Consider the following 144,179-nt stretch of genomic DNA (forward strand, 5'->3'; position numbering starts at 1 on the left):
CAGAACCATCAACACCTCTTTATTCTGGCCTTCTTATTTTCCTCATAATTCCCTTATTGCCTTTTGTCTCACAATTTTATTCTCAAATAAATAACTCAAAAATTTAATGTTGTCCTCTTCTTCAGCCCTCATGTTCATCCTACTCATTTCTGTAGAGTTTCACATGTTACAACTCTACAATTCCTCACAAAGGAAACACGAGCCTTGCAATACCTCAAGCAGCAAAGAGTATTTGCTGGAAAAGCCTGGTGGCTGGGGTTTGATGCTTGGATGAGCTGAACAAAATAATTAACTCTACAAAGTTGTCCACTGACCTACACACACACACACACACACACACACACACACACACAAATGGTTAATTTGTTTAAGGAAAACAGATAGGAGAAACATAAGTCACTTTCGTAGAACACTATATTCAAAATATGTCATTTTAATGATCTGAAGAACTATAGTCTATCATCTATGCTTAGTTACCATCTTTACAAACTAATTACTTCTCAAATAAGTTCTCAGTTTGTAAGGTGGAGCAGAATTTCTTGTGCTACATTGCAACTTATAAAAAAAGCATTTCTAAAATTACACATCCTTAACTATTTAAAAACTTCTTCAAATAAATACTGTGTGTGAGAGAAATACTGTGACCACATAGAAAAATTATAGTAGCCTCTACAAACCAGTGCTATTCTCAGTCCTAGTGAAAGCAATGTGCATTCTTTTTTTTTTTTTTTTTTTTTTTTTTTTTTTTTTTTTTTTTTTTTTTTTTTTTTTTGGTTTTTCGAGACAGGGTTTCTCTGTGGCTTTGGAGCCTGTCCTGGAACTAGCTCTTGTAGACCAGGCTGGTCTCGAACTCACAGAGATCCGCCTGCCTCTGCCTCCCAAGTGCTGGGATTAAAGGCGTGCGCCACCACCGCCCGGCTGCAATGTGCATTCTTAACTGTCTTCTCTATGCAGTAAGTTAATGTGACATGATACATTATGTGAGCACTGAAACTGTGACAGAGAAATGTCCCTAATTAATTCACGCCCAAACCAAAGCATCTTTTTTCTTCTCACTTCTGGATAAATCACAGGAGTCCATATTCAAGTTTTAGAATCAATGCACCTTGGGTTCAGATCTCACTAAGTAACTTCGTAGCAATTTACTCCTTTGATCCCCAGTCTTCTCCTAGATCTGGATTAGGTTAAAAACAAACAACAACAAACAGTGAGGAAGAAGATACCTAAGTGTGAGCTCTCAGACTGGTCCAGACTGGTCACTCTATACATTGACAGGGGTGGGGATAGAGCAGCAATATGTCTAATACTACCCATTTCCTCTGGAACCTAGACTTAAACTTTTTAAAAGTAACATGTGACCCCGATTAAAAAATGTATCCAAAAATATGCCAGCTCTTTATTTTGATCTAACTTTTTAAATATTAAGAATGTACTTAATTGTAGTGTGCAATATTAGACTTGCTATTTCTGATCAATTACTTCTTTAATAAGGGACTAATTACAATTCCGCACCCGATGATTATTTTATTTCTCCATTATGGATGGCTATACAGACATAAGTAAAAGAAACATGTATTAATATATGACCTGCATGTCTTATTTCCTCCTAAATGTTCTTTTTGTTTTGTTTTGTTTTGTTTTTTTTCGAGACAGGGTTTCTCTGTAGCTTTGGAGCCTGTCCTGGAACTAGCTCTTGTAGACCAGGCTGGTCTCGAACTTACAGAGATCCACCTGCCTCTGCCTCCCGAGTGCTGGGATTAAAGGCGTGCGCCACCGCCGCCCGGCCCTCCTAAATGTTCTTATAGACAGTTTGTAATACGTCCTTCCAGCCTTTAACTTTCTTTCATTTGCATATTGCTTGTTTTCTCATAAGTTAATGCTGGGACTTCAAACTATTGTGAGGTGCATGACACTATAACCCCTCTTTTTTTTACTCAAGTATACAAGGATCTCCTTTCTATGCATACCATCTTAGCTGTTGTTTCCTAACTCGAATGTCTATGATATCCAGATTCCAATATAATGTGGAAGTGTTCAACCCTTGCTTCACTTTGACTTTTAAACTACTTACTTTGTAAACATGGACATTTGTATTGAATGGTCGCCAAAGTCCGTTCATTCAGTCTGTCCTCAATCTGCTTTACATTCCTCGTTCTTGGTAATATTCATTTGCTAAAGCACCAAGAAAACTATTTCATAATAGAAAGTTTTCACACATCTGAAGCAGCAGCTAAACTCAGCATCTTAAAATAACTTCTGTAGTCATATGTGTTTTACATTATTAACAAACATAAAATGAACTCGAAAAAGGTGTCACATTTAAATGGGTTTAACAGTGAAAATCGGAGATGGAGATGAAGTTGATTGTGAGATATTGGCAGACAGAGACAACACCTATATTTATATTTATAAATATATATATTTATAGGCTTGTAGCACAATGAAAGAAATAGATCATTTTGTTACCTTGTCCTACATGCCATACCATGTCATCAGAGTTAGAAAGAAAGAAATAACATTCATGCTTATTAAACAAATGCTGAATGCTTTCCACAAGACTTATAGAAAACAACTATAGATAAAGGACAGACTATTTCATCACAGTCTCAGATGAGCAGCAAAGGTACCTCAACAATTTGCCTGCACTGGTCTGTGCTTCAAGAATTGTACATAAATGTATATTAACACAGTCCCTTGGAGATTCTTCAGTAATTCTCCATGTGATACAACTTATTTTTATTTCTAATTTAGGTACATTCTGATAAAGGACACTCATTAATAAAAACTGAGCAAATTATAGACCCTGTAATGTATCAAGAGTAAACACATGGAAGTTATTTCATACTAGAAAAAGCAAAACACCCCAAAATCTTGTAAACACACAATATACATGCATGCAAAATGTGGGCCAGGTAATGTCATTCATACTTCCTACATATTACTCGACTCTCCGCACCTGTGTGAAGTTTTCTTATCCTTCACAATTAGCTTTCTTCATCAGATGAAAAAGTGGTGCACTTCCTACTTGGTAAGAGAACAAGAAGCAGAAGGGCATTCATTTTACACAATGTATATCATACTGGAAAATAACTAGTTTTGTCTCCAATTAGAGGCTTTCTTCATTCCTGAAGGTGCTGTCAGCTGCTGGAGTAAATTGTCTTCAACAGTCTTTAGTCAGCTCACAACACTGTACACAACAATAGGAACCAATCAGCCAAGATGAGCCCACCAATCCTAGAGTGGCAATTCTATGGGGATAACCAATCACATTCCGACTGGAGCTAATGTTCATACCTTAATAGAGAATTTATATGGGTGCTGTTTTATGGCTAAAAATCTCATAGCTTGGGAGATCACTGGCCCTAGTGGGAAAGCTTCTTCTGTTGCTTGCAACAAACATGACATCTCCGTCAGACTGCCTTATGAATATGGTTTTTTTCATGACAGCACTGTTCTCATATATATTCAGAGAAGTTTTTGGTGGTTGTGGAGGTGTTTTTTATTTGTTTGTTTGTTTTTTGTTTTCGTTCTGTTTTGTTTTTTGTATGTCCCAAGGGCCAATAATGATTGCAGAGGCTCATATCTGGTAAAAGTACAAAGAATACATGACTGTTGAATTCCCATATGTAAATGACAAATCTATAACATACTCACAAACCCTTCCAAGGATAGGAACATCACAGAAGCGGCAGTAAGAAGTAAGATCTAAGAGAAGGAAGATCTGCATGGAATTCTGATTTCCAGCTATAAAATTACTGTAGACTTGATCTCAGCAGCTGTGATTACATGCCCTATTAGGACTCTCTACCCTCTGTCTTGCAAGTGCTTTTCATGGAACAGCTCTTCCAGGGAGATTTATATATGGCTAATGGGGATGGAAAAAAATTCTCTACTGGTAAGCCACTGGTAAAAAGCCTACACTCTTGTAAACATGCTATCATTGTGTTTCTATTAACAACATGAAGAAATTCATTGGGACAAACTCCCCCACCCACTATGTCCAATACATGTACAGAGACAGAACGAGGGGGGAGGGTTATTAACAGGAGGAGGATGAGGGGGACAAGAGAAGGTGATTGGGCTGAATATAATATATTGTGTATATATAAAAAAGTCATAATGAATCATATGAATCATTAATATGCTAATAAAAGCTTTTTAAAATAAACATTATTTCTCTTCAATTTCTTTGTCCTTGACTCTCAATAGAAAGAAAATAAGCTTTCTCTATTCCTAATAAAATATCCAGACTAGTTCAAGAATATGTTGCTTCTATAAATATATAGTAGTTATCAAAATGTATATAAACATTTTATCTAAATGTACACAGGATGCTTAAGTACAATTCATTTCTACTGTGAAATTTTGATAAAAAATCAACTATTTTATTCTAAACAAAAATAAAATTAACTGATAAGTTAAGTTATATTTAACCAAAAATATATCCACAATTGAGCCCTTTACTTTTTCACTATTCTAAGTATGTGTGGTAAGGTTTTCCATAACTCCTTTCAGGAAATGCAGACAGTGCTTCGATGTCCTTCATAATTCTCCTTTCACTTAGATTTATACATGGGAAGAGAAATAAGTCTTGCAGTGTTGAATTCAGGTGAGGAGTCTCCAAGGACATGCCAGAGGACATTCATCCTAGACAAATTTCTCCCACTTTCATCTCTGTGCTAGTATCAGAGAACAAAAAGGAAATTACCCTGAATCTATATCACAAAAGCATAATAATAATTCAGAGCAAAAAAAAAGTTTTAAGTGTCCAAAATAACTACAAAACACAGTAATTTAAAAAAATGTTTAGTGCTTAGCATAAGTCTAACAAAAGAAAGACAGAGAATTCACCACCACTGTGAATTTAACAAAAGTTAACAGTTACTGAATTAAATGTATGTCTTATGCAAAACTCTAATATTATCTATGGAAGTCTGTGGCTAAGGTGTGCAGATACCACCTGCTAAGTCCATAACTTGGTATTGATTCAGTGCAGCATCACTGCTCCTAAGGTTCTGTTCAGTGACTATTGTTCTTGTGATTGTGATACAACGAACCAAATTATTGTCAATGGCACTTCTTGGAAAGATTATATTACTGATTTCAATTATTAAAAAATACACTAAGTCGAAGAGTCATAATAAAGTATAAAAATTTTAAAACATTTTTACAGGTAACTGAAAGAAATGCAAACAGTAAGAGGTGAATAACAGTTACTGGCAATAATCAGTGAAGACATTTTGTAAACTCAACTTCTTACTTTCTAAATTCCATAAACACTAGGAAGTAAAGAATCATTATTCCCTGAGCTTGTCATAGGGCAACATATGTTTTTTAATAGTAGTGCAAGAAAAGTCACAACAAACCACTCATTTAAAAAATTAAGATATAACTCATTCTTATTCTACAATTTCTCATTACTGTGTGAATAATTCCTAATACCCACTTCACCTGTATTCTTTTTCCATACAAAGATTTTTGAGGACTTGAAGTCTCATTTGATTTGATGGTGCAGGACAATTGTCTATATTCTGTCAATTATGTTTTAAATAAACATTGAATGGCCAGTAGAAAGGCAGGAAGTATAGGCAAGACACCCAGACAAAAAGTAGAAGTGGAGGTCCTGCCACAAAACACTTAAATGGTGTTGATAAAAACTGACCACATGCTTTTTGGTTTTCAGAGATAGCAGGAAAAATGCTGCACCATTTTAAAATGCCCGCTTTCTGGGCCGTCCTGCCAGTGCAAACTCTGACTCTTTGAGGCAAGAGATCCGGATACAGAGAAAGCATTTGAATGTTGTTTGTGAGCACACTGCTGCAGCTTGCTTGCTGGCAGGGATCTTAAAATGCCATAGAGTTGTGGCGATAAACATGGCTCTGGCTGATACCTCATTGCCATGAGACTAAAATTTCAAAAAGCTAGGAAATGGGCTGGATCCAGCCATCAAAGCCACGGCTTTAATCTTCTCCATATTGCTTAGCAAACTAAAGACTCATGTGGTCAAAAAAAAAGAGAGAGATACAGTAAAGAAAGAGTCAAAGATGAAGTAAACCTCTAAATGGTTTACAGTGTGTGAAAAATATATGCAGACTAAAGGTTAAAGTCCTTAAAATAAAAAGTAAAGGAAGAGAGTAGTTGTGTGTGGTAGTACAGACCTTTAGTTGCAAAGCTTGAGAGACAGAGGCAGAGAGACCTCTGCGAGTTCAACGTGTGGTGGCACACACTTTTAATCCCAGCACTTGGGAGGGCAGAGGCAGGTGGATCTCTGTGAGTTCAAAGACAGTCTGATCTACAGAGGGAGTTCCAGGACAACCAAAGATACACAGAGAATATGTCTTAATAAGTAAAAGTAAAAATAACAGAAATAGAGGTTAAAGTAAATCCACATAAGGATGGAAAATACACAGAGAAAATGGATACTGTATGATATGCTCTCTTTAAATTGTTTAAATGCTAAGAAACAAGCAACAACTGCTAAAAGATATTTATTTATAAATGCTGCTGAATTAATCCAAGATAGATATTTTAAAAATATCTTGACTTCAAAATTGAAGTGAAAAGGTATGTTACTTTGGAGAAAAGATTTTGCTCTTGTTTCCACAGGAAATGAGAGGCTTTGGATTCAGTCTGAGTTTTAAAAAAAATCAGGTTTAATCAAGGAAGACGACCTGAGAAATCTCCGGTAGAAACAGATGGCCCAGATGTCTGAGTTCTACATCCAGAACAGATTCAAGACTGCTGCCTGAGATGATCAAGACTCACAGGATACTCCACTCAGGACTTGATCATAATTCTAAATTTCTTTTAGGTTCTCATAAGATTATCAGCGCCCCCAACCAGAAGAAAAAGCCTGGCAGACTATACCCACAAAAAAATGGACTATGAATGTTCTTGTTTGAAAAAAAATGAGGAGGAAGTAGTACAGGACAATAGTCTATATTCTGTCAATAATGTTTTAAATAAATGCTGACTGGCCAGGAGCAGGGCAGGAAGTATAGGCAGAACAACCAGAGAGGAAGTAGAGGCAGGTCAATGAGAATAGGAAAATTCTGGGAAGGAGGGAGCCCATTGCTCCCCAGTCCTGTCCCAACTACAGAAGTAGAAAGATGTGATTGCGCCACTGATAAAGGTATGGAGCCATGGGTTAATATAAGTTATGAGTTAATAAGAAGCCTGAGCTAATGGGCCAATCAGTTTATCATTAATATAGACCTCTGTGTAATTTTGGGGGGGCTAAATGGCTGTGGGACGTGGTGGGAGGACAGAAACTAGGCAGGACAGAAAACCCCAACAAGAATTTAATGCACTGCATAATGGCTGACCATTGTAATAATCAAGGCACATGACCACATACCAACTAGTGTGGAAACCATTTAACTACAAGATCATCATATAATTTTTATTTACTTATTTGGTTTTACTTAAGAAATTTATATTCAGAAGATAGAGTGACGGCCCAGACATTAAAAGCAATGACTTCTCTTCCAGGGAACCTAGGATCAATTCACAGCAACACATGGTTATTTATTTAAAAAAATCAGCTCTAGGAGATCCAGCATTTTCTACTGCCCTCAATGAACACCAGTTTCTCATGCAATGAACACATGCAGGCAAAGTGTCTGCAGAATACAACAGAATACTGGGGGGGGGGAGGAGGATATATCCAAATATGATGCTTCTTTTGACTGAGAAAATAATTAATTTTTGATCATTCAAATTATTTTTCTATTTACCTTAAATTGTTATATTCATTCAAAATATGAAACTTCATATTTAAATATTCTATTTGAATAACTAATCTTTCCTTCAAATTAAGTCATCATTTTAGAACAAAGTGACAAACTTTTTGTAGTTAAGAATATTAATGGAGTATCTAAAGTGTGCTTAAAACTAACCCAACTTATGTATAGTACCACTATGATGTAGGTTCATTGACACAAACTCAAACAAACAAACGAACAAACCAAAAGTGGCCAACCTGACCAAATATAAACAGAAATATTACTGAATATTTTTTAATGATGAAAGCTTATTTTAAGTATGTTTGGACATACAAGACAGAACACCATATAAGATTTTGTTTCTCTTCAATGTTTGAAGTTAAGAGAAACTATAAATATATTCATTTATCCAGTCTTTTTGGGGAGTACCCACAGTCTGCATTGCAGAGAAGCAGCCTGGGAAATTTAAGGATAGTTTTATGTTTGTGAAAATTTCATCAGAACTTATTAAAATACTAGATGTTAGTTTGTAGTTCAGCACCAGGTAGTTCCTGGCCTTTTAAATGGCAAAGTCATTCTCCTTTTTACAAAATATTCCAAACTAAGCTGTAAGAAAACAAAACAAAACAAACAACAAAAATCCTAATGGTTAAGTTGATGAGAATTCTGTTGGGTAACTTGGTCAATAAAAACAGCATGTATTTTCTCATAGGAACCAGGAGGCGGTGCCAACTCTAGTAGATGACCTAGCAGAGCTTTAAAGACCCAAACTCCAGTTCAGGTGGCCAACTTAAGAAATCAGAGAATTTTGGCTTAGTTAAGGTAAGCAGGGATTAGGATGATTTTAAGTCACAGAGAGGAATTAAAATAAATATTTGATGTAATAAAAGAATTAACATTAAGTAAATGAAAGCAAAAGACTACAAAAGCCATGATTTATATGTAGAAGATTCCACTGGAAACTACCTTCTCATCAGATGACACTTTGGTCTCAGGTTTCAGTCTGATTCAGAAACAATGCAGAACTGATAATTAGTTGTCCAACCTCAGGTGTTAACATACTGAAGTTAGGGCAAAACCAGTTAAGGGACATCCAGATTTTCTCACACAGCTTGTTCCTTTCTACCTTGCTCTCTTGCTTATTACTTTGATTTGATTTTCAAAGAACTCAAAAATTTATCATGCATATGACATACGAAAAGAAATATCTGCATGCATCATTTAAATGAACATTTCTACATATATAACACGATTTAAAATAATTTTTTGAAAAAACATTGGGTATTGCAAATAACTTTTAAAAAGATTTTGTTTGCTGCATGAGCCGCATGAAAAGCCATATTTAAGCAATGACCTCACTGTATGGAAGAAGAAATTCTATATTTAGGTTTCGAGTCATAACATGAGCTTCAAATTTTAGAACTATCCACTTCAAGCAAAAAAGACTGTTGTTTACAGACAGTAGAGTGATCTTTTCCTCATTCAAAGATGTGATGGGACTTCATAAAGAAAAGCTGAATACATAATAATAAATGAATAAATAAGTAGATAAATAAATAAGCAACCACACGTGTATGTAGCTTGCAAATATCCTAAGAGTTATATCAATGTGGCTCAAGTATGAATAACTTCCTAGACAGTCAGTGCATTTTAAATTTCTTTTGGAGTCTTTATTCTTTTTGCTGCAATGCATAAAACACAAAATACCAAACTTTTCAAGTCCACAAGCTTCATATATAGAGATTCAATGAAACATTCACTTGAAAACCCTATAGAGTAAGTTGTTTATCCTTTGGCTATAGGTACTTCTGTTTTCTCAAGTTTTGTTTTTATTTATTTACCTTTTTAAAGATAACTTAGAAAAAGCTTAATGAGGTAAGAAGTAATTTCATTTAACTTTATTTAATCATAAACCAAAGAGTACGAAAGAGAAATTTAGCATTGAACTTCTCATTTAAAGTGAAAAAAAAGGAAGAAAATGAAAGGTTCAAAATCAACCTATTTAAATACTACTAATTTATCTCAGGGTTTTAAGATTCATTCTATCTTTCCTGTGTTTATTTGGGAACAGATTCTGTTAGTGGGACAAGTAGAGAAAAGGCTTTTTATTGTCAAACAATGCAATAGTAATGAAAAGTACTGCTGGGTTTATAGAATGCATGCAATAGGACAGGCAAACACCTTTGAAAGCGGTCAACACTGAGTACTTCAGCAGTGATAACAGGGGCCACCTTCAATAACCCTTTGCCATATCCTCAGACCTGGGGGAGGGGGACATCTATACAACCAGGATCTGATGGTTAAGAAGAGAGAAACATTGTCTATTTTAAATTAAGAAAGGTTGATTTTGTACCTTGTAGGCGTCCTCTCATTAAACCCAAGTGGGCACCGGTACAGTGACCATTCCCTCTCCTTGGACAACATCAAAAAGGGCTTAAAATCAACGCAACACCTCCACACCTCCGGGAAAGCGTGAGGAAGACAGAACTGAAGAAGGTAACCCGCTGAAAGCAGCGGAGGCGGCTGGGAAGGACCCACCGCACTGTTCACGCGGGGCGCAGAAGCGAGAGTGCGGTGCTCAGGGACCTCTACCATCCTAGAAATCTCTAGCTCCGGCGCCTGGCCAGCAGCCAGCTTCCCGGCGACCGCGGTCCCCGCCCCTTCACCTCTGCATCTCCCGCGCCTGACCGCCCCACCGCCAGCGCCCTGCCGGGCCCTCTGCTTCCGGAGCTGCGGGTGGCTCAGGTCAACTTGCCGGACCTCCCGGGGCGCTGTCGCCCCCCGAATCCCCCACAACGTATGCGCTGCTGGGGTGGGGGATGTTGCGCGCACCTTCAAAACAATCACAGCCAAGAGAGCACTTCGGTTCTGGCTACCGGAGCAGCTTTCCCCATCGCGGGCTAGGACACAGCCCGGAACCGGCGCGTACACGCGCACACACCCTCGAACAAGCACACACGCGCGCACACAGACTTCTTGGCCAGCGTTGCCATCACACACCCGGGGAACGCCACCGAGGGGGCCAAGTACCTGCTCTCTGCGAGCTGTTGTGCTGTTCACTTCATCCTCCGTTGACAAGGAAACCAAATCGCACTTCATTTTTTTTTTTCCAGGAAAAACCTTCCACTGCCATTATTTGAAAATCGATTTACGGGGAGGGGAGGAGGAGGAAGAAGGGATAATATAGATATAGATATCAGAATATCTATCATAAAATTATCTCGGTTTTTTTAAATAAAAAAGTCAAGTGTGCAAAAGTCATAGTTAATGTAAAGGAGGAAAAAAGCATTTGTTTAAAAATAATCCCATGAACCAGCTGCAAGAAAAGTTTCATGTTATCAACTGATATCAAAAACAGGAGGGGAAAAAACGAAATATCTTTCACAGGCTTCCAAAAAGGTCATAAAAAATGTAAAATTAATGACTTTGCTCAGTGGTGCGCACCGATTTGCAAGACGACAAACTTGTGAACACTGCTGGAAAATCTCACCTATACAAAAATGTGATCGGAAAAAGAGTATGTAAAAAAGAGTTAGAAACATGCTTTCTTATCATTACAAAGGGAAAAAATAGGCACCACAATTCACAACGCTTTTTCCATAAAACCAGTTGCACATTTTGCTGGACTTGAGAGCCGCTTGCAGCGGGCACCGCTACCGCGGACTCCCAGACACAGCACCTTGTCTAGAGAACCATCGCATGCTAGGAAAACTTGATTCAGGAAAAGGCTTAAGACCATGCTTGCCAGCTTTCCCAAATACAAACAATAATCAAAGAAGTGGGAAGAAAAAAAGAAGAAAAAACAAAAACAAAAAAAAAGAACAAAAAAGAAGAATAGGACAAGAATGCCACTGAGAAGGTACTCACCGAGCGGGAGTAAAATGTTGGAATAAAAATGAGATTTAGGAAAATACAGTATGGCGGTGGAAGAAGGAATGAAGCGCGTTTTTTTCTCAGTCTCTGCCTCGGGCACTGACACGTGACTCGGAGCCAGGCGGACTTGCAAGCGGCAGGGGTACCGCGGCTGTTGGGCGACCACGGAGCCTTCGAAGCCCTCTAAGTCGCTCCGGCGGGCACGGCGGTGGGAGCCCGGCTAGGCGGCCTCCTGGGCGAGCCGGGACTAGCAGGTGCCGCTCACGCTAGGCTGAGCGCACGCACACGCACACGCAGACGGGCAGGGCGCGGGCTAGCGGGGACCGCGCGGGGCGGGCCGGAGGCGCGCAGCTGCTGCCGCCGCCGCTGCTGCTGCTGGTACCGCCGTTGGTGCTGATGCTGCGGGCGCTCCGCCAGGAAGGGCAGTTTAGGGATATTCACCAGAGGCCTCACAGGGTACACAACTTGCTCTCCACCTCAAAGTTGCCGCTTGCCACTTCCTTATTTTCCGGCTTTCATCTCCAGGTAGTTTCCTGCGGAGAGCTCCTGTCCTTTCCTCTACCCAAGTTTCACTCTTCAAGCCTGGTTTAAAACTCGATCGTTTTATTCATTTGATGTCGAAGTTCCTATTTCTTCTAAACTGCTTTGCCTATGTCACTTCCTCCCACTAGGTCTGTTTCCCACCTTGTGGTTCACAAGGAACCTGGGTTCGTGCTAGGCGATATGGGGGGCGTTGCCACTGCAAAGCCAACGTCAATTCCTTTGGCTGTTTTGAGACATTCCCCATTTGTAAGAAGAAACAAAATCTTTTATTTAGAGAAATCCCGTTCGAGATTTCCTTTAGCTTGTTGCATGGTGCTGGGCGGGGGCGTGGACGTGTATAATTTATTCTTTCCTGGGCTTGGCATTGTTTGTTTTGTCTGCGTGAACACCAGCTTCGACCTGTCTGGAAGGCTCTGCGGGTTCTTGCTCCAGGCAGGGTCCTTCCTGACTCCTGCAAGTTGTTTTCTCAGGCTGCAAGTCCACCGAGAGGAGATTGGGAAACAAGTGAGTCCTTTGTGTGAGTGCTTGCCCGGCAGCAGGCACCTGGCGGATGGTCGAGAGGGGGAGACATGAGCCGCTCACCAGAAGACAACCCAGGCATAGGAAAGAGCCAGGCGACTGAGCAGTGCTTTGGAAGGTGGAGGCCAAACAGGGAGTTCACCAAGCATCTGCTGTGGGATGCTTGTCCCTGGAACAAAGATCCCATCAGCCAATCACTGACTGCTTTGGGATTCTTCTACTGCTGCCTGTTGCAGAATCAGCTTTCTGGGCTCTGCAACGCATTAATTTTTCTTCATCTTTCATACAATATTCATATCAAAACCATTTCTCCGTGTTGCTTTGACTCTTAATTTAATTGCCACGTCTTCGTTTTAAGATGAAAATAAATACAGTTTCTTGGCTCTCAGGTTTCTGCTTTGATCTTTATCTCACTCCTTCCAATGTTGATGTTTAAGATAAAATGTGTGTGCCTAGGAAAGAAGCTAACCTGAATAGTTTTGACATTAAAGTATGCATTCAGTATGGAGAGCCTAGCAGCAAATTCTTCTGCAATATCCTGGGCAGAATTCACTGATGAAGTATTAATCCACAAATTAAACAAGTGCTGTTTAAAATAGCCATTGAAATCATTAAATGTTTATGATGGTAAACTGCCAGCTTGACCCACTTATTATACACACTTTCCAGAGTGGATTTGGGATGCTGACAGGGACAGATGGGGGCATTAGAGTGGATTCCAGAACTTCAGAAGCCTTAAATTCTGTGCTGGAGTTACAGGATTTTCATCTGAAGAATGCAGAGCAAACATTGTGGTTTGTGCTAAGACCATGTTGATCTTCTTTCTTTTGTTTTATTTTGCTTCGTTTTGTTTTTAGCAAATCCCTACAAACATGGCTCTTTTCTTCCATGAAATATGCTATCTCAACCTGAGTTTGTTAAAATTTCTAAATTTTCTATTTCTTCAAAATATCCAGATCCAAGTGCATTAAGTAGAAGTTAATTCTAATGTATATATTTTTCTTTCACTATTAGAGACATATTGGAGATATTGCAATGTGAGCAACTTCACTTTAAAAATGAGTTTTGGAACTTCAGCTCAGGCCAGGCTATGCCTTGGTTTAGATAGAGATATTTAAGAAGACCTTTGAAAAACAAGCTGTTTAAAATTGCACTGCAGTCATGGCCGCCAGCCAATCACAGTGATTGTCAGGCTTTTATTATTCAATAAAATGACTCCCCTTTATGTTTAATGCAGCTCTGCTGAGGAAAAGCAAGCCATCAATATCCTCCTTGCACTTCTTCCATTTACTTACATAATTGCCAACCAGTGCTTAAAATATTCCACTTCTGCTTACATCCAAGATGCCGTTCTCCCTTTTAGGTTGCACCAACACATTAAAAACAAGAGTAAACAAAATCATATTGAAAGACTAGCACTTACAAGGCAGAGGCTGTGGCTTAATTCTTATACAGTTGTGCAGTATAGGCATTATTAACATCATTTTAAAGATTTAAGAAAACAAAGTCAGAGTTTAACTCCTTTGTGAAAGAATTCTACTCTTGCACAGAAATAATGTGGTTGGACAATACTTGAATCTGGTTTTACACTAAAATAAGGTACTTTAACAACTACATGATGAAACTAACTCTTAGGAACTGTTGTTGACATCTCTTAACAAAAACATACATTTCTTTGGTATATTCAAAGGCTATTTGTGCAATTGACTGAGTTGTAATGTTCACCCGAATAAAGAACTCAAACAGAATAAAGTACAAGTAAAATAGGTTTTAAAGGAAGAAAATCAACTGTAAAAATTTTGTAAGCAGGAAGCAAATGAACAAAAAGAAATTCTGCAAGAGATGCAGTTCTGTAATTATGGTCTTCTCATGTCTTCACCAGTTAACAGAGACTCTGAAGGTTTAAATAGAAGAATGACTTTTCAGATTCTTCTCCGAAGTCAGTCACACAGCACATACAAATATGAAGTATGCTGAATTTAAGAGGAGATCACTAAATGATGATACTATAGGAAAAGCCTATTTGAAACCTATGTTTTGCAATTTCAACTTCTTTGTCAGAAAATATTCATGAAATATTGAATATTTATGGGTACAAACATGTGAATATATACTTAGTTGGAAATTATGTGCTCTATAATAATATAGCTTTAAATAAATATTTATATATGTGTGTGTATTTATATCCAGGGCCCTTAAATCAATTTTTAAAGAATTTTTGATTGAAAATTTTCACAATTTATTCTTTATAACTTTTCATTATTTTTCCATCATTGTTTGTTCTATTCCTACTAATAGATGTGTTTCAACTTTAGTAGTGTTTTATGTTTCCCAATATTCTTACATAGAGTAACTACAGTACCAATAGCAAGGAAGTCATGAAATGTGTACCAGTTGCACAACAGAGCCAGGTAACTATACACACACACAAACACACACACACACATATATATAATATGTATATTATATGTATATATATATATATTATAATACAGCATGGATAAAGAAAGACAAGAAAAAGTACCATGATTTATGTGTAATTTAGTGGTAAGCATATTACTCTTTACATAAAATACTTCATAGAATTCAGAAACACTCAAATATAAGGGGAAATTATTAAGATTTATGTATTTACATATTAAATGAATATGTCTATATCTAAGAAAGTACATATGGGAAAAATAATATGTATACAAATTTCATTTCTTCAATGTATTTACTTTAAGGGAATGCTTTCAGTGCAGTTCTTTGAGAAATTGACCTATGAACTAGAAGTATGCACACAAAAATGCTCTGATAGCTTCTTTGTTGTGCACTTGAAAGAGAGCAGGACACATCCAGCACTGTGTTATTACTCATTGATCACTAACCATTCATTTTAATCTGGATATAAGATACTCATTGATCACTGACCATTCATTTTGATGTGGATATAAGATATGTCTCTTTACATATTTAGAAACTGGGAATTTTTCCAACATAATTCTTTAGAGTTTTTCAGTGAATATATGACCATCTTCAGGCTAAACATTGACATACAAAGGTTTCTAAACGCTAATAATATTAAGATAATTTTAAAATGCTTTAATGCAAATAAATATAGGAAAATGAGAGACCTTCAGGGGTCCAAGAGATGGGAAATTAATTTGCAGGAAAACAAAATATGATTGAAAAAGCTCATTAAGAAAACCACCCACAACTCAGTATTTCATTTTTGTGTTGCTTGATATATTGAATATGAAGAAATAATATGGTCCTGGTGTGTTGGCACACTCCCTTCATCCTATCACTCTAAGGCAAAAAGGCAGATAAATCTCTGTGAGTTTATGGACTGCCTGGAATAAATAGAGAGTTCAAGGACAGCCAGGATTACAACAAGAGGTCCTTGTACCAAAATCAGAGATAGATAGACACACACACACACACACACACACACAGAGAGAGACAAAGAGAGAGAGAGAGAGGGAGAGAAAAAGAGAGAAGGAGAGAGAGAGAGAGATCTTTATCTTCAGAAACTGAAGTTTCTGCAGGAATTCTAAGACCGTTAGACTCAGGAGGTTACAGAAAGGGATTTCCCTTACCTACGAAGTCTAGTGAGGGCAACCTTTTGTGGAAATGTTCTTGCCAGAAATACTCTAAGAAAGTAAAGGTGTTGAAGAGAAAAAAAATTTCTTCTTTAATACTTAGGATATTGTCCAATATATCCAATATTTTCTCAGTCTTAGTGATAAGAATGGTTCTCCAGTACAGATATTTCTTTTAAGGATGTATTTCCTTGAAACTGGCAAGTTTGGGGTTCATTTTCAGGAAAGTAAACCACTGAAGGCTGGGGAAGTTCACACCTGAAGTGTCAACAGTATGATAGTTAAGTTTTATCTCTACTCATTTCGCCCTAAAGATGAAAACGTGAGAGTCAGTAAAACAAAGTGGCCCAGGAGCCAGGAAGCAGTGGAGCATACACTCAAGAACGCAAGGCAGCAAAATCCGGTGGATTAGAGAATGCACTTGACCCGACCCTTTGTATCTGCATCCTCACAAATTCACATTGATCTCTCGTGCTTTGGTTCCCTCATCCAGTAAACAGAGAAATAATAAAAGCTACTGAGTGCCATCAAGTTAGTGCATGTAGAGTGCTTTCAGCAGTTCCAGCTATAGACAAAGCTTTGGTTATTCTTTCATGTGGTCTTACCCTGTTTTGCACATAAAAACCCAAATCACCCTATGCAGGAGCTGTTCAGAGCTGTAAAAATATTCTGAGCAGCTTCTATTATTCTGATAGTGCTTCAGCCAACAGACCGTTTGGTAGGCAACATGTGTCTTTGCACTGAAAAGGCACAGTGAATTCTGGGACTTGTGCCAGTTAATGAGGAGAGAAAAAGAAGACAGGAAGTAAGGACAAGTCAGAAAGGAGACAAGACGGTAATATAAGACCAAGAGCCTGGAAACAACTAAAAATGTGAGACAAGTGCAAGCGCTGGACAGATTTGGTTTACACGGATGAGTCCTGAACAGACATGTGACAGAAGTACCTTAGAAACACAATGCAGACTTCTGAACGGTGCCCAAACAGCTACAGAACATTTCTGGCTAAAGCAAAGGAAACTCTACCTTAGGAATTGACATTTATTTTAAGAATAAAACCAGAAAGAGTTCTCTTCGTTTGTGTCTAAAACTCAAGAGATTTGTTGTTCTCAACAAGCCAGCCAGATATCATTGTAAAATTAAAATCTTAAAATGATGTTTTACTTTTCTTTCCCAAGGCCTTAGAAATATAATGTTGCTACTCTATAAGGCACAATGTATTGTAGCAGTTATTCTCCTGTTTTGGTTTCTTGTTTCTTTGTTTAACTTCATAAACTATGAATTTAGTGAGGATACAGGTTTTAACTATCAGCATTAACTTACTTAGATTATAGCATGTTTTATCTGTGAATGAAGGATAATCCATCTGTCTTAGGATTCTAGCATGCAAGAGCTGAATCCCAGAATCAGTTCATCCTTCTCATGTTTGTGGACCCATCAAGCAGCGGCTCTATTACTTTCATGGAATATAATATTTGGGTGAATTTCATTAATATAAAGCTCATATCTTAAAAATAAAATTATTTTTCATGCAATGAAATTAAGGTATTTTCAAAAGCTAGATAAATATATAGAACAATTTTATATATGACCTGCAATAATCTTTTCTGCAAGTGTTTGTAATTTGCATCTTTTGCATGAACACAAGATATATGAGCAAAATAAAAGAGTATACTATGGTATGTGCAGATATGTAGTCCACCCTTATTTATTGATTTCATTGAAACCTCATATGAGTTGTGTTTATATACTTTTATGTTTCATATTCCTAATTTCTTCTAATAATCTTAACTCCATATTCATTCAAAATTTATGTGAATTAAATCTTCCCTTACATACGTAGGGTATGTGTGTGTAGGGAAGATGGTATGCTAATACATTTACTCCTTGACTTATATTTTTAATAATATATAATTGGTAAAAAAAAGAAATACAGGTGGCATATACATATGGATATATTTTTGCCTTGATTTCAGGTTGTAAAAATCTGAGAAGATCATAGCCGTTGGATCTTAAGGGCATCAGGACAGCAAATTATTTGTTGTTTTATTAATTTAAAGCTCCAGCGAGAACCAGAGCAAAGATCAAACACAAGCTTTCCACATAATATATAGTGAACTTCTAGTAAGCCAGAGGGCAAAATATGAATATTTCAAATGTTAAACTTATAAGTATGCATCTACTCCTGTCCAGTTTCACATCCCACCAAGGCAGTCCTTCATTTGTTGTAAGCACTCACACCTGAATGGGTCTTATTGTTTGAGACATTCTTATTTAAAAAAATTGGATATACATCAGTATTTTTGCCTTTCAAAAACTTTTAAATATCTATGCACATATATGTCTATACATATATATGTATATATGTATGTATGTATGTGTGGTACAGATTTAATTAATAATCAAGTCAATAACATTGAGGTCACAGTATAAATAGTTTAATTTTTAGCTTGATATATTTTTCTAAGAAGTAAATATCATTTATGATTTTTGTCATTTGTAAAGCAATAATATAGAGGTATCATATTTTAAGACCTTAAATAAGTTAAAAGATTTTATCAACATATCATAGCTTACTAAATTGAAGATAATAAACAGAAAACAAAGGAATTTGACTAAGAATAATGTTCTTGACTCAAAAACACACAATTTTCTTTCTATGTGCAGGGATATTTTTTAAGAGAAAATTCATTAAAAATGGTTATCATGCTATAATTTCCTGAAAGTAGACGAAAGCTCCACAACTTGATCAAAATTTTATTGGAATTAATTGTGTTTGCTGATTAATTTTAAGTTAGTCTAAGAATTTGCATTACTTTCTGTAGCATGGTCCATTGTATCACACCATGATTTAAATGTGACTTACAATATATTTTTCACAAACAAAAACAAAACCAGTTGACATGATGTTGAGTTGTCAAGTTTAACAATCAAATCATGAAGTAGATTGAAAAGACAGACTCTTAACATATGAACAATAGACTTAACATTTGCAATTTGTTCATTAATATCAAACAACCTTTTAAATCTAAATTTTAAAATTTGATAAAAAATGTTCATGTTATTTTGAAAAACTATTTTGTACTACAGAAATGTTACCTAGAGCATGTCGACATATCTTAACATTTCAGAATTATCTGTAAATACAATGAATTAATCTACTTTGTCTTACTTTTAAAAGGTGACAAGTTACAATAACTGCATATATATCGTCATTAATATGGTTTTAATCCCATGACTGAAAAAATGCTCATAAAAACTTGTCATTTCAATTGTCAATATCACTCCTCTTAAATTCATGTTTGCGTTTTCTTGTTTAAATCTAAAATGTAAACTACAGTAGAACTAGCATATGCCACATACAAAGATTCTCAAAATTTTCAGTTACGGTGCAAATATAATCTTAATGTTTACAAATTCTCTTTTTTTAAGTTTTAAAACATAATCTTAAGTTATTGCATTTTTAATAAAACAAAAATATTGTGAACGATTTGCAGGCACACACCACACTGTTTTTTTTTTCCAAAGATTACATTTATTTCTGAACTTTTCTTGACTAGACAACATTAACTTTATTCTTTTGCAGATATCTGAAGAAGTTTATTTTAAATCCCTTATATTCCTGATTTTTTGATTTATGTCTTCCAGTTATTTTATGTGATTTTTTCTGTTAAGTTAAAGAACTACTATCACACCTCCAGTTAGCAAAGGCATTCTGCAGGCTTCCCTTCTTTTCTCTTTACTACAACCCCTCTGGGTTAGTTTTGTGAGCCTGGAGTAAAGTACAGTTCATGAATCCCTGCAGATTTGTAAATCCCAGACATTCAAGGGAGCTCTTTTGATGTTCTAGCTGATGGTTTAACTCTTTGACAGGTACCTGCAGTTCTGATAGTGTTGCTCTATAAACATCTGTCTGCTTTAGATGTTTGACAATCAGGCAGTAGAAATGTCATTGTGAGAATTCAGAGTTTGATATATGTACACCACTCGAACGAAGAGTCTGCTCACTTCCTCAAACTGATAGGGTATGAGGTAGTCCTTTTCATACAAAAATCATTTGGCTACGTAATGGATAAATTAAATTGCCTTAAAATATAACAGAAAAGAGTAACAATTTTTAAAACAGCCTTTCCAATAACCAATAATCATCCTGAACAGAAGACAACTGTACTTTAATTTTTTTTTTTTTTTTTTTTGGTTTTTCGAGAAAGGGTTTCTCTGTGGCTTTGGAGCCTGTCCTGGAACTAGCTCTGTAGACCAGGCTGGTCTCAAACTCACAGAGATCTGCCTGCCTCTGCCTTCCGAGTACTGGGATTAAAGGCATGTGCCACCATCGCCCGGCCTAAAATTTTTAATTGACAGTTTATATGTATAGGTTACAGTGTGATATTTCAATATATACATTGTAGACTTACCAGATGAGGAAAAACAACACTGATTTTAAACAGAATCATAATTTTTTGTCAGAATGTTCAACTCAAAACACTCCTAGAACTATTTAAATTCATATCGCATCACTCTCAAATGCCATTTGTAGTGATATTTTATTTGTAATCTAGCAAATATAACTTGCCTGAAGACCAGAGTGTAGAGCTAAACCACTAGTTAACCTGGCAGTGGTGGCATATACCTTTAATCTCAGCACTTGCGAGATAGAGACAGACAGATCTCTGTGAGTTCAAGGCCCCTCTGGTCTATACAAGATTGAATCTAAAAGAAAAAAAAAACACAAAGGTGATCCAACCACTTGGGATTATATGCCTTTAACTCCAGCACTAGGGAAGTAGAGAATATAAGGCAGGAGGATGCTGTCTGAGGGTTCATTCTGAGATGGTAGTCTAAGGTTTCCTAGAGACAGATTTTTAGTTTGATGATTGATAGAGACAGTATTAGCCCTTTGGACTGAGCTTAGGTAAAGAATTCTCTAGTGATTGAGTGTTCTGTTTCTCTGATCTTTCAGCATCAATCCCTATATCTGACTCCGAGTTTTTATTATTAAGAACAATTAGAATTCATGCTACAAACATTAGTTATATTATTTTCAGGGACAGGTAGGAGCTGTGCTTAGGTTCAACTTTGCCCTAATACATGCTAAGAAAATCAGTGTTGGGCGTTTGAGAGTGCTGCACTCTATCCCTATGCTTTATTACTACTTTCCCTCTTATTTATAAAATAACATTCTCTTGTTTATACAAGAATCCTGACCGATAGCACCTAGCAGTATATGAAGCTCTTAAAACTATGTTTTTATTTATTCTTTGAGAATTTCATAATATACACAATATATTTTGATTAAATTCACCCCAGCCCCCTTCCTCTAAATCCTGCAAAACCTTCCTCATGTTCCCCACCTCTTGTTCTTTTTGTTGTTCACGACCCACTGAGCTCCATTCATTATATTTTCATGAGTTTATAGGACCATCCACTAAAGGATATACAACATACCAACAACCACAATTCTTTAGATCAGTGGTTCTCAACCTCTGGGTGTCATGACACTTTCATATTGGTCACTTTAGATCACTGGAAAATACAGATATTACACTGTGATTCATAACAGTAGCAAAATTACAGGTATGCAGTAGCAACAAAAATAATTTTATGGCTGGGGTCACCACAACATGGGAAACTCTATTTAAAGGGTTCCAGCATTAGGAAGACTGAGAACTACTACCCTGAATAGAAAAAAAAGGGTAGGGGGAATTTATATAGTTATAATCCTAAAAATATAAAAGTATATAAAAAAGTGACTCATTTTCCTCCAGAAGCTATCAGCTACCGAAAGCTCTTCATCAAGAAGTGGGACCGTGTGAGATTCTCACTGTACTGTGCTTGAATGTTGGCTAACTCAATCTTGTGCCAGCATCCAAAGATGACATGACTTCATGAGTAAACTGACTGTGTCATTTCCAGAGGACACTGTTTCACAGCAGTCTTCCTAATATCTGGCTTTCATAATCTTTGTGCCTTTACTTCTCCAGTACTCCCTGAGCCATGTTGGAGATTAAAATAGATGCTCTTATTAGAGCTGAGTACCCTGTAGTCTCTTATTCTTTGCACTTGGACCAGTTGTAATTCCTAATAATAATAATCTTGCACTGCCAAAAGAAACTTCTCTGATAATGGTTGAGAAATATAATGATGTATGAGTATAAAGAAAAGTATTTAAAGGGATGTTTAATACGTGACTGCTTAGTACAATAATAGAAGCAGGTTTTCTTTCCTAGAGTATGATATCATTAGCCATAGCTGTTTGGCCAGGCATGAATTTTCTCCTGAAATGCAGATCTTAAATCCAAACAGTAAGATATTTGTTATTCTCACAATTGTCATATCAACATTCCACCAATAATTATATCTTGCTGATTGTTATCTTAGCTTACAAAGTTCACAGTTACCCTGTTGATGACTTTCTTCCCTATCAACTTTCATAGCACTTTCTCCCACTGTGAAAGGAATACAGCAAGGAATAACATCCAGGTCAGTTGCCATCTTTATTTTTCTACAATCTGTGACTAAAGTATAGGTTCTCTTCTGCTGCAGGAACTCTTTCAACCTATACCCTATAAGATACCAACTTAGGAGTGGTCCCTTATACTATAAATGCAGATGTAAAGCTTGCACATGTTCTCTCTCTCTCTCTCTCTCTCTCTCTCTCTCTCTCTCTTTCTCTCTCTCTCTCAGCTGCTAGAATTGGTTCCTTTTTCCTGCTTGTTTAGAGGACTATGATCTGTGAGTCTACCCCTAAATAAAGAACCCACTGTTATACTCAATTCTGCCCTAGTGTGGGACTACTTCATAGACTCTGTCTACAGAATAGAGCCCAACCAATGTTTGAGGCTGATGCCCACTACCCACTTTGGATCTGGGTGCTTGTGTGCCCACCCAAGGGTAAGGAGCAAAGTAGCTGAGACCATACCTGCAGCTCAGCACTCCCTGCCTGGGCAGTTGGTGGGATCGGGTTTGCTAGGCGTGTATAGGCAGGAGAGTATGGCAGATTCCCTCTGCCATACACAGAGATATTTGCAAGTGCACTGCAAGGCAGATTTAGCTTTTACTCAGATAAAAAGGGTTTATATGATGCATAGAGCTAACCAGAGTTGAGGTGAAGAGATTGGCTCTCACCCGACAGTCCCAGAGTTAGGAGTGAACTACCTCCACCATATTGAAAGCTTCAGAGAGGTGGAGTCAGATCCAGGGCCACTGTGACCAAGTTGCCTACCTTTTTTTTTTTTTTTGGTTTTTACCATTTTAAAAGCACTACTGGTCAGAAAATTATTGAAGATATGTAATAAAGACAGATTCAGATAAGAAAGATCTCTAAATGGGTCACAGTATTGAATTTATTTACGTAGGCTTTGGAGAGAGAGGAAAAAGAGTAGAGACAGTAAAAATAATATAAAAGCATACAGACAGTCATAAAGGAGAAAGATAATAAAATAAATATTAAACTTGTAGAAAAGGTAATAGAGTAAGAAAAATAAGCCATGAAAAGATGGAATATACACAGAGAGTCTGGACTGTGTGTATTATTGTGTTTTCTTTGAATTCTTTGACTACAGAGAGATATTTGATTCTGGGAGCTGCTAAGCTAAACTACCATATATAATTTAAAGGTGCCTTGACTTCAAAATTTGGGTCTAAGTATATTTTGCTTTGGAAAAAAGGTTCTGCTTTTGTTTACACAAAGGATGAGAACCAGAAGATTCCTTCCAGACTAATGTGGTTTGATTAACCAAGACCCACTGAAAAGTTTCTGCGAACTCCAAAATTATTTTGCCCAACAAAAAAGCAGGAAGCAGTTTGGAGAGAACTATACCCAAATTCCCAACTATTGTTCATAAATGTTTGTTTACACTTAAAGGGGAATAGGCTATAGAGATAAATACTTTGCATTTGTATGTATCTGTAACATGAAGGGGCTAGGCCTGCTTGTTGTCTGTTTCTGTCCCACCTGGTACCCCACAGCCGGCAAGTCCCAAAGAAATAACACAGAGATCTCTATATTTTATAAAGCTGATTGGCCCATTAACTCTAGCCTCTCACTGGCTAACTCTCACATCTTGATTAACCCATTTTCTGATCTATTTTAGTCATGTGGCTCAGTACCATTTTAGTGGTTGCAGATCACATCCTGCTGCTTCGGTGGTCTGGGCAGCAGTGGGAGGCATCAACTTCTTCCTTCCCAGAATTCTCCTGTTCTCATATCATTTCTACTTCCTGTCTGGTTTTCCCACCTTTACCTCCTGCCTGGCCAATCAGCGTTTATTTAAAACATGATTGACAGACTAAACAATTCTCCCGTACCACTTCCCCCTCTTTTTTTTTTTAAAAAAAAGGAAAATATCCATAGTCCATAATTTTTGTGAATGTGGGCATAGTATTTCAGGCTACTTCCAGCTGTTTGGGGGCACTGATAATCTTATGGGGACCTAAAGAAAATTTAGAGTTGTGATCAAGTCCTGATTGAAGTATCCTGTGAGTCTTGATCATCTCAGGCAGCAGTCTTGAACTTGTTCTGGATGAAGAACTCTGACATCTGGGCCCTCTATTCCTTCCGGAGATGTCTCAGGTGGTCTTCCTTGATCAAATTGGGTTTTTCTTAACTCTGAATAAGTCCACAGCCTCTCATTATCTGTGGAAACAAAAGCAAAATCTCTTTTCCAAAGTAACATGTGGCGGCCGCACTTACATTTCGCCATTACAAGATGGCGCCGAGGGCTAAAGTAAACAAGTATGTGGCGCGAACTTTTCGCGCCACATCTGCCTAGCAACAGGTTTCCACCAATCCTTTTCTGCCACGTCACCTAATCAGTAGACACGCCCCGTCCTCCTGTATATAGCCGCCACCCAGCCCTGCTCGGAGCCCCCTGCTTCCAGCTCTCCCTCAACCAAGCAGCGCTTCAATAAAGTGTGATCAGAGAAGAATCCTGTGTCGGTGGTGATCTTTCCCTGCTGGTCGGGGCTCGCTCGCCGCAGCTGGTGCCGAAACCCGGGAACTTCGGCGGACACACACGGGGGGGGGGGGGGCCCGAAGAGGATTCAGAACTCTACACACGAAGCGGTCGGCGCCGGTAAGTATCCTCAGGTATGCTTCTTGGAGGAATTAGTCCTTTGTGGTTTGCATTAGCAGTGGTTGTTTTTGCTGTAGTGGTTTATGCCTTTTGCATTTTTATCCGTTGTCATAGACCAGGAGAGGAGTGTCTCTGCTGTAACATCTAAAGTGAAAGTAAGTCCGTGGCAGATAATGCGATTTTTCTGCCCTTTTGTAAGCCTCTTGTAGAAAAGTAAGCAAAGATGGGAAACGATCAGTCTGTCTCCTGTGCATGCGATTTTGTAGAACCTATACAGCGGTTACTCCAGGAGAGAGGATTGAAAATCTCAAAATCCACCATAAAGGTGATTGTCGGGGATATTGATCGCATGGCGCCGTGGTTTGCGGTGTCTGGGGATCTAAATCTGCATTGCTGGAGAAAGCTAGGCAAAGATCTGGAGGCAGCAAAGGAACAGGGGCAATTAAAGAAGGGAACTTATCCTTTTTGGAGATTAGTACACTCCTGTTTGAAAGACGGAAAAAATGTAGAGGAGTTAAGAGAAGGAAGGAAAATGCTAGCAAGACACCAGGACAGCCTTTCAGAAGCAGGTTCAAAGACAGAGGAGGATACTGAAGAAAAGTTCACGGTAATAAGGAACAAAAAAGGGGAAAAGAAAGATATAAAAGAAAAGGAGGATCCTAAGATAAATAAACCTTCAGCACCTCCCCTATATCCGGTGCTGGATGAATTCGCAGCCTTGCGGCTGGCTGAAGAGGAGCTGGTAGAGGCAGAGGAGGAGAGCTTAGAGGAGGAAGATGCACGTTATGAGGAGGAGAGATATGGGCCAGCTCTAAAAGTGCCCACTAGAGAGTTTCCCCCTCCTTACGTGCAGCCCAGGAGTAGCTGCCATTTCATCGACAGGGGCACTCTTGCGCAGTTAGCTGTGCATTATCCACCTTCAGTGGTGGTATTTCCTGTTTTTGAGGATCAAAATCAACAAAGATATCATGAGCCAGTCCCTTATAAAGAGTTAAAAGATTTAGTGGAAGCGGCAAAGACTTATGGAGCTAATGCGCAGTATACTCGCACATTACTGACTCGGTTGACCACCAGAGCTATGACACCAACAGATTGGTGGGAAATTGCTAGAGCATGCCTTTCTACAGGTCAATATCTAGATTATAGATCTATAGTGGTAGAAGCTGCTCACACTCAGGCTCGAGTAAATGCGCAAACGCCAAATCGAGCTCCCTGGAATGCAGACATGTTATTAGGGCAAGGGCAATGGACGGCTAATCAAACAGCCTATCCAGTGGAGGTTTATCAACAAATTAATGAAATTTATACAAGAGCATGGAAAATGATACCAAAAAGAGGTGAAGTGACGGGCAACCTTACTAAAATTATTCAAGGCCCTACTGAACCTTTTTCGGAGTTCGTGGCTCGCATGATGGAAGCCGCAGGGAAGGTGTTTGGTGAAGCCGAAGAAGCCATGCCTTTGGTTCAACAGTTAGTGTTTGAACAGGCTACTAAAGAATGTAAGAGAGCCATCATGCCATGGAAAAATAAAGGACTGGATGCTTGGCTTAAGGCCTGCCGAGAGATAGGCGGCCCTCTAACTAATGCTGGTCTAGCGGCTGCTATGCTAGCAGTCTCTAGGGGGCAGGGAAGATTAGGTACCTGCTTTAATTGCGGGAAGCCGGGGCATGTACGAAAAAATTGCCCCCAAGGCACACATAAAAAGAGCCAAGGTCAGAGACAGCCAGGCACATGCCCGCGGTGCAAAAAGGGAAAACACTGGGAGAATGAGTGTCGATCCGTAAAGGATATCAATGGACAGCCCATACCCAATGCCACATCAGCCATGTCAAAAAACGGGCAGAAGGGCCCACTACCCCAGGGCCCGAGAATTTATGGGGCAATTCAGGAGCCAAACATGAGACCACCCCAGTCATCAGAAGGGCCACCACAGGCTCCGCAGGGTTGGACCTCCGTGCCACCACCGGATTGGTACTGACTCAGAGTATGGGTGTTCAAGCTATAGACACAGATATGTCAGGACCTCTAGAGGAAGGAACAGTGGGACTAGTTTTAGGAAGATCCTCCAGTACTCTTAGAGGGTTATTAGTGCTACCTGGAGTGATCGACCCTGACTACAAAGGCATTATTAAGGTAATGTGTCATTCTCCGTTTGGCATCATTTTGATTGCACCCGGAGATCGTATCGCACAATTGTTAATTCTTTGATCAGACCATGAAAAATTTCCCGCTTGTGAGAAAGAGAGGGGCAAGCGAGGGTTCGGCTCCTCTGGGGTTGAGCTAGCATGCTTGTCTATAGGACTTGATGATCGCCCCATATGTACCCTAGAAGTAGAAGGAAAGCTCTTTACGGGCCTGTTGGATACCGGAGCGGATAGAAGTGTGATGCGTAAACAGGATTGGCCGAAGAGGTGGCCGTTACAGACGGCTGCACAAACCTTACAGGGTCTAGGTTATCAAAATACTCCAGATATGAGTGCTAAGCAATTGCATTGGAGGATGGAACACAGTCAAGGCACTTTTCAGCCTTTTGTCATAGACCCCCCTTTAAATTTATGGGGAAGGGATGTACAACAACAATTAAAATTGATAATTACCAATGATTATTCTCAAGTGAGTAAAGATGTTATGAAGGCACAAGGCTTTGTGCCAGGAAAAGGGCTGGGGGCTCGCCTTCAAGGACGAAGTGATCCCGTGTTGCCCACTCCCAAATCTGATCGGAAGGGCTTGGGTTTTTCCTAGGGGCCACTGATGATGCGTTACGCATCCCCTGGGGCACAGATACACCCGTTTGGGTGCCTCAGTGGCCCCTGTCTATGGAAAAGCTCCAGGCCGCACACATATTAGTTAAAGAACAACTTCAGCTTGGTCATATTGAACCTTCTGTGTCTCCTTGGAATTCCCCTATTTTCATCATAAAAAAGAAGTCAGGAAAATGGAGGCTGCTGCATGACCTTAGAGCAGTTAATGCACAGATGCAACTCATGGGATCTGTCCAAAGAGGGTTGCCTCTTTTAAGTGCTTTACCAAGAGATTGGCCTGTTTTTGCCATAGATGTTAAGGATTGCTTCTTTTCTATACCCTTGCATGTTTTAGATAAACATCGTTTTGCATTTACTGTTCCTTCTATAAATCATGAACAGCCTGATGAACGCTATCAATGGAAGGTTTTACCACAGGGTATGGCCAACAGTCCCACCATGTGCCAGCTATACGTGGATCAGGCGTTACAACCAGTGAGACGTAGTTTTCCCAAAGTTAGGCTGATCCATTACATGGATGATATCCTATTGGCAGCAAAACAAGAGCATATGCTAGAACGGGCATTAGTTGCCCTGGAGGCATCCTTAAAACAAAAGGGGCTGATTATTGCCGCCGATAAGATTCAAAAGACAAGTATTATAGAGTTTTTAGGAGCCCGTGTTACCCCAAAACAGATTTTTCCACAGAAAATTTGCATTCGTACATCACATTTACGCACTTTAAATGATTTTCAAAAGTTGCTCGGAGATATAAATTGGCTGAGAGGATATCTCCCCATTACCCGTGAAGCTTTGCAGCCGTTGTTCTCAATATTAGAAGGAAATCCTGATGTAACGTCACCTAGAGAGCTTACACCCAAAGGAAAAGAAGCATTAAAGATAGTGGAAAAGGCCATAGAACAAGCGCAGGTTCTTCGGTTTGATCCAGAACAACCATTATTGCTTTGCATTCTGCGCACTGTTGGTCATCCTACTGGAGTATTGTGGCAGACAGGCCCGATTTGGTGGATACATGGTCATACACTAGGTTCGCGCACGTTAAGCTATTATCCTGATTTAGTGGCACAACAGGCATTATTGGGAGTGAGGTTCAGCTTGACCACCTTTGGCAAAATGCCAGAGAAGTTAATATTGCCCTATACCAAAGATCAAATTGAGGTTTTGACAGGGACTACTGATGATTGGGCCGTATTGATTTCCTCATATTCAGGCGTTATTGATAATCATTATCCGTCTGATAAATTGCTGTCCTTTATGGCACAGAATGTTGTATATTTTCCAAAGATTACCAGTGCTTCTCCTTTGAATAATGGCTTGACTATTTTTACTGATGGGTCCAAAACTGGAATTGGAGCCTATATGGTATATGGCTCCCCGCCTGTTACTCTGAAATTTCGCTCTGGAGCACCCCAAGTCGTGGAGTGTCAAGTAGTGTTGGAAGTCTTTAAGGCCTTTCCACATCAGCCTTTTAATTTGTTTTCTGATTCATGCTATGTAGTTAATGCTGTAAAACATCTGGAAGTGGCTGCATATGTTAAACCTAGTAGCATGGTTGCATCTTTGTTATTACAAATTCAGAGTTGTATAGTTCAATGTGCTAAACCATTTTTTATCGGTCATATTAGAGCTCATTCCGGTCTTTCTGGACCTATGACTGAAGCTAATGATATGGTTGATAGGGCTACCAGGGAAATGGCTTTAGTTGCCCTGGATCCTATGCAATCGGCTGAACAATTTCATAGAAAGTTTCATGTGCCTGCAAATACCCTTCGCCTTAAGTTTAATATTACTCGCGACCAAGCACGTGAGATAGTTAAACAATGTTCCTCCTGTGTGGTTTTTCATCATCCGCCTCATATTGGGGTTAATCCACGTGGGTTAAAGCCACTTACCCTTTGGCAGATGGATGTTACTCATGTTTCAGAATTTGGCAAACAAAAATATTTGCATGTTTCTGTGGACACTTGTTCAGGTGTTATACATGCCACCCCGTTATGTGGTGAAAAGGTCCTTAATGTAAAGACCCATTGCCTAGAAGCCTGGGCTGCTTGGGGCAAGCCTTATTCTTTAAAAACTGATAATGGCCCGGCATATGCCTCTAAAAGTTTTCAACAGTTCTGCTCTATTTTTGAAATTAATCATATTACTGGTTTGCCCTATAATCCACAAGGACAAGGCATCGTGGAAAGGGCTAACCGCACCATTAAGGAATTGCTTCAAAAACAAAAAGGGGGAATAGCCGAGGGCGCATCCCCGCGAGATAGAATATCTCTCGCTCTCTTTACATTTAATTTTCTGACCTTGGATTCCAATGGCCGTTCAGCCGCAGAAAGACATATGGACCACAGACACAGAAATACAGAATTAGTAAAATGGAAGGATGTAATTGATAACAAATGGTATGGACCGGACCCTGTGATACAGAGGTCCAGGGGAGCTGTTTGTGTCTTTCCTCAGAATCGGCCAGACCCGGTGTGGATCCCTACCAGACTGACAAGGATCGTGACAACACTGGAACAGCCTGACGAAGAGCAAGGAGATGTTGCTGCTCCTGATCCTGTTGGTGAACCTGCCGGTTCCAGTTGAATCTGAAGAATCTTATTTCTGGGCTGTGGCCCGTACATGGCCCATTCCAATTCCTGTTCACAATGAGTCCACAATATTGCCACAATTTTTTGTTGATAGTTGCCAATTGAACTTAGTTTGCAAAAAGGTGGATGCTCAGGAACAAAAATTTAATCAAACTGTAGTGCCCCTAGCAGGAACTTTATGTTTTACCACAAATCAGAGCACTTCTATCTCAGACTGCATCTTGCTAGATGCTATGAATCTTACTGTAGCTAGAGATCCATTTTTAGAAGATACCCCCAATTTTTTGAGAAAGGCCATTAGCGTAGCCCTGCCTCAGGTTAGATCTGGAGCTAAATCTGGATCTGGCTCCTATTCCGGTTCCAATGATACTGTTAATGTTACCACTTATGGGATCAGTTGCAACCTTACAACGCCCAATTGGGTACAGGTTAGCAAGGTTAATAATAGTGATTCACAGGTTGGCAATAGTAATCATACTAGTAATAATATTTTTTCTTGGTCTGTCCCTAGATGCTCTGGTAATGATTTGAGCTATCCCCCTGAATTTGTGGATTGCAGAGGACGATATGATAAGTTTTACAATAATTCTGGATGGGTTCTTAGGAATCTTAACTATTTTAAGGTTAAAAGAAAACTTATGATAAAGGTTGGATCACCCTTTACTCCGTGGATACTTATGAATTCCAGAGGAGCTATAACTGAGTTGTCTCCATTTGCTACATTTGTTCGCTCTGGAATAATTATGTTAAATAATTATACAGGGATTATGAATCACACTTCTAAAGAAATTAATATAACTAGTGTAGAGAAAAAACATAATACTACTCTACGGCAAACCAGAGTTTGCCTGGATCCTCCCTTTGTCTGGCTTTTGTTTAATACTACAGGGAGTTCAAATAATATTGCAGTTGATTGCAAGAAGGATAATTGCTCTCTGTCACAATGTTGGAATTTCTACCATTCAGGTGCGATTGTTATGCGCATCCCTACCTTTGTGTTTTTGCCTGTAAAAGCCAATCCTAAGAACTTCCCATTAGCCACCCTGGTTCGCCGGAAAAGGGATTTTGGCATTACAGCAACTATTGTGACGGCTATTGCAGTGTCTGCTGCTGCGGCTGTTACTGCAGGAGTAGCTATGGCCAATCAAGTTCAGACAGTTACTATTATCAATTCCGTGGTTCAAAAAACCTCGGACGCTATGTATATACAAGAAAAGATTAACCATCAATTAATGTCAGGTATTTTATTGTTAAATAAGAGAGTTGATTTGGTGGAAAGAAATATGTTAGAAATGTTTGATATAGTTACCTTTGGTTGTGTGGATCGTACTAAGCACTTGTGTGTTACCCCCTATACTGCTACCCTTAATGAATCCCGAGCGATTTCTCAATATCTAAATGGCAATTGGACAAGGGAATTGGAACAATTGCAAGCAAATTTTAGTTTGAAGATTTTGGCTTTGAATCAAACCCAGGCGACTATGGTTTCGCTGGGGGAATTTACAGATTGGCTGGTAGATACCTTTTCATATATTAAGGAATGGGCAGGGGTTGGCGTGCTAGGATTAATATTAACTTCGGGAGTGATATTGGCGTTGTTTCTGATTCTAAGGCTGATTCGGGTAAGGAAACGGGAAAAGGTGGCCATTGCACGTGCCCTCACAGCCTTGGAGGCCGGTAACTCCCCCCAAGCTTGGATCAGCATCTTACAGGACTCCTGACCCTAATCCCTGCTTTTGCACCCGAAGGCCATTGAGCCATTGCACTCGGAAAGAGGGATCGATGAGGTTCCCCTGAATCTGGGAATGTGTTGTCCTGGACAGGAGGTTTTGCACCTAAGAGTGCACTGAGTAGATCCACTCAGGAGATCATGACCTTATGCATATGGGTAGTCCTGCTTATTTTTCCCATCCCTGAGAAAAACGGGACATGTCTACATTTTCAGGGTAAGGTCCTCTGACCTCAGCCTTGACTGTCTTTTAAATGTCATAAAATTAAAAGGGGGGAACTATGGCGGCCGCACTTACATTTCGCCATTACAAGATGGCGCCGAGGGCTAGAGTAAACAAGTATGTGGCGGGAACTTTTCGCGCCACATCTGCCTAGCAACAGGTTTCCACCAATCCTTTTCTGCCACGTCACCTAATCAGTAGACACACCCCGTCCTCCTGTATATAAGCCGCCACCCAGCCCGGCTCGGAGCCCCCTGCTTCCAGCTCTCCCTCAACCAAGCAGCGCTTCAATAAAGTGTGATCAGAGAAGAATCCTGTGTCGGTGGTGATCTTTCCCTGCTGGTCGGGGCTCGCTCGCCGCAGTAACATATCTTTTGACTTCAATTTTGAAGCCAAGGTATTTTCAAAATACCTATCTTGGATTAATTCTGTAGCATTTATAAGCAAATATCTTTTAGCAGCTGTTGCTCCTTTCTCAGCATTTCAACAATTTAAAGAGAGCATAATAACATACAGTATCAAGATTCTCTGTGTATTTTCCATCTTTACGTGACTTTATTTTAACCTCTATTTCTTTTAATTTTACTTTTAACTTTTGGCTTTTTGAGACTGGTTCTCTGTATATCTTTGTCCTGGAATTCCCTCTGTAAACCATGCTATCTTTGAACTCACAAAGATCCGTCTGTCTTTTTCTCCCAGGCTACTCTCTTTTTATTTTCTTTTATTTGAAAACTTTAATCTTTAGCCTGTATATATTTTTAACATACTGTAAAACATTTAGAGGTTTTAGTACTCTTTGAATCTCTCTTTACTGTATATCTCTCTTTTTGTGACTACATGGGTCTTTAATTTGTGAAGGAATATGGAGAAGTATCCTTGCCAGGAATCAAGCTGCAATAGTGTGTTGATAAACAACAGTCAAAAGCTCCTATGGAGTTTTCTTGCCAGGAAGCAAGGTGTAACAATGTATTCATAGCTCCATAGTCTGGACTGCCTGCTTGAAAGAGTCAGAGTTTTCCCTGGCAAGAAGGCCCAGAAAGCCAGCATTTTAAAACAGCCCAGATTTTTTTCCTGGTGCAGCTGAAAACCCAAATGTTTTACTCTAGTCTTTTTTTTAAGCTTTCTCAGGCTTTATGTGGATGTAGTTATCCACGTGGGCACCATTCTGTAACATGATGTGGCCAGGCCTACTTGTTTGGGTTTCTGTCCTGCCCAGTACCCCACAACTGTTTAGCCCCAAAGAAATAACACAGAGATCTCTATATGTTATAAAGCTGATTGACCCATTAGCTCTAGCCTCTCACTGGCTAACTCTCAGATCTTGATTAACCCATTTTTCTGATCTATGTTAGCCATGTGGTTCAGTACCTTTATTCAGTGGGTCAGATCACATCCTGCTGCTTCAGTGATCTGGGTAAGAGTGGGAGGCATCAACTTCCTCCTTCCCAGAATTCTCCTGTTCTCATTACATCATTTCTACTTCCTGTCTGGTTTTCCCACCTTTACCTCCTGCCTGGCCAATCAGCGTTTAGTTAAAACATGATTGACAGAATACAGACAATTCTCCGCACCATGTATCTTGGTTTATTGATAAAAATATAAGGTCAATTTTGTTATATGTCTATTTCTGCTTTTGATTAAGGTATTATGCTTATGCAGCTCATTTGACAATGTAATGTATAATTAAGAAATACAGGCTAATAGCCATTTATAATAGTCAAACTTGCAGTCATGTTAGTTAGGTTTTCTATATGTACAGAGATACATTTCAGATGGATAGGTATTTTTCAACCCTTTCAAAGATTTACAAGTTATGGCATCTAAATGTTTTAAAAACATAGTACTTTTTTCAACAATGAGACACATTTACTTCAAGAAAATGATAGGCTTTGAAGAGGCTTCTTATGAAGTTGGTTAGCCATTTGAGCAAGAAACTGATGTTACCTGGAATGCTTGATGGTATGCTGTATGAACTGGATGTGTAGGACCCACCGAAAAATGACTATTGAAGTTGTCTAAAAAAAGATGAGACAGTCCTTTAGGGTTTGTGCTTCATGGAAGAGTTTGCCAGACATTCTGCAGGACACAGAAAAAAGTGATTGACAATATATGAGCAATTTTCTTTGAAATTTCCTGCTTCATGGAAAAGTCTTCTGGATACTATGCACATGTAGGCTAAATATGGATGCCCCAATGTTACAAAAGAACTTTAGGTGACTGTCCAGGCAGTGAGATGTCTCTACCAATTCTAGAGTTTTGGAAGTTGCTAACAATGAACTTCCTGTTAACTTAGATAATATTATATCCATGTGGGTCCTTGATGGAGCTGAAGAACAGGAAGTCATAGTTATAATTTTCCTTAGTCATGGTAAAAGATAGAATAGATATAAAACTTTAGACTCACCAAGATAGGATAAATGATAGAGTATTTTCCTTAATTTGCCAAATGTAAATGGACTAAATATTGTAACTATAATTCTTTTTTGATAACTGTTTTATTATATATAATTTTACTATGTTAAAGTTAAAGTCTCCCTTTTTATTGGGACAGAAAAAGGGAAATGGTATGGGAAATCCTTCTGTATATGTGTTGCTTTTATTGGTTAATGAATAAATCTGCTTTGGCCTGCAACAAGGCAGAACAGAGTAATGCAGGAATTCCAAGCAGATAGATGAGGAAAGAAGTTAGATTCAGGGAGATGCCATGTAGCTGCAGAAAGAGACAGATGCCAGAACTTTACCTGGTAAGCCTCAACCTTGTGGCAATACACAGAATAATAGGAATGGATTAATTAAGATGCAAGAACTAGATAGGAATACGCTAGAGTCACTGGCCAAACACTGTTGCAATTAAAATATTTTATGTGTGATTATTTTGATCCTGAGCTGCTGGAAAACAAACAAGCAGCCTCTGACTACACTCTTCAGAAATAGTATTTTAGCCCCCAGATAGGTACTGAAAAGTAGATTGTTTTATAATCATTACTAATTTTAATTCTTTATTTACTTGTTTATTTCTTTCTTGATTTGGGAACAATCTCAGACTTGAGCTTTACTATAGTCATAAAATATTTCCTATATAATTTACTCAGTGCTAGAAAAACAAGAAGGGAAAAATTTGCTCTTTCCACTGCCTGCCTCTTGGGCCAGTGTGTGCTATCCAGCCATGTTACTGCTGAAAAGTCCAAAATATGCTCCACACATTGCTATTTCATTTCTATACAAGGATACTGCTTTCCTAATTTCTCTCTGCCTCAATTACTTTCTGCTCTCTCAGTATAAGATCATATTTCTTAATTATGGTAGCAGAAAGCTAGAATTTGTAGACTAATCTGAAGTTTGGAAAGGGAGAATGAAGTCTGAAGAACAAATATGAGTGTGGAGATAGATAGAGAGCATGTAAAAAAATAAAGGTTGTTTGATAGATTTAAATGAAAATTTCTATGACATAATTGGATATACACTTATTGTTCATAGGAGTGATCTGGAAAGGTCTACTAAACCATATGGCATAGTTACTATTAATGTCCTCATTTCCTGGGAAGAACGATGCATCATAAAGTGATGCCACTTCTCCACAGCTAAGCTCCATCTGTAGTGTTCCACCAAGATCTTTGTTTCCTCCCTAAGATAGCAGCAAGAAGAAGAATGTAAAGTAGTTTTAGGAAGACAATGGAAACTAGGGCAGTTTTGATAAAAGAGGAGTATTCAGGAGGGACCAATGTTGCTAGGTATTTAAGGAAGAGAAAATACCTTATACTGAAGCAGATGATACAGGGGGAAAAACACTAGGATGATCTTAAAAATATCCAATGGGTGGAAAATACATCTGAGGACATCTGTAGCTATGCAGATATGTAATACCTCTAGCACATTTACCAGAACACATCTCATGTGTGGTATGATAAAGCTAAAGGAACAGATGAAATGACTTAGGAACTGATTTTGGAATATTGGGAAGAAGAAAATTTGTTGGCACTTGCTCCCTAGATAAAGACCTCAATTATTACTTCAAAAAATGGACAGGTTTAAGCACAAATTTATTTTGTACCTTGCTTAGAAAAAGTTATTAAGAGGGCTTGGGAATACATTGTGTTAGCAGTGACAGGAAGATATACAAACAGAGTTGTTTGGTTGGTAACAAGAACTTAACTAATTTCCCAGTTGTCCTTTTAGAGTCTTGAGAGCAATTGGCATAGATTTTGTGAGTTGAAAGCGCTTTGGATGGATGAGCTCTGCAGAGGAAATACCTGGAGGGAACACAGACCTGATGTGTCCTGAGTCCAGTGGTAAATATAAAAAGGGGGAATGGAAGAAGAGGAAGTGTGAAATGAGTTCTCAGAGATTGCAATTTCAGGGCATGCATATATCAGGACACCATTAGTTAGAATGTGATCAGTGAACAGCCTAACTAGAAAATAGTATTTTCACAGCTCCTTGATTATACCAAGAATATTTTCATGTGTTAATATATTTGACTTTGCAATATTTTATAATATGTCTATATAAATGTGATTTCCATATTCCTGAAAAGTTTTACTAAATAAATACATCTTTTACTTGACACTGTCTTGAAATTTTAAAACGTTATCTTATTGATAATTGAAAGCTTTCATTTATAGTTTGTAAATACTTTATCATCTTAAAGAAAAGGGTTTGTTATTAATCTTCAATATAATGAGTTTATGTAAAGAAAAATAAGACTGTAACATTTGAGAAATTAAAGCTATATTAATAAATTATTCAGGCCATCAATAGTAGGAAATGAACATCAATGCTAAAGTCAGAGGAGTGAGCTTCACTGTTTACTTCCTCAGTTTCTTGCTCTGAAAATATTTAATAGTAATATATAGAGAGAAATGGAGATATCTGCTGCATACATAGTTTATACTGTCTGCATTTATAGTGTGGGCAGGAATAAGGAATTGTAATTATTATGAAACATTTTTAAACAGGTTCAGGAAAAATTAGTCATAAGGAAGACAATTCTGAGATGCTTATGAAAGCTATGGAGTTGTCCCTCGTGATGGGCTTTGTCAGGCAGAACTAATTATCTTTGGATGATAAGAGAAAATATGGTGAAAAACAGCAGTCATTTCCCATGGTGGGAGTATCTATTTAAAACCCAACAACTCCGTTAACCATGAGATAATTGAAACAGTACCAAAGCCAGCGTGAATAATAAGGCATGCACTGTCTTTCTTAGAAAGTAACATGGACAGCTTGCAAAATTAGCTTCAAATGCATTCCAGAAATAGCACATATTGACCAGAATGGTGGTACATAGCTGTAACACCCACACCTGGGGCTTTCAGGTATTCCTTTGCTACCAAATAAGACCTGGTTTTAAAAGGCAAAAACAAAAACAAAAGTACCAAGAAAGAGTAAATTGTATTTGCAAATGATCCATTTCATTCAATCAGAATAGCAGAGGAACTATTAAATGCACCCAAGGAAAACCTTAATTCATCAAGGTTTGCAAATAGTTAAATTATGTCTTTAAATTTTGTAAGTTGGCAGTTTTAAAATATAACAAGTATTAAGGCATTTTTTTTGCCTTTGTGCATAAAATCAGTAGTCAAAACTCAAATTTGTTTAGCTCAGTGAATATTTATTTTGAACTATAATAGATAATATGTGATGTATTTATTATTGTAACAAAAACTTAAAGCTCTATCAAAATCAGTAGATTTTGGCTCTCAGGTTCAGATAAAAGCAACCTTTTTTGCTGCAATTCTGTTTAAAACTGTTAGGCCCCACCTTCTCAATTTCCCAAAGAGTGGTACATCTCAAGAAGTCATACATGTCTTCTATGAGTCTTGTCCAATATTTAGACTAGGCTTCTTACTATGTCAGCACCAAAATTACTGCTTCCAGGTGGTGTGAAAAATCCTTCTGTATATGTGTTGCTTTTATCGGTTAAGAAAAAACTTGCTTTTAACCAATGGCTTAAAAGAATATAACCAGGTTGAAAGATATATATATATATATATATATATATATATATATATATATGATAGATATATATACATATATATATACGTATATATGTGTATATATATATATATATATATATATAGAGAGAGAGAGAGAGAGAGAGAGAGAGAGAGAGAGAGAGTAGACAGAGTCATGGAGAAGCCATGGAGCCTCTAGAGGGGAAAGACTCAAGCCACCACCTAGAACCTTGCTGATAGGCCACAAACCTCATGGTAAAATCTAAAATAATAGAAATGGCTTAACCAAAGATATAAGAGCTAGCTAGCAATACGCTTAAGCTATTGGCCAAGCATTTGGGACCTAATGGAGTCCTGGCCTTCCTACTCACCTCCCCTGTTGGTGACCTTTCTTGTCCTTGTTCTGGGTTTCTGAGAAACTTGCAAGTTCCATGCTCTTAGAGTTGTTTACCGATCCTGCTTCCTGAGTTTGCATTGCCTTGGCTCTCCAGCAACAATGTATCCATCCTGTTGGCCCACCTGAGTGGGTTAGGTATAAAACTCCCTTTGTGATGTACAATAAAGGCTTCTAATTCTGCAATATCCAGAGTGCATGTTTCATTAATCCTGATGTCCTTTGCTCAGACTTGGCATAAACACTGCACTGGCAGGACCCAGCAATTTCACTCCTGGGAATACACCCAAGAGATGCCCTATCATATTATAAAAGCATTTGTTCACAACTATGTTCATAGCAGCATTATTTGTAATGGCCAGAACCTGGAAGGAACCTAGATGCCCTCCAATGGAAGAATGGATGAAGAAAGTGTGGAATATATACATATTAGAGTACTACTCAGCAGTAAAAAACAATGACATCTTGAATTTTGCATGCAAATGGATGGAAATAGAAAACACCATCCTGAGTGAGGTAACCCAGGCCCAAAAAGATAAACAGGGGATGTACTCACTCATAATTGGTTTCTAGCCATAAATAAAGGACATTGAGCCCATAATTTGTGATCCTAGAGAAGCTAAATAAGAAGGTGAACCCAAAGAAAAACATATAGTTATTTTCCTGGATATTGGAAGTAGACAAGGTTGTCAGGAAAAAATTGGGAACTTGGGGGTGGGGTGGGATGCGGGTAAGGTGGGATGGGGGTAAGGGGAGATGGGGAGAGAAAAGTGAGAAGGGGAGGATAGGGAGAGCTTGGGTGAATGGGATGGTTGGGATATAGGAAGGGTGGATATGGGAACAGGGAAGTATATATCTTAATTAAGGCAGCCATTTTAGGGTTGGCAGAGACTTGACTCTAGAGGGGTTCCCAAGTGTCCAGGGAGATGTCCCTAGCTAGTTCATTGGGCAGCTGACGAGAGGGAGCCGGAAATGGCCAGATCCTATAGACATACTGATAAATATCTTGCATATCACCATATAACCTTCATCTGGCGATGGATGGAGAAAGAGACAGAGCCCCACATTGGAGCACTGGACTGAGCTCCCAAGGTCCAAATGAGGAGCAAAAGGAGGGAGATCATGAGCAAGGAAGTCAGGACCCCGAGGGGTGCGCCCACCCACTGAGATAGTGGGACTGATCTAATGGGAGCTCACCAAGTCCAGCTGGACTGGGACTGAAAAAGCATGGGATAAAACTAGACTCCCTGAACATGGCGGACAATGAGAGCTGCTGAGAAGCCAAGGACAATGGCACGGGATTTTGATCCTACTACATATACTGGCTTTGAGGGGGGCCTAGCCTGTTTGGATGCTCACCTTCCTAGACCTGGATGGGGGGGGGACCTTGGACTTCCCACAGGGCAAAGAACCCTTACAGCTCCTCTGACAGGAGAGGGAGGGGGAGTGGAGGGGAAGGTCGAGGTAAATGGGAAGTGGGGAGGAGGCAGAAATTTTTAATAATAATAATAATAATAATAATAATAATAATAATAATAATAATAATAATAATAATAATAGCTGTGCTGGTGTGGCGCCAAAGAAAATTGCAAATAATATAGTTTCTGGGTGATTATTCTGAGTCTGGGCAGCCTGGAACAAAAAAAATGGCCACCTACAATGTCCAGGGAAGGAAAAGTTTGGTATATAAGAGAACAATGAACAGTGACTATGTTTTAATATTATTTGAGGAAGTAAATGATCAAGAATTGGAATCCTATCAGTTGATATTTATCCATTCAATTAAGAGATGATGAGCTGAACATTGCAGGGTATCCAATGAAAGAAATGCAAAAATATTCCAGAAAAAGCAAAGAACACTTTTTTTTTTCATCAAATTAAAAGGGATTGAGTATGTAGAATATGGAGTGGACATTTGAATAGTTTCAAATTAACTTTTTGTTTTCTTTATCAACTTTTCATTAATGGAGATAATATAAACAATTCAAACGAGAATAATGTAGCACTTTATGTTATTCACAAAGATGGATGTATTATAAAATTTGTATTATGATTAATTTTTAGAAAAATACATTTTTGTATAAGTTTGAAATAATGAGATATGAACAAGATTATGTTGTCCTTTTTTAATGCTCACTTCTTTGTTCATGTTGAATTATTAAAGAGAAATTAAGTCATGATAAACTACATTGATGTTCATGTATTCCTTTCATTTCTAGTTACTATCTCCTTATCTTATTAGAAAGGCAGCATATTCTCCAAGATTATAAGGATACTGAAAGATTAAATGCAATCTTCAGCAAACAATATAATAATCAATGCATAACGAGCAGGTTTCTCAAATCACTTCTTTAATGGGAGATTCAAAACCAGAATATGTAAGTTATGTAAATTGTACCTGTGATATTTGCAAACAGTAATAATATTCATATATTAAGAAACTGTGGTAGATATAGTATAAAATTGGTGATGCCAATTAGCATAATTAGAATATAAATGCTCACATAATTCTCTTGAACAAGTAAATCTGCTCCTTTTAAATTTGATGCTCATTCATCAAGAGAAAACTACATCCTGTCAAGAGAAACAAATTGGAAAGATATTTAGGTAAAATATGGCTGTAAAACTGTAATTACAAACTCTGCTACCTTATGAAATAATAAAAGTGATATCTAAAAATCTTTGGTTTACTTCAAGAACAATTTTCAGAATAGTCTTTGAAAACTATCATTTAGGTTGATATGTCATGCAAATATCCCATATTATAATGTCCACGTAATAATTTAAACAAAGTATCTACATTTATTTTACTACACATTAGTATTTATGATTTATTATATTTTCTGTATAATTTATATTATGATGCTTAAAATTAGTCACATAATATAATATACACTATAAATTATAGTGGCACTGCTTTAAACTATCATCTGTTCAATTTCGAATAAAACACTCACTACAAAATTTCAAATGCCTGCTGTTTGTTTGTGCTATTTTAATGCATTTATTTTTCTTTAATCATATTTTATATCATTTTGTTTTCTTATTATCCCTTAGAAAAGTGTTTGCTATCTAGTGAGAGACAAAGAAGGGTGTGCCTGAGTAAAATGGAAAGGGGATTAACTGGGAGGAGCAGAGGAAGAATAAGCCATAATCAGGATATATTATATTAAAAACAAATCTATTTTGAATAAAATAATAATTATTAAAAATAAAATATGTTGAAGAAATTGTATTTATCCTATGCACTCTGGCCAACAGGTTGAAAGAAGAGTTCATCATATTCATTCCCCTTATATACACATGAAAATTCTGTAATGGGTATTAATTTCAAAATAGTGGATATCATTTTCAGGAAGATGTAAAAGAGAATGTAACACCTTCTTGTTGAATTATGTGTCCATACTGTACGGAGAAATTTCCTGCCTAAGGAGAAGAAAACTACTAAAACAATATGATCTGTTTTACCTTGTATGCTTAAATAATCAAATATATGGATGTATTCAGTTGATTTTGAAAAAAAAAATCTTGATTAAGATTATCTTTCTTGTTATCTCCAATATTTGGCATATAGTCATTGTTCATAGTCATGAGTTTTTATAAAATTGTTCTCTTTAAGTGTATTCTGTTCTTTGACCAAACTCATTCCATCTAACATGTCTACCACACAAAGGGATACTGTTAACACAACCTTTAAGTTAAATAATTTGGTGAACTTTTTCATGAAAATTAAATTATATAGAAAAAATGTTCTCTTTAAAAATATTATCTTTTGTAAAACCAGATAATCAAAAGTGGTATATACTATTTAAGACACTTCATTGAGGCTAAGTTTCTTCCTCTTTTACCTAACTTCTCCCCTATGGCTCATGGTTGCCTTCATATCCTCACTTCTAGGTCCAGATACATAGCCCGTAAACTCTATTTGTATTTGAGAGACTTTTGCAGGGTGAGTTGCATATTCCACTCTAGCCATTAGTTCCATCTATACCCACAGAAAGTGTATAGGATGTTCTGGAGAGAAGAAAGGGAAAATAAAATATAATATAGTTATATTTAATTTAAAAATTTAAAGAAAAAGGTGTTTGAATTCTTGGAGACGTAAATGTTAAAAGGGATAGAAAGTCTTTTATTCTCTTCATGTTGAGCTGCTGTGGGTCTCTTTGTTAATTACCATCTACTACAAGAAGCATCAATGATGAGTGCTGAACGATGCATTGATCTATAAATATGTTAGGAGTCATTTTATTTCTGTTAATATTAATAGTTTTTCTCCTGCAAGAGCCATATGTATTTAGTGTCAGGTTTAAAGCAAGGTTTTAGCATCATTGGCAGTATCAGTATCAGTTTTCACCTCCCATAGTGGGCTTTAAATCCAACTAATAAAATAAAGTGATTCATTACACCTGTAATATCTGTGCCCCAATCACATTAGAGGGCATATCATGTAGGCAGTTCATCATTGTACCTCAGAGTTCAAACCTGAGTGATGTTGGTGATTGTTTTTACCTTCTGGTAGCATTTTCAGCACTCCAGCACTGTGAATGCTAACCAATAAGGGTTAAAACTTCCGAATGAGTCCTAGCTAGATTTCTACATCTTCTATGACATGTTTATTGTCTCTTCAAAAACAAGACCATATAATAAGGTGACGCGTTGAAGGAAAACCAAAAGAATCAGCAATATCCTATAATGTTTGGGACGGTCTATTGGACCCAATTAGTCAACAACCCAAAAATATGTAACTCATTTCTGCTTTTGGCTTTGGTAAAACATATAATTGCATAATTTTAAACATAAAAAGTTGGGGGTGAAACCATAAGATCATTTTATTTATATTGTCTTAGTTTGGGTTTCTTTTGCTGTAATAAAGTGTTATAACCCAAATCAACCTGTGTCTTAAAAATAATCAAAAAGAATTTGACTAGTCTCATAACATATGTGCAGCTATTATACCAGTGGATATATCTTCTGAAGCTGTTTGTTGCTGTTGCTCATAAGATTCACAAATGTATAACACAGCTGATTAATTTTCTTCCCCAGTGTCACACACAGCATTTTCCAGCACTGTGAATGTTATCCAATAGTAAATAAGTGTCTAGATTGGCAGCTGCTAGCTTTCTCAGTGTCTTATGACTCCAGTATGTAGCATCTTCAACAATAGAGTTCATCATCAACTTCTGAAGGGTAACAAAGAAGAAATGATAGGATGCCACTGACCACCAAATAGAAAAAGTTCACCCATACCTTGCACTTGTATTATTGTTTGATAGCTTATAATGTCTGGGAGAGGGATTATTCCCCTATTGCTGACTAACTAACCCCTTTTACTAAGAAAATTGTTTAAATGTTTTTAGGACAATTATTATACCTAAAAAATCAATGAATTTAAAACCTTAATATTTTATAATCAAGCAGAGATATACTGACTTTTTGTAACATTTGCTGAAAATAACATGGATAATTTAAGTATCTTGTGGTGATAATTTCTTCCTCTTGTGAGGCTTGTTCATGTTCCACATGACTATAAATCAACAAAAAGAGTTACAGTATAATGCTATAGACACACTAAGATTGATAGTAATTTAATGAATGAGTACAAATGATAAACATAAAGTATATATTCTATAGAACTTACAAGTTTAAAGCCAATTTGAGAGAAGTAGGTTATCCAGGATGAGATATCCTTATATCAGTGAGAAGGGGAATGGGAAATAGATATCACAGACATCCTTTGTGTTTGTATTTCAATCACTTGAATACCATTGGTGAGTAAAGAAACTCTTGTCCTATTGATAGGGCAGAATATAGATATACAATGAAAACTAAACTGAATGCTGGGAGAAAGGAGGCAGAGTCAGAGAGAAGCCACGTAGCTCTCACTGGAGTCAATGGAATCTTACTTGGTAAGCCACAGCCATGTGGCAAAACACAAATTAATAGAAATGGAATAAATTAATGTGTGTTAGCCAATAAGAAGCTAGAGCTAATGGGTCAAGCAATGATTTAACTAATACAGTTTCTGTGTGATTATTTTGGCACTAAGTGGCTGGGAACAAAATAGGTGGCCCCTCTTACTACAAATTGGTGCCCATGTAGCCAATTAGAATCCATGTAAAACCCAAGAAAGCTTAAAAAGGAATCCTAGACACAAAAGAACAGAGTAAGCATGGTTTGGTAGTGGCATTTTCTTCAATGGGCTCCTTTCGATAGAAGCAAACAGAGGCATGACTCCTTTAAGAGGGGTTTTCTTGATTCAGCAGTAGCAGGAAATAGTTGAGCTGTTTTGGAACTGCACTGCTGTGAAAGGGCAGTTTTCTGGGCCATGATGCCAGTGCGACCTTGGCTGTTTCAGGAGGTCAAGCATTTAAATTGGATTGTGAGCAACATACTACAATTTGCTTAATAGCAACATAGACCTGCTGTGTGCCTAAAATGGGGAAAATATGCACTGCTTGCAGAGTGCTGAATGGACTTCCACCATGCTGGACTGAGCAGAGCAAGCAGAAAGTACCATATATACCATAGTAATGCTACAGGATAAGTTTTTAAGAAGCTATTATCAATTTAAAAAGTGCTCCTGGAACTAGCTCTTGTAGACCAGGCTGGCCTCGAACTCAAAAAAAAAAAAAAAAAAGTGCTCCTGGACAGTAAGAATTAGAGATACACAATAGGACAGATTCAGAAGTAAAAGACCTCTAAATAGGTCACAGTGTTGGATACATGTATATACAGTTTTAAAAAGAAGTAAATGGTTTGAAAAATATATAAAACAAAGTTTATAAAGAGACAGAATACAGATACTTATAGATTAAAAGTGTAAGAGAACAAAATAAATATTAAAAAGGAATAGAGTAAAAAAAATAAGCCACATAGAGATGGAGAATACACAGAGTCTGGCTTATGTATATTATTTGTTTTATTTGAATTTTTTCTTTTTTCTTTTTTCTTTTATTTCTTTTAGATTTTTTACTGCTTTATAAATAATAACATTCAAAATTTCCACTTCCCCCTCTCCTCCCATTACCCTCCTGCTTCCCTACCCACTCTCCCTCTCCACCTCCAGTCCTAAGAGAAGGCAGAGTACCCTGCCCTATGGGAAGTCCAAGACCCACCCTCTTCCATCCAGGCCTAGGAAGGTATGCATCAAAACAGACTAGGATCCCAAAAAGCCAGTACATGCAGTAGAATCAAATCCCAGTTACATTAACATTGGCTTCTCAATCAGCCCCCATTGTCAGCCACATTCAGAGAGTCTGGTTTGATAACATGCTCATTCAGTCCCAGTCCAGCTAGCCTTGGTGAGCTCCCATTAGATCAGTCACACTGTCTCAGTGGGTCGACAAACCCCTCATGGTCCTGAATTCCTTGTTCATCTCCCTCCTTCAGCTCTTCAACTGGATCTTGGGAGCTCAGTCCAGTGCTCCAATGTGGGTCTCTGTCTCTATCTCCATCCATTGCCAGATGAAGGTTCTATGGTGATATTCAAGAATTAAAGATATTCATCAGTGTGGCTGTGGGACAAAGCTAGTTCAAGCACCCTCTTCTCTACCGTCGAAGTACCTAGCTGGGGACATCCTCTTCAATACCAGGGAACCTCTCTAGAGCCAAGTCTCTTGCCAACCCTAAAATGGATCCCTTAATAAAGATATTTTATTTCTTGCTCCCATATCTGCCCTTCCTCCATTTCAACAATCTCACTCCCCCAAGATCTCCCCAATCTGCACCTTCTTCGTTCTCTATCCCCCTCTCCCCTTCCCCCCCTACCCTCACCCCCCAAGCTCCCAGCTTTTGCCTTGCAATCTTGTCTGCTTCCAAGTTCCAGGAGGATCTATATATGTTTTTCTTTGGGTTCACCTTATTATTTAATTCTCTAGGATGGCAAACTATAGGCTCAATGGCCATTGTTTCTAGCTAGAATCTACTAACAAATAAGTACATACCATATTCATCTTGTTGGGTCTGGGTTATCTCGTTCAGGTTGTTCAGAATAGTGTTTTCTATTTCCATCCATTTGCATGCAAAATTCAAGATGTCATTGTTTTATTACTGGTGAGTAGTACTTTAATGTGGACATGTGCCACACTTTATCAATTTTTCCATTGAAGGGCATATAGGTCATTTCTAGGTTCTGGCTATTACAAATAGTGCTGGTGTGAACATAGTTGAACAAATGTTTTTGTTGTATGATTGGGCATCTCTTGGCTTTATTCCCAAGAGTGGTATTGCTGGATTCTGAAGTAGTTTGGCTTCCTGTTTCCTGAGAGACCACCACACTAATTTCCAAAGTGGATGCACAAGTTTGCATCCCCACCAGCAATGTATGAGTGTTCTCCTTACTCCACATCCTCTCCAGCATAGGTAATCATTGGTATTTTTGATTTTAGCCATTCTGACAGGTGTAAGATGGTATGCCAAAGTTGTTTTGATTTGCATTTCCCTGATTGCTAAGTAAGTTGAATATGGCCTTAAGTATCTTTTGACCATTTGAACTTCTTCTGTTGAGAATTTTCTGTTCAGTTCAATACATCATTTAAAAATTGGGTTATTTAGAATTTTAATGTCTAGCTTCTTGAGTTCTTTATATATTTTGGAGATCAGACCTTTGTCTGATGTGGGGTTGGTAAATATCTTTTTTGCCTTTTTGTCTTAATGACAGTGTCCTTTTCTTTACAGAAGCATCTCAGTTTCAGGAGGTCCCATTTATTCATTGTTGTTCTTATTGTCTGTGCTACTGGGGTTATACATAGGAAGTGGTCTTCTGTGCCCATGTGTTGTAGACTATTTCCCACTTTCTCTTCTCTCAGGTTCAGTGTGGTCAGATTTATAATGAGGTCTTTAATCCATTTGGACTTGAGTTTTGTTCATGGTTTTCATTCTTCTACAGGTTGAAATCCAGTTATACCAGAACCATTTGTTAAAGATGCTTTCTTTCTTCCATTGTATAATTTTATTTCCTTTGTCGAAAATCAGGTGTTCATAGTTTTGTTGATTATTATCCAGGTCTTCAATTTGATTCCTTTTGTCAATGTCTCTGTTTCTATTGCAATACCAAGCTGTTTTTTTTTTTTTTTTTTTTTTTTTTTTTTTTTTCTGTAGGTTTGTGATAGAGTTTGAAGTCAGGGATGGTAATGCCTCTGGAATTACCTTTATTATATAGGATTGTTTTGGCTATTCTAGGTTTTTTGTTTTTCCATATAAAGTTGATTATTGTTCTCTCAAGGTCTGTGAAGAATTTTGTTGGGATTTTGATGGGGATTACATTGAATCTATAGATTGCCTTTGGTAGAATTGCCATTTTTACTATGTTGATCCTACCAATCCAAGAGCATGAAAGATCATTCCATTTTCTGGAATCCTCTTCAATTTCTTTCTTCGAAGACTTAAAGTTCTTGTGAAATAGATCTTTCACTTCCTTGGTTAGTGATACCCCAAGATACTTTATGCTCTTTGTGGCTATCGTGAAAGGTGATGTTTCTCTAATTTCAATCTCCACTATTTTATTCTTTGTGTATACGAGGTCTCCTGATTTTTTGAGTTGATCCTGTATTCTGCCACATTACTGAAGATATTTATGAGCTGTAGGAGTTGTCTGGTAGAGTTTTTGGGGTCACATGCACACTATCATATCATCTGCAAGTAATGAAAGTTTGACTTCTTCCTTTCGGGTTAGAATCCCTTGATCTCCTTATGTTGTCTTATTGCCATTGCTAGAAATTCAAGCACTATATTGATGAGGTGTGGAGAGCATGGACAACCTTGTCTTGTTCCTGATTTTAGTGGGATGGCTTTGAGTTTCTCTCCAAGTTGAACCAGCCCTGCATCTCTTGGATGAAGCCTACTTGATCACAATGTATAATTTTTTTGATGTGTTCTTGGATTTGGTTTGCCAGTATTTTATTGAGAATTTTTGCGATGATGTTAATGACTGAGATTGGTCTGTAATTCTCTTTCTTGTTTGAGTCTTTGTGTGGTTTTGTTATCAGGGTAACTGTAGCTTCATAAAAAGAGTTTGGTAATGACTCTTCTGTTTCTATTATGTGAAACATATTAAGAAGTATAGGTATTACCTCTTCTTGAAAGTTCTGGTAGAATTCTGAATTAAAACCAACTGGTCCTAGGCTTTTATTGGTTGGGAGGTTTTTGATGACAGCTTCTATTTTCTCACAACTTATATGTCTATTTCAATTGTTCACCTGTTCTTGATTTAATTTTGGTATGTGGTACTTATCTAAAAAATGTCTCTTTCTTTTACATTGTCCAATTTTGTGGTATACAGGCTTTTGTAGTAAGACTTAGTGATTCTTTGAATTTCCTTAGTGTCTGTTGTTATGTCCCCATTTTCATATCTGATCTTGTTAATTTGCATGGTCTCTCTCAGCCTTTTGATTAGTTTGGATAGGGGTTTGTCAATCTTGTTGATTTTCTCAAAGAATCAGCTCTTTGTTTCTTTGATTCTTTGGACTGTTTTTTTTTTGTTTGTTTGTTTGTTTGTTTCTATTTTGTTGATTTCAGCCCTCAGTTTGATTATTTTAACTCTTCTACTTTTCCTGAATGAGTCTGCTTCTTTTTTTTTTCTAGAGCTTTCAGGTGTTGTTAAGTCCCTAATGTGAGATTTTCCCTTTTTTCACTTAGGCCGGAAGTTTCCAGCAAGAGTTCCTGGTTCTGTACTGAGGAGATCCATCCAGAGGGGTATGTATTTGCCTGCCTGGCTGGAAGGTCCCAGGAATGGAGAACAGGATCCCTCCAGCTCCTGATGCAGTGACTTCCTTGTTCCACATGACACCCCCAATCCCCAGTCTGCCCTTTGGTCTGTAATGTCCTTGGCCCAACAAGAGTCCCTGCTCTTGTACTAAGGAGATCCATCCAGAAAGGTAAGTATGTTTCTGGCTGGCTGGCTTATCCCAGGAATGGAGTACAGGCCCCCTCCATTTCCTTAAATCTTTCTGGCCATTCAGCGGGGAGTCTCACCGGCTACTGGCTTTTTCTAGTTACCCCCATCCCATCTTGCCCCCAAGCACTTCTTTCCATCTGTGAGGTCCTTAGATTCACCAGCACAGCCTGATTCAGGGCTGAGGGGATTTGAGAGCAAGCTCCAGAGCTGAGGGGCCTTAAGAGAGGGCAAACCAAGAAAATCCCCCAAGTACACAGTCAATCACAGCAAAGATTGGACCAAATGCCAAGACTCTCCTGGCCGCATTTGAAGGAAGAGATGGGCAGGCACCAATGCAAGAAAAATTGGGAACTTGGGGGTGGGGTGGGATGGGGATAAGGGGAGATGGGGAGAGAAAAGTGTGAAGGGGAGGATAGGGAGAGCTTGGGGGAATGGGATGGTTGGGATATAGGAAGGGTGGATATGAGAGCAGGGAAGTATATATCTTAATTAAGGGAGTATTTTTAGGGGTGGCAAGAGACTTGATTCTAGAGGGGTTCCAAGGTATTCAGGGAGATATCCCCAGCTAATTCCTTGGCAGCTGAGGAGCGGGAGCCAGAAATGGCCCGATCCTATAGCCATACTGATGAATATCTTGCATATTACCATAGAACTTTCATCTGGTGATGGATGGAGATAGAGACAGAGCCCATATTGGAGCATCTGACTGAGCTCCCAAGGTCCAAATGAGGAGCAGAAGGAGGGAGAACATGAGCAAGGAAGTCACGACCACGAGGGGTGCATCCTCCAACAATCTTAAAAGCAACATGACAAAACCAGGATCCAGTAAACACACAACATGAAGACTTGAACACCCTATTCCAGAAGAAGTAGAAGAAATTGTCTTTAAACATAACGTTATGAAAATAATAGAATCCCTTAAACAGGATGTGAAAAACTCTTTTAAAGAAATGAGAAGAGGAGACAAACAAAAGTTAAAAGAAATAAATAAATCCCTCAAAGATAACAAAGGAAACCAAGAAAAAGCAGTCAGACAGGTAATGAAAACAGCTCAAGACTTGAAGACTGAAATGGAGGCAATATAGAAAACACAAACCGAGGGATGGCTGAATATGGAAAATATGGGTAAACAAACAGGAACTACAGAGACAAGTATAACCAACAGAATACAAGAGATAGAAGAAAGAATCTCAGGTGCTGAAGATACTATAGAGGAAATAAACATATTGTTTAAAGAAAACAGCAAATCTAACAAATTCTTAACACAAAACATCCAGGAAATATGGGACACCATTAAAAGACCAAACCTATGAATAATAGGGGTAGAAGCAGGAGAAGAATTGCACCTCAAAGGCTCAGAGAATATATTGGTGCACATATCAAACCCCACAGACTAATAGGAGGAGATTTCAACACTCCTCTCTCACCAATGGACAGGTCAACCAGACAAAAACTTAACAGAGAAATAAGAGAACTAACAGACGTAATGAATCAAATGGACTTAACAGACATCTATAGAACATTCCACCCAAATAGAAAAGAATATATCTTCTTCTCAGCATCTCATGGAACCTTTTTGAAAATTGATCACATAATCAGTAACAAAGCAAATATCCACAGATAAAACAAAATTGTAGTAACTACGTGTGTACTATTGGATAACCATGGGATAAAGTTAAAATTAAATAACAATTCTACTCCCAGAAATCCTACAAACTCATGGAAACTGAACAGTCAACTACTGAACCATCACTGTTTCAAGGAAGAAATAAAGGAAGAAATTAAAGTCTTCCTTGAATTCAACGACTATAAAGACACAACATACCCAAACCTATGGGACACTATGAAAGCAGTGCTAAGAGAAAAGTTCATAGCATTAAGTGCCCACATAAATAAAATGGAGAAAGCTCACATTAGAGACTTAACAGCATACCTGAAAGCTCTAGAAAAAAAAAGAAGCAGACTTATTTGAATTTGACTGTGAAGGTGCTAAGTACAGAGAGACACTTCATTGTATGAACTGCTAAACCAGCATATATGTGTTAAAGGTATCTTTATTCTAAAATTTGAGTCTAAGGATATGTTGTTTTGGAAAAGAGTTTCTTATTTTGTTTCCACAGAAGATGAGAACTTGTGGATTGCTTCCCGACTGATGTGGTTTGCTGGATCAAGACCCCTTGAAAGGTTGCCTTAAACACCCCTCAAAAAATACTGTGCCCAATAAACAGAAGCAGTGTAGGAGGTCCTTCTCTTTTTGTCTTGCTTTCATTGGTTAATCAAGAAAGAAACTGCTTGGCCTGATAGGGCAGAACTTAGGTAGGAGGAGAAGACAGACATGAATGCTGCAAAGAAGGGCAGAATGGTAGATACCATGGATCTCCTGCTTGAGATGGATGCTGGCTAGAATCTTGCCAGTTAGACACAGTCACATTGTGATACACGGATTAACAGAAATGGGTTAAATTAAGATGTAAGAATTAGCTAATAAGAAGTTAGAACTAATGGGCCAGACAGTGTTTAAATAAATACAGTTTCTATGTGATAATTTCAGGTGTAAACTAGCTGGGCAGTTGGGGTAACACTCCTCCTGCAATACAGAAGGAAGAAGTTTGAAGAATTATGTCCATATTCCCAAATATTGTTTTTAAATGTTTCTTTACATTTAAAGGAGGATGTGCTATAAAGATTTGCATTGGTATGGATCTTACTATATTGATAAAAAATTAAGGTTAATTTTGTTATATTATCTATCTGTCATCTATCTATCTATCTATCTCTCTATCTATCATCAATCATCTATCTATCTATCTATCTATCTATCTATATCTATATCTATATATGTTCTTGATTAAGGAATTATGTTTGTAAAGCTTATTTACTAATATAATATATTATTAAGAAATGCAGGATAATAGATAGTCATCTGATGGAGGAGTGTCATCTGTCTATGTGTTGCTTTCATTGGTTAATAAAGAAACTGCCTGGTCCCTTTAATAGGACAGAAAATTAGGTAGGCAGAGTAGACAGAATAGAATTGTGGGAGAAAGAAAGCAGAGTCAGGCAGACTCCTCAGGCATTCTCCATAACTCTCCTCTCCAAAACAGACACAGGTTAGGATCTTCTTGATAAGCTACCACCTCGTGGGGCTACACACATTAATAGAAATGGGTTAAGCAAGATGTGAGAATTAGCCAATAAGAATCTGAAACTAATGGCCCAGGCAGTGTTTAAATGAATACAGTTTCCATGCAATTATTCTGGGCCTAAGCTAGCCAGGCAGGAGCCGAGCAGGAATGCAGCCTACCACTCATACTACAGTCATCTTTAAGAGTTAAGCTTGGAGTCACATTACTTAGATTTTCTAGATATACAGACATGTATTTCAGAAGGATAGGCATTCTTTAAACCTTTCAAAGACTACAGAATATGACATTTAAAACATTTAAGAACTTAGGACTTTTCATGACAATGAGACACATCTGCTTCTGGCAGCACCAATTACTTCAAGAGGAAGATGTGTATCGAAAAGACATCTTATTGAGTTTACTAGACATTTTGGGCAAGAAACTGGTCTTTCTGGTCTGCTTAATAAACTGGACATGCAGGACCCACAGAGAAATGACTGCTAAACTTTCCTTCAGGTGAGAAAATCCTTTATGGTTCCTGCCTCATTAAAGAGTCTGCTAGACATTCTGCTGGACATAGAAGAAAATGACAAACTGCCAAAACAGGCAAAACTGTCTTTGAAATTTCCGGATTCATGGAAAAGTCTGCTGAATACTATGGTGCTCTAGGCTGAAGACTGGATATCCTAATAATATAAAAGAACTTTGTGGGATTGTCCAGGTAGCCAGATGTCTCTGTCAATTCTAGAGTTTTGGAAGTTGCTTACAATACACTCCCTGTTTACTTAGGTAAAATTATTTTCTTCTGGAGACTTTGACAGAGTTGAGGAATATATAGTTATAGTTATAGTTATCCTAAGTTGTGATAAAAGATAAAATAGATATAAGTATTATAACTAATTGTTACTTGATATCTGTTTTCTATATGTAATTTTAATATGTTAAGTTTAAAAACTTTCTTTTTATTTACAGAAAAGGAGAGGTAATATGTGATTCCCCTCTTTATGCTGAGAATACCATTGGTTAATCAAGGAACTTCTTTGGGCCTACAGCAGAGCTATGGGGGAACATAACTAGGCAGGGAAAACTAAACTGAATACTGGTACAAAGGAGGCAGTGTCAGGGAGAAGCCACGGAGCTGCTGCTGGAGATAGACATGTTGAAACTTTCCTGGTAGGTCACAACCTCATGGTGATGCACAGATTAATAAAGATGGGTTAATTTAAAATGTAAGAGTGAGCAAATAAGAAGATAGAGATAATGGACTCAAACAGTGATTTAAATAATATAGTTTCTATGTGAATGTTTTGGGTGTCATATACCAAGCTGCCAGAATCCAACAAGTGGATTCCTTTGACATTCTAATGCTATAGCCAGATAGAAAGGCTTAAGTTTAAAGGGTGAATGTTTTTATAGGCATTCCTTAATAAGATAAAAACCTAAATTAGAAACTTTTCCCTAATGAATTCAATACAGTGAACATTTTGGTGTTTATACCAGTAAAGCATTTAAGAGATTAAATAAACCCCCTCTTTTCTTCATTGTATTAGTTCTTTGAGACTTCTACTTGTGTGAGATCACAGTCATCTTCTTCACACACTCTTCTCAGATTGATCTCTATGCATTTTCTGCCTGATTTTATGTCTGTCTTTTTTTAGTTCTTTTTTTCCCAGTAAGGAACGTTTGTGCTGTTCAAATATTCCTGAATCTGTGACCTTCTACAGAAGGATGGTTGACTTAACAAGAGTTAAACTTTTAAGGAAAATAACATCTTCCTCTACAAGTAGCTAATAATTGATAATGACTTCTTAGGGATGGAACTCTCTGTGTGATGTCAGAAATCTGTAGAGTTCATATGTGCATTGTCCTATTATGACCTGAAGATACTGTTTCTCTGTAGTCTGCCGTATTGGCTAATACACTCTGCTCTTTCCATTATGATGATAACTAAGTCTTTTTAGGAAGGAGTGATATATAATTATAAGCTAAGGATTTTGCAGTCTATTATTCCATACATGCTGGCCAGTTGTTGGTCTCTGTGTTGATCATTTTCTACTAGAAGTAGAACTTTCTCTGATTAAGGTTGAGAGATTTATTATTAAATCTGTATGTATAAGAATAAGTCTTAGAGGTCGGTTAAATACCATGTAATTTAGAAGATAATGGAAGTAATATGACCTCTGCTTGTATCTATGATCTGCTTTTCCGTAGGTTCTTACTTCAATAACTGGATCAGGAATAGTTTTAACCTTGTAAAATATGCTGAATTCAATCAAAAACCGATTGTTTACTCCCATGACATTTGTACCACTATTACACCAGTAAATGTGCCTTGACACCAGTTCTTACTGTAGCTACAGAGTTCAAACATCGGTAACATTAATGACTAATTTTCTCTCCTATAGTTTGCATAACACCAACCAGTGCTATAAAAGTAGGGGAGATGTTTCCAGGTAAATAACAGCATGGTTTCTCCAAGGAAATGTTGTTCAGTAATAGAATCTTACTATCAAGTTCTGGATGGCAAAAGATCACTGGGAAAACTTTAAAATGTTTTTGGGGTCTATAAGAACTTACTCACTAACAACTCTAAAAATGTTAACCCACTCCCAGAAATGGGATTTTCATTTATTATACAATGGTATCAAGTAGGGATATTGGTGGGCTTTTAAAATCTTTGTTTATATGTATACAAATATATTTTAGGAATTTCCTACAGGCATAGGTTTCTGAAGGGAATATTTAACACTTTGGGATTTTTTTTAAAGTTAGGAGAAATAATCATCATTTTGTGCACATTGAAAACAAGACAGCTAATTCTATGAAATAGCATACATTTCTTTAATTTTATGCTTTGTTTCTTTGAGGAATTGACTGATTCCTTGAACTGAAAATGCAGTACCTTGTTCTGCAGTTAATGATAAAATGTATTTGGTAATTGAAGATTATCAAATATGACAGATTCTTGCTGCATGCTATGATCTTGAAGCCATAATTTTATCACTCAGAAAGTAAATTTACCCAAAGTTTATAGGAGAAATATAAAGTATAGGAAGAATCCTTTAAACCCAGGAAGAATTAAGTTGATTTAAGTTTTGTTTCTTTTACTATACCATCTTACATTTTGTAAAACACTGTATTTAATTGAAGATGTATGCAAATTATCTAGTGTTTTCACTTATGAAATCTTACCTACTTTTGATGACACCTAATATTTTCTGAAAAAAATTAAATTAAGTTCTTGCATTTATTTTTTATTCTAAATTCTAAGTTATTGTTTGAAAGAATCATTCAGAGACTATTTCAAATTCAGCTATTTCAGTTTAGAAATCAACAAAACTAAAATATTTTAGAATTGTGTACAAGATCCAGTCCAAATGTGAACTGGTATTTATTTCAGCTCATAATACTAGAGTATTCTCTTTTTGCCATCAACAAATTATTACATGCAGAGTTTCCTATATCAGTCATGTGTAGTTTCTCAAATACATCCTGTTCCTATAATGTTTGCACATATGATGTCTCTTTTTAAAACAATGAGATAATGGCAAAATGCCTGTGGGGTGTGCTGCTTATTCTACATTGTATTTTAGCATTTTGAAGGAGGATCTGTCTGTGTAATGACCCTATAGAACTTTTCAAGTATGCTTGTTTTAATTCTTATTTTAATTTTTAATTTTATATTTTTGTAATACACACTACATGCAAATGTATACATATATAGTATGTATTTCTATGCTCATGTTTATGGAAATAAACCAAAACTTTGAATATATACACATTTTCTATTTTCTAGTGATTTATTAATATTTCAAATATAATTTATCCATTTTAATATGACATACAAACTCAAGAAATAAAGACAATTATTAATAATGAATAAGGCTAGTATAATACTTAATATGCAAAAGTTGGTACCATGAAAAATTCTCAAAGACTAAATGATGAACGTTTCTATTGTAAAAATGAAAAATATATAGAAGTATAATAAAATTAAATCACTTCTTCAAAGACATAAAGTTGGGATTTTAAGTGGCCACATGATTCCAATATATGATCAATAGCTATAATATTAACTGTTAGTATAAATGGAAAAAGTTTTACACAGTGTTGTGTTCACATTACTAATACTGCCCATCAGTTATTTAGGATTACTCTCTAGTGACAGTAATAGAATGTTACTATTGGAAGACTTTTGGCCTCAGGATTCTCAATCTCTTACTGGTCACTTCCAAACTCTCAGGTTTTGAAATGTGTCAATTTGGTTGAACAATGATGCTTGGCAACTCAAGGTAAAATATTAAGTGAAGTAAATTTGAATAATTAAAGAAGCTACTAACAATAGGACAGGAATAATAAAGTCTTAAAGCAAGGAGATGGACTGGACAATGGGATGAGGAGCCACCAGAAACAGAAGAGTTTTGGAATGTTACTCGACACTTATTTAATATACTCTTCCAATATTTTTTATGTGCTCATAAATCTATCACTTTAATGTACAAAATTACTGATTTGTTTTTAACCTTGAATTTCAGCCTCGCCTCTTGCATGCTTCATATGTGTTTTATTTAAGTGTGTTATTTTGCAATAAACTGATAAAAATGTTTTGTTATGATTCTGTGAACAGGTGAGAAGGGCTTTTTTTGGAACAGTTGTACAGTGCTATAAAAGATGCTTATGGTTCTGGTTATTAATAAATACGTAAGTTCTCATTCATCACTGGGTGTAGAGATACATGGCTTTAGTCACAGTACTCAGGAAACAGAGGCAGGAAGATCTTTAAGTTTCACAGCAGCTTGGTCTACAGAATAAATTCCAGGATTGCAAGGGACACACAGAGAAACCCTGTCTCAGAAAAAAAATACACTCTTCAAGGAAAGGGATCAAATTTTACAAATACCATTAGTTTTTGTCTGTCAATCTCATAAGAGAATATGGTTGAAAATGTGCTGCTTGTATTGTGGTTAATATTACATAAAAACTTTACATAATCAGACAACAGAACTATTCCCATTTTTGTCTTCTTCATTTTCTGCATGGGGTTTGCTTATGAAAATTTCAATCACAACCTTGGTGAGAAACAAGGAAATTCAAGACATTAAAACAATAGAATGAATACCCACAAATATGATTAAAGACCTATCAACATCAAGTGATATTACTTCAGTATGGCAAAACTTCATTGAGTCACTGTATCATGAAAACTTCCACAAGGAATAGCACACCATTTGAGAAGAGAGCCCTTTAAAATAGTGAAAGAAATTGAAAAAATAAAAAAAAACTTTTAATTTTAAATTAAGAACTTTTTAAATTAAGAAGTCTCCCTCATGTGACTGTTCCAAGAACCTTGTCCTCCATGGTAGTGGAATACAAGAATTTGCCATTTTTATGGATTATAATCCTTCACTTTGCCATTACCATAGATGTGTGTGTTATGAAATTACAAAATTCTTTCTTACTTATAGAGAATCAAATCTCTAAAGGAATGAATATGAGATGTTTAGATTTGTTATTACCAGCAATTATCTTATAAATTATTATAGGTTTCTTTTCTTGTGGTTTTACTGTGATATTGTTATGTATGGACAAAGTATTGTTTCTCAATGGTATATCTATATTTCTCTGAGAAAATATTTGATTATGAGACAATTTTCTATTCTGTTGGCTTGCACAGTTCATTGTGGATGATGATGGAGAAATTGACTTTTCTATCAGGCAATCCTACTTAGGAGGTATCTCCTATTCACTATATCACCTTAACTGTAACATAAGGAGGACTGTCAAGAATCACACTCATATCTGTTTCAAAAATATGTGTTGCAAAAATTAATAAATTAATCAAATTAATTATATGGATAAATTTAGATAAACATTCTGATGTCTTAAGAGCTTATTAAAAATGTCATATCAAACTTATTTGATAGTTTCATATAAAATTAAATATACACTTCATGACTGATATTATAATAGAATACTAAAAATTCCATAGAAAATTTATAAAATATATTATCAGAGTATATAGAGTTATAAAATATTATTAATAAGAAAAATTTATAGCTTGGATATAGGAAAATATTTTATAAGGTAGAAGTAATCAAAATGATCTCATATGACAATAACGATAGTATAAAAGTCAAAGTCTTATGAGAAAATTAGAAAAATATTTCTACTATTGTTTATATTTAAAACATTTTTATTTTTCTAAATTTTAATAAATGATTAATATTTACACATGACTTCTTCTACAAATATCAACATGGAAGAGAAAATATCATTTAATTTTTAAAATACACACGATCGCCGGGGAAAAATTGGGAACTTGAGGGTGGGGTGAGACGGGGCCAAGGGAAGATGGGGAGAGAAAAGCATGAAGGGGAGAATGGGGGGAGCTCGGAGGAATCGGATGCTTGGGATACAGGAAGGGTGGATATGGGAGCAGGGAAGCATATATCTTAATTAAGGGAACCATCTGAGGGTTGTCAAGAGACTTGACTCTAGAGGGGTTCCAGGGTTTCCAGGGAGACGCCCCCAGCTAGTTCCTTGGGCAGCTGAGGAGAGGGAGCCTGAAAAGTCCAGTTCCTATAGCCATACTGATGAATTTCTTGCATATCACCATAGAACCTCCACCTGGCGATAGATGAAGAAAATGACTGAGCCCCACATTAGAGCACCGGACTGAGCTCCCAACGTCCTGATGAGGAGCAGAAGGAGGGAGAACATGAGAAAGAAAGTCAGGACCGTGAGGGGTGCATTCACCCATGGAAACGGTGGGACAGAACTAACGGGAGATCACCAACTCCAGTTGGAATGGGACTGATGGAACATGAGACCAAACCGGACTCTCTGAATGTGGCCGAAGGTGGAGGCTGACTGAGAAGCCAAGGACAATGGCAATGGGCTTTGATTCTTCTGCATGGACGGGCTCTGTGGGAGCCTTGTCAGCTTGGTTGATCACCTTCCTGGACCTGGGGGGAGTTGGGAGGACCTTGGTCTTAACATAGAGTAGGGAACCCTGATGGCTCCTTGGCTGGAGAGGGAGGGAGTGGGGGTATGGGTGGAAGGGAGGGGAGGGAAGGGGGAAGAGGAGGGGAAGAGATGGAAATTTTTAAATATAAAAAAATAAACCATATAAAAACTACAAAGTAAAAATTAAAAAGTCTAATATTAATTATGCTAGAAGAATAATTTATATTTTTTAAAAATCAGGTTAGTTATTCCAGGAGTCAATGAAAAAGCATACTGAATTTAAATTTCTAACTGTATGTTTTACCACTCTTGTTCAAACAATACACACACACACACACACACACAGGCATGCATATGTAAACCATGTCTTTGTTCTAATTACAGGTTATATTCCTCCTAAAATGAGTTAGCTCTGTACAGATTATTTGCACCATGAGCTTGTCAATTAAAGGAATTGAAGTGGAGAATATCAATGCAAAACAGCTTTTATATCAAAAGGAATTTTAAAACCATAGGTTATCCTGAAACCAAAGAGCCTGGCTGGGGAATATATATGCAGATCACCCAAAATACAATATTCCAATGCAAAAAAATGTAGTAATTAGACAAAGAAAATTACAGATGAAGGCATTTTTACAAACAAATTGGTGAAAACAAAATGGGCAGTTAAATCAGTGGGAAGAATCTCAACTGTGGACCCTAGATGCTATCTTATAGCATTATTAGCTCTTGGTGGAGAATTGAATTTTCTTAAATTCATATATTTCAAAATATTTCTTTTTTTCTGTTTATCAAGATGTTAACTCTGATACAGATGTGGACAAGAGATGGCTTTTTCTGGAGCCAAAGATGGGCCCACGAAAACTATAATTAGACTGTCTATTTGGCAGCATTCCAAATACTTCACAGTCACTGAAATTTTTATGTCAATCATCTCAGGCAGACCGCTTCCTTTCTAGGTAGTTTGCTGCATGAAAGAATCAGTATTCTTGGCTTCTTTAGAAATATTTTACTCTATTACAGTGCATCCTGTACAAAGTTCAGGATTATTTGTATTACTTTGGCTACACAGAATGTGAGATGACTGAATTAGTTAAAAGATGGATGTAGCATTTCACAACTGACTTCAGAGGAGTCATTTCATTCATTTCTCTGTTCCATGAAATCTTAAAAATATTAGTTGTATATGATGCTCTGGTGCATACTCAATTGAGACAATGTAGTTAATCATTTTATCTCACTTTATAAATTTTTTCATGTTTATAAAGACCAAACATATAGTCCAGAAGCAGAACAATTTCTGGTTGATAAGCTGCTGTCTTCCTGTTATAGCAAGTATTGGTGGAAAATGAATTATTTACCTTGCCTAATTTAATGCCATTCTGATAACAGATAGCTGCTTTCTCAATTAACTGGTATCCTGAAAATAATTAAAACAAAATATTTTCTCAATTGAGAAAATTCACCAGAAAAGTAGCTTAGAAATAAGAGGTCTTAAGTACACAATGTATCTGACTGTTCTGTACATCATAGACATGTTGGGAGGTTCCAAAGGCAGGTAAAGCCTTTGGTTACATTGATGACCCCTTTATTCATTTACTGGTTCTCACAACACACATGTACTCAAGCAATTAAAATAGAGAGAACATCATTTACAAATATATCATCCTACAACTGGGTCACTGTCTAATTAGTTTAAGTCATAATAAAGAGAATTTTTCTTTTTATACCAGAGGAGTTTTGTAACTCGAAGGAAGACTCCCACTGAGTTAGGCAGGGTGCCATCCTGACCCTCTTTTAGAAATGAAGATACAAGTGCTATTTCTTCTTTCATGTATGTCTTTCTAATATGTGGCACTTAGGTCCTTGTCAAACACACACCTGGGTGATAAAGCTGACAAGGGGTATATGTGTTTCATAGAGAGAGTTTCTAAAGTAAATATTATAAGAAAAATTAGTAAGACTCTTTTCTCTCCTTTTCCTTCAGTAATGAAGAGGAAGCTACTAATATATTGAAAGTAGCAACCTGGAGGTATAATTTCCACACATTTAAATAAACTCCTTTTAAATGAACAGGATGAGTTTTGCCAGTGAATGTCACCCTTTACCATTAGAGTCAAGATATGCATCATTTTGTCCAGTTCAAGTTGCCCAGTCTCTTCTTTGTCATTATTTACACTTCCCAATTTCCCATCGCAATCCTTCTAACTACTTTAGGATTTTGCTTACCCTTTTTTGAGTCATCACTGACAAATTAATATGCAATTAATATACCTTTCAGATGGATTAACATTTCTGTCATCTTTTTTACTTCAATGTCCACAGTACTATGAAAACACTGGAGACATTTATTCCAAGGCAAACGTGCCCTAAAGAAAAGAAAAGGAAAGAAACTGGCAATCTCTAATTTATCTATCACTAGAGCATGGAGAACATCAATGGTGTAAATTTGGGGAAGAAAAAGGACAGTAGTTCTTAAGTGGGCCTGGGTCCTGTGTAAGTCTGTTACTCCATTTTCTCTTCACTGTTAAGAATTTCATAATGGGCATTGTTCCCCTGATATTAGCTAACCAGAGCCTGAGGAAAAAATTCTCTAGAGCCAAAAAGATTCCTGTGGGGCGTGAAGCAAAAAGAAGGGAGAACAAAGGACAGATTCAAAGGAACCCCTGCTGTGGTATCACAAGGTTACTGTGTGTTGTTCTTGTTGCTGTTGATTTTCTCATCTTGCATGCATTTCCTCTTGCATATTTTGCTTGTTCTTAAACTAGTTACACATAATCTTCTTTCACAATAATTAGGCTGATGGGCATCAGCTCAGAGAATATATGCTGCATCATTTCTGCCCTGGAATTTCTTTTTCTCTGTTTATTACCTTCTTGTCATCACACAAGTGTTGAATTAAAGTTCTTGGTAGTTTTCACACAAAAAGTTGTGGACTGCAGGCAACTTTCTTTCCCCCTACCATATGTTTTGAAAATTAGAGTACATTTATGTAATGTGAGAACATATATGTGTATGAGGCCATATTCTATCTCTGGGAAATGGTAGTTTACATTGAAACCTCTCACATCCCATGGGTTTCTGTTTTCCTTTAATAGAATCACTGGTATGTATAAGGAGGCCGCTTGTTGTTTCTTGGCTGTTCAGCTAGCTCAGACCTGAAATAATCACACAGAAACCATATTAATCAAATAACTGCTTGGCCTATTAGCTCTAGCTTCTTATTGGATAACTCTTACATCTTATTTTAACCCATCTCCATTAATCTGTGCATCACCACGAGATGGTGGCCTACCAGCAAAGTTTCAACACATCTATCTCAGGCAGTAGCTCTATGGCGTCTCCCTGACTCTGCCCTTCTTTCTCCCAGAATTCAGTCCAGCTTTCCCTGCCTACCTAAGTTCTGCCTTGCTATATGTCCAAAGTAGTTCTTTATTCATTAACCAATAAAAACAACACACAGACAGAAAGATCTCCCACAACATTTCCCCTTTTCTGTTTAAACTAAAAGGAAGGCTTTAACTTTAAAATAGTAAAACTACATATAACAAAACAGGTATCAAGCAAGAATTACAATATTTATATCTACTTAATCTTTTATAATAACTAAGGAAAAATATAACTATAACTATAAGTTCTTTAACTACATTAAAGACTCCAGAAGGATATATAATATTACCTAAGTGAACAATAAGTTCCTTGTAACCAATTTCAAAACTCTAGAATTGACAGAGATATCTTGTTGCCTGGACAGTCACCTAACCTACATAGTGCCCAGCAGACTTTTCAATGAAGCAGGAAATTTCAAAAACAGTTCTGCCTATATTGGCAGTTTGTCAGTCATTTTCTTCTGTGCCCTGCAAAATGTATGGCAGACTCTTTCATGAAGGTGAAACCCGAAAGAACCATCTCACCTTTAGGCAAGTTCAGCAGTAATTTCTCTGTGAGTCCTGCCTGTCCAGTTTAACAATCAGTCCAGGCAAGACCAGTTTCTTGCCTAAAATGGCTAGTAAACTCCATAAGGAGCCTCTTCAAATGCCACATTTTCCTCTTGAAGTAATTGGTGCTGCCAGGTGCAGATACGTCTCATTGTCATGAAAATTTTAAATTCTTAATAATTTTAAATGCCATATTCTGAAGGTCTCTGAAAGATTTGAAGAATACCTATCCATCTGAAACATATCTCTGTACATCTAGAAAATCTAACTAGCATGAGTATAATTGCCTATTACAGATGATTATCTATTAATTTATATTTCTTAATTATACATTATATTTTAAATGAGCGACACAAACACAATGCCTTATTCAAGATATATATATATATATATATATATATATATATATATATATATATATATATATATGATGGAGGAGGGTCATCTGTCTATGTGTTACTTTCACTGGTTAATAAAGAAACTGCCTTGGCCCTTTAATAGGATAGAAAATTAGGTAGGTAGAGTAGACAGAACAGAATTGTGGGAGAAAAAAGCAGAGTCAGGCAGACTCCTCAGGCAGACACCATAGCTCTCCTCTCCAAGATGGATGCAGGTTAAGGTTTCTCCTGATAAGCCACCCCTCATGGTGCTACACAGATTACTAAATATGGGTTAAAGCAAGATGTGCAAATTAGCCAATAAGAGGCTGAAGCTAAAGGCTCAGGCAGTGTTCAAAAGAATACAGTTTCTGTGTAATTATTTCGGGTGTAAAGCTAGCCAGGTGGCAGGATGCAGCCCCGCTGTTCCTTCTACTACAGATTGGCACCCAACGTGGTAACTAAATCCATTTAAATACCCGAGAGGGCTTTAAAAAAAAGGGAGCGTTTAACACAGCTTTTTGCTGTTTCCTAGTACATGCTGTAGAGGTATTTCCTGATTCAGCAAGAGTGGCAGAAAAAAAGCCACACCAGCCACTTTAAAATGTGGCTTCTTGGACCCTGCCACCAATGCAAACTCCAGGTATGGAGCATTTCTGGGCCCACTCGGGGTTGGGAACAAAGTAGGTGAGACCATGCCTGTGGCTCAGCTCTTCCTGCCTGGGTAGGCCACAGGATCAGGTCTACTAAAACATGGCGGTTTTGAAATACCAGTTTCTGGGCTGTGCTGCCATCACAATCTCTGTCTGGCTCCTGCAGGAGACAGAGTCTTTGAATGGAGCATTTGGAGTAAAGTGCTACGATTTGTTTGATGGCAACTAGACTCACTGTGTGCCTAAAATGGGGTCATTGTGTGCTACTGGTGCAATGTGCAAGGATCACAAGCACAAGCGGCTCTGCCATGTTAGGCTAGGCAGGGCAAGCTGGCAGTACCTGTTTTTGACCTAGGAATGTCACAGCTTAGATTCTTAAGCGTTTAGCGATTTAAAGGCGCAAATCAAACATGTTTCTGGAAATTAAAAAAATACAGATTCACAATAGGACAGATTCACACATAAAATACCTTTAAATGGGTTGGATGAGTGTACAAAGTTTTGAGCGAGAAAAGAAAAAGAACATAGAGAATAAAGTTAATGCCTTAAAAAGGGTAAAGTCTTTAAAGAGACAGAAAAGTAAAGTGATAAAGTAAAAGTAAGCCACATAAAAATGGAAAATTCACAGATAGTCTGGATTATGTATTTTATTGTGTTTTCTTTGAACTTTTTGACTGTGAAGGAGCTAAGTACAGAAAAACATTTCATTATATGGGCTGCCAAACTAAACCAACGTATATGTTCTAAAGGTATCTTGATGTCAGAATTTGGATCTAAGGATATGATGCTTTGGAGAGGATCTTTTGTTTTCACAGAGGATGAGACCCTGTGGATTGCTTCTATCCCAGTATGGTATGATAGACCACGCCCTCTTGAAAGGTTGCAGCAGTAAACGTCTTCAAAAAATTACTTCGCTCAACTGCCAACTGATATGTACCTAGCACACAGGCTATATACCATGAAAGACCTGATTAACAATGCCCCCATATAGCAGGAAGAAGTTTGGAGAGATAACTACGTCCATATTCCCAAATATGGTTTATAAATTTTTTTTTACATCTAAAGGGGAAAATGATATAGATATGAATAATTTACATTGGTATAAATTTTACTCTATTGATATAAATTTAAGGTTAATTTTGTTATATGTATATGTGTTTCTGATTTTGATTAAGGTATTGTGATTTTGTAGTTCATTAAAAATGTAATGTATAATTAGGAAATATAGGTTTTTAATGGATAACCATCAATAATAGTCAAGCTTGTAATCATGTTAGTTAGATTTTCTAGATGTGCATAGATATATTTCAGGTAGGCATTCTTCATATCTTTCAAAAACTACAGAATATGGCATTTAATGTTTTAATAACTTAGAACTTTTCATGACAATGAGACATATCTGCTCCTGGCAGCACCAATCTACTTTGAAGGAAGATGGGCATTGAAGAGGCTCCTTATGGAGTTTGATAGCCATTTGGGCAAGAAACTGTTCTTGCCTGGACTGTTGCATAAACTGGACACAAAGAACCCACAGAGAGAGGACTGCTGAACTTGCCTAAAGGTGAGATGGTTTTTCGGCATTCCTGGTTCAAGAAAGAGTCTGCAAGACATTCTGCAGGACACAGCAGATAGTGACTGAACTGTCTTTGAAATTTCCTGCTTCATGGAAAAGTCTGCTGGATACGATGGGCCTGAAGGCTGAAGATGGATGCCCCAATGGTACAGAGGAACTTTGGGTGACTGTCCTGAGAGCAAGATGTCTCTGTCATTTCTAGAGTTTTGGAAATTGCTTACTTCTTGTTTACTTAGGTAATATTATATCCTTCTGGAGTCTTTGATGGAGTTGAAGAATAAATAGATAGTTATAGTTGTTTTCCTTAGTTATGATAAAAGATAAAGTAGATATAAATATTGTAACTGTAATTCTTTTTAACTGTTTTGTTATATGTAATTTTACTATGTTAAAGTTAAAGCCTTTCTTTTTTGTTTAAAAAAAAAAAGGGGAAATGATGGAGAAGGGTCATATGTCTATGTGTTACTTTCATTGGTTAATAAAAAACTGCCTTGGCCCTTTAATAGGACAGAAACTTTGGTAGGTGGAGTAGACAGAACAGAATTGTGGGAGAAAGAAACAGAGTCAGGCAGATGCCTCAGGTAGACGTCATGCCTCTCCTCTCTAAGACAGACGCAGGTTAAGGTTTCTCCTGATAAGCCACCCCTCGTGGTGCTACACAGATTACTAAATATGGGTTAAAGCAAGATGTGCAAATTAGCCAATAAGAGGCTGAAACTAAAGGGTCAGGCAGTGTTTAAAAGAATATAATTTGTATGTTATTATTTCCGGTGCTAAGCTCGCCATGCGGGAGCTTGGCAGGATGAAAAGTAGGTCTGCCCGCAACTCCTTCTACATATATACATATAACAAAGTTGACCTTAAACTTGTATCAATAAACCAAGAATTATACTAATGCAAATTATTTACATTTATAGCATATCCCCCTTTAAATGTAAAACAATTATTTGCAAACAGTATTTGGGAATATTGGCACAGTTCTGTCCAAACTTCTTTCTGCTGTTTATTGTGTGAAGTAATTTTTTGAGGGGTGTATTTTTGAGGAGTGTTCAAGCAACCTTTAAGTAGGTCTTGGTCCATTAAACCATATTGGTCTAAAATTACTGTCAAAAAATTTGTATCATAGGTTTTGGGAAAAGAAAATAATTGAAGAATCACAGAGAAAGTGATGTTTAAAGAAAAACATAGTACATACATTAAGTGCAGACATTGACTTATAATGGGAGAGTCATATGTTTAAGTGAGTACATAAAGCTATATACATAATTTTGGTAGTTTCTGAGTTAATCTCAAAGTGTGGCTAAAGACATATATCTTCTTTTAAAAACTTTTATTTTTTTAAAAGTTTTGTATGTTTTGGTTACATTCATTTTCTACCCAAACTCTTCCAACCACTCTATCCCCACAACTTTGTGACCTTTAAAAGGATATCATCTGGCTCTGCACAAATATTCTTGAATGTTTGGTCTTCCATTGGAACATGGTTAAATTACCGGAAGCTAAATTCTTAGAGAAAAATGTCTTTTCCTCTTCTAGCAACTAACAATTGCCAATAGCAATGAGGTAAGACTTGGGATGTTATGCCTAACTCCCCTTTACATCAAGGGACTCTGGTAAGTGAAGTCATAGAGACATTCTGGTTATATCAGGTTATAAATAATAAAGTGAAACTATGGGTCATGAGAATTAAAAAAGGGAGTTAAGACATATTTTAATTGTATTAAAATTTATAGCCACATATATAAGATCTCAAAATATAATGGTTTTACATTTTGGAAAAAATGTTGAACATAAAAAGAAACACACACAAGAAAAAAATATTTTATTCTGGAGTCAAATAAGAGCAATCATGGTCTAAGAAAACAAATTAGCCCAGGTTCCATGTTTCAAAATGGAAACACATTCTTGAATATTTTTATGGTAACAGAATAGAGAAACTTATAAATTAATGCATTTAAAGAATACATAAAAATGTTAAGTTGGCAATTACAACAAACAGAAGAAACTGAATTGTAGGCTTTAGATGCTATCTGATAGCATTTTTAGCCCTACCAATAGTAGAGAATCAGGTTTTGTTAAGACAATAGTAAATATGTTTCAAAATTTGTTAATCTGTTTGATAATGTATTAGGTTTGATACACAGGTAGGCACAGGGTAGCTCTTTACAAGAGTAAAACTAGTCTTAAATAAATCATAATTAAGCTGTAAGAGCAAGAACAGCCACACTCTCTATGGTCACTGATGTTTTAAAATTTATTTATTTTACATCTTGGCCACAGTTTTCCTTACCTCCTCTACTACAAGTCCCCTCCTCAACCCTCCCATTGCTCCTCCCCAAATCTATTCCACATCTCTTTCTGTTACGAAATTGCCAGGCCTTCCATAGATATTACCAATACATGGAAGATCAATACAGGAAGGTTGGCCAAGGTAAACCAGTAAGAGGAATAGTGTCCCAAAAACCAGCAAAAGAGGCAGAAACAGCCCCTGTTCCAACTGAAAGGAGACACAAAAGAAGAGCAATTTATACACCTATAACATATACACAGAGAGTCTAGATCAGTACCATGAAGACTCTCAGGTTGTCCATTTAGTCTCTGTGAGTTTCTATGTGCCCAGGTGAGTTGATTCTTTGGGTTTTCTTGTTCTTGACCCCTCTTTTTTCTACAATCATTCCACCTTCTTTGTGCCCATGTTGAGACTCCTAGAAAGACAACCATTGGAATCCAGTCAAGTCCAGAATGCAAAGCAAGATTTATTCAGTGCGCTCTCCAGTTGGGGCTTCGACCACTACTCAATGCAGTGCAGTACGGAAGAGCCTCTCTCATCATTTGGGGTTGACATTATATAGGGAAAAACCTCAAGCCAGGTTTACTCAGGGTCAAGGGGGTTAGTTTTGCTGAATACAGTGTATGGACTACTTCTGTGTATCCTCTTCCTTCTTTAAGCAGCTACTTCTGCTTCTGTGCATGTTCCCCACCCTATCCTGAGCAGTTATTTTCTGCTCTTGTCTAGACCACAAAGCTGGGTGTTGACAGGGGGCTAGCTGCTAGGGACAGTTGGTTTTTTCCCTGTGATGTTGCAAAGGGCATGCATCTTAACCAGATCTTAATCAAGTAAAGCTTCTTAAAATTTTCCATGTCCTTACAGTCTTTCTGTTTCCATTAGCTGCATGATGAAGCCTCAACTAACCTATGTGGACAGCTTCTTTTCTAGAATTACTCTTTATAAAAATAAGGCTATTCTGGAAAATCTTATATACCCAGGCCTTAAATATAAGTAACTTATATTTTAACATTTTCATATGAAATATGACTAAGTAGAAGGAATGTTATCTTGTTACTTGTTAACAGCAAGTGTGTTAATTGTGCTCAAATTCTTGGCCTCTGACTATAAGAGGCTCCCATAAGACTCTTGGAAGCAGGACTCTAATCATTCACAAAGTTCTTCAGTTTTCCCCATCTTCCTGTCCTGCGCCATTTTGAGATTTTATAATCACGGTGACAAACCTTAGTCTTATAGCAAGTAACCCTTTTGATAAATAGAGTTGTTTAATAGTTGAGCTTGGTTTTTGTGGAGTGTTCTTTTACACTGTGTGATGATATGTCACTGTGATTGGTTTAATAAATAGCTAAATAGCCAATAGCTAGGCAGGATTTGGGGGGCAGAGAGAAGACTGGATAGAAGAAAGGTGAAGTTGCCAGTCTAATGGAGACTAAGCAAGATATATAGGAGATGAGTAAGAAGCCATGAGCTACATGGCAGCATGAAAATTAATAGAAATGATTTAGTTTAGAAACAAACCTAATTTATTGGACAAGCTCTCATAATTAATAGTAAGTTGCTGTGTGGTGTTTTGGGAGCTGAAAAGTGGGACAGGAAAATCCACCAATACTTGGTGCTATGATCAGTGGCTTAGGGAGAACACTACCTCTTTATAGTTCACTGTAAATACTTTATATCTTCTTTGTAAATTGAAATTGAAATTTACTATTTATTTCCCCATTTTTTGATAAGAGTTTTTCTATGTAAGCCAAGCTGACCTCAAACATGAATCTCATGACTCCCAATGATTGAGATTATAGCCAGCTCTGTAGAATTTGATTGTTTTATTACATTTGAAAATGACATGATATGCATTTGTTGGATATGACATGATGTTTCAAAGTATATGCACATTGTAGAAAAACTATATATAGGTAAAACTTACAAATTTAGCCTCTTTAAGGAACACAGTATCCTAGGTATAGTCACCCTACTGTAGAACTTATTCCTCCTAAACAACTGAAAACCTATGTCCCTTTGCTATTAGAATTTCATGATCAATGGCCAGTGCTGTAGTTCCTAAGAGAATGCTCAGCTATTCTTAATAATTAACCAAATAAGGGACAAATAGTGGTAAATCAGAGCAGAAACTATTGAGCAATGCCAAAATAGGGAGAATCAGAGAAGAAGAATCTTAAGTTAAGGAAAGGGCTATCAGTCTAGTGTCTTCTTGTTTTCATATATATATATATATATATATATATATATATATATATATATATATATATATGCTATAGCTCCAAGGTATGTAACATATGAATCAAGGAGAGACAGAGAAAAAGCATGCATAGTCTAGCATACTTGGTCAGGTGTTGATCTCCCATGTTGCCTATGGCCTCCTTGATTATTTTAGAGTTAGTAATATTAATCCTTGTCAAGATTAGATATTTTCTGTTGTGTGTAGTTTAGTTCTCTTTTAATACAGTGTTCTTCTGCCAGAACTTTTATTCCTAAAATACAAGGTTTACTTCAGGAGAGAATGACTCAGAGAAAGCATGTGACAAATGCAGAATTCAAAGGAAATTGCCTCCTTCATTTTGGATTGGAACTGATAGGAGCTACTTTAGATATTTTACCCAGGATTTTGCACAAATTGGTAGTTAAAGGAAACACTGTTAGTCTTAAAGGAAAACATTCACCAATTTTAGATGACTATGATTAAATAGCTACTGTGTCTGTATAGAAAAGTAGAACATAAGCCTGACACAGAGTTTCTTATAGCAAAGAAACTAGAAACAGTACAAAAAAACTACCATAAAATTTTAGTCTATTTTAATCCTCTACCCATGTGAAAAGTTACTTCTTTCACCAAAAAGCATTTTGTTTATTCCTTTTATGTCTAATATTTGGTTAGTGTTTTGTAAACATGATACAGTTAGAATCATCTAGGAAGAGGGAATGCCACGTGAAAAGCATTACTCAATCATATTGTGTAGTGAGGAGCAGACAGGCTGCATTCCTGCTGCCCAGATCCCGGCCACCTTGCTACTTTATGCCCTGAAATAACAACACACAAACTGTATTCATTTAAACACTGCCTGGCCCATTAGTTTCAGCCTCTTACTCACATCTTGACTAACCCATATCTAATAATAATCTGTGTAGCACCATGAAGTGGTGTCTTACCGGGAAGGATTCAGCATGTCTGACCTGGTGGCTGGCTCCATGGCATCTGTCCCACTGAGGAAAGGCATGGCGATTGACTGAGCCATCTGCCTCAATTCCTTCTTCCTGTTCTGTCTATTCCACCCACCTAAATCCTGCCCTATCAAAAAGCCAAGGCAGTTTCTTCATTAACCAATGAGAGTTCTCCATCAACATTGGACTATAGGCAAGTATATAGAGCATTTTATTGATTAATGTAATTCAGGAAGGGGGGTCCATCTCAAAGAGGACAGTTACAGCCTAGACAGGTACACCAGGATGTACAAGAAAGCAAGCTGAGAAAACCATGCAAAGGTAGCAAATAATATTCCAAAGTCTCTATTTCAATTCCTGTCTCCAAATTCTTTTTTAAATTATTTTTTGGTTTTTTTATATTTAAAAATTTCCATCTCCTCCCCTCTTCCTCCCCCTTCCCTCCCCTCCCCTCCACACATACCCCCCCTCCCTCCCGATTCAGGCCAAGGAGCCATCGGGGTTCCCTACTCTATGTTAAGACCAAGGAACTCCCAACTCCCCCCAGGTCCAGGAAGGTGATCAACCAAGCTGAGAAGGCTCCCACAGAGCCTGTCCATGCATTTTATTCATCTATCGCCAGGTGGAGGTTCTATGGTGATATGTAAGAAATTCATCAGTATGGCTATAGGAACTGGCCTTTTAAGGCTCCCTCTCCTCAGCTGTCGAAGGAACTAGCTGAACTCAATGGATGAGTGTACCCCTTACCCCACAACCTCTCCAGCAAAGGTTATCATTGGTGTTTTGGATTTTAGCCAATCTGACAAGTGTAAGATGACATCTCAAAGTTGTTTTGATTTGCATTTCCCTGATAGCTAAGGAGGTTGAACATGACCTTAACAACCCTCAGATGGCTCCCTAAATTAAGGTATATGCTTCCCTGCTCCTATATCCACCCTTCCTGTATCCCAAGCATCCCATTCCTTCGAGCTCCCCCCATTCTCCCCTTCACACTTTTCTCTCCCCATCTTCCCTTGGCCCCATATCGCCCCACCCTCAAGTTCCCAATTTTTGCCTGGCGATCATGTCTACTTCCAATATCCAGGAGGATTACTATATATATATATTTTTTTGGATTCACCTTCTTATTATCTTCTCAAGGATCCCAATTATAGGCTCGATGTCATTTAATTATGGCTAGAAACCGATTATGAGTGAGTTCATCCCATGTTCATCTTTTTGGGTCTGGGTTACCTCACTCAGAATAGTGTTTTCTATTTCCATCCATTTGCATGCAAAATTCAAGATGTCATTGTTTTTTACTGCTGAGTAGTATTCTAACATGTATATATTCCACAGTTTCTTCATCCATTCTTCCACTGAAGGGCATCTAGGTTGTTTCCAGGATCTGGCTATTACAAATAATGCTGCTATGAACATAGTTGAGCAAATGCTTTTGTAGTATGATTAGGCATCTCTTGGGTAGATTCCCAATAGTGGAATTGCTGGGTCCTGGGGTAGGTTGATACCGAATTTCCTGAGAAACCACCACACTACTTTCCAAAGTGGTTGCACAAGTGTGCATTCCCACCAGCAATGGATAAGTGTACCCCTTACCCCACAACCTCTCCAGCAAAGGTTATCATTGGTGTTTTGGATTTTAGCCAATATGACAGGTATAAGATGATATCTCAAAGTTGTTTTGATTTGCATTTCCCTGATAGCTAAGGAGGTTGAACATGACCTTAAGTGTCTTTTGGCCATTTGAACTTCTTCTGTTGAGAATTCTCTGTTCAGTTCTGGCAATTCTACCAAAATCAATCTATAGATTCAATGCAATCCCCATCAAGGTCCCATCAAAATTCTTCACAGATATTGAGAGGACAATAATCAACTTTAATATGGAAAAACAAGAAACCCAGGATAGCCAAAAAAATCTTATACAATAAAGGTACTTCTGGAGGCATTACCATCCCTGACTTCAAACTCTATTACAGAGCTACAGTATTTAAAACAGCTTGGTATTGGCATAAAAAGAGAGAAGTAGACCAATGGAATCGTATAGAAGACCCGGATCTTAAACCACAAACCTATGAACATCTGATTTTTGATAAAGGAGCCAAAAGTACACAATGGAAGAAAGAGGGCATCTTCAACAAATGGTGCTGGCATAACTGGATGTCAACCTGTAGAAGAATGAAAGTAGATCCATATCTATCACCATGCACAAAGCTCAAGACCAAATGGATTAAAGACCTCAATATTAATCTGAACATACTGACCTCGATAGAGGAGAAAGTGGGAAGTACTCTACAACAAATGGGCACAGGAGACTGTTTCCTACGTATAACCCCAGCTGCACAGACATTAAGGGCAACATTGAATAAATGGGACCTCCTGAAGCTCAGCAGCTTCTGTAAAGCAAAGGACACTGTTACTAAGACACAAAGGCAGCCTACTGACTGGGAAAAGATCTTCACCAACCCTGCAACTGACAAAGGTCTGATCTCTAAAATATATAAGGAACTGTCTCCAAATTCTTGCCTTTAGTTCCTGTTCTACCTTATCTTCATTATGGATTGTGATGAGTGGATGGAAGCCTACTAACCATTTTTCTCCTAAAGCTACTTTTGGTCATGTTTTTTCATCATTATAATTGACAAAACAACAACGAAACTCAAGACACTTAACAGCTCCCTACTACCTTCTTTCCAAACCCATAGTCCCTGGTTAATATTAATTCATGGTAGAACATCAAGATTTTAGTTTTCTTCTAAGAGTAATATAGTAGTTGAATATTTGATGTTGCTTATTTCACTTAATATAATATCTTACATCCTCATCTGTTTTGTTCAACGTATACTGGGTTTCTTTCAGTAATGTGGGTGAGTAATACCTTATTGTATGAATGTGTCTGTCCTAGTTAGGGTTTTCTTACTGTGAGGAGACACCATGACTATGGCAACTCTTATAAAGGAAAACATTTAATTGGGGTAGTTTAAGGTTTCAGAAGTTTAGTCAACTATTATTTCAAAAACACGATACCATGCAAACAAACATGGTGCTAGATTAGAAGCTGAGATTTTGCATCTTGATCTGTGGGCATCAGTAAGGGAGTGAGTTTCACTGGGTTTAACTTGAGCATAGGAGCCCTTAAAACCCACACTCACACTAACACACTTCCTCTAACAAGGCCACACCTCCTTAACAAGGTTGTAACCCCTCAAAAAGGCCACAGCTCCTAATAGTGCCACTCCTTATGGTCCTGGGATTCAAGCACATAAGTCTATTGGGGTGATTCCAAGCCACCTAAATACCCATTGAATGCATTTAAAATATTCTGTAAGGCTTTGCTGACTTCCCATGGGAGGCCTTACTCTTTTGGAAGAGTCAATGGGAGGTGAGTTAGGAGTAGGCAGGGGAGAAGTAGGAGATGTGGTGGGAGGGGAAAACTATGGTTGGTATGTAAAATGAACAAAAGATTTTTTAAAAGATTAGAGAAAAACTAAAATAAAATAAATGTTCTATATAGAGTTGATAAAGGAGTACTAAGAAGACTGTGAGATATTAGGAGTACTGGCCACATTCTGATTGAACAGTATCCTCCTTGTTTTGCAATTAATGAGACAAACTCAATTCCTCTGCACTAAAAGCACAGTGAGCATCCTGTGGTTTGCTCTTGCTTTCTATTTTTTTTTTTCGAGACAGGGTTTCTCTGTAGCTTTGGAGCCTGTCCTGGAACTAGCTCTTGTAGACCAGGCTGGTCTCAAACTCACAGAGATCCGCCTGCCTCTGCCTCCCGAGCGCTGGGATTAAAGGCGTGCGCCACCGCCGCCCGGCTTGGTTTTAATTTATATAATTTCTTTAGTTCCATGGCTCACCACCATATTAAAAAAAAGATTCACCTCTCCAAATATCCTCACTCTCTTGCAGTCTTTGGTCTTCTTTATATCTTCTTCTATCGCCTGTTATACACTACAATGTCTAATTTATGTGTCATTTTGATTGAATTTGTTATCAGGGATTAAATACCCTCATGGAAGAAGTAGCTTCTGCTTTGCTTTGAGTTGTAAATAAACTCCCAAGAAGAGTTCCTCACCTAAAATACATTTGATAAGTGTAGGAAAATTGTCTAAATATAAAAACTATAGCTATCAGGGTATGGATAAAATTTGTAAAATTGGGCAGGTAATGCAGGAGAGCACTGTAAAGAGGGAATCTCAGACAAATGTAGGTGATGGGGAGAAACAATGTTGAGAAAAAAATTTAAATTACCTTGTGTCATCCTTTGTTTTTTATTTATTTACTTCTTAATTTATATAACCACTAGCTATTATTTAATCATAAATATAAATATTATTGGCTTCACTATTGTCCTATATTGTGTTTACTCTGCAATATGTTATATATTCTATCATCCAGAAGTATTTCATGATATATAACTTCACCAAGCTAATAAATTTCCCAATGACTAAAGCGTACCTTAAATAGAAAAGCACTTTAGGAATGTTCAGTGAATATGCAATCCTTACTTTAAAAATCCCACAGATGGGTCAGCAATCTTTAGATTTTTCTCTACCATGGTTGATAACATTTAATGAAAAATTAATGTGTTCCTTTGTGTTTGATAAATAAAAGATGAGTCTCTTTTGAATAAGGAAAGAACATATTTATTTTGTGATGATAAAATTTATATAAAATTGGCTTGAGTTATTTCCTCTGTGTCTGCCTAGTGAGTTACTATCTGTATTTTCCCTTCCCAGAATTCTCCGAGACTGTTTTCCCCACCTGTATTTTCTACCTGGCTACTAGCCAATCAGCATTTTATTAAACCAATATGAGTGAAAATCTTTATAGTGTACAAGAGAAGTATCTGACAGCATATCATAGTTTCTAAAGTACCATATATATGATATTCTATAAGGACATGCTACAGTCATTTAAAATAAATTATAAAAATCCCCAAACATCAGATATTTCAAAAGTATGAATTATTTTTTATTTTTCATATTTCTTTCATCATCTAATTATTTATAGAGTTTATTGAATACAATTCATCCTGCAGTGACTGGTTTACCTTTCTCTGTGGAGCCATGCTGGTGGGTATATTTGAAGAAAAGGAGACATTGACAAGGGTTAAGTTAGGTGAGGAACAGGAAACCTGATGTAATGGGCTTTTTGAGATCTTTAGGAAGACCTTTCTTCTAACTCTACTAATTGGATAAAACAAAAGAAAATGAGAAAAATTGAGGTGAGAAAATTAGTCTTACAATGGAATGTTTTAAAAATTGGTGGATGTTACTACCATTTCCTAACTCATAGCTAAGATGAAATATTGTGGTTGTCTCTTCTGTTGTTCTATCTTGTTTTTCTTATCTATCTTAATGACTACACTAAGATTAAATAGCTGTTCTGATATACATTCAACGTAAGTCCTTAACATTTCCTTTGTTAAAAATAAATAAGAACAGCAATGTAATGAACACTTACAAAGAAAAAGAACTTAAGAAAAAAGAAAGACACTATTCAATATTAAAACTACGTGATAGATGCCAGATACCATACAGTGTGTTTTTCTGAAGATATTTTAAAGTGGTAATCTTGTGTGTTTCTCAGTGGAGACAATTGATATTGTATAACTAGCATCTTACAAAAAATAAAGCTCCTATCATGAGTAGCAAAGGGTTAGACAAAAAAGAATTATGTAACAGAAGAAAATAAAATAGCTATCCAAATTCAGATCTTTTTTCTGATTTGGTTGCTTAGGTAATAAACAGAAAATTGAGTTTTACTTGTTTTCTTATTTTGTTTGAAACAAGATTTCTCCTGGAGCTCATTATCCAGGTCTGATGGGCCTTAAACTCAGAAATCTACCAAGCTCTCCCTCCAGAGTGCTAGCATTAATGGTGTGTACTACTACATCCAGACTTAATTTCATCTATCCTGATATTTGATGTGGGCAAAACTGGACAAGTTGTTACTGGAGATGCAGGTAACAGTATGATTCTACTAATCCCAGCAAGCAAAGATTAGTCAGTTGCTTCAGTATAACAAATAAACAGACCAGTAAAACTGAAAAGATGACAAAAAGATTTAATCCATGTGTTCACAGGCAGAAGTAATGTTGAAGGGATTCAGTGAAACCAAGTCCTTCTGTGGTGTGGGAGGTTCTTCTGTATATGTTTTGCTTTTATTGGTTAATGAATAAATAAGCTTCTTTGGGCAGTGATAGGGCAGAATACAGCTATGCGGGGAAAACTAAAATGAATGCTGGGAGAAAGAAGGCGAAGTCAAGAAAAGAAGTGTAACCTCCACCAGAGAAAGACATATCAGAAATTTACCCAGTAAGCCACAGCCCCATGGCAATACACAGATTAATAGAAATGGGTTAATCAAAGATATAAGAGCTAGCTAGCAATACATTTAAGTGATTGGCCAAACAGTGATTTAAATAATATAGTTTCTGTGTGATTATTTCGAGTCTGCCAGCTGGGAATGAACAAGCAGCTTCCAACAATACTTCTGTGTGGCATTAATATGAGCTTCAGTTTTAAACCAAGGAAGAAATTAGGCAAAATGCAAAAGTATACATTAAAATGCAGTCTTTGTAAAGGTGTGGTCTACTTGATAAATGTTTCGTTCCAAATGTGAAAAAAATTAGTCTTTAAGATTTGAGAACATAAACCACATTTTCTTTATCCATTCTTCAGTTGCAGTGCATCTAGTTTTTTTTCCACGTTCTGACTATTATGAATAATGCTGCTATGAACATAGTTGAGCAAGAGTCTTTGTGGTATGGTTGATCATTTTTTGGGTATATGCCCAAGAGTTGTATAGCTGGGTCTTGAGGTAGATTGACTCCTGATGTTCTAAGAAATTGCCATATTGATTTCCAAAGTGGCTGTACAAATTTGTACTCCCATCAGCAGTGGGGTAGTGTACCACTTATTCTGCATCCTCTCTAGTATAAGCTGTCATTAGTGGTTTTGATCTTAGCAATTCTAACAGGTGTAAGAGTTGTTTTGATTTGAATTTTCCTGATATCTGTGGATGTTGAATAATTCTTCAATTATCTTGGTCTTTTGAGACTCTTCTGCTGAGACTCCTCTGTTTAAATCTGTACCACATTTTTAAAATTGAATTATTTGGTATTTTGATATCTATCTTCTTGAGTTTTTTATATATTGTAGAGATCAGCCATCTGTCAGATGTGGGGTTGGCGAAGATCTTTTCCAATTTAGTAGGCTGTCATTTTGTCATATTGACAGTGTCCTTTGCTTTATAGAATCTTTTTAACTGCTTTTTATTGAGCTATACTTTTTTGCTTCCCTATTTGCGTCTCCCCTTCCTTCTTTAGCCCTCCCCCAAGGTCCCCAACCTCCCAATTTACTCAGGAGAGCTATTCTTTTTCTACCTTCTACTTCCCAAGTAGATTATATTTATGTAAGTCTCTCTTAGTGTACTCATTGTTTTCTAAGTTCTCTGAAATTGTGGTTTGTAGGCAGGTTTTCTTTGCTTTATGTTTAAAAACTACCTATGAGTGAGTACAAGTCTTTCTGTGTCTGGGTTACCTTACTCAAAATGTTTTCTAGCTCCATCCATTTTCCTGAAAAATTCAAGATGTCATTTTTTCTGCTGTGTAGTACTCCATTGTGCAAATGTACCACATTGTTCTTATGCATTCTTTGGTTGAGGAGCATTTAGGTTGTTTCCATGGTCTGGCTATAACAGACAATGCTACTATGAACATAGTTGAGCACATACCCTTCTGGTGCCATTGAGCATCCTTTGGATACATACCCAAAAGTGCGTATGTATTATGATGGAAGATGGTTCTGATGCGTTCTTTGATTCGATTTGCCATTATTTTATTCAGTATTTTTGCATCAATGTTCATGAGTGTGATTGGTCTGTAATTCTCTTTCATAGTAATGATTTCTGTTATTTAGGTATCAGGGTAGTTGTAGCCTCATAAAAAGAGTTTGGCAATGTTCCTTCTGTTTCTATTGTATGGAATAATTTGAGGATTATTGGCATTACTTTTTCTTTGAAAGTCTTGTAGCACTCTGAGCTGAAACCATCTGGTCCTGGGATTTTTTTGCTTCTAAGACTTTTGATGACTGTTTATATTTCTTCAACAATTTTAGGTATGTTTAATTTGCTTATCTGTTCTTCATTTAATTTTGTTAAGTGATATTTATACGGAAAGTTGTCCATTTCCTTTAAGTTTTCCAGTTTTGTGGAGTACAGGTTTTCAAAATATGACATGATGATTCTCTGTATTTCCTCCATGTCTGTTGTTATGTCCCTCTTTTCCTTTCTGATTTTATTAATTTGGATATTCTCTATCTGCCTTTTGGTTAGTTTGGATAAAGGTTTGTCTGTTTTGTTGATTTTCTCAAAGAAACATTTCTTTGTCTCATTGATTCCTTGTATTGTTTTCCTTGTTTCTATTTTGTTGATTTCAACTCTCACTTTTTTTCCTGCCATCTAGTTCTCTTAGGTAAGTTTGCTTCATTTTGTTCTAAAATTTTCAAATGTTATGTTAATTCACTAGTGTGGGATTTGTCCAGATTCTTTATTTAGGCGTTTAGTGCTATGAACTTGCCTCTTAATACTGCTTTCAATGTCTACCATAAATTTGGGTATGTTGTGTGGTAATTTTCATTGCATTTTAGGAAGTTTTTAATTCCTGCTTTTATTTCTTCCTTGATCCATTGATGATTCAAGTGAGCATTGTTTAATTTCATGTGTTTGTGGGTTTTCTGGAATTAGTATTGCTGTTGACTTCTAGTTTTAAACCATGGTGATCTGATAAAGTGCATTGGGTTATTCCAAATTTTTTGTATTTGTTGAAGTTTGTTTTGTTACCACATATGTGGTCAATTTTTGAGAAGGTTCCATGAGGTGCTGAGAAGAAGGTATATTCTTTCCTGTTTGGATTGAATATTCTATAGATGTCTGTTAAGTCCATTTGCATCATAACATCTGTTAGGTCTCTTATTTCTCTGTTCATTTTTTGTCTGATTGACCTGTCCAGTGGTGAGAGGAGAGTGTTGAAATCTCTCATTATTAGTGTATGGGGTTTAATGTATGATTTAAGCTTTAGAAGTGTTTATTTTACATATGAGGGTACCCTTGTGTTTGGGATATAGATGTTCAGTATTGAAATATCCTCTTGATGGATTTTTCCTGTGACTAATATGAAATGCTCTTCTTTGTCTCTTTTGACTGATTTTAGCTTGAAGTATATTTTGTCAGACATTAGAATAGCTACACCTGCTTGTTTCTTAGGTCCATTTGATTGGTATATTTTCCCAATCCTTTATTGTGAGATGGTGTCTGTGTTTCAGGTTGACATCTGTTTCTTGTATGCAGAGGAAGGATGGATTCTGTTTTCGTATCCAATCTGTTAGCCTGTGCCTTTTTATAGGTGATTGAGTCCATTTATATTAAGGGATATTAATGACCAGTGATTTCTGTCTCCTGTTAATTTAGTTTTCATTGTTGGTGATGCTAATTTGTGTTTTCCCCTTCTTTGGAACTTGCTGCTATGAGACCATTAATTGTCTGTGTTTTTGTTAGTGTAGCCAACTTCGTTGGGTTGGAGTTTTCCTTCTAGTATTTTGTGTAGGGCTGGGTTTGTTGCTAGGTATTGGTGAAAACTAGATTTGTCATGGAATATCTTGTTTTGTCCTTCTATGGTGATTGAGAGTTTTGCTGGGTATAATAGTCTGGGTTGGCATTCGTGGTCTCTTAATGTCTGCAAAATGCTTGACCACGACCTTCTGGCTTTCATTGTCTCCATTGAGAAGTCAGGTGTAATTCTGATAGGTCTACCTTTATATGTTACTTGACCTTTTGCCTTTGTAGCTCTTAATATCCTTTCTTAACTCTAAATGTTTAGTGTTTTAATTATTATGTGGCAAGAGAACTTTTTATTTGGATCTAATCTATTTGGTGTTCTGTAAGCTTCTTGCATCTTCATAAGCATATCTTTCCTTAGGTTTGGAAAGTTTTCTTCTATGATTTTGTTAAATATGTTTTCTGTGCTTTTGAGTTGAACTTCTCCTTCTTCTAAAACTATTATTCTTATATTTGGCCTTTTCACGGTGTCCCATATTTTTTGGATATTTTGTGTTAAGCTTTTGTTCGATTTAATGTTTTTTTAACTGATGAGTCTATTTCCTCTATTATATCTTCAGCCCTTGAGATTCTTACTTACATCTCTTTATTCTGCTCTTCATGCAAGTGTTTGTGGTACCTGCTCATTTTCTCATCTCTGTTTCTATAATTTCCTCGGTTTGTGTTTTCTTTATTGCTTCTATTTCAGTTTTCAAGTACTGAATAGTTTCTTTCATGTATGATCTCTTTTTCTTGGTTTTCTTAAGTGACTTGCTCATGTCTTCCAAGTTTTTGTTTGTCTTTTCCTCCATTTATTTAAGGGAATTTCTCATTTCCTCTTTTAGAGTTTTAAACATCTCTTGAAGTCATTTTTGAGGTCATTTTCTTCTGCTTCATCCATATTTGGTTGTTCATGTCTTGCTGTTGTAAAGTCTTTAGCTTTTCCTGGTGTTATGTTGCTCTTTGCAGTGTTGTATGTTTCTTACTTTCTCTACTCATCTTTTCCTCTAATAGGTGTGGTTGGGACTGTCTGAGATTCTGTTTAATAATCTTCTAGTTGCCAGTGAATCCAAAGCTCAGGTGGTTGTTCCTCGTGGTGCAGTCAGTGTCACAGTTCTAGTTGCCCCAGTGGTTACTCTGTGTTCCTGGAGATAGCTCAGTGTTCCTGTTCTTTGCTCTATTCCCTTGGAGTTTGCTGTCTCAGGCTTATTTTAGCCTAGGTTGCTGGCTTTGCTTTGTTTCTGTATATCTTGGTCTAGAACCCCCCCCCCCTTCAGAAGTCCCTGGGTTGGAGTTGGACCTGGAAAGGTTTCTGACTCTTGTCTACTGCCTTAGAGGTCCCAGGCTCAGGTTTGCCTGGAAACACAAAGGACCTGCTTACTCCCTCATCGGTTTTAGACTCATGCTCAGACCCACAGAGGATCCAGATTCTTGCCTGTTCCCTTTGATGTCCCAGACCAATGCCTGGACCCAGAAAGGTCCTGACTCAGGCCTACTCCCTCTGAGGGCCCAGGCTCATGCCTGGCCCCACCGAGATCTCTGGTTCTTGCCTATTGCCTCAGAGGTCTCAGGTTCACTCATGCCCAGACTTGCAGAGGTCCTGGCTCAGGCCTATTTCCTGGGAGGTCCTAGACTCATGCCCCATTCTGCCAGGGTCTTGGCTTAGGTCTACTCCCTTGAAGATCCCAGATTCACATCTGGATCCTCAGTAGTCTTTCGCTCTGGGTCACTCACTCAGCAATTACTCCCCTGTACCTGTCCCTGTGGAGATCACAGACTTTGTATCTGGTCACTGGCTCTATCCTGATCTGCCAGTGTCCTGGGACTGGATTTGTTCCTGGTTTCTGCTCCCAGTGGAGCTTCCTTGGGCCCTCTTTGTCCTAGGCTACTTACTTATCCTTACAGAATATTTTAAGTTTTGGCAGGTCACATTTATTTTCTGTCTCAGTGTCTGTGCTAGTAGTGTTATATTCAAAAAGTAGTCTCCTTTGCCAATACACTCAAGGTTACTTCCTACTTTATCGTCTGTCAGATTTCATATAACTGGATTTATGTTGAGGTTTTGATCTACTTGGACTTGAATTTTGTGCAGGTCAATAGATATAAATCTATTTGCGTTCTTCTACATGCCACCATCCAGTTATCCCAGCATCATTTGTTGAAGATATTTTCTTTTTTCCATTGTGTATTTTGGGCCTCTTTGTCAAAAATAAAGTATTCATATCTATGTCGATTTATGTTAGTGTCTTTGATTTTATTCCACTGATCCATGTGTTTGTTTTCATGCCAATAACAAGTTGTTTTTATTAGTATAGCTCTATAGTAGAGCTTGAATTCAGGGATGAATTCTGGATGATACCTCTAGCAGATTCTTTATTGTACGTGATTGCTTGCACTATCCTGTGTTATTTGTTTCTTTTTCATGAAGTTGAGTATTATTCCTTTGATGTCTGTGTTGGAATTTTAATGTGAATCCCATTGAATCTGTAGATTACTTTTAATAAGATTGTCAATTTTTACTATGTTAATCCTACATATCAAGGCAAATAGGAGTTCTTTCCATTTCCTATATCTATTTTCAAGACCTGTTTTTAAGGCTTATAAAGTTCTTGTCATACAAGATCTTTCACTTGTTTAGTTAAAGTTACCCCAATTCATTTTACATCATTTGTAGCTATTGTAAAGGGTGTTTAGACAATGTAGTATTATTAAGTGGTTAAAAAAAATGACATCATGAAATTTGGAGGTAAATCGATGCAACTAGAAAAATATTATCCTGATGGAGGTTACCCTGGTCCAGAAAAAAAAAAAACATGGTGCACAAGCACTCATAAGTGGATATAAGGTATAAACAAAGGATAACTAGGCTATAATCCAGCCACAGAGAAGCTAGGTAATAAGGAAGACCCCAAGAAGGACACATGGATCTCCCTGAAAAGGAAAATATATGAGATCTCCTGGGTAAACTGGGGGTAGTAGGATAGAGGAGAGGGGATGGGGGAATGGGAACATGAGGGATGGGGGTGGTTGACTTGGGGGAGGGACTGAGAGTGAGAACAATGAATGATATTATCTTGATATTAGGAGTATTATGGGGATAGGGAAAAACTTGGTGCCAGGGAAACTCCCAGGATTCCACGAGGATAATTTGAGCTAAGACTCCTAGCAATAATGGAGAAAGTGAATGAACTGGCCTTACGTATTCCAATTGTTGATGACCCTAATTATCACCATAGAATCTTCATTCAAGAACTGACCGAAGCCAATACATAGATCCACAGCAAAGCTCTGGTCTGAGCTCCAAAAATCCAGTTAAAGAGAGGAGGAAGAATGATATGGGCAAAAAGGGGGGTCAAGATCATGAAGAGGAAGCCCACAGAGAGGGCTGCCTCAAGCTCTATGGAACTCAGAGACTCTAGATTGATAGAGAGCCAGCATCAGAGGGACCTAGATCCTCTGCATGTAGGTGACAGTTGTGTAGCTTGTTCTGTTTGTTGCACCTCTAGAAGTGGTATTAAGACCCTGTCACTGGTTCATGAGCTGACTTTTTGGAACCTGTTTCCTATGATTGGATCCTTTGCACAGTTTTAATGGAAGAGGGAGGAGCTTGGTCTTGCCTCTAAAGGTCTTTCCTTGTTAGCGCCCATGAGAGTCATTATACTTTCTGAATGTAGACAGAGAAGGAATGGATGAGGGGGCAGAAGGGAAGTGGGAGATGGAAACAAAAGGAGAGGAGGGATGGGAAACTGTAGTTGATATGTAAAATAAATAAAAATTAATAAGAAAAAAGGATTTGAGAGAATCTGGAATATTCCTTCTGCTCTGGGGGTGATCTCATCATAGGATGATGTCATTATGAGACTATCTTTAGGTTAGACTCTGCTGTTTCTAGAATTCAGTGATTGCTGGTCTAGGGAATTGACTGGAGAATTTCAGATGCTATTTGGAAGTCTAGAATAGGCTACTATGACAGCATATAGAAAAATTTCCAAATTGCTCTTACTCTTGGTACTTTAATTCTTTTCAATATTTTGGAAGCTAAAATATTTTTCTCATATAATATATCCTAATTATGCTTTCCTCTCCCCATATCCTTCCAATTCCTCCAAACATCCCCTCCTATAATGATCTACCCCCCCCCAACTTGTGTTTCTCTTTAGAAAACAAACAGGTTTCTAAGCAATAGTTAAAATAAAATGAAATCTAATAAAATAAAATCTAACATAAAGGAATATGAAATACAAAGAAATACAACCAAAAACAGTCCCCCGAAAAGTATCAGAAAGAGATTTAGCCACAAAGAACCACTCATTCCCACACTCAGGAATCCCATAAAAACAGTACGTGAAAGCCATAGGTATATGTATATATATATATATATATATATATATATATATATATATATATATATATATATACACACACACACACACACACACACACACACACAAAAGACTTGGAGCCCAAAACAAAAAAATGTAAATAAAATAAAACAAAAATTAAACATTAAAAATAAGATTAAAGGCGGGCGGTGGTGGCGCATGCCTTTAATCCCAGCACTCGGGAGGCAGAGGCACGTGGATCTCTGTGAGTTCGAGACCAGCCTGGTCTACAAGAGCTAGTTCCAGGACAGGCTCCAAAGCCACAGAGAAATCCTGTCTCGAAAAACCAAATAAATAAATAAATAAATAAATAAATAAGATTAAAAATTGCCTGACACAAAATTATGAGGCAAGGAACCACCAAAAATGCCCTTGAGTTCCTTTCTTGTTGGCCATCTACTGCTGGACATGCCACCTAACTTCAAGAATAGTTTGTTATAACAGTGAGGTTCTCTTGGAGAAATCTTCATTTCCCTTTGAAAGTGGTTATTCACTGGAAACAGCTTCTAGATTAAGGATAGGGACATGTGTCCAATCCTTTCAGTTTTAGCAATTTACCTGGTACATGGTCATAGAGTCCCAGTGCATATTGCCTCAGTCTTCATGAGTTCACATATGAATCTACTTTTGATTTCAACAACCATTTTTCCTTAGTGTTCTCCATCTCCTCTGACTTTTACTCTTTTAGGAAAGAGTGTTCCCAAGTCTCTCACTCTCTACATTTTGTCTGAATATGGATCCTCTGTATTTGTTTCATCTGTTGAAATTCTGATAATGGCCAAGGAAAGCACTGCTCTATGAATATAGCATAATATCATTAGGAATTATTTTCCTGGTGCATCCTTTGATTAGGGCAGTAGCATTTAAAGAGAATATAACAACACACAGTATCAAAATTCTCTGTGTATTTTCCATCTTTACGTGGCTTTATTTTAAACTCTATTTCTTTTATTTCTACTTTTTGGCTTTTTGAGACAGGGTTTCTGTAAATCTTTGTCCTGGAACTTACTCTGTAGACCAGACTGTCCTCAAAGTCAGACACCCTTGTCTCTGCCTCCCTAGTGCTGGGACTAAAGGTGTGTCCTACCACACCTTGAACTCCCAGAGATCTCTCTGCCTCTGCCTCCCAGGCATTGGGACTAAAGGTGTGTGCAACCACACCTTGAACTCACAGAGGTCTCTCTGCATCTGCCTCCCAAGTGTTGGGATTAAAGGTGTGTACCACCACATCCAACTACTCTCTTTTTTTAATTTTAAGGACTTTAAAATTTTTTTCCCATGCCTGCATATATTTTTGACACACTGTAAACCATTTAGATGTTTTCTATTTTTGAATATCTCTTTACTGTATATCTCCCTTTTCTGAGTACACAAGTCTTTAATTTACCAAGCAATATAGGTAGGATTAAAGTCTTGGCTTTGATGGCTGGATCTAGCCCATTTCTTAGCTTTCTGCGATTCCAGCCTCATGGTGGAGGTACTGGCTGTAGCTATGTTTATTGCCACAACTCTATGGTGTTTCAAGGTCCCTGTCAGCAAACAAGCTGCAGAAGTGTGCTCACAAATCACACTCAAGTGATCTGTAGTCAGACCGCCTGCCAAAAGTGTCGGAGTTTGCCCTGGCCTGATGCCCAAAAAGCAGGCCTTTTAAAATGGCTCAGCTTTTTTCCTGCTATCACTGAAAACCAACAAGCATGAGGTCAGCTTTTTCAACATCATTTAAATGTTTCATGGCAGGACTTCTTCAAAAAGCTGTAGGGTTTTCCAGTTAAAGCTGAGTCAGAAAGCCTCTCTTAAATGAGAGCACTTGCTTGGCACTAGCAAGCAGAGAAGACCCAAGAAATTGCTGCTACCAAGAAGCCATGCTTTACTCTATTCTTTTCTGCCCAGAATTACTTCCCAAGCTCTGTCAGGCTTTATGTGGATGTAGTTGTTCACATGGATGCCGTTCTGTAGCAAGAAGGGCCTGCAACAAGGATGTAGCAGGCCCTTCTTGCTATATCCTCTGACTCCTAGATTTCTCTCTCCTACTCTCCTCCATCCATGCATAAGTATCTATTCTATTTCCCTTTTATCAGGAGAGCTGTCTGTACCTACTAGTCCCTTACTTTATACCTAATTTTTGTCTTTCGATGTATTATAGCTTGATTATCATTGAATTAACAATAATATCCACATAGAGTTGAAAAGTGATTTATTTGTTTTTTTGTATTTTGTTACATGACACAATATGATTCTTTCTAGTTTCATAAATTTAAATACAAAATCAGCCTCACAGAGGTCCATCTGCATTTGCTGTGCCAGTGCTGCAATTAGAGACATGTGTCACCATTGCTCAGCAATTACTTCATCTTTTAAGAGATAATATTCCATTGCAAAAATGTACCACATTATATTTATACTTTTATCCATTGTCAGTCATCTACACTGTTTTCCAGTTCCTGGCTATTGTGAACAGAGGAGCAATGAACATGGCTGAGCAAGTTTGGTAGGTTGAAGTGTCCTATGCATATGTGCAGGAGTATTTTGGCAGTATCTTGAGAATGAATCATTCCCATCTTCATGAGGAACCACCATATTGATTACTCTAGTGGTTTCCAATGACAATATAAGATCATTCTTTTATTGCACATCATTTGTCACCACGAATTATCTTTATTAGCAATCTTAGTCATTTTTGCAGGTTTAAGATGAAATCTTAAATAGTTTTGATTTTTGTTCCCCTGATGACTAACAATGTTGAGCATTTAAGTGTTCCTATTCCATTTGACCTTCCTTTATTAAAAAATTGTCTGTTTAGATCTGTTCCCCATTTTTACATTGGGTTATTTGGCCTTTTGTTGTCTAGTTTCTTGAGTTTTTATTTGGTTTGCATATTAGACCTTATTTGATGTGGAGTTGATAAAAGTATTTTATGAATGTATCCTTTACAGAAACTTTTCTTAATTCTTGACCTTAGTGTCTGCACTATCAATGTTCTGTTCAGCAGGTCTAAAAAAGTAAAACTACTAATTACATCTCTAAAAATTACTTGAGAGATTGATGAAATATTATAATTGAGGTACATAGTGGGAAAACAAGTATCAATTAAATAGCTATTAAATAAGTTCTCTATAAATGCAGATGAGAAAGGATACAAAAAGCTAATTTGAAGATGAATCACTGGGAATAATTTGGGTTATTCCTCCCTCAAAATATCACGCAACAGTAAAAACAGATATCATCCTTGCTATTATTGGGCCTATAATTAATAAAATATCTATAAAATTAATGATGTTAAAAGAGAAGTAAAGTTATTATTTTCTTGTATGTAGGAGTGGCTTCTCAGATACCACTATGACTAAGAGCTGCTCTGAATGACCAAGTGCTTATCTTCCATGTTTGTATTCTGCATAAAATATTCCCAGAAATTTCTTAAATTTTACTTACAATTTTTATTTAATTATTAATTAGATAATAAACAAAATACTGTTTTCATTCTCTTTGCAATATATTACATTAGGAAGCACAGGGGTCAATACATAAGGAACCAGACACATTTTTCCCCATAAAATCTTGGACCTAATCAAGTAAATGGAACACAGGCACATGCACATAAGAAAGCCTGTTTTTCACTGCTGTTCTTTGTACATTCACCATTGACAGATAAATATAACAATTCCTCCACATGTGCTCCTTTTAAAGCCTTAAATCAGTTATTATATCTTTATCTAACATATGAGAATGATAAAGTTCTGAAAAGGGATAACAATAAATTAACTTTTAGTACTAGTAAATTAACCCCTACACAGAGTAATATAGTAACAACAGAAAATGGCATTTTTAATAATAGTTAAACAGTTAACAGAAGAAAATTTCCTTAAATAGCATGTTTCTCTCTTACTCCCTCTCCTTTGTGTGTGTACATGTGTGTATTTCTTTGTTCAATAATTTTGTATAAACTTTAAGCTCATATCTTGAATATTGTAAATGGTTATTCAAAAAATATAGGAGTAGAGATATCTCTTCATGATCCTGATTTTAATAGTGATAAATATTTGTCAAGAGTTAGGAGTATCAAATTCTACTTTTGGGTATATTTAGTAGTTTTTTAAATAACTTTTAAAAAAGTTTCTACATACTATTTCTTTAATGGCTATACTGCCTTTCATTTCCATCTATAGGATATAAACCATTGAAGAGTAAATATAGAATAATTCCACATAAATGAAAAGTCTAAAACTGTCAGATTTATAGAGACCTTACAGTAGGGATCGTCTGATTTGAAGGGAATGAGGAAATGTATGGCAGGAGAATTAATGTTTCAGTTACACAACAGAAATGAATTGTAACACAGAGCTGCTATGCAACATGCTGTCTACAATTGGCAAAAAAGCACATTAAACTTTTAAGTGGACATATCTTGTATTATGTTGTTGTTTTGCACTTTTGTTTGTTTTGAGCCTGGATAACTATGACATCTACTCTGTCCTCATAGATATTCTCAGCTTCACCCTCTGGAGAGCTAGAGTTAGAAGTATACATTGGTGTACGAGTTTACAAATTAAACAAAATAGCAACAATATTAATAAGATTAAGAGAATAATGCAAGAAATACATGTGACTTTATTCTACTTTTTCTAGTTTTATGACCTTTGAAAATTAATAATTTAAAATTTGATTTGCATTTAAATTATTTAAATTAATATTTTAATTATTTTATTTTAAAGATATAATAAATATATTTTTCTCTTTTACTCTCTATCCCTTCAAACCCTCCCATATATTTCAACTTTCTCCTTTCCAAATCCATGGCCTTTTGTTCTTTAATTTTTACCTGTATATATGTGTATATGTATACAAGAATATATATATATATATGTATACACACACATACAGTGATATATATGTATATATATACATACATATGTATATATATATATATACACATATATATTACTGAATGTAATTTGTTTAGTCTGTATAATGTTGCTTGTTTACTTCCCCACCACCCTAAACTGAATATTAACATAGAAGCTATATTAATTCTAACATTGCTTGGACAGTTAGCTCAGGCTTCTTATTAACTATTACATCTTAAATTAACCCATTTTTATTAGTCTGTGTATCACTATGAGACTGTGGCTTCTCAGGTATGGTTTTGTTCTGGCATCTTTCTCCTTTAGCAGTTACATGGTCTCCTTGATTCTGCTTACTCTCTTCCCATATCTCTGTTCAGATTTCCTGCCTGGATTTATTCTGCCCTGCCATAGGCTGACATAGCTTTATTCATCAACCAATAAAGTAGCACATATACAAAAGGACATCCAACATCATTTCCCCTTTTCTGACAATTTGAAAAGGAAGGCTTTAATTTTAACATAGAAATATTACATGTACAAAACAATTATCAAGCAAGAATTATAGTTCCATTATTTATTCTATTTACATTTCGCAAAATAAGTAAAATACTCTATCATCTATCCTATCTTTGTGAGTTTAAAGCTTTATATCTTATTTATTCTTTATCATAACTAAGGAAAACTATAACTATAGCTATCTGTCTTCAACTCTTCAAAGACCCCATAAGGATATAATATTACCTAAGTAAGCAGAAACTGCATTGTAAGCAACTTCCAAACTCTAGAATTGACAGAGACATCTTGCTGCCTGGAAACTCATCAAAGGTTCATCTGTAACATTGTGGCATCCATCTTCAGGCTATGGGCTCATAGTATTTGACAGCCTTTTCTATGAAGCCAAAAAATTCCAGCATCAGTTGTTTTCTTCTGTGTCCTACAGAATGTCTGGCAGTTACTTCTGAGAAGCAGAAACCCTGAAGGGCTGTCTCACCTTCTTTCAGCAAGTTCAGCAGTTCTGTGGGTCCTGCATGTTCAGTTAATATAGCATACCATAAAAGCAGTCCAGGGAAGATCATTTTCTTTTTCTTTTTTTTTCTTTTTTATTTTTTATAGAGATTTAATTTTTTTTATATTTAAGTAGTACTTATTTCATTCATCTTAAATACCATTTGATGGTGAATATTAAAAAATCAATCCAAACTTACCCCAGACACCTCGCTGTAGATGAGTTTTCATACTTACTGGAAGTGTCAAGATTATTTATAATATACAGGTACATGCTCAAACACACACAGTCATACAAGCATATACATGTTTCTTTATAAGACATATTCTGTTTTGCTGATCTTCTGGAAGTAGGAATCTTCCTCCACTGTTGTCTCCCAACATCTGTCTGGGCATCTGTACTCATTTATTTTTTTCTAGATAAACTAAACAATCTATTTGCAACCCTGCTCATAAATTGCCACTGTAATACACTTTAAGAGTAATACACTGTAACACTAAGCCCACAGGATTTAAAGTAGGAAGTCTTTGTCAAGGAATGAGACATATCTATCTTTTGCTTGTTTTTCCCCTGTTTTGCTCTTCAGCTTCCTTCTAAAGTTCCTTCTAAAGTTCTTGAGTTTCCTCAGGTTTTCTATTCTTTTGATGCCTTCACAAGATTAGGCATTTAATATTACTTTTATAACTAGTTATTTTCTTATCCAAATTTCTTGCCTTGTGACATTGAAGTCAAGCTCCATAATGAGTTACTTCAGTATTCATCAACTTCACTGAAGTAATTGATGATGCCAGAAGCAGACATGTCTCACTGATAAGAAAGTCTAAGTTCTTAAAACACTTTAAGGTTTTTGTAGGTTTTTGAAGTGCAGAAGAATATCTATCTAACTGATATATAGAAATACTAGCATGACTAAAAGTTTGATTACTATAGATGACTATATAATATTCTGTATTTCTTAATTATACATTATAATTTTTATTCATTACATTTTTAAATGAGCTGCACAAACACAATTTTTAAAATAAGAACAGAAATACTTAAACACAGTGGAACAAAATCAACCTTAAATTTGAATAAATAGAAAAAGATCCATACCAATGCAAAGTATCCATCTGTATACCATATCCCCTTTATATTTTCTTTTGAAAATCGACTGTGACCATTAATTACTTGTAATTAATCCGCTTTAAATAAAAACAAACTTAGTAAACAATCATTTTGGGAATCTGGGCATAGTTTTCTCCAAACTGATTCCTGATTTTTGTTGAACAAAGTATTTTCACAAAGACCTTTTGGGATGTCTTGTTCCATCAAACCACATTAGAATGGAAGGAATGCACAGGTTCTCATCATCTGTGAAAACCAAAGCAGAACCTCTTTTCCAAAGTAACATATCAGTAGACTCAAATTTTGAAGACAGGATATCTTTATGTTGGTTTAACCCAGCAACCCCCAGAATCAAATATCTCTCTGCAGTCAAAAATTAAAAAAAAAACCACAATAATATACACAATCCAGACTCTGTGTATATTCCATCTTTATGCGGTTTATTTCTTTTTTACTCTCTTTTCTCCTTTAATCTGTTACTGTTTCTTTAAAGACTTTGTTTTTTTATAAAACCATTTACTTCTTTTTATAACTGTCTATATTCATTTTCTTCTCTCTCCCAAGCCTAAATACACTTATCTAACACTGTTACCCATTCAGAGGTCTTTATCTTTTTTTTAAATCTGAATCTGTCATTATTGTGTGTCTGCAATAATTTTCAGATCAAGAGTGGTTTTTTTTTTAATGCTAAGCAGGCATGGCTAGGACCAATTGTGCATCCCTGCCTGCTTGTTATGCCCATCAAACATGGCAGAAGTATGTTTACTGCCTCTTTGAGCCATGCTCACTGCCACAGCTCCAAGGACACATATTTTTCTCTTCCAAACTGAAATGTCTCTTTAAAATTATTGATATTTGTTTTGCCTTATGTATGCCAACCATATGTAAAACTGATGTAGCAACATTTAAAATGCAAACTAGAAGGAATTAAAGCTGCCATTAATTAGTTACTTGAGCATAAATAATATTTAACCTTGAATCTCAGTTATATTATTGATTATATCTGACTATGCTGTCTTGTCAAAAGGTATTATTAGTGAAATTAGTTTGATAATTTTAAAGTCTTTCATGTTTATAAAGATATAGTACAAATAAAATCATGTTACTCAGAAATGTGCATATGTGTGTAGTTGGACTTTCCCTTGGGCCATGAGCTCACAAATAACAACTGGAGACATTATCAGTTCTGAAATCTCAGCCTTGGCTTATACATGTCACACTAGCTCTTACAACTTAAATTAAAATATTACTATTAATCTATGTTCTACCACATGATTTTACTATTCTCCCAACTTGTGTGTATGAGTCATTCCATGTCTTGAAGCCTATCGTGCAAGCATATTATCTCCTCCTCCTTTCTTTTTTTGTCCAGAAGTCCCACATATAACTCCTGCCTTGGTATTGACCATTAAGCTGTTTATTAAACAAATCATGGTGATGTATTGGTGTAGGAGGTCTTTCTGTTTATATGTTGCTTTCATTGGCTGACGAGTAAAGAAACTGCCTTGGCCTTTAAATAGGGCAGAACTTATGTAGGTGTGGAAAACAGAACTGAATGCTGGAAGGAAGAAAGCAGAATGAGAGTGAGATGCCATGGATCCTCCACCTGAAACAGATGCTGGTTAGAATCTTTCCTCGTAAGCCACTGCCATAAGGCAATAAACAGATTAATAAAAATGGGTTAAATTAAGATGGAAGAATTAGCCAACAAGAAACTAGAGCTAATGGGTCAAGCAGTGTTTTAATGAATATAATTTCTGTGTTACTTCAGGGCTAAGCTAGCTGGGCGACCAGGACAAACAAGCAGGCCCCTCCTCACAGCAATGTATCTTCACACAGAATACAAATATCCCCCCAACATTTTGCCTTCCTTGTCTAAATAAAAAGGAATGTTTTATTTTTAAAACTCAACCTTAGTAAAATTATATTCAATAAAAACAATTCCAGGTAAGAATTATATTCACGGTGTCCAGTCCATTTGTATTTGACAAATTTGGAGAATTTATTTTACATTTATCCTAATTTGATCAGTATAAACTTTTATGCCTAATTTACTTTTTATACTAATTTATATTACCAATCACAGACTATCGTTTTAGACCTCAAAACATTTTTTAGATAAATAATTTACACTTTGTTGTTCCTCAACTTTATATTCTTTATACATCTTTTATAAGTTACTTTTTTGAATTTGATAACAAGGAAAACTATAGCTATCTGGTCTTTAACCTCTCCAAAGACCTGAGAAAGAGACAATATTCCCTGATTAAATATGAAATACAGAGTAAGCAACTTAAAAAACTGAGAAATGACAAAGTTATATGACTACCTGGACAGTCACCCAAGGTTTCTCTGAAACATTGAAGCATTGATTTTGAATTAAAGGCCTAGACTATCTGATAGACTTTCATGTGAAGCAGAAATTTTGACGTATTCTATTGTCTTCTCTTGACAAAGTTCAGCAGTCACTTTCTTTTGTGTCATGCTCATTCAATTTGAACTACTGTTAGTAGTCAAGACAAAATCAGCCTCTGCCCAAATGGCTAGCTTTGTAACATTGAAAGCAAATTCTGTATGATGGCTCTCCAATGCTTGTCATCGTCTTTAAAGTAAATTGGTGTTGCCAGGAGCAGATATGTCTCATTATCATGAAAAGTCTTGCATTATTATAATTAAAATGTCATATTTGTTACATCTCTGAAGTGTTTGAAGACCACTATCTATTTAAAGTATATCTATATTTGATCTTGAAAATGACTGTAAGTTTGATTATTATAGATGACTTTTTACGTATTTTTCTATATTATCCATAATAGCTTTCAAGGATTAGAATATTACATTACATTTTAAAATGTGCTACATAGGTGTAATATCTTAAACTTAAATGGAAACATGCATTGTAAGACAAACAATATACAAAAATCCATATCAATGTAAAATATTTTTGATTAACAGTTGTTTTGTAGTTTAAAGTAAATTCAATAATCTACCTTTTTATCCAATCATTCCTATACTATACCCCTTTTTTCTTCAGAAAGTCATCCCTGAGTTTATTCTCCTTTGCTCAGCTTTTTTCCTTAACATGACCAATAACAACTTTCAAATAGCTTTCCTAAACAATGATAAAAGTCCAGAACCCACAGAAAGACCAAAAACTATGCACCCTACATCTTGGGAATGTAGGTGTTCTGTTTCCTAGACTTCTTTCAGTTGTGTGGATTATATAAGACTCTTTAGGGAATCCTGAGAAAATTATGGTAATGGTCAAGTCCTAGGAGAGGTACCTCGTATTATGTTTTATTTAGTCTTTGTGTGATGGGAAAGTATAGAGTTTATCTGAAGTTTTTAGCTAGTTTGTGAAGCTGGACCATCTCAGCTAGCAGCTTTGAAATTGTTCTGAATATAGAATTTTGAAGAAACTGCCACAGAGACATTCTGATAGACTAAATTACCTGGGCTACTTATATTTATTGGTGTTTTGTCCTTTTTTCCCTTTCTGTTAATATTAACATATATATCTACATTAACACAAGTATGGGATGTGTACTGTGGTGTGCACAAGTCAGGTAAAGATGATTGCATTCTATGTTTAAGTAGGTAAAAGGCACCTATCAACTATGTAAGTCCATTTGTACTGTCATGACCAAACCTCTATTCATGCCATATGAAAGGATAGCATGTGTTAAGATTCATGAGAACTCTCTAGCCAAACAGGTTTATCATGTCTCATTCAGTCTCAGAGCTATACCTATGTAGAAGGCAAAACACATACATCTCCTGTCCTGTAGTCTTTCTTGCTTTCATTTTCTTTTATTTCTGTAGCCAAGATTTTCAGTTGGTCTCCCCTAATCATTTCTGAACAACAATAAAATTTAAGAAAACCCTAACTTTTTCTTTCCTATGGAAATAAAGGCAAAACCACTCTCCCAACACAATGTATTTTCTGATTTTTATTTTGAAGTCAAAACATCTTAAAAATAAAATATTTTGTTTAGTTTATCAGTTTCCTTAATCCAGTGGTTCTCAGCAACTGCTTCTTGTTCATAAGCATTGAGAAAATTCAAAGTCAACAAGAAAGCATATAGAATCCAGACGCTCTGTGTATTTCCCATCTTTACATGGTTTAATTTTATAACACTTCATTTTTTTTAAAATACTTCCCTTTATTATTTATAAACTACATATTTTATTACTGTCTACATGCATTTTCTTTTATTTCATAAGCTTCTAAGAATATTTTAAAGCATATTCTATCTGTTCAGAGATTTTCTTAGTCTGGACATGACTTTCTCCATGTCTGCAGTCTCCTCTAACCACATGAACCAAATTTTGAATTGTTAGGCCACTACAATAGAACTCTAGTATGCTGATAGCTGACATAGTATGCTGACAGCTCTGCTGTCTGCTCCGAGGTAGCCTATCTTCATGATGCCAGGTACCAGTATGGAGCTGCTTTTACTGCCCCACTTCTGGCAGGCATGTGTAATCCAAGATTGACTGCTCAACTGCTCATCTATACAACAGACCTCTTAAAAGAGCTATGCTTCTGTATGCCAAATCTACCCAGTGAACCACAGTCACCAGGAAGCCTTTTGTTCAGAACTTATTTTTAGTTTTCTTATATGGATATGCATGGCCCCACATTGGGCACCATAAGTAAAATTGAACTTTTCTCTTGGTCACTAGCTCACAAGAAATGACATAGAGACCTTATTAATTATTAAAGCTCAGCCATAGCTTAGACTTGTTTCACTCACTTTTATAACTAAAATTAAACTCTATTTTTTCTCATGGCTTTTATCTCTCTCCCATTTTGTGTATTCAATTTGTTCCATGACTCACTAGCATTTCATGGGCCTCAATTATTTATCCTACTACCTTTCTCTTACCAGAAGTCCCAACTATACCTCCTGCCTAGCTATTGGCTCTTCAGCTTTTTATTACACTAATCACAGAAATATAACTTCACCCAGTGTGCAAATATCCCACAGAATATGGTATTGATAAGTCATTGAATGAGCAATATATTAACAAAGCATAATAACAAAGCATTATAACTTAACTGCCTAACCAAACAAGTGAAAGACATGTATGGCAAGAACTTTTAAATCTTTGAAGAAAGAAATTGAAGAAGACATCAGAAAGTGGAAAGATCTCCCATGCTCTTGGGTAGGTAGAATTAACAAAGGTAAATGGCAATCTTACCAAAAGCAATCTACAGATTTAAAACAAGACCCATCAAAATCCCAGCAAAATTTTTCACAGCCCTCGAAAGAACAGTGCTCAACATCATATGGAAAAGCGAAAAACTCAGGATAGTCAAAATAATCCTGTACAATAAAAGAACTTCTGGAGGCATCACAATGCCTGACTTCAAACTCTACTACAGACGTTCATTACTGAAAACAGCCTGGTATTGGCATAAGAACAGACAGGAGAACCAATAGAACCCAATTGAAGACCCAGATATATATCCACAGACCTATGAACAATTAGAATAACATTATCTACAACATCTTATGTTCTCACCTGGATTGGAGCATTTGTTCTCTATATATCAGTCCCTGCTACTCTACGAAGTGGTTTGCTAACATCGAAGTGCTGACTGTATATGCTGGGGAAATCAGGATCATCCCAGGTGCACACTTTATTTCTCATGAAATGATGCTATCAGAGATCTGTCCCCCATTTTTTTTTTGGTTTTTCGAGACAGGGTTTCCTTGTAGTTTCTAGAGCCTGTCCTGGAACTAGCTCTTGTAGACCAGGCTGGCCTCGAACTCAGAGATCTGCCTGCCTCTGCCTCCCGAGTGCTGGGATTAAAGGCATGTGCCACCACCTGTCCCCCATTTTTTGTATGTGTGTGTGTGTGTGTGTGTGTGTGTGTGTGTGTGTATGTGTGTGTGTGTGTGTGTGTGTTGGCAACTATAAAAATATCACATCAAACATTTTTCTTTTATCATGACCAGTTTAGTATCCCAGTTGTTCTGTTTGTGTTGTTTAACTTTTTCCATAGTCCTCTTTTTACTATAACTAATTATTTGTTTTACACAACAACTTAATAACACTTGGTCTGGTCAGGTTTGTTAAGCTGAGATTTTCAGTGTATCCCTTACAATATGCAGAAGTCAGCTGAGAAATTGATATTTATAGCAATGTATTTAAATGATAATACTTAGAGAATGTATTTTGTACCTTTGGTCATATGTTTTTGACTTTCAGTGTTACCTGAACACATGACAGGTATGTGAGATGCAAATTTAATCTTGACAGAATTGACCTAAAGCAAGAGAAATGAAAACCCTGTCAAGCTGAAGTAAGTTGAGGCTTCATGAACCAAGTAGATGAATGGGTATAAAATAAAACAGTGAACCAATTCCCACTATTTAAATAAAACTCTTGGCAGAAAGAAATGCTACAAAGAGCATGGGATTACCCCAAGACCAGGAAGTGCAATGTTTCATGCAGCAGTGTGTAGCATCTCATGCTGGGTACACTGGATTCTGAAACAGCAAAACAACTTTAGGTCAGAACTCTGAAGTTGGAGGTTCTCCAGTGGCAACCATTTGGGAAGACAGCACAAGGAAGTGACTTTTCACACTGCAAAATGCTAAGAAATTCCAAAGGTGGAACAACTTATTTCAGGCACCATGGCATGTGAATGACAAACTCACAGAAGATAGTAAAATCTCTCTCAATTGTTACCACCTTTCACAGAACTTGGGAAAGCCATTAGTAGGGACAAAGGATAAAGTCAAGCTTATATATTTTTCTTTTAAGACATAATTCTTTAATAATATCTGACCTGTGAATGGCACTGGTGGAGACATGCTGAAAGGATTGACAAGATCCATCTTAAACATCTTATATCGCTCGATTCTCCTTCACACTCAGCCTGTTGTTCCTTCTTTTAACTATTCTCTACTGAGAAAGAATTATCTAATTCGGTTATATGGTACACTTGACAGAGAAAACTGCATGTCTGCTGTTCTGCTCTGTAAGCTAACTATTGCTAGAAGATCTATTCCACTTTTTTATAGTATATGATTAACAAAATATTAGACATGGGAAAACTTTAATCATCTGATCCTACTTACAACTGGGTTGATAATTCTTAGAATACTTATTACCTAAGATACTATTAGCATAATATGTCATCAGATTTGTGAACAATGAATGAATTTTTTAAAATCTCTATTCCAATTTGACATTACTCTGAAGTTTACTCTCAGTTACTGAGAAAAGAAAGTTATTATATATTTATTCCCTAAATCACATAGTTACACTTTCTGACATATATATTCCTCAGCTCTTTTTACTATTGTTCTCTCCCCATACTCTGGATATTACCATCATACCCACACATAACCCTCATATTTTTTTTGCCTCATATTTTTTGCCTTTGTTCAAATTAACCTAGAATATGTTACAATTCAAGTATCTTCTTTGACACTGTGTCAGGTGAAAGGCAGTGTCAGTTCAGAATTGATGTCTCCAACATACATTTATTGCCCTTTAATTTGTACAGCTGCCTAGATATTAGGTATAGAGAAACTGCTGCAATAAGTTGGACTGGTATAGGAAAGACTAAAATTCAGAAATGTATTTCTAAGAATTGTGGGGGCTGCAAATCCAAAACACTGTTACAGCATGATCAGGTTTTGAAAATGGACCCTATTGAGTGCTTTTGTTCTGGTTGGCAGATAGCTACTACGTTCAGGTTGTATTATCATCAGGACCGACAAGAAACAGTAGCTTTATTGATGGGTCTTGTTATTATTACACTAATTGCTATTTGATATGTCTTTCACCCACATAATCTAATTTAATAGTCATTATTCCAATAAAGGCCTAGTTTCCAAACACTTTAACACTGCACATTGAGACTTGAATATGTGCATTTTTAATTAAAATATTTTATGTATATGGGTGTTTTTACTAAATTTATGATTGTGTACCATATGTTTGCTTAGTGCCAACGGAGCTAGGAAAAAGATGCCAGTCCCTTATAAATGGAGCTACAAGTGTTTGTGACCCATTATGTTGGTGCTGGGAATTAATCCTTCATCCTTGCAAGAATAACATTCTTATCATTTAAACCATCTCTCCAGCCCTAACATATATTTGGGAAGGGACACAATCCAGCCAATATTGTCTTTTTTTTTAATGGTAAGTATAAAGAAAACTTTGTAAGTTCTAAGAAATTTCCATCTAATTTTGTATTTTTCACAAGCAATCTCCATGGTCTCTACACAAATAGCAATGATTTTCTTATGCATAGCTTTTGTCTTCTACTTTATTTTACATGTGAATGATACTGGTTACTGAATATCTATTTCAACTTTAAATCATTTTTAACATCATGACTGGTATATTTCAGAAATATATGAACATGTATCTGTTCAAAAGTTATGTCTTTCACTACCATGTAGTAAGAAATATCATCAAATAATGGATTTTAAAATGAATGTGAACAGCACATTATAAGTTGGAATCATGGTCAATGAAATAACTTAGTCAAGTCAGATCAAAGAAGAAAAGACAGGTTTATCAAGTTGAAGAGAAGCAGACAACTAGGTTAATAACACACTAATCAACTGTTCAAGATTATGGTAGTTTTGAGCTGAAGAAATTTTCACTTAGGTACAAGATTCCTTTAGGTTTAGGGTCCCACAGTACAATTCCAACCATGTAAATGAAGGTTGTCCTGATTGGTTGATATTTGATAGCTGGTGGATTTTTGACTCTGGATGAAGCATTGGTTTGACAGGGCCTGTGGTCCCACGCAGTGATTAACATGATAGGTATAATATCAGTAATGCTTTATCTTACTCTAGTGGTTTGGCCTCAAATTCACTGTGGCTGTCTTGTGGTGTGATCGGGAATGCCTTTTGGAAAAGATTTGTACTAAGATTATTCCATTTTAAATTTTATTATTTCTAAATTATAATCTCTCCACATAAAATACAGCATTAAAGTCAAAGAAGAAAAATAAAAAATTTCTCAAGCCAAGAAAAATGTAGAGCTTCATTTTTTAGATTGTAGGAAGAAACACTGCACATACATAAGAATTGCAGCTTCCCAGAGGACTTCAGAGTGGTGCCTTCTGGACATAGCTCCTCTGCATTTCCTATTACATTGCCACTTGACTTGTGGCAAGATTTTTATAGCATGCTGTTAAATGATTTGTTAGGTATCCTTAATTTATACAGTACAGCAGAAAATCTGGTTTGTACTCAAAGCTTTAGTTGATGCAAATGTAAAAGCAAAATGACAAGACTGAAAGCATTTTTGCTTGTATTGGAAATTATATTATAAATATAAGAAGGGGCATTTTCTTCTAGGGAAAAACAGGAAAGTGATGTTTTTATTAAAAGTATCAATATTCTCTAAACAAGTCTGTATTGTGATTTTAATACTTTAGGTTGTTCCCACAAATTTGAATTTTAAAAAGAATGCAACTTCTATGCTCATTCCTCTATAAGATGACAGTACTACTGAGAGACATGGTAGCTTTACTACATGAATACACTGAGAACTCTGTTAGAGAAAATCACTCTATGAAATAGCATCTGAAAATGTACAAATGTTTTTCATATATTAATAATCAAAACTGTCACATATCTTTTTGGTGTTTAGCTTTTGCTTATGTATTTCCTTTATTTGACTACTGGAGTTATTATAAGAGACATTATATCTTCCTCCTGAGGCTTTCAGAAAATATGTAATATTTCAGCAAATATGTAATAGTATTTCTTTAGTCATTGCTATGCTGTTATCAAAACAGTCAAACAATGAAAATCAGGAGATTTACTTTACTTTCTTGTTGTTGAATATTTCCCTTACTTACTTACTTTATTTATTATCTATCTATCTATCTATCTATCTATCTATCTATCTATCTATCTATCTATCTATCTATCTATCTATTTATTTTTGAGACAGGATTTCTCTGTGTAAAAGCCCTGGCTGTCCTGGGTCTCACTGTGTAGACAAGGCTGTCCTGGAACTCACAGAGAACTGCCTCCCTCTGTTTACCTAGTGCTGGGATTAAGAGTGTATGCCACCGTGGCTGGCTCCATTTATTTCCCTTACTGTTTGCATTTTACTGGACATGCTATTTTCTGAATCATTCTTAAGAAATAGTTTTTCCTTTTTTGCTTTCCTTTCTTTCTTTTTCTTTTAATTGCCACATATTCTACCACTTTACAGCAAGTAAAAACAATAAATTTGTATTTTATTAGGATTAATAAAAAGGATTTTGATTAATTTTTTCACTTTTCTTCTTCTGTTTGGATCCCAATCAATCAATTTCCCTCACTAAGGGCAGAGTCAGTTTCTAAAATATTCATGATCAAGCTTAACTATGAGAGAATTTGTGTTTTATTAGACATACAAAGATGTGTTATTACCATGGTATGAAATTCCCTCTAATATATTCAGGTCTAGGCCACTTATCATTCCTCTCATAACTGCACTTAAGACACATATAACTTTTTTTTCTTTTTTTTTTTTAAACTGAGATAATTATTCATTTTTTTTTCTTTTTTTTTTTCTGGTTTTTCGAGACAGGGTTTCTCTGTGGCTTTGGAGCCTGTCCTGGAAGTAGCTCTTGTAGACCAGGCTGGTCTTGAACTCACAGAGATCCGCCTGTCTCTGCCTCCCCAGTGCTGGGATTAAAGGCGTGCGCCACCACCGCCCGGCTTCACATATAACTTTTTAAAATTCTCTGAAATTGTACTAAACAATTTGTTTATATAATACGTGATTTAACCTCTTTTTCATTTCAGAGTATCAGCATATTACTTGACCCTTCAGTGTTCATGTAAATGTTTCCTCCTCGTGAAGTTTTTCCTTTAACTTCACCATCAATTTAGGCTGTCCATTGTCTTTATTGTTTGTGATTTTGATTTCTAAAAATTAGATTTATAATGTTTTCTACTAGTTCATGGATTTCTGTTTTTTGTTTTCTACTAATGTGAGGTTTTTCATGATATTTTACCTCTTCTAAATTTTAAAATAAAATTTAATTTTGTGTGTCAATGACCTTATATATGTTAGCCACTCTGTGCCTTTTTGTGGCTAATGATAATATCTGCCATTATGTTTTTCCTGTTTCCTTTCTCCTTGCTGTGCCACATACTGCATTGCTGAATGCCTTTGTGATTGTTGCAGGCCATTCTGTGAGTGGTATCACCTGAACAAATACATTTACGCTAAGGAAATGATTCATCTGTTTTCTAGCGTAAACATTGTTCTAAGACATGGATGTGTTTTACGTATTTGTTTATTCTGTAAGAAATAACTGAAAAAAGGTAAGAGGAAAAGAGAATAATTTTAAGATTTACTCTTTACCACATTAGAGATTGTAAGCCATAGTTCTCTTCCTAGTGTGGTTTTGTTCACAATAATTCCGCTATCATCATCTTTCTACAAATTTCACTTATTTATTGGCTTGGAGGAGTTACACAAATTAAGCACTTGCAATTATTTTAATTATCTTTAACTGTGTTCCTTTTTTTTCCAGAGTAGAGTTGTCTGCTAACATTATGTTATCAGCAGTAATTATCTTCACATGCAGTTCTTGACCTCTATCAGTAGTGTGGTGCAGAAACAAGGATATCTATCAGTTCCATAGAAGGTGATAATTGAGTTTTTGATTCTCTCTTTTATGATAATTTTGAGTTATTTCTGAGAAGAAAAGTAGGGGATGTCATCTTCCTTCTGATATAATAAAAATATCTTAAAGTTATTAATTATTTTAGGATTTGATTTTATAGATGAAGAATCTTGAAGATGAAATTTTTCGTTCCATATTTTTGTACAGAGTAATGCTGCTCCATTGAGTGTTTAATATATCCTAACTGAGGAATGAAGAAGATATGTAGCATGCTGCTAGTTATACACGTTGAAGATGTGACATCCAGAGTGGAAAAATCAAGTATAAATTAAAACAATCATGGCATCTGACACTCTATTCATTTTGGGATTTGACTTAATACAATTTTACTTTTTTCATTTTATTAATTTTTGAGGTGATTTCTCTTTTTCTTTTATTTTGAAATCTATTTTTCAAAATCGCTTTAGTCATTGAACTATGGCAACATTATTCCATTTCCTAGGAAGACTCCCTTGAGTAAAGTTTCTGGGTTTTGACAATGTCCTTTTCCTAAACTTAGAGAAAAGATTATTTTTTCCAGTCATATTAAGGTAGACAAATTTCTTTGTTAGCCTGAGCTTTAAAAATTAATTCACTGATAACTTAAAAGTGTCCCTAACGTATTTGTATTTTAGGTGAAGTGTTTTGATTTTCTTGCAGGACGTATAAGCAGACAAATGAAAGCATGGTTCTTAAATACAAGTTGTCTTTATTTCAGTTCCTATTAGCTGATTCGCTTTAGACAATATTTATCTTAGTGTCCTTATTAAAAACATACAAAAAGCTATTGCATTACTTTATATATATGATTTTATGCAAACAAAGATTAGGGTCAGATTTTTTTCTAGGATAAATTATCTGAAACTCACTTTACTCTTTTATCCACAAGAGATTTTAAATCCTAGCTTTAGTAAATTAAAAATATGTAGTTAAGCCTGTAAAGATTTACAGTAAGTAATAAGTTTTACTTTAACTTTTTTTTCCAGATTCCTCAGGGACTCTTCACCCAGTTTCTCCTCTGGCCACTCAGCATTGAAGATTCTGGGCAAGTCCTATCATTATTTCCACAGAAAAAATAACTATAAATACTTGAGCTAATGTCAATGGAAATAAAAATAGAAAAATATACAACTTAAAACAGCAATTGTATGTTCATCATAAATCATCTTTGTCAAAGTTTTGCATACATATCTTATTTTAAATACATTTAAACCAAATTTGGTACTGTGGTACTTTAATAAGTTTACTTACACATATAATATTTCTATTACAGGTTCAGCAAGAATTGAAAAATGTGCCCTATAAACAAATCTAAATATTCATTTAATATTATGATGAAAATATTATTATTATTTAGTGTGTATATTCCTGATTGGGGATATTCAAGTGTACATGATGTGAATGAAGGTCATAGAACAAACTTAGGTATTGGTCCTCAGTTTCCTCCTACCTCTGATTATGGGTAGGTCTCATCATTGTCCTTGGATATTGTCTCTTCAGTTCAGATTTACTAGCCTGTGAGCTTCTAGTGATTTATTCATTACCACCTCCCACCTTGACATCACTTGAGATTATATGTAACCACAACCACATATGACTTTTTTTGCATGGATTATGGGGTTAAGAATATATGTTTTCACACTTTCTATGAACACCCTTTGCTAGATGATCCAAACCCTCATGCACTGTGTGCTCATCTTACAAAACAGTTATGGAACACCATTCCTAGGTGCATATGAGCAAACATCTACTAGTTCAACATAGGGAAGTGAGGAAAACCCAAGTAACAATACCAAAAATCAGCCGGGCGGTGGTGGCGCACGCCTTTAATCCCAGCACTCGGGAGGCAGAGGCAGGCGGATCTCTGTGAGTTCGAGGCCAGCCTGGTCTACAAGAGCTAGTTCCAGGACAGGCTCTAAAAAAGCTTCAGAGAAACCCTGTCTCGAAAAACCAAAAAAAAAAAAAAATAAATAAATAAATAAATAAATAAAAAAAAACCCAAAAATCCAATTTGGTGAACCACTGAGTTTTACTGAGGTAGCTTACAAGAGTTTAGGTAAAAGGTTAACTTGTAGAAGAAGACATTAAAAGACAGCTGAATTAAAAAATCCCAACATATTATAAATTAACTCATGGAATCTGGAATTAGAGCACACTGCATAGCTTGTAGCAGTGTATCAGGTGGGAGAGTATCTTTTTCAGGTATCTAGGCTGTCCACCGCTTGGGAAGTTCAGCTTCTTTGAAAGTGTTTCTCAGCAGTCCTTACAGCTGTAAATTCTTGGAGAAGAAGAAATTTAGAGAATCTGCTCAGTTTCCAGGACTTCCTGAAGTTGTTGAGTCATTTACTTCCTCTGGCATAGGAATCTTTATTAAATGATAGAATGTATCATTTTTTTAGAACATCCAAATTAAAAAGATTCCTTCCATGACGAAAAATGTTATCTCATATTATATTGCTATATAACAACTCCATAAACATATTTAATATACTATAAGTAAAGGCATATAAAATGCACATGAAAATATATTAAGATAATCTGTCTTTTGTACCATTTTTCATTTTCATTGTATTTTTTATTCAAAACAAATTTAAACTTTAAATAATTTTGGTTGTATTCTTCCCTTGCCCAATGTTCTTTAAGATTCTCTCCTTATCCTTCTCATCCAACCAAAGTTCTTTCTAAAAAAAAAAAAAACCCAAAAAATCAACATCAAAAGAACACCCATCAAGAAAACAAAATAAAACAACACCCAAAGAGAAAAATAAATGAACAAGGAACAACACAAAAACATAATCAAATAAAAGCACCAAAAACATTCTGAGGTGTCAAAATGTTAGTTAAGTACTCCTGAACATGAGGTTTGCCCTAGGATAGTCGACATACTCAGTATTAATTCAATGGAGAACACAGATTTTTCCATTTCCAAGGAGGTACATAAGATAGTTCAGTTGTTCACTTTTACCCTAGTGGCTACACTTTTTATTCACTCATAATACACTTTTTGAAAATGTACAGCAAAATAAAATATGAAATAAAACAAAAACTATTACAGCTAAGTTGGATAGAACAATCCAACAAAAAGAAAGGGGCCCAAAAGAAGGTACAAGAATCAGGGTTCTACTCAATTGCACACTCGGGATTCTATAAAAGGCTAAACTAGAGGCTATAATATAAATGCAGCAGACCTGAGGCAGAGGCATACAGGCCCTGAGCATGCTAGTTCAGTCTTTGTGAGTCTGTTTTATTTAGAGGGCTTGTTCACCTGGTGTGCTCCATTTCTTCTGGGTCTTGCACTCTTTCTGCCTCCTCTTTGGTGTGATTTCATGAGTTCTGAGGGAAGGTATTTGCTGGAGGCATCCCATGTTGTGCTGGTGTTCCATGGTCTCACTGTCTACCAAATGTCTGTCTCTAGGTTTCTACATTTTTTGACTTCTGCTCCAGGAGGAAACTTCTCTGATGATGGTTGACCAAGACACTGATCTGGTGTGGGAGGTACTTTTGTCTATGTGTTGCTTTTATTGGTTAATGAATAAAGAAACTGTCTTGACCTGTTGATAAGGCAGAACTTAGGTAGACAGGGAAAACTGGACTGAATGCTGGGAAAAGGAAGGCAGAGTCAGAGAGATGCCATTAAGCCACCAGAGTCAGACATGCTGAATCTTTGTCGGTAAGAAACTGCCACGTGGCAATATACAGATTAATAGAAATGGGTTAAATTAATATAAGAGTTAGCTAATAAGAAGCTAGAGCTAATGGGCCAAGGAGTGTTTTAATTAATATAGTTTCTGTGTGGTTATTTTGGTTTTGGGGGGCCAGGATGAACAAGTGGCCTCCTCCTATACTGATCTATAAGTATAGCAGAATATCATTAGGAGACCTTTATTACTATGTATTACTTTACTTTCTTCCTCCCTTCCTCCCTGCCTCTCTTCCTTCTTCCTGTCTTTCCTTCCTTCCTTCTTATAAGAGGAAATCTAAATCTATATGTGTTTTATTTCTTCTTTTGCTTCCTTCCTTCCTTCTTTTCTTCCTTCCTTCTTTTCTTCCTTCCTTCTTTCTTTCTTTTTTTCTTCCTTTCTTTATTTCTTCTTTGTCTTTTCCTCTCTTTTGACCAGTTTTATTCAGCTTTACCCTAACTCTCTGGGATGTCTAGTTTTTGGTACTTGGTCACCTAAGCATAGTCAGGTACTAGTTCCTTCTCTTAGAGGAGACCTTAAATCAAATCAATTATTGGTTGGTAACTCCCAACCAAGCATTGTGTCAAAATTGTGCTAGTATATTTTACATGCTATATACCCTTGGAAACTTCTCTTTTGGTAGCATGCAGAGTATCTTCCTGTACCAGAAATGCTATAATATAGGATTTAAGACTGTATGTAGGCACTCACTGAAGTTCTCCATAGTCAATCTGTTATGTAGCTGTTGTCTTCAAAATGGTCCTCGGTGTCAGTTGTGAAGAGCAGCATATACTCGTATTAAAAACCTGGGTTGTTTGTGATACTCATGTGGCCCCCATTGGGAAAACCCAAATATATGTAACCAAATCCTCATACTAGAAGCTTCATTTGGTTAGAAAAGATGGGCAACTTGGACTATGTCTCCCCATTTTTTTTTTTTTTGGTGATTTCATTTAGACCACATCCATGTACATTTTAGGAAGTTTCTACTGTTTAGGCTTCCATACTACTCTTCAACTGCCCTTAAATTTTAGTGTCTCTCCTCATATTTCTTCTCAAAACTTCCTCTCCTCTCCTTCATTAATTAATTCTACAATCCCACCAGTACCTTTGTGCCCATTCATAATTATCTATTTTATTTCACTTTTCTAATGATATCTTTATTTCCTCTAGTTCCTTATTCTATGCCCACACTCTGTGACTCTATCACTTGTAGCTTTGTTATCATTGACATAACATCTAAAATCCTTATATTAATTTGTCTTTCTGGGATTGGCATACCTCACTCAGGATGATTTTTTTTTCTATTTTCATACATTTGCCTGCAAATTTCATGAGGCCTTTATTATTCAAACAGCTAAGTAATATTCCATTGTGTAAATGTACCAGTTTCTTTATCCATTCTTCTGTTGAAAGGCATCTAGGCTGTTTTTGATGTTTGGCTATTATGAATAACAGAGATTATGGCTGAGCAAATGTCTAGGATGAAGCGTTCTTTGGGGATATTTCCAAGACTGGTTTGCTGAATTTCAAAGTAGATCAATTACTGTCTTCATGAGGACTTGCCTCACTGATTTCTACAGTGACTGTACAGAGTTTGCACTCCCATCAGCCATGCATGAAGGTTCTTCTTACTCCATATCCTTGCCAACATGAATTGCCACATGTTCTGCTGGATGGAACCACTCTGATAGCTATAACTTAAATCTAAATATGTTTTTCATTTGCATATTTATAGCTAAAGATTTCAAACATTTCTTTAAGTTTTCCTCAGAGTTTTGAGTTTTCTGTATTGGGAATTCTTTGTTATATCTGTACACCCATTTTTATTTGGCTTATTTATTTACTTGACATCTATTTATTAAGTTTTTTATATATTTTGAATATTGGCCCTTTATCAGATGTACAGTTATAAATTAACATTTTTCCAATTCTGTAGGCTGTCACATTGTCTGAATGACAATGTCCTTTGTTATGCATGAGCATCTCAGTTTTATGAGGTATCTTTTATTATTTTTTTATCTTAATGCCTGAGCTTTTGGTGTTCTGTACTGAAAGACTGTTCTGTGCCAATGAGGTCAAGACTTTTGTCTACTTTGTCTTTTTATTGTTCAGTATATCTGGTATTATATTGAGTTTTTTTGGATCCTTTTGGAATTGATTTTGTGGAGGGTGATAAGTATGGATTTACTTATATTTTTCTACATGTTAACATCTGCTTTGACCAGCACCATTTGTTGAAGATATGGTCTTTTTCTCCAGTGTATATTTTTAGCCTCTTTATTATAATTTGGGTGTCCATAGGTGTGTGTATGTATATCCAGGGCTTCAAATGAACTTCAATTATCAATGTGTATGTTATTGCATCAATATCATGCTATTTTTACTATAGCTTTGTATTCTATTTTCATCCATTTACATGCAAAATTCAAGGTGTCATTGTTTTTTACCGCCGAGTAGTACTATAAAGTGTATATGTGCCACACCTTCTTTATCCATTCTTCTATTGAGGGGCACCTAGGTTGTTTCCAGGTTCTGGCTATTACCAATAGTGCTGCTATAAAGATAGTTGAACAAATACTTTTGAAGTATGATTGGGCATCTCTTGGGTATATTCCCAAGAGTGGAATGCTGGGTCCTGTGGTAGGTTGACTCCCAGTTTCCTGAGAAACCGCCACACTGATTTCCAAAGTGGTTGCATAAGTTTGCATTCCCACCAACAATTGGATGAGTGTTCTCCTTACTCCACATCCTCTCCAGCATAGCCTGTCATTGGTGTTTTTGATTTTAGCCATTCTGACAGGTGTAAGATGGTATCTCAAAGTTGTTTTGATTTGCATTTCCCTGATTTCTAAGGAGGTTGAACATGCCCTTAAATGTCTTTTGGCCATTCGAACTTCTTCTGTTGAGAATTCTCTGTTCAGTTCAATGCCCCATTTTTTAATTGGGTTAATTAGCATATTAAAGTCTAGTTTCTTGAGTTCTTTATGTATTTTGAAGATCAGACCTTTGTCTGATGTGGGGTTGGTGAAGATCTTCAGCTTGAAATTGGGCATGGTGATAATTCCAGTGTTTTTTTTTTTTCACTATTTTTCTTTATTTTTTTGTATTCAGGATTGTTTAGCTACTCTAGGCTTCCATATGACACTGAAAAAGTGTCCTTTCAAGATTGTGGAAAATTATCTTGGAATTTTCATCAGCCTGGCATTGAATCTAAATATTGTGTTTGTTATGCTGATCATTTCAAATATATTAATTCTATTGATCTATGAACATGTAAAACGAAATCTTCTGGTAACTTCTCCAATTTCATGTCTTTCACATGCTTTGTTCACTTGCTTTGTTAGCATGATCCCAAAGATATTTTATGTTATTTGACGTTATTTTTTTCCGTCCTTTTTTCAGGGCTAGTGATTGTTTCGGAAGTTTATTTTGTTTGGCTACTTTGTAGATAGTCTTTATCAGCTGTAGAAGTTTCACTGTGAAATTTTTAAAGTCAAACACACACACATGCACACACACATATACATAATATATAACGTATATAAAGTCACTTATATATAATATATATTATTACATCTGTAGGTAAAGATATACTGACTTCTTTATTTCTCTTATGTATCCCTTTGATTTCCTTCAGTTCTCTTCATGTTCTAGATAAGATTTCAAGTTGTATATCAACTAAGTAATGTACATAGTTGAAAAACTTGGCTTCTTCCTGATTTTAGCATTGAGTTTTTCTCCTTTTAAGTTGATGTCTGCTATGGAATTACTGCAAAAAATGCTTTAATTATGTTAAGATGTGTCTCTTGTAACCCTAATCTTTCTCGAGTACACGTATCTTGAATAGGTGTTGGATTATGTCGAAGCCTGCATCTAATGAGTTGATCATGTATCAATCATATCTATCAGTTTGCTTATATGGTGGATTATATTTGTTGATGATTTACATATGTTGAACCATTCCTGCCTATGTGTAATGAAGAATACTTGATCAAGGTGGATGATCTTTTTTATTTGATTTTTTTTTTTTGGATTCACTTTGCAAGTAATATATTGAGTATACTTGCATCTATGTTCATAAGAGAAACTGTCCTATAATTATCTTTCTTTCTTTGATCATTATGTGGCTTGGCTATGAGGATATCCATGTCCTCAGAAAAATGAACTGGGGAATGCTATGCTCCTGTTTCTATTTTCTGTGTTAATTTGATATATTTTGGCATTAATTGTCCTTTGAAACTCTGATACACTTCTTCAGTAAAACCATCTGTCCCTAGGAAACTTTAAATGACTACTTCTATTTCACCAAGGAATATAGGTCCATTTAAGTAGTTAACTAATCTTGATCTAACTTTTGTAACTGGCAGTAATAAAAATTATCAATTTTTTTTATATTTTGCAATTTTGTGGAGTACAGATTTTTAGACTATGTCCTTATGATTCTCTGTATTTCCTTAGCATACTGTTGTTATATTTTCCTTTTTGTTTTTTATTTCATAAATTTAGAAATCCTAACTGCTTTTTAGTTAATTTGGATATGGGTTTGTCTATCTTGTTGATTTTTTTTTTCTGAGACTTTTTTTTTCTTCTCACTTCTGGATTTTAGACTCTCCATTGAGAAGTCAGGTGAAATTCAAGTAGGTATATTGGTATATGTTGTCTGTGAGTTCTCAGGGATTGAAAGCTGAAATTGGCGGTGGGATAATACAATAAATAGGAAGAGGGATACACTAAAATGTTGGGGGGCTGCAAATTTTCTGCTGCAGAACTAGAAATAAGATTGGAGATTGGATCATGAGGCACAGAGAGAAAGAAGGAAATCAGCAGTCAGCCTACCTGCTTCCCTGGCAGGCATGCCTGTGAGTTCTCAGTGAGTTCACCATCCACCTCTTAAACTGGGCTCTTTATTTTATTTTATTTTTTTTTTGTTTTTGTTTTTTTTGTTTTTCGAGACAGGGTTTCTCTGTAGCTTTGGAGCCTGTCCTGGAACTAGCCCTTGTAGACCAGGCTGGCCTCGAACTCACAGAGATCCGCCTGCCTCTGCCTCCCGAGTGCTGGGATTAAAGGCTTGCGCCACCGCCGCCCGGCTAAACTGGGCTCTTTAAGAAGCCAATGTGAACTTTTTTCAAGGTCAAATGTGAATCAAAAGGGATTATGGAAAAAGGAACTGTTTAGTAGATCAAGTCATTTTCTTTATTTTTTTTTCAGAACTGTATTTGCATCCTTGCTTGACATTGTAGCTAAAGTATTATCTTAACAAAGTCTTTTCAGGGCATAGAATAATGCTTAATCATGACTTCATACATATTCAGTTAAAGAAGTATCTGGAAACATTTTATTCTTATTGACAAAAGTTATATCCAGCTACGTACCCAGATATAGGTGAAAAACCTGATGTACTGGAATCTCCCAAGCTTAAATCTATACTTGCTTAATTCTCAAACATAATGGGTATATTATAAAATGTAAGAGCTCTGTAATTTCAAATTTCAATATAAAAATTTCAAAATAATAATATGCTCTGACTAAAAAGGTAGTTAAAATATTTGGTTTCATGAACCTTTAGAAATTTCTCTAAGAACCTCCTGCTAGTCTATAGGATGGAAATGCTTGATATCAGAGTTTTTATAACAGCTTTATTATATACACCTTTATTTTAAAATACTTGAAGATGGGAATTCAATATAGATATTTGAAATGCAAAATTCTAATCCATTTGTGAGGATTACTTATTATGGGATTATAATATTGTCTGTCATTTAACTGCCCTAGAGGCATGTCTTCTGTTTCAGTATTTGGTCATATGCTACCTAATAAAGCTGGCCTTTTCATTTGCAGTAAGAATAAGGCATTTCAAGATTTTTAGTTTTTCTATCTTCTGTTTTTTCTGTCTGAGACTTAGTCTTCAATAAAAGATAAGGTTCTTTCTCCATACCTCAAAATCTCACCTTTCTGGATATGGAGTGCTTTCATTGGGATTAAAGGGTATTCTTGTTGTACCCAATTAAGGATTATGCTGTTAATAAATGTAAAGACTACTTTTTTTGCTGTTATTCAGTTTTCAGGACCCATAAAAATTCAGTGTATCCAAAATATCACACATGAAATTCAGTTATAGAGTGAATTGTGTGTTGTACCAAGTAGGAGTTAGAATATTTTTGTAATGTAAGTATCAACATTTTTCTTAATTAAAGTGATGTAACAATTTAAAATCTACTTAGACAAAATGTTCCTAAAAGTGAAAAGGTAAATTATATGGTGACTATGTATGCCATACATGCATGTTTATCAATGTTTATCAAGCTCCACAAAATACAACACACACATACAAATATATATATATATATACATATATATATATATATATATCCATTATATAAATTAATTTTGAAAACTTTACTGGTGCATACAGTTCAACCTATTTTCCTTTCCAGCAATGATCGGTCAACTACCAGCATGGTATTTTTTGATTGATTATTTTTCAAATTTTGGAAACTTACATAATTAAATTATATTGTATATACTTATTAGTGACAATTATTTTTAATGTATTCTTGAAATATTCTGTATATTGTGAAATATATACATACTAAAATTAAACTTGTATTCTTTACTATTTATAAAGTTAATATTGCTTATAATTTTGGCCTATCACAAAGAACCTCTCTGTGGTGATGGTTTGAATTATTAAGACCCTTAACTATTTGAATATTTTTCTCCAGTTGAATGAAATATTTGTGAAAAATTAGGATGTGTGCTCTTGATAGGGGAAGTATATCCCTGTGGGTGGGACTTGAGTATAAAAAAGCCCGCACCATTCCTATTTAGTTTACTCTCTGTCACTTGTTTGTGCTTGTGAATAAGATATAAGCGCTCAGCTAGTATTTCCGTGTATGACATGCCTGTCTACCTGCTGTCATGTTCCCCTCTATAATGCTCATGGTCTCCCACACTCTGAAACTGTAATCATGAAATTAAATCTTCTATAAGTTACTTTGGTCATAGTATCTAATTGTAGCAACAGAAAAGTAGCTAATAAATCTGAGTAAAATCTTTTCAATATTTGAGCAATAATTATTATGAAAGCTGAAAGTATACAGCAGGTGACAACTAACATTCAGCAGGTCAGCCCACAAGACAAATAATTCTCTGATGGGGAATCTGCCTGGAAAGGCCATGGTGTCGATGACTGTAAATGACCAGTTGCTCTTTTCTGCAATTTTGCTCATGTGCCACTTCATTTCTTCTCTAAAAACTGCATTTCTTTCTCAAGAACTTCTATTGGCATTTTCCAACGATTTACATGTCAATCTCCCCCAAATATTCCATCTATTGCACATACATATAGCTGTAGATGATAAGGAAGATCATTTCTGCTTAACTATATAATTCTGATGAATAGAAATACCACTAGGACATTTTTCATTATTCAGACTACTGTAGAAAAGTAATAGTTTTCTTGGTCACAAAGACAGCTAATTTAGACTTCAGAACTTATTCAAACTTATTGCCCCTGGAGACAAATATCTGTTTTCCCCTAGAGACAAATATACGAGGTCATTTTCCCAGGTATTTATTGCTGATTCAAGGTCAGAGCTTGTTTTAGTAGGCATCACTTTCTCAGCAATTGACTTTTAATCTTAGTCCCAGCCTCACTTTATGTTACAGGCTCAATGTTCAGCCAACTAATTGTTTACTTTCTATCTGGGAACCCAAACAAACTTAGAGCTACATGCACAGCCAAGCATTATTTATGGGCCAGTCAATGTGACCTCCCAAAACAGAAAAAAACTGTGTGATTTATCTTGTGTTGTAAAAATGGGTTGGGTCTGAAAAATAAATATGTTATTGTCCATGTTTGGCAATAAACAAAGAATTGGAACTTTTGTTGAGCTATGTAGGGAGCTTCTGGAAAAAGAGCTGTGTAGGGTGTGATTGAGAATATGTGTACTGAAAGAGAGATACAAGAAGAAATGTGAAGGCATGTAACTATGTGGAGAATGTGTGGATAATGTATGAGGAATGTAACTGTGTAGAGAATTGTATCTGTGTGGAAGCAAGGAAGATGAAGTTGTATAGAAAAGAGATGTAGAATATAAATGATATTAAAAAAGATGCGCAGCCACATGAAAATAGATGTAACTGTGTATAGAAATGTAGTGTCATGTAAGAGAGAGATGTATGTATGTATGTAAAGAGAGATATATAGCAGTATGTAAAGAATGTAACTGTGTGGAAACAGAGATTTGCATAGAGAATTATTTAAGAGGAAATAAAAGAGAAGTTATTTTCCCCTCAAGTAGAAAAGGTCTAGTCTTCATATAGGTAAGAATTTTTCCTAAGCAATCACCACATTTATGTTTTTTTTAAACTCTGGTGCTGACTGGAAGGTGACTCCCACAATTAACAATATTACTAAAAGTAACCAAATGATTTGACACAGAACAGTTAAGCTATCCTGACTTGACCTTTCAATGTACATTGTGGAGCCTGACTGAATCCCAGGTTTTCATTTATCTGTGCTCCTAAATCCACACTTATAAAAGTCTGTATGTATATAGAATCTCCTTATTTGTTGCCCCATGGACTTTATTGATCCTTATATAAATGTTACTTGTTCTTAATTCAACTTATTATGGGAACAGTGGTTTTCCAAAGTATATTTCCAGTAATATTCCAAGCCCTCAAATCTAATAGTTATATAATTAGAATGGATTTATGGTATTCTTACATATAGAAATACATATAGATAAAAGGTCACAATTTATTTTTAAGAGTAGCTGGATTTCTCATAAGAATGAATTATGAGAATGTGGTGGAATTCTAAATAAATTCAGGAAGGGAGATCTGATTACCTCTGGTCAAAAGTGCACAAGTTCAGCTTTATAATAATATCCTTTTTATGGGTTTTTTTAGTAAATACTTAATAAAATTTACTTCTAGATGTCTGTAAAATGGTTGCTTAACTATTAAGTTAATTATATGCTATGCTAATCACACTGATTATTGTAATTTTAATCTTTAATAGTCAATTTTTTTAAAAAATGGGGAAGAGATCTAAAGAGAGAATTCTCAACCAAGGAATCTCAAATGGCCAAGAAATACTTAAAGAGATGTTCATCATCTTTAGTCATCAATGTGGTCAAAATCAAAACAACAATGAGATTCCATTTTACTTTTGTCAGAATGGCTAAAATCAAAAGCACAATTGAAGACTCATTCTGGAGAGTATGTAGAGAAAGTTGGTGGGGGTGCAAACTTGTACAACCACTCTGGAAGTTAGTATGGTGATTTCTAATAAAGCTGGGAATCAATCTACTGTGAGACCCAGCTATACCACTCCCGGGCATTTACCCAAAGGATGTTCAATCATACCCCAAGGACATTTGCTCAGCTATCAACTACATCCATTCAGCTTTATTTGTTTTTGTTGTTTGTGTTTGTTTGTTTGTTTGTTTTTGAGACAGGGTTTGTCTTTGTTGCTTGGGAAGCAGTCCTGGAACAACTAGCTCTTGTAGACCCGGCTGTCCTCAAACTCACAGAGATCTGCCCGCTTCTGCCTCCTGAGTGCTGGGATTAAAGCATGCGCCACCACTGCCTGGCCAGCTTCATTTGTAATAGTTAGAAACTGGAAATAATCTAGATGCTCCTAAACTGAAGAATGGATAAAGAAAATGCGGTCACACATACGACCTGTACTGATTAGACAAAGAGTTGAGTGACTGTTCTGTAGGCTTTATGGCCCTGTCTTTAGACCCTTGGCTCTGTGACACATCTTGTGCCCTTCCACCATCCATCATAGCCCCACTAGTCAGTCAGTGGGTAAGAATCCTGAGGGCAGCAGCTTCACCACTCCTGCATCCCATTGAGCCCTGTAATATACAACACCCACTATGCCCCACAAACCTCAATCAACCCTGGCGGCATTAGAGGCCACCAGAGGAAGAGACACAGCCGTATTGATTGGAAGAAGAGAGGAGTGACTGGTCTCATGAATGGACCACACTGGTCTCTAGATGCTAGGCTCCAGAGAATATTCCATACACCTTCTACACCCATTGCAGCCCCACTAGCCAGTCATCAAGTAAAATCCTGAGGGCAGACTGCTCCAACACATCCACCTTCAATTGGACCCACAAATCTACAGGTCCCACTGTGATACACATGCTCAAGGAAACCATCATCCTCGCCTCCCACCCCTACAAACCTCCTGTATCACCAGCAGTCACAGAGGCACCAGCACTGCCCATACTGATTGGAGAAGAGGTGTATACATAGCAGTGCAATAATACTTTTGACAACATAAAGAGCAATATGTACCAGAACTTAGTAGTCTGCAACAGCAAGACATTAACATCCCAATGCAGAAGAAGCAAAGAAAATGACCTTAAAAAACCTTTAAGCTGGGTGGTAGTGTTACATACCTTTAATCCCCAAACTCTGTGAGCTCAAGGCCATCCTGGTCTACAAGAGCTAGTTCCAAAGCTAAAGAGAAACTCTGTCCCAAAAAAGCAAAAAAGCAAACAAGCAAACAAACAATAACAAATAGCCTTATAATTGTCTTTAAAATATGAAGATGATAGAGGCCCTTAAAGAGGAAATGAAATATTCCCTTAAAAATGAAGGAAAGACAAGCAAAAACTTGGAAGAAATCAATAAATCCCATAAAGAAAGTCAAGAGAAGAAATAAAAGACAACCAAACAAGTGAAGGAAAAAGTTCAAACTTGAAAATTGAAACAGAGGCAATAAAAGTAAAAACTAAGGAAATTTTGAAAATAGAAAATCTGGGTAAATGAACAGAAACTGCAGATGCAAGCATAACCAACAGAATATAAAAGATTAAAAAAGGAATCCATGGAATTGATGATACCATAGAAAAATTAGATTAAACATCTAGGAAATCTAGAGCACCATTAAAAGACTAAATCTAAAAAAATAGGCATAGAAGGAGAAGAATACCAGTTCAAAGGCATAGGAAACACACTCAACTGAATAATAGAAGAAAACTTTCCCAATCCAAAGAATGAAAACCTATGAAGATAGGGGAAGGTTACAGAACACCAAATATATTATACCAAAAAGCCACTATAACATAAAATAATAAAAACACTAAAGTTATAGAATAAAGAAAGAATATTAAGATCTACAAAAAGGCTAAATAATATACAATGACAGACCCATCAGAATAATACCAGACTTCTCAAATGAAGACTCTGAAAGCCAGAGGTCCACACAGACATTATGCAGACACTAAGAGACCATGGGTACCAGCTCAGACTACTATGCCTAGCAATCACCATAGATAGAGTAAATAAGATATTCTATGACAAAACCAGATTTAAACAATAATATCCACAAATCCAGCCCTACAGAAAGTTATGGAAAGAAAACTTCAAACCCAAAAAAGTTGGTCGCACCCGCCCACGAAATCAAAATCAATAGATTATCCCATACTAGCAAATACCAAAGAAGAGAAACACATACACATACCACCACCAAATACAAAACCAAAAAAAATTGAAAGAGTAATCATTGATCATTAACATCCCTTAATATCAATGGGCTCAATTTATCTATAAAAAGACACAAGCTAACCGAATGGCCACAAAAACTAAAGGCAGCCTTCTTATGCATACAAGAATCATACCTCAATTTCAAAGACAGACCTTAACTCAGAGAAAAGGGTTAGGAAAAGTCTTTCCAATCTAATAGACCTAAGAAATAAGCTGGTGAAGCAATCCAAAAATCTCACAAAATAGATTTCAAACTAAAATTATTCAAAAGAGATGGAGAAGGGCATTTAATATTTATCACAGGAAAAATTAATCATGATGAAGTCTCAATTTTGAACATTTATGACCCAAATACAGGCCACTCACCTACATAAAATTATATTTGAAATGGTTTTTGAAATGTAAATAAAATGTATGCCTTGGCAATGCTGCACTATTGTGATTAAGAGGCAGGCAGATCTCTCTGAGTTTGAGGCCAGCTTGGTCTATAAGAGTAGCTCCAAGAAAAGCTCTGAAGCATGGACAGCACATTTATGGTAGTTCTGTTGAAACTGTTCATATTGGCCTTCATGGTCTAGATGATGAGGATGACTGACCAATCTCTCAAAGAAACATTACTAAAACTTAATTCACATATAAAACCCCACATACAATCAGTGGGAGACTTTAGCACCTCACTCTCACCAATGCACAGGTATGCCAGACAGAAAATTAACAGATAAATAAGAATACTAACAGATGTCATGACATAAAAGGGCTTAACAGACATCTGTAGAACTGTAGAGCTTGATCATTTGTTTTTTGGCAGCCAAACCCAAAATAACTACCCAGAAACTATATTAATTACAACACTGCTTGGCCAATAGCTTAGGATTTTTATTAAATAACTTTCTTTTTATTACTTTTTATTAAGTAACATCTTAAATTAACCCATTCCATTATTTTATATTTTACCACAAAACTCGTGGTTTACTGCCTCCTTTTGGAGCTACATGGTATCTCTGTGACTTTACCTCCTTTATTCCCAGCATTCAGTTTAGCTTTCCTTCCTAGCTCTATTCTGCCCTGCCAAAATCCAAAACAGCTTTGTTATTAAACAATGATAATAAAATTACTCACAGCATACAGAAGGGAATCTTACATTATACACCCTTTTATGACTAAATAAAAAAGGAAAGTTTTAGCTTTATCATAGTAAAACTATATAACAAAACAGGTATCCAGCAAATATTACAGTTATATTATTTATATGTATTTTATCTTTTTATCATAACTAAGGAAAATAATTATAAATATCTATTATTCAACTCCAAAAAATAACCCAGAAGAATATAATATTACCTAAATTAATAGGAAGTGCATTTTTAACAACTTCCAAAACTCTAGAATTGACAGAGGCATCTTGCTGCCTGGACAATCACCCAGAGTTCTTCGGTAACATTGGGGTATCCATCTTTAGCCTACAGGCCCATAGTATCTGGCAGATTTTTCCATGAAGCAGGAAATTTGGCACTTTGCCAGTCACTTTTTTTGTATCCTGCAGAATGTCTGGCAGATTCTTTCATGAAGCAGGAATATCTCTTAGTTTAACAGTCATTTTTCTGTGGGTCCTACATATCCAGTTCATACTGCATATTATTAAGCAGTTCAGGCAAGAGCACTTTCTTGACCAAATGGCAAGCAAAATCCATAAGGAGCCTCTTCAATTCTTATCTTCCTTTTGAACTAATTGGTATTGCCAAGAACAGATGAGTCTCATTGTCTGGAAAAGTCCTAAGTTTGTAAAACATTTAAATGCCATATTCTGTAAATTTTTGAAAGAGTTGAAGAATACCTATCTATATGATCTATACCTCTGTATATATAGAAACCCTAACTGACATGACTATAATATTGACTAGTATAGATAACTATGTATTAACCTATATTTCATAATTATACATTACGTTTTTAAATGAGCTTCACAAACACAATACCTTAATCAAGGGTAGAAATATACAATGTTATACATAACAATATATATATATATATGTATATGTATAATACAATGTTATGCATAACAATATATATATGTATATATATATATATGTGTGTGTGTGTGTGTGTGTGTGTGTGTGTTTAGCTTAGCAACAAATACAATTAAATGTCTCTCTGTACTTAGCTCATTCATACTAAAAAAAAATTCAAAGAAAAAGGAATTGTATACATAATTCAGACTCTCTGTGTATGTCCCATCTTTATGGTGACTTACTTTTATTACTCTATTATTTTTCTATAATTTTAATATTTATTTTATTATCTTTACTCCTTTATTGTATGACTATTTGTATTCTTTTATATTATAACTGTCTACTCTGTCTCCCCCCCCCTCTCTATCTCTGTTTCTCAAGCCTAAGTATATTTATCTAACACTGGGATATATTTAGAGGTCATTCCATCTGAATTTGTCTTTATTGCATGCATATCCATAATTATTTTCTGATCAAGAGTGCTTCTTTTTTAATGCTAAGTGGGCATGGATAGGACCAACTCTGTGGCCCTGCCTGCTTGCTCCACCCAGACCAATATGGTGGAGACATGATCATTATCTCTGAGAGCATTGGACACTGCCCCAGCTTTAGGGTTGTAGCTGATCTATGTCACCATTAAGCAATTTGTAACACACACCTCACAGACCCCATTAAGTGCTAGGCCTTCTGAAAGAGCCAGAGCTGTTAGTACAACTAGCATAAACCAGGAAAGACTCCCTTAAAGAAGCCACAGAGCCTTCACTGCCAATGCTATGCTGAGTCAGGAAGACCTCTCTTAAAGGAGTCACTACATCCCTGCTCACTGCCAGCAAACAGTCCATCTGAAAAAAATATTGCAGCTCTATCTAAGATGCCGCACTGAACTCTGTTTTTGTGTGTGTGTTCAAGAATCAGCTAGCTTATCAGTCTAGATGTCTTCACTAATATTATATATATATATATGCTGTAATCCTCAAAATGTAGTCTTTAATGCCAGAGAATGAATGAACTTGATAAAAAAGTGAGAGCAAACAGGCCAAGAGCAAAGCCTTCCTTCTTCCATGTTCTTATATAGTCTTCTGTAGAAAGTATGACCCATGTTATAGGTGAAACTTCTTAATTCAAAGATTGGTAGCAATTCAAAAGATGGAGGAAAGGTGTGTCTTCCCACCTCAAAGATCCATATTAAAGGTATGTCCACTTCAAAGATTAGAATTAGAAGTGCATCCTCCCACTTCAAATCAAAGTTTCCCAAAGGTGTGCTCTTCTTTTTGTGGGGGGTTACAGTTGACCGAGATGTAGTTAACTGTCAACCAAGAATAGACATCACACATAGTGATGTGGGAGTCCCCTCTGTGTGTTGCTTGTATTGATTATTGAATAAAGAAACTTCCTTGGGGCCAGCTAGACTGGTACTGAATGAGTATGTGATAAAACCAGACTCTCTGAATGTGGCTGACAATGAGGGCTGACTGAGAAGCCAATAATGATGACACTGGGTTTTGATTCTACTACATGTACTAGATTTTTCAGAGCCTAGTCTGTTTGGATGCTCACCTTCCTAGACCTGGATGGAGGGGGAAGGGCCTTGGACTTCCTACAGGTCAGGGCACCATAACTTCTCTTAGGACTGGAAAGGGAGGAAGAGGGGGAGTCGGGGGAATGGGAGGGAAATGGGAGGATGAGAGGAGGTTGAAATTTTTAATAAATAAATAAAAGAAAGAAAAAAGTAGCTGTAAGAACAAAAAAAAAAGAAAGAAAGACACTGACTTGGCCTGATAGGGGAGAACTTAGCTAGGCAGAGATGATAGAACTAAATTCTGGAAGGAAAAAAGCAGAGTGAGAGAGACACCATGGATGTGCTGCAGAGGGTAGATGTGCTGAAACATGGCGATATACAGATTGATAGAACTGGGTTAAATAAAGATGTAGGAGTTATTCAATAAGATGCTACAGATAATAGGCCAAATAGTGTTTTAGTTAATATAGTTTCTGTGTGGTTATTTTTGGGCTAAGCTAGCTGGGCGACCAGATCGAATAGTAACCCCTCCTTCAACAATGTAGATATGCTTTAATTTATTCCAAGTTTATTTTAAGAATAGTATGAAAAATAATGAGTTTTTTTTTTCAGAACTCTGAAAGGGGCATCATTTATCGGCACTATCAGGCATCAACTCTTTATGTTCATTTATTTTAAAAGTTCTGTTTAAGATTCTGGAGTGGGGGCTCAGCAGTTGAGAGAGTTTGTTGCTTTTGCAGAGGTCTGGAGATTGGTTTCCAGCTCCTACATGATGGGCTCCATGAACACACACACACACATACACACACACACACACACCACTGCCACTTATGCCACTGTACTTAGACATTTAATAGGTACTTTTTCTATGTTCTTCAAACAAATTGAAGGAAATGTTTTCCCATTTTATTAAAAATACATTGTTATCTCATATAATGCATTCTAATTATAATTTCTCCTCCCTCCTCTCCCATCTGGAACCACTCCCTCCCTTCTTATTTTCATTGGAAAATAATAGGCTTCCAAGACTGAACAACCAAAGATAAAAAATAAGATATAATAACATAAAATAAAAACCATCACTTGCACATTGGAGAAGGTAAACCAACAGAAGGAAAAGAACCCCAAAGGAAGGCACAAAAATCAGAGACCTGCACATTCACACACTCAGGTGTCCCATTAAAATACTAAACTGAAAAGTATATTAAAATATTAAACTGAGAGTAATAAATGGGACCTCCTGAAGCTGAGAACCTTCTGTAAAGCAAAGGACATGTTCAACAAAACAAAATGGCAGCCTGCAATGGTAAAAGATCTTCACCAACCCCAGATTGGACAGAGGACTGATCTCCATATTATAAAAAAAAAACCCTCAGCATCAAAAGAACAACAATAATCCAATAAAAAACAAAGTTACTCAACATCAAAAGAACAAATAATCCAATAAAAAATGGAGAACAGATCTAAAAAGAAAACTTTCAACAGAGAAATCTCAAATGTCTGAAAGACACTTAAGGAAATGTTCAACATCCCTAGCCATCAGAGATACAAGTCAAAACAACTCTGAGATTCCATCTTACACCTATAAAAATGGCCAAGATCAAAAACACTGATGACAGATTATAACAGGAAAGATGTAGGGTATGGGGAACACTCCTTCATTACTGGTGGGAGTGAAAGATTTACAGTATCTTTGGAAATAAGTGTGGCAATTTCTCAGAAAATTAGGAAACAATATATCCTAAGATCCAGATACAAAACTTTTGGATATATCTCAGAGGATGCTCAAGAACACTTTCTCAACTATGCTCATAGAAGCATTATTTGTAATATACAAAACCTGGAAACAACCTAGATGCCCTTTAACCAAAGAATGGATAAAGAAAACGTGGTAATTTACACAATGGAGTACAACAGAGTGATAAAAAAAATGACATCTTGAAATTTGTGGGCAAATGAATGGATCTAGAACAAAACCATATTGAGTGAGGTAATTCAGACCCAGAAAGACAAACATATGAGCAAGGAAGTCAGGACCCCGAGGAATGCACCCACCCACCGAGATGGTGGGGCTGATCTAATGGGAGCTCACCAAGGACTGGAACTGAAAAAGCATGGTATAAAACCGGACTCCCAGAACATAACGGACAATGGGACAATGAGGGCTGCTGAGAAGCCAAGGACAATGGCACTGGGTTTTGATCCTACTGCATGTACTGGCTTTGGAGGGGCCTAGCCAGTTTAGATGCTCACCTTCCTAGACCTGGATGGAGGGGGAGGACCATAGACTTCCTGCAGGACAGGGAACCGTTTCTGCTCTTCAGACTGGAGAGGGAGGAGGAGGGGAGTGGAGGGAGAGAGAGGGAAATCGGAGGCAGGGAGGAGGCAGAAATTCTTTTTTTTTTTTTTTCTTTTTTCTTTTTTTGGTTTTTCGAGACAGGGTTTCTCTGCAGCTTTTTTTAATTAAAAAAAATGTGCTCACTCATATGTGGCTTTTAGACATAAAGCAAAGAAAAACCAGACTATAGTCCACAACCCCAGTGAACCTAAACAACAAAGAGTGACCTAAGACATACATAATTCTATATAGGAAGGAGAAAAAACCAAGATCTCCTGAGTAAACTGGGGGTGTGGGAGTCATGGGAGATAGTAGAAGTGGAGAGGGGAAGGAGGGAGGGATGCAGAGAAAAATGTTTACCCCAAAAAAGCAATAAAAATATTAAATTGAAACATGTAAGATTTACGCAGAGGACTTGATGCAGACCCATGTAAGCCCCATGCTTGCTGCTTCAGTCTCTGTGAGTTCATATGAGCCTTGCTTAATTGTTTCAAAGGGCCTTGTTTTCATGGTGTCCTTCATTCCTTCTGGCTCTTATACTTACTTCCTTCTTTTCCCTGCAGTTCTTTAAGCTCCGAGGGGTGAGATTTGATGGAGACATACAATTTTTAGACCTTTGTGTTCTGAAGTCTCTCTGTGTATTGTCTTCTTGTGCGTCTCCCATCCACTGCAGGAGGAATCTCCTCGGGTAATAGTTGAATATAGTACTGATGTATAGATGAAGGGGTTCTTAAATGAAAGCATCAACTTAGCTTTGAGATGCTTGTAATGATTGTGATATATTAGGTTGAGTACAACTGACTTTTAAAATGACTTGTGGCAGTGCACTTATTTTTATTCTTTGGAGTTCTTGTGTGCCTGATTTTCCTCCTTTTTGTTTTTCTTTATTTTCTTCTTTCTTTATTATTTTGTCTTTTTTTCTTTTTCTCTTTCTTTCTTTCTTTCTTTACTTTTTTTTTTAAAGCAATTGAACTGGTGTAAACAGAGAGTAAATCAATCCTGTAATCTCCACAAATGCTCCCTGGGCTTTTCATCTAACACCATCTGGCCACCAAGACAGGATTCTATTTATTACATACCAAAGACTGGATCTTGCTGATGCATAAACAGTAATTAAAGCCACAAGCTAACCATGCATGCCAGAACTGTGAGAACTATCCTTTGAGTATCTTAGAGTTTCCGTGCCAATGAACTTATTGAAAATTGGCTAGTGATTAAAGATTAATGATTTATGTCTGCAAGTGAGGTTCATTTGCTGTTTACTGACAGCCTCTTTGTGATTTTCTAGAACCTATGGTCACAGAGATAATTATTCTTAAGACAATATCTCAGTTAATTTTTAACAAGAGCTTGAGATGTCAACATATATCACCACACGTATTTTAACATTCATTCCTTGCACGACAGCCTCTTTTCCTATGCTGTCTTCATAACTATGCTTACTTTCTTAGGTGTGAATCATAACTCTTACATTTTTCATATTGGAACAAACAACCATTTAGGATCCCTTTTTTTTATTTTCAACTTTGCTTCTGTAGTTCTTATCTGTTCTGGCTCGTCACAGTCTCTGCTTAAAGCAATAGGACATGATGGATGAGAAAGAAAAACACTGGAGGCACTTATAAAGAAGCCTAGTGCTACCATTGGATAATCAGCATTTTGCTGTTTAAGGTGTTTAGATTTTTCACAATTTGTTGATTTCCATGAGAGAGCAGATGCTGGAGAGAATGAGTTAATTAACTGTAAAACAAACTAGTAGCTGGAGCTTGGGATACATACATGCATAGTATATTTTTTTCTTTTTTAATCTGAGTACAGTTTTCCCTCCCTCTGTTCCTCCCAGTTGGTGCTTACCTCCTCTCCTATCAGCATTTTATCTTTCTGTCTCTCATAAGAAACAACAAAACATACCAAATTAAAATACATCTTTCTACCTCCTCTTCTGAAGTGTTTCCTGAGCTCTAAGAGGAAGGATTTGATGATATCCCATTTAAACCTGTGTATTCTAAAGTTTCTCTGCGTAATTTCTAGTTCATTGCAGTAGCGTCTTTTACAGTCTCCCAAAAACTCCTCAAATAATCTTCAAATCTAGCTGTATCACCCCTCATTCCCTCCCTCAGTCCCATCTACCTTCCTACCTGATCCCTCCATTCTTGTCTCTCACATACGCCATGATAGTCTCCCCCATAAAATTGATTCTATTTCCTCTTCCCAGGAAGAGTCCTATGTCCCCCGAGTTCTTTCCTTTATGTCTAACTTCTCCACGTCAATGGAATTTAGCTTAGTTATTATTTATTTAATGACTAATATCAATTTTAATGGTTAATAATAGGTATATGCAAATATAAATCATATTCATCTTTTTGGTTTCAATTATCTTGAGGGAGACCTAGCAGATATCCAGTCAGGAGAGTGAACCCATGAAAAGTCTAATACTAGGTGTTTCATTGTCAGCATATTTTAAACAGTGCAATTTAGGGAAAGTTTTCCATGCAACAATCATTCTAATTCCAGGTGCACACATGCTTAAAAATATGTTACATAAAACTCTTTTACAAAGTACAAGTGGCTATAAGTATGGGTTCTACAGCAAAAAAAGGTCTAGAATCTGATGTGACCTCTGACTCAGATAGCATAGAGGTAAGCAGGCCATAAAGTACATGTAGTATCTACCCTAAAGATAGGTAATGGCATGAAGTTAAATGTCTGGAATAAGCATTTAGTGAGACTTGATTGAGATCTGCCTCTATAGCAGCAGCTCCCAACTTTCCTAATGCTGAGATCCTTTAGTACAGTTCCTCATGTCATGGTGACCATAATCATAAAATTATGTTGTTTCTCCTTTATAACTGTAATTTGGTTACTGTTATGAATCATAGTGAAAATATTCTTGGAGACAGATGTTGAGAACTGCTGCTCCTTAAGAAGAGGTGGGTAAAGCCTGCCTACAGAAACAGAAAATAATTCTCTAGGTTATACTACCATTCTGGTGGGAAGAGGTTTCTGTGTGTTTAATATTCCTGGTTTCCCTAGTGATCTGTTGGCATAAGGACCTTTGTGCACCCATCATTTCCTCATACAGGATAATATTTTTTCTAGTTCTGTCTATTTTCCTGCAAACTTCACTATGCCATTTTTTGTTATAGCTGCAGCTTAGTAAAACTCCATTGTGTAAATGTACTATATTTTCATTATCCTCTTGCTGTTGAGAGACATCTAATTTGTTTACACTTTCTATCATGATCAGAGAAACAGTGAACATGGTTGAGTAAGTATCTCTGTGGTAAAATGAAGCATCCTTTGTGTCTATGCCTGAGAGTGGTATAACTGATCATGAGGTAGATTGATTCCAGTTCTTTACAGGAACCGACATAACGATTTCCAATATGGCTGTGCAAGGAACAAGTTTGCACTCTCACCAGCAATGCGGGAGTATTCCCCTTGCTCCACATCCAGGCCATCATGAACTGTCACTTCTATTATTGATTTTAGCAGCAGGGTTTACAAGACTGTGCTCCAGATTATAGTATAGGTGTTTCTTTTGTGAGTTGGTGTTGAGTAATAGTCTCTCTATGCCTTTCTAAAGGTCTTAAAACTATCTATGTGCACCAGGTTGGCCTCAAACTCACTGCCTCAGTCACATATTTGTTGTAATTAAAGGTGTGTACCACCACACACAGCCCAAAATGTTATCATTCTCTCTGTTTCTTTCTCTCTTTTTGAGTGCTAAATTCCTAGAACTATTGAAACCATTCAATTCACTCAGATAAAATACAAATATAATTTTATTTGTAAACACAGTAAAATGTAAATGAAAATATGGCTGACCCGTTTATAACCTTAACAGTTGTAAAAATAAAGAATTGAAGTAATTTATAAAGCTTTCAAAATTAATTCTGCTATTAAAATAAACTCCACAGTACATTTCATTATTACTGTAGTAACTGAACTATGAACTTCTGAATCAGCAAAGGGAATCGTCAGTGATGAATGTTGACTGCAGCCAACAGCACAGGATTACAAGTCTACCTGGTCAGTAATGACCGTTTCTCTATATTAATTGTGTTGTCCTTAGGGACTTTTTTCCTTCCTGTACAAGGGCATAGTTTTATTTTTTTTATTTTATTTTTCTTTATTTTTTTTCAATTTTATAAATTTTATTATAGAATATTAAAAATAAATAAAAAAGCACATACCCAAATCCAACAACTTGAAGTCTGTACTAGTCAATGAACTTGTTTACAGTTACAGTAGTTATAAAAAACAGGAACTTGGACTTCATATTAAATGCTACACTTTCAATATTAAATATATATTCAGTATATTATTCAACACATCCAAACCAGAAAAGAAAATGTAACAGGATTAAAACAAACTTCATGTGATAGTTTTTATTTATTTATTTATTTATTTATTTATTTATTTTTCCTCATGGTTTATTTTTTTATATTTAAAAATTTCCATCTCCTTCCCTCCTCCTCCCCCCGCCCTCCCTTCCTCCTCCCCCTTCCCTCCCCTCCCCTCCTTCTCCCCCTTCCCTCCCCTCCCCTCCACCCATACCTACCCTCCGTCCCTCTCAAGGCCAAGGAGCCCTCAGAGTTCCCTACTCTATGCTAATACCAAGGTCCTCCCAACTCCCCCCAGGTCCAGGAAGGTGATCGACCAAGCTGAGAAGGCTCCCACAGAGCCCGTCCATGCAGAAGAATCAGAGTCCAGCGCCATTGTCCTTTGCTTCTCAGTCAGCCCCTGCTGTTGGCCACATTCAGAGAGACGGGTTTGGTCGCATGATCCATCAGTCCCATTCCAACTGGAGTTGGTGATCTCCCATTAGTTCTGTCCCACTGTCTCCATGAGTGAACGCACCCCTCACGTTCCTGACTTTCTCCCTCATGTTCTCGCTCCTTCTGCTCCTCATCAGTACCTTGGGAGCTCAGTCCAGTGCTCCAGTTTGGGGCTCAGTCATTTTCCCCATCTATCGCCAGATGGAGGTTCCCTCACGGTCCTGACTTTCTTTCTCATGTTCTCTCTCCTTCTGCTCCTCATCAGGACCTTGGGAGCTCAGTCCGGTGCTCCAATGTGGGGCTCTGTCATTTTCTTCATCTATCGTCAGGTGGAGGTTCTATGGTGATATGCAAGAAATTCATCAGTATGGCTATAGGAACTGGCCTTGGCTCCCTCTCCTCAGCTGCCCAAGGAACTAACTGGGGGCATCTCCCTGGAAACCTGGGAACCCCTCTAGGGTCAAGTCTCTTGACAACCCTCAGGTGGCTCCTTAAATTAAGATATATGCTTCCCTGCTCCCATATCCATCCTTCCTGTACCCCAAGCACCCCATTCCTCCGAGCTCCCCCCATTCTCCCCTTCACACTTTTCTCTCCCCATCTTCCCTTGGCCCAGTCTCGCCCAACCCTCAAGCTCCCAATGTTGCCTGGCGATCGTGTCTACTTCCAATATCCAGGAGGATTACTATATCTATTTTTGGGAGTTCACCTTCTTATTATCTTCTCAAGGATCCCAAATTTATAGGCTCGATGTCCTTTAATTATGGCTAGAAACCGATTATGAGTGAGTACATCCCATGTTCATCTTTTTGGGTCTGGGTTACCTCACTCAGAATAGTGTTTTCTATTTCCATCCATTTGCCTGCAAAATTCAAGATGTCATTGTTTTTTACCGCTGAGTAGTATTCTAGCATGTATATATTCCACAGTTTCTTCATCCATTCTTCCACTGAAGGGCATCTAGGTTGTTTCCAGGATCTGGCTATTACAAATAATGCTGCTATGAACATAGATGAGCATATGCTTTTGTAGTATGATTGGGCATCTCTTGGGTAGATTCCCAATAGTGGAATTGCTGGGTCCTGGGGTAGGTTGATCCCGAATTTCCTGAGAAACCGCCACACTGCTTTCCAAAGTGGTTGCACAAGTGTGCATTCCCACCAGCAATGAATGAGTGTACCCCTTACCCCACAACCTCTCCAGCAAAGGTTATTATTGGTGTTTTGGATTTTAGCCAATCTGACAGGTGTAAGATGATATCTCAAAGTTGTTTTGATTTGCATTTCTCTGATAGCTAGGGAGGTTGAGCATGACCTTAAGTGTCTTTTGGCCATTCGAATTTCTTCTGTTGAGAATTCTCTGTTCAGTTCAGTGCCCCATTTCTTAATTGGGTTAATTGGCATTTTACCGTCTAGTCTCTTGAGTTCCTTATATATTTTAGAGATCAGACCTTTGTCAGTTGCAGGGTTGGTGAAGATCTTTTACCAGTCAGTAGGCTGCCTTTGTGTCTTAGTGACAATGTCCTTTGCTTTACAGAAGCTGCTCAACTTCAGGAGGTCCCATTTATTCAATGTTGCCCTTAATGTCTGTGCAGCTGGGGTTATGCGTAGGAAACGGTTCCCTGTGCCCATTTGTTGTAGAGTACTTCCCACTTTCTCCTCTATCAAGCTCAATGTGTTCAGATTAATATTGAGGTCTTTAATCCATTTGGACTTGAGTTTTGTGCATGGTGATAGACATGGATCTACTTTCATTCTTCTACAGGTTGGCATCCAGTTATGCCAGCACCATTTGTTGAAGATGCCCTCTTTCTTCCATTGTGTACTTTTGGCTCCTTTATCAAAAATCAGATGTTCATAGGTTTGTGGTTTAAGATCCGGGTCTTCTATACGATTCCATTGGTCGACTTCTCTGTTTTTATGCCAATACCAAGCTGTTTTCAATACTGTAGCTCTGTAATAGAGTTTGAAGTCAGGGATGGTAATGCCTCCAGAAGTACCTTTATTGTATAAGATTTTTTTTGGCTATCCTGGGTTTCTTGTTTTTCCATATAAAGTTGATTATTGTCCTCTCAATCTCTGTGAAGAATTTTAATGGGACCTTGATTGGGATTGCATTGAATCTATAGATTGCTTTTGGTAGAATTGCCATTTTTAGTATGTTGATCCTCCCAATCCACGAGCAGGGGAGATCCTTCCATTTTCTGGTATCCTCTTCAATTTCTTTCTTCAAAGACTTAAAGTTCTTGTCAAATAAATCCTTCACTTCCTTGGTTAGAGATACTCCCAGATATCTTATCCTATTTGTGGCTATTGTGAAAGGTGATACTTCCCCGATTTCCCTCTCTGCTTCCTTATCCTTTGTGTATAGGAGGGCGACTGATTTTTTGGAGTTGATCTTGTAACCTTCCATGTTACTGAAGGAGTTTATCAGCTGTAGAACTAAACCAATATAACAAATTTTTAACACAAAACATCCAGGAAATCTGGGACACCATGAAAAGACCAAACCTAAGAATAATTGGGGTAGAAAAAGGAGAAGAATTACAGCTCAAAGGCCCAGAAAACATATTCAACAAAATTATAGAAGAAAACTTCCCCAACCTAAAGAAGGATGTTCCTATGAAGGTACAAGAAGCCTACAGAACACCAAATAGACTAGATCAAAAGAAAGCATCCCCATGCCATATAATAATCAAAACACAAAACATACAGACTAAAGAACAGATATTAAGAGCTGCAAAGGAAAAAGGTCAAGTAACATATAAAGGGAAACCTATCAGGATAAGAGTCTGGGGGAAAGACTCTAGTCCTCACTGAGGTGCTTTGCTTTGTACATGTCTTTCTGCAGTTGCAGATGAGTACTGAATCTATACATGGTTCAGTTTTATTTAAAACAATCCACTCCCTACACACAGATGCACAGACAGAGACACAGAGGAACAGACACAATATAAACACACACACACACACACACACACACACACACACGTAAATGCATGGGTGTTGGTTTGTTTAATGACAGCTGAGCTCTAGTTAACTACTGATGACATCTTTTTGTCTCTGTATTGTGCACGAAAATACATAGCACAAGGTCTGAAAACTTTTAATTATTTTTATCTTTTAAGATATAGCTTGGCCGGGCGGCGGTGGCGCACGCCTTTAATCCCAGCACTCGGGAGGCAGAGGCAGGTGGATCTCTGAGTTCGAGGCCAGCCTGGTCTACAAGAGCTAGCTCCAGGGCAGGCTCTAGAAACTACAGGGAAACCCTGTCTCGAAAAACCAAAAAAAAAAAAAAAAAAAAAAAGAAAAAGAAAAAAAAGAAGATATAGCTTAAAATGTTGCTGACTGATGAAAATCTGTTGAGGCAGAAATAGCTGCTTAATGTTCATTCCTGACAGACCAAGTCTCCAGCCATGTAGCCTCTCATTCATGAAACAAACATACTATTTTTGTCATCAAATTCTGTGTACTAGGTTAGATGAAAGAAAGTAGACAAGTAGCTTAACGTAAACCATGATTTATTTTCCTGACATTTCTTTCTGACATTTCTTTATTAAAACTTAGATTCAAAAGCACAAATCTTCCTTGAAAAAGTATTTGAAATATTTTGAAATGATCTATTTCAAACTTCACCTTCACAGTGCAGACTGCTGGACAGTCATTCTATCAGTGCATTAAATAGCCCAAGCTGAAAGCTCTACTCATGGCCCCAACTTCTCACCTAGACCTTTATTAAACAGCTTCAAACATTCTTAGGAAAAGTTGATTTTTGCAGCACTAAACATGTAAGAATAGTCATTCTGCACTATCTACAGCTTTTTCTACTTCTCATTATTAATGGTATCACTTTTACCTCTGCTTTTAATGCTATTTTCTTAATCTATGATCTGCTGTGACATTCTGAACCCTAAATGTCTCTTGTGACTCATCACACATCATACAAAGCAAAGGATGTCTAAATCCAGGTTTCACAAAAAGAATGGTTGCTTTTAATTGTTCTATACATTTCTATTCCTAGTACAATATATTTCCTCAGGGATTTAATAAGCTAAACTTTTGAAGTTAAATGAAAACAATTCCCAAATATAATGCTTCAACATGGCAATAGCTAAACATTTATCATAGAGGGTGGATAGCTTAATACATAAACTACCCTTGGCAAGAGACATGGCTATAGATTAAGCCCCTTAATTTTTGTTTCATGTTGTATATATACAAGTGATGTTTCCACTGACCTCTAAGCAGTCATGTATCATATTTGTTACCAAAAATTTCCTTCAGTTATATTAGCGGAAATTATTTCTTATACTAAAAAGCAATTCTAATAGTTTTCTAATCCTTCAAATTGCTCTTCTATGTCCCCTAAATGCCTAATAATGCTGAGTCCCTTGTTATCTAGCTCTCAAATTTTCTTTGTGTGGCCATATGATGAACACCTTTCTCATATGTAGACACATAAATGGAATAAACATCCAGGGCAAGAATATATTCTCCCTCTTCTGTGCTTCCCACACTGAGTCAGAACTCACAAATGCCATTGCAGCACTTCCCACATTGCTGTTTCTTAAACTCTGACATCCCAGAAACCATTCTTAACTAGAATGACCTCCTGGGAAAATAAATCACATTTGTTAGCCCATCATCAGAAATCTCACCAGAATCAGGTGAGACCAAAATCTGCTCCTTCATTTACCCTATGTTTTTCTGGTATTCTAACTAGTCTTCCTTTAACTGGGAATGCTTCTGTTTGGGGACTTTTGAGCACACTTATCCTATTCTGAATGCCTTTTCTTAGAAACAGTCTTGACTTGCTCCTGTAAGAATTTCCTCAATATTTTTCACAATGAGGCCTTGTTTGGCAAATGAATTTAAAATGACATTTGCTGTGCCTATAATGTAGCGGGTGCGGTCGGTCGGCAATTGGAAATAACCAAACTAGCCTTATATAAAATGCTCAGCTTTAATAAAAGGGGGAAAATGGGAGAAACTTACAGAGCCAGAGTTCCAGTGAAGAGCACGGAACCAAGAGACAAAACAAACAAACTCGGATCTTTTAAAGGTATTTTGTGCCCCGGAGGGGTCACGCCCTTCAGACAAGGGATTGGTCAGCTTCCCCAACATCATCATGATTTTTCTTATGTACCTCGTATTTTCCCAATCAGATAATTATCTATTTCTAGCCTGGCATCTAGCTTGTATATTTTTTTGTATTGCTTTTATTCTAACATAGCATAACATGAAGTCCTAATGCATCCTTCACAGTCCACCAGATGACTCACAGACTGGACATTTATCTCATCAACAGTTAATTCTGTGCTAAATATATATAGTATGGTTTCTCAAGTGTAAGCGCAAATTGTCTTCCCAATTACTCATCATCTTTCATTGGACTACAAACTAATATCTGTATCATCTATAGAAGAAAAGACGCTAAGTACACGGCAGGAGAGTAATGTAAAATGGGCCAATCTTTCTCCAGATGTTTTAAATAGAAATACACATTAATACATAGCACATAATTGATAACCAGGTAGTTATAATTTCATGCATTTAGATCATAGAAAATTTAAATTAAGTTCATGTTCCTCTAATTTACATTATATATAAATTAGATATATTAGCAAAAAATAGATATTACTAAATGATGCTGAGTACATCAAAAATGTTTATTTTAAGGATTGAGGTATACCATTTATATTGATAGTCATCTCTTTGGTAGAGTAGCAAATAGTAACAGATATTAGGGTTTGTACATTTATGAATGGACCAAATAAATTCATGCACAGAGACTTATTCTTACTTATGAATGGCCAGTCTTAGCATTGCTTATTTCTAGCCAGCTTTTCTTAACTTCTATCTATCTCATCTATCTTTTGCCTCTGAGCTTTCATCTTTCTCTGCTTCTTATGTTTTCTTTACTTCTCTTTCCATGGCTTTCTGTGTAGCTGAGTGACTGGCCTCTGATGTTCTCTCCTCTTTCTCTTGCTCCTTCTCCTCCCAGGTTTCTCCTACCATATATTCTCCCTGCACGCCTATCCTTTTCTGACAATATATTTGCCATTCAGCTCTTTATTAGACCAATCAGGTGTTTTAGACAGGAAAAGTAACAGAGCTTCAACTAGTTAAACAAATGCAACATAAAAGAGCACAACACTCCTTTGCATTATTGAAACAAATGTTCCAAGCATAAACAAATGCAACACATCTTAAAACAATACTCTACAACATTTATCTAAATCTTTATCATTGTACAATGCCAAACACTAAAAATATCACAAGTATGATGTACCAGATGCCAGCTTAAGCAGCATGCTACTGCTCTTTTCCTAATAAAATGTGGTAAAGCTAAAACAAACACTCATTGCTCCACGTAAGAGAATGGGCCAGGAAAGACAGCTATGAACTTTTGAATGTATCTCTCCCCTCCTTCATCTATCTCAGTCTTGGCTGATATTAATTACTTCCTTCTGAAGAGTAACTGACATGCATAAAAAAGAAAAATTTATCAGTTTATAGTTGAGAATTCCTGCCAATCACTGCCCTGGCCGGGAAAGCAAGGATAACAATGTAAATTTGATAGCATGTTGTCTTTCAATTTTGTGAGTCAAGAACTTCATTCCCATGATAGTCATTCTAGATACTTAAAGTCTTGACTATCAATTAGGTAAACAAATAAAAAACTCCAATTGATAGACATTGGAAACCTTTCTTATTGTCCTAATAAAATCTCCCAAGGTTACTCAAGAAATCTGTGAAGTTCTACAGATTAGTCCTAGAAGGAAAAGATGATTAGCTACATTACATTATCCTGAGGCAGGTCCTAGAAGAGAAGAAAAAATTACTATAATGTAATAAAATCCTAGTTAATAGCAATATTGCAATGTTCAGATGTTTGGCATTTCAAAGTTTCTGGTAATGTAAGATAATACAGTGTGACACTGAGGTGACTTTTCCCAAATTCAAATCCTATCTGAGTTTTTTAAAGGTTTATTACAAACATATGTTCTTGTATAATGTACATCAACTGACAATGGAAGGAAATTAAAAAAAAAAAACAAGAGGAGAGAGAGGCAACTGAGAAAAGAGGGAAAGAAAAACAGATGGGGAGAAGGAGAGAAAAGGTCAGCAACCATTAAGCTGACCATTAAGAAACCATTAGCTGGCAAGAAGAGCAAAAATAGCTAAAGATTTTTTTTTTCATTATTAAGAAGAAAATCACTAGTAGGCTGGCCTTTGCCATCAAATATTTCCCATAGACTTTATTCTGTTCATATATGTGAATTAAGGTTTTTTGTTGGTTTGGTTTTTGGTAACCATGTGTTAGAAAATTTTAAAAGCCTACCTCCTTGATTTCTGTCCATGAACAAGCACACTCATTGCCAAAGAGTACAGTGCTGGTTTGAGATGGTTTCCCTCTCCAGGCAATTTGTACTCATAGCTTGCAATTTTTAATTATCTGGATATTTTAGGGATTATTTCAGCAAATTAAGCATGAATGCTCAAGATAATTGTTTCAATAATCCACATTACTTTTGTTTCTGTACATGCACCGTGTTGATTTGATTTTACTGGGTATCCTAAGTACCACTGTCATTATGCAAACCTTTGGAAGCATTTGGAATTTTTACATATGCTGAATTATTTCCAAATCACAAAACAGCAGTAGTCAATTTAATCAGTGCTCACCCCCTTGTGGTGTGTGTGTGTGTGTGTGTGTGTGTGTGTGTGTGTGTGTGTGCATGTTTGTTTTGGGTATGGGAGACTGCTGTAATTCAAGTTCAGGAAAACAACTGCTTGATTAATTTAAATTCTGCCTTCATTCTTTATGAATTTTTACATTTTTGCTAAAATTAAATGTATTGATAGATAATTTAAATACATCCTTTTTAATAAAAATAGTACAATGTGTGGTTTTATCAATTATTATATTCATAATTTTACTTTAAATATAATGTTTTGTCTTTCGTGTGTGCAAAATCAAACTCATCCTAGCTTCAGTAATTATTACTGTAGTTTTAAAATTACAGCTTCTTTTGTTTTCATTTTGGTTGATAATCAAAGGACAAATCTGCAGCTGTAGATGACAAGAACTCCCAGACTAATAGTACAGCTAGAGAGGAAACATAAGAAGACGACTTTTGTAGAAGAGAATGGCAACACAAGAGACCTGCGAACTGAGGAGGCCTTTCCTTGCTATGAATGTTGTGACAGGATTCTTATGCTTGCTGTGCTGTGAAGAACAGAGCTCTATTACTAAACTCCTCAAGCCCAAGGAAACAGGACAGGGAAGCAAAGGTTGACTTTCATGGATCTCCTGAAGTTTGAGGGTCATTGCAGACCAACGATGGACTCGTCCTCAATGGTAAATTGAAGGCAAGAAGGGCAGGGGCAGAAGCATCAGGATGGTGAGAAGGAAAGCCTGGGATCTTTCTTGTTCACCCTAATTTTGGGTCCGAGGTGTGTCATTCTAGGAATCCCATGTGCAATGGTGTCTGGGTCATGTGAAGTGATTCTGGGGAGATTTCCAAAAACCTGCCAAAGAAATGACTGTCTTCTATTATGCCAGTTGCTATCAGAAGCGTTCAGAGAGGAAAGATGCTAAGAGAAACAAAGAGTCCACAGTAAACACTAAGCCAGGTCTGTAGCAACTCAAGTCAGAGGATACTGCAAATTCAAGTACGTCATTTCTTTCCCTTTCTTCAGCTTATTTTCTCTGTTTCCTGTTCAGCATTTGGGTAGTCACAGGGGGTTTATAAGAAAGAAAGGGGTAGCCAAGGGTATCCTCTCAGTTCTCCTGCTAAAAACAGATCCTCAAGTAAGGACTCTGTCCTTCAGATGACCTTTAGAGCTCCTATCCCCTAGTGCTCTCTTCCTACCTTCAACGTTCATTTAGTTTCTCAAAACAAAGTACTGGAGATACAGAATATTGATTCTAACCTCGAGATTTACCTTTAAATGAAATATGGAGTTTACTTTGTTATACAGGAGTGAGTGGAGCTGTTATTGAACCTGGAAGCCTTTTTTATTGTCAGAAAATGAGTGGAAAATCATAGGGCTTGTGCAAAATTTCATCTAAGAGGAGGAAAACAGTCTACTCCCACAAAATGGGATTGACTGGGCCCAAAGAACACAGAGAATTCTTAATCCGATCTTGGTCATTGAACATGCTAACTACTTAACTACCTTCCACGTAGCAAGCCCTTCTTGGCTTATATTATATGCAGTTGGTTCTGTTCTGCATTCCAGCATTCTACAAAAATTCTATGCATAATTTTGATCTTGTGATACAATTGCTTATGTTGTATATTGTCATTATATTGTATAGTGTGTTCATTATGCTGTTTCCAAAGACTTAACTCGATCTTTAAAGTCTTATAAACCTCAGTTTGCTATTCTTCTGTTTCACTTGCTCTATATTCTTATTATACAATTGCTTATTCAAAACTGGAGATTTTTCTGTAAGGTAGTGATTATGAAAATGTGTTCTTTTTTTTGCTTTCTTGCAACACAGCATTGCTAGTCTTTTCATTCAAAGCTGCCAGCACAAATCTCTGCCCTTTAGCCAAAGAAATCTCATGGGCTTTAGACACTTTCTTTTGATTTTCTTTCTTCCTCATCTGTCATTGTTCACAGAGTCATATCAAGGATTTAGGATATTTTAGTATCCTTAAAGTAAAATAATACTTGCACACACCAGATCTTGTTTCTTATTAATATCCACTGTCTAATTTATTGTGATTCTTTAATTCAGAAATGTGAATGTGAGACAGTACCCAGGGGTGCTGTGGAGTGAGCTCTGCAAGGGTGGCCTTACCTCCACCACACTATGAAACTTTCAGTTGTGTTCTCTTTCAGGTCATTGAAACTGATGCCCTTAAATAAAGGAACTCATGAACACAAGGGTCTTGGCAACTGTTCCCATGGAAGAGACCCTGCTCTTATTGCTGCACTACTTTCTCTGCCCTTATATTAAACTAGAATATTTAGTGATTAACTATTAATCACTAAAAATCTTTTACAATGTTGTTCAACATCATGTTTTAGGTAGCATTCTAAGAATGCATCTTCACCTCCACCTCTTTCTACATATATTTCTATTTTGAAGTGATGGAAATGTTGATACTTAGCTATAAAGTGAAGTCGTAAGGACATTGGATAATTGGATGAAGAAAAGCAAGCAGTCTACTATTGTGACAGGGCATCATATAAACAAGAAACAAGAGTTTTCATGACTCAGGAATAAACTGGTTAGATTTGAGAGAGGAAAAGCTATAATAATTGTGAGCAATAAGATCATATTATTAAAACAGCATAGCAGGAGTTTTCATGCTGGCAGTTAGACTCATACTGCTCACATAGTTTATCAGTTACTTGTGTAGGGATTGGTATCAGACTCACTGTTTCAAAACTCATTATCTATTAAAGGTAAAATATCAACTATTTTTTTCTTCCCATTTCTTTATAAATTGAACTTTAGGGAAGAATATGACAACATAACGATAAGGCAGAGTTATACACTATACAGGAGTGGCAGTGAATAGAGACATACAGAATAACAGAGTTAAAAAGAATCAGTTGTTTATTCTCACTGAAAAAAATAAATTCAAGGAATAGTTCTCACTGGAAGACACACTATCTCCTAACAGAACCAGAGAACTAAAAATGGACAAATCGGAAGGGTGCCACTGAGATCTTTTACTTACTATTACATCAAGTAAAAATTTAGTATTATGAGATAGTAGGCAATGCACAGTGAAGATTGGATTGGCTTTGGTCACAGAGTAAAGTTTTTGTTGGCAAAATTCTGTCCACCCTGTGTTTGTAGGTAAATTTTCACTTGTGAGAAAAAACCAAATAACATGATAGTGTAAAGGACATTGACCAAGTCTAGCTGGAAATATATTCTCACCTAAATAATGGCTTTATAAAAACTGATTGAAAATGAGAAATGTCAGATGCTAAGCATCATTTTATAATAAATTATGAACATAAATGTAAACAAATGAAGTTTGTGACTTTGAGGTTACGCTTTGAATAAACCAACTGCCAAAAGCTTTGTTAGGCTAAAGGAAAGTGTAAATATGACTTAGAATGGAGGCAATTCACTGTTTAATGTAAAGATTGCCAACCAGAAGTTTGATAATAAATTCAACAGCACATTTATAATTTTGAATATATTTTCTATAGGTATAAATAGAACTAGGACCATCTTAATGAAATACGATTAAAATTTAAGTGTGATTTTTGCCTTAGGAGGCAAAATCTGAGCATTTAGTTTCCTGGAATTGGAGTTCTAGATGGTTGTGTGCTTCCAGGTGGTTGCTGGGAATCAACCTGGGTTCCACAGAAGAAAAACCAATATATTTATTTGTTTCTGAGTTATCTACCCATCCGTAATTTTTATATTTTGTAAACTAGTGGTTTTGTCATATTAAAATTCTTTGTAGTAAGAAATAACTTTAAAGTTGTATTTGATTTGAGTCAAAAACAGAAGATTATCAACTTTGATCTTAGTTGTATTTAGTTGGGATGCAAGACAAATCAGTTTGCTATATGTTGTAATTACAAACCTTGCTTCAACACTTAAGAGGTATCAAATCTGTAAAGGTTGTATTAGGCCAAATGCTGTCAAAATATCGATGAACAATTTAAAGTGTTGTGAACAAGATTAAAGGATTAAGTGTCACTGTGCACACGGTATGATCTAGATTAGAGCAAGCACTGTTTCTTCAGTTCTAGCATAATATTTCTAATTGGTATGGGTAGCAAAAATTTATATCAATCATATGTGACAGTATTATTTAATATAAGTGGACAAACCTATAAGAAAGAAAACAAAATCTTCTAGCTCGTTGTTTCTGTTAGCAGCATATTGTGTAACATGAATATGCATATGACATAAAACTAAAGAAGTATTTGATCTTTTAAAAATTGTGTCTTTAACATCTGTTTTTGAAACAATGGTACAAAAGTCTATTGTTTGCTAATTAGACATTAAAAATATTTCCCTTTAAATTGTTTTGCTTGTATGAACAATTATGTGTGATTATTGATATTATACTGTTGATTTGTATTTGAATACCTGCTATTACCTCTTATTGACAGGTAAATTATATGCTATTGATCTCTGCAGTACTTACTAATCAGCTTTTGTTTCTTTCTTTCCCTAGTCATGGAAGATCACACTTCATTATATCTTGGAGGGTGTTCTGTTGACACTTCTCTTTTATTTTATCCAATAATTTATCTAAACATTTTTCTGAGTATGCACAGCTTGAAATTTTGAAGTGTGAGACAAGAAGACAAGAAGGAAAACTTCTTTTCATTTATTGCTTCTTTCTATCTTTCTTTCTTTATTTCTTTCTTTCTTTTTCTTTCTTTCTTTCTCTCTTTCTTTCTTATTCGTTTCTTTATCTCTCTCCTCTCTTCCTTTCTTTTTCATTTTATTTCTTTATCTTACATCTTGATCACAGTTTATCATCCCTCCTCTCTTCCAATTCTCTTCCACCTCCCCTCCATCAGCATCCCCTCCTCAATCCACTCCTCCTCTCTTTCTGTTTAGAAAGGGACAGTCTTCCCGTAGCTATTAACAACATATGGCATATCAAGTTGTGTTAAGACTAAGTAGTTCCCCTTGTATTCAGGCTGAGCAAGCAACTTAGTATGAGGAACAGGTTCCCAAGACTCAGGCAAAGCATTAGGGACAGCATCTACTCCCATTGTTATTATTCCCACAAATATAGCAAACAACACAACTGTCAGTTGCTTGTACAGGGTCTAGGTCAGTCCCATGTAGGCTCATTGGTTGTCAGAAGAACACACACTCTTATCTCAATGTGAATACCACTCTGGTTATTGTTATCAGGAACTTTTGAACAATCTTATTAAACAATATTTTTGCCTTACAATCTTATAACACCAAACACCAAATACATAGCTCTGTAAAGATTCCAGAATGTTGTTCCATACTAACTTCAATAGCAGTAGATTTTACATCTATAAATGGCAAGCAGCATTTTACTATGTTCATAAAATTCTTATAGATAAGGTAGTATATAAAATTTTGACTATATAAAAACAAATAAAGTAAAAAATCAAAGATGAAAAAACTCATATGTAAGAAAATGATCAAATAATTAAAAAAAAACAAAAGTCGCAAACTTTTAAAATATCCTAAAGTGTATATTGACATAATTTTAAATTACTATTAACTTGCATATAATTGAAACTGAGATAACTATATTAGTTTCCTATAGTATAGTGTATAATTCTAAATACCTTTGACAACACTATATATTCCTTATTTTTGGATGCTCATATTAGCATAATTTGTTGAATTAAATAAAAGAAATCGAGTATTTCAAATGCTTTCTTATTTTGCCTTATTCCAATATGATGTTTCAAAGAATTGCTTTTCAGTAGACCACTGTGTAGGAGAGAGACCTATGTTATAGCATTTTTATAAATTTGCTGTCTCAAGGTTATGTACCACTGAAAGTTTTGTAAAATATTAGTTGAGAACATAGAGGCTAAAGTAGTCCATAATTCAGAATCCTGGCAGAGTACAGCTCAGCAACTTTTCTGCTCTGGGCTGCAACATACCAAATTCAAGATATAAACTTAGCAGGTCTGAGACCCTTTCTGTAGACCCTGAGGATGAATACCTCCTGCTGGCTGTTGCCACTGTGTATTCTGAAGCTTGTCAATGTTAGTAGTTTATTGAGGCAATTTTTGTTTCTTGTCTTATGATGAACGTTTTCACCTTCCAAGGGAAATGGTG

The sequence above is a fragment of the Arvicola amphibius genome, chromosome 11 (genome assembly GCF_903992535.2).
Source record: "Arvicola amphibius chromosome 11, mArvAmp1.2, whole genome shotgun sequence".
Lineage (NCBI taxonomy): Eukaryota > Metazoa > Chordata > Mammalia > Rodentia > Cricetidae > Arvicola > Arvicola amphibius.